This window comes from Aquarana catesbeiana, linkage group LG04, assembly GCF_042186555.1.
Source record: "Aquarana catesbeiana isolate 2022-GZ linkage group LG04, ASM4218655v1, whole genome shotgun sequence".
In the NCBI taxonomy this organism is placed as follows: domain Eukaryota; kingdom Metazoa; phylum Chordata; class Amphibia; order Anura; family Ranidae; genus Aquarana; species Aquarana catesbeiana.
Window position 1 is genome coordinate 25,889,238 of NC_133327.1, and position 144,179 is coordinate 26,033,416.

Genomic DNA, 144,179 nt, shown 5'->3' on the forward strand with positions numbered 1-144,179 from the left:
GGCTGCCTAAAGACCAGAGGACTTTTTACAATTTGGCACTGTGCTGCTTTAACTGGTAATTGCGTGGTTATGCAATGTTGTACCCAAACTAAATTTGTGTCCTTTTTTTCCCACAAATAGAGTTTTCTTTTGATGGTATTTGATTTCCTCTGCTATTTTCATTTTTTGCGATGACCCCATTTTGGAAAGTAAACACCCCAAGGAAATTGCTGAGAGGCATGTTGAGCCCATTACATATTTAATTTTTTTGTCCCAAGTGATTGAATAATGACAAAAAAGTCACAAAGTTGTCACTAAATGATATATTGCTCACACATGCCATGGGCATATGTGGAATTACACCCCAAAATACATTCTGCTGCTTTTCCTGAGTACGGGGATACCACATGTGTGGGACTTTTTGGGAGCCAACCGTGTACAGGGCCTCGAAAACCAAGCACTGTCTTCAGGATTTCTAAGGGCGTAAATTTTTGACTTCATTCCTCACTACCTATCACAGTTTTGAGGGCCAAAAAATGCCAATATGGCACCCCCCCCCCCCAATGACCCCATTTTGGAAAGTAAACAACCCAAGCTATTTGCTGAGAGGCATGTAGAGTCCATGGAATATTTCATATTTTGCCACAAGTTGCGGGAAAATGACAAACTTTTCTTTTTTTTGCACAAAGTTGTCACTAAATGATATATTGCTCACACATACCATGGGCATATGTGGAATTACACCCCAAAATACATTCTGCTGCTTCTTCTGAGTATGGGGATACCACACGTGTTGGACTTTTTGGGAGCCTAGCCGTGTACAGGGCCCCGAAAACCAAGCACCGTCTTCAGGATTTCTAAGGGCGTAAATTTTTGATTTCACTCCTCACTACCTATCACAGTTTTGAAGGCCATAAAATGCCAAGATGATACAACCCCCCCAAATGACCCCATTTTGGAAAGTGGACAACCCAAGCTATTTGCTGTGAGGCATGTTGAGTCCATGGAATATTTTATATTTTGCCACAAGTTGCGGGAAAATTACAAACTTTTTTTTTGCACAAAGTTGTCACTAAATGATATATTGCTCACACATACCATGGGCATATGTGGAATTACACCCCAAAATACATTCTGCTGCTTCTCTTGAGTACGGGGATACCACATGGCACAAACCCCCCCAAATGACCCCATTTTGGAAAGTAGACACCCCAAGCTATTTGCTGAGAGGCATGGTGAGTATTTTGCAGCTCTCATTTGTTTTTTAAAATGAAGAAAGAAAATAATTTTTTTTTCTTTTTTCAATTTTCAAAACTTTGTGACAAAAAGCGAGATCTGCAAAATACTCACCATACCTTTCAGCAAATAGCTTGGAGTGTCTACTTTCCAAAATGGGGTCATTTGGGGGGGGGGTTGTGCCACCTGGGCATTCCATGGCCTCCAAAACTGATAGGCAGTGAGGAGTGAAATCAAAAATTTACACTCTTATGCCCTGTACACATGGTCAGACATTGATCGGACATTCCGACAACAAAATCCATGGATTTTTTCCGATGGATGTTGGCTCAAACTTGTCTTGCATACACATGGTCACACAAAGTTGTTGGAAAATCAGATCGTTCTGAACGCGGTGATGTAAAACACGTACGTCAGGACTATAAATGGGGCAGTAGCCAATAGCTTTCGTTTCTTAATTTATTCTGAGCATGCCTGACACTTTGTGCATCGGATTTGTGTACACACGATTGGAATTTCCGACAACGGATTTTGTTGTCGGAAAATTTTATAGCAAGCTCTCAAACTTTGTGTGTCGGAAATTCCTATGGAAAATGTGTGATGGAGCCTACACACGGTCAGAATTGTCTCCGACAACAAGGTCCTATCACACATTTTCCATCGGAAAATCCTATCGTGTGTACAGGGCATTAGAGAGCCTGAAAGCAGTGCTTGGTTTTCGGGGTCCCGTACGCGGCTAGGCTCCCAAAAAGTCTCACACATGTGGTTCCCCTGTATTCAAGAGAAGCAGCAGAATGTATTTTGGAGTGTAATTCCACATATGCCCATGGTATGTGTGAGCAATATATCATTTAGTGACAACTTTGTGCAAAAAAAAAAAGTTTGTAATTTTCCCGCAACTTGTGTCAAAATATAAAATATTCCATGGACTCGACATGCCTCTCAGCAAATAGCTTGGGGTGTCTACTTTCCAAAATGGGGTCATTTGGGGGGGGGGTTTGCACTGTCCTGGTATTTTATGCACAACATTTAGAAGCTTATGTCACACATCACCCATTCTTCTAATCACTCAAAGACAAAGCCCTTTCTGACACTTTTTGTTTACAAGAAAAAAACATTTTTTTTGCAAGAAAATTATTTTGAACCCCCAAACATTATATATTTTTTTAAAGCAAAGGCCCTACATATTAAAATGATGGGTGTTTCATTTTTTCTTTTCACACAGTATTTGTGCAGCGATTTTTCAAACACATCTTTTTTTGGAAAAAACACACTTTTTTAATTTTAAATGCACTAAAACCCACTATATTGCCCAAATGTTTGATGAAATAAAAAAGATGATCTTAGGCTGAGTACATGGATACCAAACACGACATGCTTTAAAATTGCGCACAAACGTATATTCGCCTTTGCGCGAGAGCAGGGGGGGGACAGGGGTGCTTTTTTTTTTAATAATTTATTTTACTTTTTTATTTTATTTTTAAACTGTTCCTTTCATTTTTTTTAATCATTTTTATTGTTATCCCAGGGAATGTAAATATCCCCTATGATAGCAATAGATAGTGACAGGTACTCTTTTTTGAAAAAATTGGGGTCTATTAGACCTTAGATCTCTCCTCTGCCCTCAAAGCATCTGACCACACCAAGATCCGTGTGATAAAATGCTTTCCCAATTTTCCAATGGCGCTGTTTATATCCGGCAAAATCTGATGCCCCGTACACAAAACCGATAATTCCGCCAGCAAAAGTCCAATGAGAGCTTTTGGTCGGAAAATGCGACCGAGTGTATGCTCCATCGGACTTTTGCTGGCACAATTCCTGCCAGCAAAAGATTGAGAGCAGGTTCTCTATTTTTCGGTTGGAAAAAGTTATCCGAAAATGCGTTCGTCTTCGGACGCGCAAAAACTCACACATGCTCAGAATCAGGTACGAGATGGAAGCGCTCGGTCTGGTAAAACTACCGTTCGTAATGGAGATAGCACATTCGTCACGCTGCAATTTTTTAAATAGTTTAATGCAGAGCTTTCTCTTCTTCTTTATAATGCTAGAAGAATGAAGTTGTTTAGCTGCTCATATTCACACAGAGTTCTCACAAACGTATTTCTTTATTATTTCTCGTGATCTCCTGAATAATCTTTTTTGTTTTTCAAGCCAGATTTTCATAATAATGTTTATATTTTTTTTTATTGTCATTTTTTTTTTTTTAAATCAAGAACTCCTTTTTTTTGATTATTTTAAAATTATTTTCTAGTGATCTCCATAATTTTTTTGTTTTTTGTGTGTCAAGTTTCCACAACAACATTATTATCTTAGGGCAAGGCACACCATTCCCTACACTTTATTTTATTTCATGTGATCACGTTTTTAATTATTTGTATATTGGTTTGACCCAATAAACCTACTTTTTTGACCTGCATCATTGGAGAACTCCATTTTTTCTCTCCTTACACTCTTTGGATTGGACACGAGATCTGGATGCCCTCCATTTTTTGCACGGTTCCTTCCGGTTAGTGAATACCACTGCAGCAGGTCCAGCCTAAAGGAGATGTCCTTTGAGATCCGGGACTTCCATCTCCCCCCAGGACAGCTATCCATCTGGATCTCTAAGCCTGTTTGATTCGGTGTCGCTGACATCTGAATCCACCTGTTCTGGTAAGAGTGTTTCACCTATCTCTACTTCAAGATTCCCATGCTGATGAATTATACACTTGCACTGGATTTCATATCTTATTGCACTGTGGGACTTTATCATTTATGCTGTCTATATTCATATTATAGTGGATGTTACCCACTGGTCATTTGGCTTTATTCACTAATATACATTTTGGTTTTGTTCTGTTTTAGCGCTACATTTTCACACTATCCCATTTGAATACTTGTCACATTTTTGTGTAGCAGCTTTGTGTTTTTTCACTGGGTTAGCGCAGTGTTGCAGAGGTTGGTTGGTGTCCCTTGTTAATTAGACATTGTATTTTTGAAATGTACCTGCCTACTCACAAACAAACTGTCCTATTTGAAGAAAAACACATAGCCAAGTATTTTCATATAAAAAAAATCTCTATTTATTGTGGCTCATAACAAAATAAAGAGGAAGGCAATGCTGGAGAAACTGCTTGAATTTGCAAAGTCTTTGTACCCCAGGGCACACATCAACTTTTGTAACTAAAAATTGGTAGCCTGAGAAGTCCATAGAATAGGGAACACAATCTGGTCCAGGACTCCCAGAGATCAGGAACAGCAGCAGATGACATATATATCCCCAGGCTGTGGTACTACCACAGCCTGTGTCTTCTGTCAGACCAGACTGAACCACAGCCATCACTTTCTTGTCTTCCCTGCAGCCATCCCTCCACGCTTCCCTGCAGCCTTCCCTGCAGCCTTCCTTGGAGGCTGTGGCTCTGGAGTTGGACTTGTGGCAGGAGGAGGAGGATGGGCGAGCGCACATAAGTGCATGTTATCACTCATTTGGCCCCTCTACCCCTTCTGAAGGGCCTAAAAAATAATATTCTCACACATGAGGCATTGACCCTCCTCCTTCTGCTGCAATTTGTAGTTACATAGCAGCCATAGGCCTCTTCAGCGTCAGGGGGTGTTTTCAGGGCCGCATTAGCGTCCTTAATGAGGCCCAGTGCTGCCTCCTCCACGTTACTCCCCTTCCTGGCCCTTTTTGTTGTAAGGCGGAGGTGAGGCACCTAGGATTGGGTGAGGCTACTGGGCCTGGCCGCCTCCTGGCTGACACTTACCCCCACCTCCTTGCTGACATTTACCCCCACCTCCTGGCTGACACTTACCCCCACCTCCTCCTGTCTGCCACATTCCAGAGCCTCGTCCTGGCTGAAGTCTTCCTGTGTATGAAAAAGGGACATAGTTTTAGTTTTTGGTTCATCAATCAAACACAATTTTCAGCTCATGACTGTTGCAAATTGAATGTTAATAAATAGAAAAGACTATCATTCTGAGCCCAGCATTTTTCATTCTTGTCACAATCTTTTTTGGCCCCTACTGTCTATTGATATGTAAAACACTTTGTTAAATCATTCATTTGTTATCAATAATAACATCTAGTTAATAATTTTCGGACAATAAATATGTTAAAAAATACTATACCAAGCGCATGCGCGGCGGCTCCATGGACGGTCGCATGTTCTGAGAGCTCCGCACCGCTCCAGCCTGCACTCTCTGCCACAGCTACCAGAAGTGGAGGATTTTGCCGATCGGGCCCCCACACCTCTCACCAAAGACCCGAGGGACCCCCCCGCATGATCGGGGGCACAGCTAGATGGGATTTATCCTGGCATCTCAACCCTGGACCTCCGATCGCGGCCCCCGTCAAAATGGCGGCCGCTACTGCTACACGAGGATCAGCCCAGAATCCGGAGGAATCCATTGCAGATCCATCAGCCCAAGACTCACACACAGAGGGGCTGCTTCTCCCAACCGTGATTAATCTGCAGGATATGTTATTATCCCCCTTACACCAATGGATGATTTCATTAACCCTCCAGACCATCCAGGACTCATTCTGGATCCCCCATCTCTACCCCCACTGACTTTTCATCTTTAATAGAGACATTCTCAAAAATTCTCTCCAGAGGTCTGGCCCACACTGCCTCACAAATCACATCTACAATACAGGCAGACCTGCATCACCTGGGAGCCAGAAATGAGGCGATCAAAGTTAAGACCGTTCAAACCATTGCCATTGCCAATCAGAATACCGACAGGATCCAAGAACTACATGAACAGCTAGACATAGCGTTCTCAAAACTTGACGATCTCAAAAACAGATCGCGCAGACATAATTTCAGGCTGAGAGACCTCCCTGAGTCGTTTAAGGAAACCAACAAAATCATTCGCTCATTCATCAAAAATCTGATCCCTGACATACCAGAATACCGGCTGGAATTGGACCGTGCTCACAGGGCCCTCCAACCACCTCGTCAGGACGGTCTGCCCAGAGACATAGTGGTAAAACCCCATTTTTTCAGAGTCAAAGAGGAGATCATGCATAAAGCCAGGGAAACAGAGAACCTGTCCATACAAGGACATCCTATTCAAATATTTGCTGACCTCTCGCCAATACAAAAAAGGAGATCCTTAAAACCACTCTTGCAAATTCTGTCTCAAAAATCGATCACTTATAGATGGTCGTTTCCCTTTCGCCTAAACTTTGCCTACTTAGACAAGTCTTACAGCTTCACGAACTTTGTAGATGGAGAACGTCTGCTGCTTCAACTGGGCCTCATATCCCATTCTCCTGCTCCAGCTCTGGACCCCAGGACCCCAATCTCCGCGAAAAGGCCTCCCCCCACAAGCCCCATTAAACCCTTGTGGTACAAGCACCAAGCTAAGAGATCTAAAGATGGTCGCCCACCTTAACAAGAATTCTGCAATCAACCCTTTATCTTTCTTCTGAGTCCTCACCGACATAGTTACATAGTTACATAGTAGGTGAGGTTGAAAAAAGACGCAAGTCCATCAAGTCCAACCTATGTGTGTGATTATGTGTCAGTATTACATTACATATCCCTGTATGTTGCGGTCATTCAGGTGATTATCTAATAGTTTCTTGAAGCTATCAATGCTCCCCGCTGAGACCACCGCCTGTGGAAGGGAATTCCACATCCTTGCCGCTCTTACAGTAAAGAACCCTCTACGTAGTTTAAGGTTAAACCTCTTTTCTTCTAATTGTAATGAGTGACCACGAGTCTTATTAAACTCTCTTCTGCGAAAAAGTTTTATCCCTATTGTGGGGTCACCAGTACAGTATTTGTAAATTGAAATCATATCCCCTCTCAAGCGTCTCTTCTCCAGAGAGAATAAGTTCAGAGCTCGCAACCTTTCATCATAACTAAGATCTTCCAGACCCTTTATTAGCTTTGTTGCCCTTCTTTGTACTCGCTCCATTTCCAGTACATCCCTCCTGAGGACTGGTGCCCAGAACTGGACAGCATACTCCAGGTGCGGCCGGACCAGAGTCTTGTAGAGCGGGAGAATTATCGTTTTATCTCTGGAGTTGATCCCCTTTTAATGCATGCCAATATTCTGTTTATTTTATTAGCAGCAGCTTGGCATTGCTGAGCCTATCATCTACTAGGACCCCCAGGTCCTTTTCCATCTTAGATTCCCCCAGAGGTTCTCCCCCCAGTGTATAGATTGCATTCATATTTTTGCCACCCAAATACATTTTGCATTTTTCTACATTGAACCTCATTTGCCATGTAGTCGCCCACCCCATTAATTTGTTCAGGCCTTTTTGCAAGATTTCCACATCCTGCGGAGAAGTTATTGTCCTGCTTCGCTTAGTATCGTCTGCAAATACAGAGATTGAACTGTTTATCCCATCCTCCAGGTCGTTTATGAACCAATTAAATAGGATTGGTCCCAGCACAGAACCCTGGGGAACCCCACTACCCACCCCTGACCATTCTGAGTACTCCCCATTTATCACCACCCCCTGAACACGCCCTTGTAGCCAGTTTTCAATCCATGTACTCACCCTATGGTCCATGCCAACGCACCTTATTTTGTACAGTAAACGTTTATGGGGAACTGTGTCAAATGCTTTTGCAAAATCCAGATACACCACGTCTACGGGCCTTCCTTTATCTACATGGCAACTCACCTCCTCATAGGTTAATAGATTGGTTTGGCAAGAACGATTCTTCATGAATCCATGCTGATTACTGCTAATGATATCATTCTTATTACTAAAATCTTGTATATAGTCCCTTATCATCCCCTCCAAGAGTTTACATACTATTGATGTTAGGCTAACTGGTCTGTAATTCCCAGGGATGTTTTTTGGGCCCTTTTTAAATATTGGTGCTACATTGGCTTTTCTCCAATCAGCTGGTACCATTCCAGTCAATAGACTGTCTGTAAAAATTAGGAACAACGGTCTGGCAATCACCTGACTGAGTTCCCTAAGTACCCTCGGATGCAAGCCATTTGGTCCCGGTGATTTATTAATGTTAAGTTTCTCAAGTCTAATTTTAATTCCGTCCTCTGTTAACCATGTAGGTGCTTCCTGTGTTGTGTCATGAGGATAAACACTGCAGTTTTGGTTACTGAAGCCCCCCGATTCACTCGTGAAGACTGAGGAGAAGAATAAATTCAATACCTTTGCCATCTCCCCATCCTTTGTAACCAGATGTCCTTCCTCATTCTTTATGGGGCCAATATGGTCTGTCCTCCCTTTTTTACTGTTTACATACTTAAAGAATTTCTTGGGATTTTTTTTGCTCTCCTCCGCTATGTGTCTTTCATGTTCTATCTTAGCCGTCCTAATTGCACCCTTACATTTCTTATTGCATTCTTTATAAAGTCTGAATGCTGAGGATGATCCCTCAACCTTGTATTTTTTGAAGGCCTTCTCCTTTGCTTTTATATGCATTTTTACATTGGAGTTAAGCCATCCAGGATTTTTGTTTGCTCTTTTAAATTTATTACCCAATGGGATACATTGGCTAATGCCCTTATTTAATATGCTCTTAAAGAAAACCCATCTCTCCTCCGTATTCTTTGTTCCTAATATTTTATCCCAATTTATGCCTTTTAGCAAGGTTTGTAGTTTAGGGAAGTTGGCTCTTTTGAAATTCAGTGTCTTTGCGTTCCCTTCATGTTTCCTATTTGTGTGATTTATACTGAAACTAATTGACCTGTGATCGCTGTTACCTAAATTGCCCCGTATTTCCACATCTGTGATCAGGTCTGTATTGTTGGTAATCAGTAGATCCAGTAATGTTTTATTTCTAGTTGGTGCGTCTACCATCTGACCCATAAAATTGTCCTGCAAGACATTAAGGAACTGGCGAGCCTTAAATGAATGCGTGGTTCCCTCCGCCCAGTCTATGTCTGGATAATTAAAATCCCCCATTATGATAACACTTCCCATCCTTGCTGCTAATCCAATTTGTGATAGGAGATCCGTCTCCACTTCCTCCCTCAGGTTAGGGGGCCTATAGCATACTCCCAGTATTATTTTCCCCTTAGCTTCATCCCTTTGGAGCTCTACCCATAAAGATTCCACCTCCTCCCTAGCTCCCTCAGTGATGTCATCTCTCACAATCACTTGTACATTATTCTTGATATAAAGGCATACCCCTCCCCCTTTTTTACCCTCTCTATCCTTGCGGTATAGGGTATACCCTTGAATGTTTGCCAGCCAATCATGAGAGCTGTTGAACCAGGTCTCTGAAATTCCCACAAAATCCAAATCCATCCAAATGACATGTCTTGGGTCATTGACTCTCCACGTCATCCTTACCCACCTTGCAGGGTTTGAATCTGACCCTCGTCTTATGACGCAAGAATGACATTCTTCCCCACGTCCATATTATTCTGCTCTGGATTTCCTGCCAATCCTTTTCTAACTGGACTATCAGGTCCTGAGTGGCTATACTTATACCCAACATATATGGAAACAAACTAGCAATTTCATCCTTCTCTGGGAGGACAACAAGACTCTCTAAAGTCTGACTGGAGTCTGTTTAAAAGCCTGATAGATCACTTTTGAATTAACTTCCCTCTCCCTCCCCCCACATATAGATTAGGGGATTGAAGCGGTATCCTCAGTTTATAGAAGTTCAGACATCCACCTCTCACAGGATAAACCCCCCTACCCCCCTTTTTTTTGTATTTTTTGTATTTTTCTTGACAGAATAGCTGGAGCTTCCGCACTTCGACTCCACCTGCCTTGGAGTGGCGTTTTTCCCCCACTCGGATACTGTACAACAACCCCCCTGTTTGGGGTTCCTTTTTTGGGAAAAACTTGAGGGGTGTAGAATGAAGCCCCCCCCTCCCGCAAGGGAACTTTGGCGTTACATAAGTTGCATTATTACTGCTTGTTATATAGTTATGTCCAGTGTTCTTGACATGTCATGTCCCTCTTCCTCAGTTTCGGCTACCTCTACCTCCCCTCTTCTTCCCTCTCACTTTTCCCTAGGGTCATCCAGATGCTCGTCACAATGCCTGCAGATACATCAAGATTCTCAGATACCAGAGGTTGTGACATACAACCCACTTCTGAAGGTCAGGGTAAGAACCTATAGGAAGATGCGTATACCCCCCCCCCCCTCTGATCCGTGTATTCTGACACCAGCACATCTCCCCCTTTTTGTATTGCCACTCACAATGTTCAAGGGATAAACTCCCCAGTCAAGAGACAAAAACTATTTAACCACTATCAATCACAAAAGGTTGCAGTCCTTTTATTACAGTAAACACATTTCCCGTCATCATACAACCCCTCCTTTTTGCACGGGAACTATCCCCAGTTTTTTCTTTCCAAAGCAGAAAATAAAACTAAAGGAGTGGCCATATGCTTCTCAAAGTACCTGAAATTTTCCCCTACAGATGTAATAAGAGACCAAGCAGGCAGATATCTATTAGTAAAAGGCACTATGGAGGGTATCCAGTACTCATTTGTCTCCTACTATGCCCCAAACAAAGGCCAGGCTTCCTTTTTTTCCTCCATGATGTCCACACTAGGCCCGCAGCTGGAAGGGAAAATAATCATAGGTAGAGACACAAATCTCCCTTTCGATCTCTTCCTTGACAAATCGGGGTCAGGCCCCTCTAGGTCAAGGAAACCTCCGAAACAGAGCACTAAGATAGCCTCCACATTGTGTTCCCTGGGCCTTGTGGACATCTGGAGAGAATTAAACCCTAGATCCAAAGATTACACACACTACTCTGCCCCTCATCAACTTTATACCAGAATCGATCACATTTTTATCCAATCCCACAACATCCCTTCGGCTAATAAAGCAGTCATTAGAGATACCACTATCTTAGACCACTCCATGGTTCTCTTATACATGCAACATACCCACAACCCCTGCACGAAATTTATATGGCGCCTTAATGAAGGACTCTTAAGCGACCCAGTCCAATGCACAATCATTACACAGGAAATTCAAGAATACTTCCGCTTAAACAATAATGAGGACGTCTCCCCAGAAACATTGTGGGCTGAACACAAAGCAGTTATTACAGGAAAGATTATCCAAATTACCTCACGGCTTAAAAAAAAACCGTAAACTAGATATCAGCAACCTCACTAGGGAATTCCAATCTTTAAGCAAGGCCCATAAACGGAACCCCACTAGGGAGTCCCTGGAGTTCCTGGAACTCGGACGTCCATCGAAGCTGAGAAACACCTAAGATGGTCATGAGCTCGATTCTATTACCAGGCAGACAAAATAGGAGCCAAATTAGCGGCAAAATTATCCCCACAGACTCGTTCTCATACCTTTCCCAAAATACGAACTCGGACGGGGGAGCTCACACAAAACCCACGCCACATCACGGAATCATTCCATGAATTCTACATCTCTCTATATAAAAGCCTCCCATAGCAGAATTCCTGAACAATGTTTCTCTCCCAAAACTATCCTTGTAACATTCTGACTTCCTAGACGACCCGATTTCCGAATCTGAAGTCCTCGAGGTTATAAAGCAGCTTAAACAAAATTCAGCCCCGGGACCGGATGGCTTTTCTGTCGGTTATTATAAAAAATTCGCCACCACCTTAGTCCCTTATATGGTCACATTCTTCAACTCTCTAAGGTCTGGTTCTCCCCTCGATAAAGCCCTAAACCTGGCTTTTATATCGGTTATACCTAAACCTGGTAAAGATACCTCCTTAGTTTCTAATTATCGTCCTATCTCCTTAATCAACAACCTAAAAATCTTAACAAAAATTTTGTCCAACAAACTCTCATCCTGCATAGCTCTCTATATTCATAGAGACCAAGTGGGCTTTATCCCAGGGAGACAAGGACCTGACCAGATAAGAAGAGCAGTTGACATAATATCCCTCTTCAACTCCCATTGGGACAGAGGACCCCACCAGGAATGATTCTTGTTATCGATTGACCTCCAAAAGGCTTTCGACACAGTAACCTGGCCATACCTATTTAGTGTACTGGAGAGATGGGGCCCTGGCCCACACTTTCTGGGGACACTACAAGCCCTGTATTCTAGAACTAGTGCACAGGTTAGACTCCAGGGCTGCTATTCTGAACGCTCATTATAGAAAAGGGTACCAGGCAAGGCTGCCCACTTTGCCCTCTCCTTTTCGCCATAGCAATAGAGACCCTGGCCATTGCAATCAGATCCCATCCTGACATTAAGGGGGTTTTTGTGGTAAACAAGAACATAGATGCGCTTTGTTTGCTGATGACTTGCTATTATTTGTAACATCTCCACTGATCTCAACCCCCAACATTTTCTCCCTGCTTGATAAATTTGGCGATATCGCCGGCCTCCGCGTTAATGTCTCCAAATCACTAGCACTAAACATTACTGTTACCCCTAACCTACTAGGTAACTTACAAAGCCATTTCCCATTCTCATGTAGCTCGACATCCATCCCTTATTTAGGGGTCAATCTCTCCTCTAATATAGACTCCTTATACTCTTCTAATTACCCGGCCATCTTCCTTAAATTATCTACAGACCTTACTAACTGGGCTAAGCATAACCTTTCCTGGCTAGGCCGTATTAATGCAATCAAAATGACCCTCCTCCCTCGCCTACTTTACTTATTTAGGTCATTACCTATCCCAATCCGGAAATCACAATTACATACATTGCAATCCAAAATTCTTCAATTTATATGGGGACCGAAGGGAAGAAGATGCTCTAAAACCATTCTATTTAGGCTTAAATCTCAAGGGGGAATAGCCTTACCCAACATTTGGTGGTATTACCAAGCTGCTCAGCTGGCCCAGATCTCCACTGTCTATTCACGGGGCCCAAAACCTGATTGTGTCTCTATGGAACGACAAGCAGTCCCTCTCCACACTATTGACTTCTTAATATGGTCTCCTGCTAAGCTTAGACCCCCCATTTTGGCTCCCACTCTTTCCCACTCATTGGCTCTGTGCGATCAATTACACAAAAACCCTTCCCTGCTCTCAGCACTTCGACCCCTAACACATATATTTCATAATCCCGACTTCCCACATTTTAGCATTTAGTTGGTGGCTTAATAAAGGTCTAATTAGAATTGGAAACTATTTCACATCCACAGGCCCCTTATCTATTGCATTCTGCACCAGTAAACTTGAGATGCCACCCACTGAACGATTCAGATACACACAACTACTACACTTCCTCCATTCAATCTAGCCTAATTAACCAGAACCTCCCAAGGTCACAACCTACGAATCATAGTGTTCGGACATCAAGGATCAGAGGGGCGGGATCTCCATCATTTACTCCTCCCTAGACTCAGTCACGTCTAAGCCTTCCTACGCCCCATCTTGGGAAAATGACCTTGATATATCCTGGGGTCAGGATAAATGGTTTTCCTGCTTTCAACGCTCCTTCGAGGGTATATTAAATATTTCTCTAATTGAAGCTAGCCTTAAGGTAATAACCCGTTAGTACAAGGTTCCCTCCCTCCTTGCTAAGATTTACCCAGATGCTTCCCCGCTGTGCTTCAGAAATTGCAATCACATAAGAACAATGTATCACATATGGTGGTCATGCCCACGCATAAAGGGCTTATGGAACAAAGTATTCTCTCTGATACCCAGAGTGACGACCGTTCAGGTCCCCCAAACACCAGACATAGTGCTCCTTAACCCTAAAGTGAGTAAGGTTGATAAAACAAACACTGATTTTCTTTATCCTACTGGGCACCAAAATTACAATAGCTGCCCATTGGAAAAAAACTGCGGTTCCTTTCACAGCGGTCAAACATAAAATATCCTGGATCAAGGCACAGGAGAAGATAGTCAGCATTATTCAAGATAAATCCCGGATATTTGAACTTACCTGGGAGCCCTGGGCCAAATACTGCCATATCCCCTTAAATCCAGGCGTATACTCCTCCGCTTGAATAGAGCTCTGGTGACCCTATTGAACCTCCCCCTCACCCCATTATTACTTCCTCTCTTCTTCACTCTCACTTCTATCCTTCGTCTCCCAACCTTTCTTCTCTCTGATTCATGGCAAGATATCTAAGAATTAGCCAATCCTGATTTATCTATTATGTATTAGCAGTGCATGGAACAGCAACACTGGAGCTAGGCCTCTTCCTATTCGAGTTCCTATTCTCCAAGCTACCCGAGCTTTCCCCCACTCTGTTCTTTACATTCCAGTGTTGGTTCCAGACACATTCATGATTACTTTACCAGTTTTAAGATAATATTTTATCCAATTAATAATTGCTCACACTTCGATCTCCTTAGTGGAGACTTAAGTCTGGTGGCCGGGGAGCTGGGGAAGAGCGAGGTCCCTCACCCACAGCATGATCCCTTCAGGGGTGGTTGGGTGTCCTCCCTCTCGTCCGCCCCCCCACATTTAGCCAATAGCTTATTGACAACATTCCCTGACTCAACTTGACTTTCCAACAAACTTATCATTCTGATCTGGAAACACATTAGAATATACTTGGTTTGCTGATCAAACTCTCCTTTACTAATACGATTGTATAACTCTTAAGGTATCCTATGACATATCACATATTTTCTTAATGATTACCGGACCATGTTGACCATTTTGTTATGTTTCTTTGAATTTTGTGTACCAAACGTTCCCTCTTTCTTATTGGAATGTTCACAGCTTTTGTATTTACAAAACCAATAAAAATTATTGAAAATTAAAAAAATACTATACCTGGCTCCAGCTGGGCTCCTCAACTTCTTCAAGGATGGAAGGCCCAAGTTGGTCCTCGGAAGCCTCAGCTGGGGTTGAGGGAAGGGTGGATGGAAGTGTAGAAAGTGATTTACTGGCATCAATCTGGTCTTCTAGAAACCGCATCCTGTTGTAGTATCACAGACTGGGTACATACACATCCTTTGCTGCTGCTCCTGATCTCATGGAAGCCTGGACCTTATTAAGCTCCTTCCTATATGTGCTTCTCAAGCTACCAATTTTCTTATCCACAAACTTGATGTCTGCATCTTCACAAATTGCAGCAGTTTCTCCAGCGATGCCTTCCTAGTTGGTTTATTTCGATATAAGGGGTTTTTAACCTCCCACAAATTTCTCATATCCCTGTATCTGTCTATGAACTGGCCCATGAATTCAGGGTCTTTGAATTGTTTCACATTTGCTGCAAGACAAAAAACAAGACAAAAACACTAATATCAGGCTAAACTCTCCTAATTTTATACCAATATAGGCCTCAATCTTGAATCAGTATAGGCCACTGATGTCCCAAGTTAAAATGTTACCTTCGTTAGAACGTTCCTCCTCCTTTCTCCACACACAGAACATACGTACGATACACGCGTGTTAACCTTATATACACTGCACTCGCATCGCCCACCCCTAACGTTCTTTCTAGATTATTCCCTGCCCCGTCTCTTTCGTCGCAGTGGGAGAGGAACATGGTGGAGACACAGCAGGTGCGTAATAGCAGTAATGAGGAGGAGGAAAGCCCGGAGCAAGAAACGTCCCGATCCAGAAGGAGATTTAAGGCGTCAAATATGTCCTTTGGTGAGATGGTGGAGATGGAGTTAGGAGCAAATCGCTCCTCCACCCCTGCTGCCCCCATGCTTTGGCATATATGCTCTTTTTTTTAACTGTGGTGGTGAAATCACCTCCTATAGCGCTGGAGTCACGGCTTTATGTATCGTGGGAGAAAACGCTGTTGCTGTCAAGATAAATAAATCCACGCTGCAACTGAATGGCGTACCTGAAAACAAAAAAATGGTTAACAGTAAAACACAATAAAACATTGCAGAATAGAATACAGTAAAAAAGAGCAGAACAATAGAGAGAGAATAGAGAGAGAGAGAAAAAGTTTTGAGTCTCTCAAAATGCAATGGCATCTTGGGAGACCCTGTGAAAATGTGTCCTAGTCTGTGCAGTGCTGTACCCTACGCTAAAATTCCACTAGTGTATGGTAGCGTTCAAAACATTCAACAATGCAAAGACAAGGATTGTCAGGACAGGGGGGACAAAAATAGCGGGTGTCACGCCTATATCCGAGCTTTCTACAGACGCGACATTTTCTTTGGGGCGCTCGTTGGGTAGGGGTACTAGGGAGGACATATGGAAAATGCCTCTCATGCAGCCGGCTTACTGCATTTGGATTGGGAAGGTGAGGTGAAGCACCATCTGGAAACAGAAGGGCTTTGACGATCTCTTCCTGGAATTTAAGGAAGGATCCTGTCCATCCTGAAGCTCTGTATAGCACATGAGTGTTCAGCAAAGCCAATTGAAATAAGTATACAGACACTTTTTTGTACTAGCGTCTTTACGGGCAATTAGGTACGGTGCCAACAACTGGTCGTTGAGGTCCACCCCTCCCATATTTTGGTTATATTCGTGGACATAGAGGGGTTTCTCCACAACACCAGTCGCCGTAGGAATTTCAACCGTTGTGTCTGCGTGAAGGGAGGACAGAACAAAAACATTCTTATTATCCCTCCACTTCACAGTGAGCAAATTATTACACTTAAATCTACAAGCCTCTGGGGTAAGCCCCAGCAATTAGATCGCACGGTGCCACATACGCCAATCTGATGATCAAACAAGTAACTAAAAAGTGGCACGCTCGTGTAATAATTGTCCACATACAAATGGTACCCCTTTCCAAATAAGGGTGACACCAAGTCCCACACAATCTTGCCAGCACTCCCTATGTAATCTGGGCAGTTCTCCGGCTCTCTGTGACTATCTCTTCCCTTGTAAACCATAAAACTTCAGTGGGGACGGAAAGTATTCAGACCCCCTTAAATTTTTCACTCTTTGTTATATTGCAGCCATTTGCCAAAATTCATTTAGGTTCATTTTATTCCTCATTAATGTACACACAGCACCCCATATTGACAGGAAAACACAGAATTGTTGACATTTTTTTAGATTTATTAAAAAAGAAAAACTGAAATATCACATGGTCCTAAGTATTCAGACCCTTTGCTCGGTATTTAGTAGAAGCACCCTTTTAAACTAATACAGCCATGAGTATTTTTGGGAAAGATGCAACAAGTTTTTTACACCTGGATTTGGGGATCCTCTGCCATTCCTCCTTGCAGATCCTCTCCAGTTCTGTCAGGTTGGATGGTAAACGTTGGTGGACAGCCATTTTTAGGTCTCTCCGGAGATACTCAATTGGGTTTAAGTCAGGGCTCTGGCTGGGCCATTCAATAACAGTCACGGAGTTGTTGTGAAGCCACTCCTTTGTTATTTTAGCTGTGTGCTTAGGGTCATTGTCTTGTTGGAAGGTAAACCAACAAGTGGTCTGAGGTCCTGAGCACTCTGGAGAAGGTTTTCATCCAGGATATCCCTGTACTTGGCCACATTTATCTTTCCCTCGATTGCAACCAGTCGTCCTGTCCCTGCAGCTGACAAACACACCCACAGCATGATGCTGCCACCACCATGTTTCACTGTTGGGACTATATTGGACAGGTGATGAGCAGTGTCTGGTTTTCTCCACACATACCACTTAGAATTAAGGCCAAAAAGTTCTATCTTGGTCTCATCAGACCAAAGAATCTTATGTCTCACCATCTTGGAGTCTTTCAGGTGTTTTTTAGCCAACTCCATGCGGGCTTTCATGTGTTTTGCACTAAGGAGAGGCTTCTGTCAGGCCACTCTGCCATAAAGCCCCGACCGGTCGGAGGGCTGCAGTAATGGTTGACTTTCTACAACTTTCTCCCATCTCCCGACTGCATCTCAGGAGCTCAGCCACAGTGATCTTTGTGTTCTTATTTACCTCTCTCACCAAGGCTCTTCTCCCCCGATAGCTCAGTTTGGCCGGATGGCCAGTTCTAGGAAGGGTTCTGGTTGTCCCAAACATCTTCCATTTAAGGATTATGGAGGCCACTGTGCTCTTAGGAACCTTAAGTGCAGCAGAAATGTTTTTGTAACCTTGGCCAGATCTGTGCCTTGCCACAATTCTGTCTCTGAGCTCTTCAGGTAGTTCCTTTGACCTCACGAGTCTCATTTGCTCTGACATGCACTGTAAGCTGTAAGGTCTTATATAGATAGGTGTGATGCTTTCCTAAGTCCAATCAGTATAATCAAACACAGCTGGACTCAAATTAAGGTGTAGAACCATCTCAAGGATGATCAGAAGAAATGGACAGCACCTGAGTTAAATATATAAGTGTCACAGCAAAGGGTCTGAATACTTAGGACCATGTGATATTTCAGTTTTTCTTTTCTAATAAATCTGCAAAAATGTCAACAATTCTGTGTTTTTCTGTCAATATGGGGTGCTGTGTGTACATTAATGAGGAAAAAAAAATAACTTAAATGATTTTAGCAAATGGCTGCAATATAACAAAGAGTAAAACATTTAAGGGGGTCTGAATACTTTCCGTCCCCACTGTATATGTATAGCCTGTGGCCCCGTCACAGAGCTTATACTTCTTGACCCTGTATCTGGCACGCTTGCTGGGAAGATCCTGTTTAAAAGACAAGCAGCCAGAAAATTTAATCAGGGACTCATCAATGCAGACAACTTGATGGGGAGTAAACAAGGCTGCAAAATGTTTGTTGAAGTGGTTTACGAGGGGCCGAATTTTGTAGAGCCAATCATATCCAGGGTCTTCACGAGGACGACAAAGATCATTGTCGTTGAAGTTCATGAACTGCAAGATCTGCTCATACCGTGCCCTGGCCATGGAGGCAGAGAACAGGGGCATATGGTAAATTGGGTCAATGGACCAATATGACTGCAACGTACTGATTTTAACTATGCCCATGTCGAGGGATAGGCACAGAATGGTCTTAAATTCGGAAACCGTAATTGGTTTCCAATCTCTGGCAAAGGACAACTGGGGATTAGTGGCGATGAATTGACCAGCATACAAATTACTTTGGTCCACAATAGACCTATAGAGATCTTCCATGAAAAACAGTGAATAAAAATCAAGTAACGTACAATAAACTGTTTCCACCTGAATTCCGGGTTGGCCAGTCAATCGGGGAAGTACGGGTGCTGCAGAAGTGGTGGGTTCCCAATTAGGATTGGCAAATTCTGCAGGAAGGAAATAATGGGCACAACGAGCCTGTCTTTGTCTTCTTGGTGGAAGCGGGACACTACTTGTGCTTGCCACCTCGCCAGCTTGAACTGCACTTATGGGACTCGCCACGTCACCAAGTGTTACTGCAGTGCTGGATGTACAACCAGGGTGTGCTAGGCCGCTGGTGCTTGTCAGTTCACCAGAAGAATGAGCGGCACTAGTACTTCTCTGCTCCATACGAGAGCCCTGCGGTTCTTGCACCTCAACAACAGCATAAGATGATCGGGGGCTGGTACGCCTGATCTTGGCAGAGACCACTACTCCGTTGTCAGAGCTATCTGTCATGGAGCCGCTGTTGTCTACAGCAGTGGTCATCAACCCTGTCCTCAGGGCCCACTAACAGGCCAGGTTTGCAAGATAACTGAAAAACATCACAGGTGATATTTGCTGCTCAGTGATTGCAGTATTCTAGTCTGCATCTCCCCAAGGTAATACAGAAAACCTGGCCTGTTAGTGGGCCCTGAGGACAGGGTTGATGACCACTGGTCTACAGGATCGTACTCTGAGCCTGAATCTGACAGATGAGTCTTCACTATCTGTCATGCTCAGAAACGTGTAGGCCTCTTCACTAGTGTACCTTCGATTTGCCATTTTGGGCTCTAAATTTACTGGTACAGTAGTAAGGTTCACAGGAAAAAAATCTCCTAGGCTGTCAGCAACTGTATCAAACGCTACCAAAAAAACTGTTAGCGATCGTAAGGATCAGGCCTGACTCTGCGAACGCTGTAGTGAGGTGTTTAGTGTTTTGTAAGTGACAGTGACCAATTGATACTACACTTGGGTGGGCTGGGCTGGGGGGGAGGGGCAAAACATAGGTGCTAGCAGGTATCTGGGCTGATCCTGCTAACACTGCATTTTTGGGAACCATAAACTGCTGGGGATGCTAGTATAGATCTGATCAGATCAGATATTGATCCGTTCAGACACTATACTACTAAGGGAGGTGTATGCTGCGTGCTTGAGTGTTAGCGCTACTGGCACTAATCTGACGCTGCCTGGGGCGACACAGACCCTGACTGACCCTAAAACCTAACTGATATCACCCGCCGGATGAACATGGGGTTAAACCTTTGTTGGGTTATAAACAGCGGGTGCCCTGACGCTATAAAAAACAAACCAACTAACCAGCGTTACCCGTAACACTTATACGGTGATCACTGATGACAGGGGGTGAAAGGGTTAACTAGGGGGCAATCAGGGCGTTAAAACCTTTATTAGGTAGTATATGGGATACCTAACACTATAAAAAGCTGATGGTGAACCTAAATAACTAACTGGCTACCTAGCGTCACCCGTGACACTAATACGGCGATCAGAAAAATTATCGATTAGTGTCACTGGCGACAGGTGGTGAAAGGGTTAACTGGGGGGTGATCAAGGGGTTAAACCTTGATTGGGGGGGTTAGGGGGTACCCTAGACCTAAAGACTTTTTACAGTCACAAACGACACCAAATGCAGTGATCAGTAAAAAAATTAACACTGCAATCGGTGACACTGTGACTGGGAGGGCAGGGGGTGATCGGGGGCTGATTGGGGGGGTGATTGTGTGTCTATGTGTACTGGTGTTAGTGTGCTGTTGGTGCAACTCACTTTTCACATCCTCTCTCCATGTTTCCCGAACGAAAAAGGAAGTGCGAGGAGAGATGACATCACTTCCTCTGACCTGTGTTTACTGTTCACAGGCAGAGAAAGAATCCCATTCCCATTCGTCAAGAGTGATCACGAGGGGGTGGCCATGAATCAGTGGCCTCCCCCTCAGCACGAATCGCTCCTGGAATGAAGCTGACCGCCGCAGGCATTGGGGGGGGGCTGACACCCCCCCCCCCCAGAAAAGTCACACACCTAGTTTATAAGGAAATTCACTGTAAAAAAAAGTGCCACAATAAATAAAATCCCATTGTTACAGTACATTCCTAGAATTATTCATTGGTGTTGACAGATCTGGAAAAACAGGAAGTAACTATGCCATTCATCTGCCCTTATAACCTCAGCAAATCATATAAATAGCAGTTAACTGAGAAACATACAGCCAAAAGAAAAAAAGAAATCTCCAAGATTCAGAGGAGAAACATTGTCCAGGTTTTTTTTGCTACTGCCGTTTCATTAGTCTTCAGGTATGTAGCTTTATTTAGAATGCATAGAGTGGTGATGGTTCACAGTTTAGTAGTGTCTGGATCAGGTATAGTTTCTGCAACTACTGTATCTATAAAGAGTACTGGTGGTTTTTAGGGGGAGGGGGGAATAAATGTCACTCTATAACAGGTGCTAAAGAATGACCTTTTTCAGGAAGATCAGCAGGGATTATTTTAATTCAATCTGCAGATTTAGAAATCCCAAGGACTTTGTTGAACTTTTTTGCCATTATTGATCTAGCAAAATTGGAGGGATTGATGTTAACCAATACACAGGAGTTTCTGAAAATTCCAAATCTAGTTGTCCCAGTATTCTATGCATTACTTAAAATATATTACTTAAAATATCTTAAAGACTAATTGATCCCCTTGGAAGACCTATCATATCTGGAAGAGGGTCACTTATAGAAAAAAAAAAAAAGTAATTGCATTGATATAATATTACAAACTCATGTATGCTCTTTCCCGCTATATGTAGGGGCACTTCCCACCTCATTTGCCTGATAAAAAAGATGGTGGCACCCAAATAAATAATTTTTGTAGGTCTTCATGTTCAGGTTTTTTTATTTCTTGATCCCCCATGACCAAGGCTATCAGTCAGACAGAGACTAAAACATATACAAATTCTGAATTTGTGTTGTGACTTCATGACTCTTTGCTACACCCAATGCCAAGACAAAGTCATCCAGTGCCCAGGGCAAAGATGGCAAACTGCGCACCCCTCATCTCGATGTGTATTTACAGTTACTATGTCAATCTCAGCGTGGCACCTGCCAGGCATGGAAACAGCTTCTCCATCCTCTCCTCTCTGTTTATGTAATATGTCACATCACGAGGGGAGACAGGAAGAAGAGCAGACTGACCCCCACTCTGAGACCGAGGTGTGATTGAGGTGTGCAGCTCATAGTTCAAGTTGTACAGGCAGGTAAGGAAATTTTTTGTAGAAGAGACAGTGTGTAAATCTCGCCTGTTTTTCCCCTACAGTTCCACTTTAATTTCACAAAAGGCAAAAAAAAAAAAAACACAACAATATAAAAATCTGTGCTCCTTTCTTTTAACATTTATTTATTCCTAGCTGCTATATAAAAAGCACAAATGATATAGACTACCTAAAAGAAAAAAGTCCTTAAAGTGTTTGATAAGGTAAACAATTTTTTTCTATAGTTCCATGTGATATATAACAGTAAGCTCCCCAGTGGATATCATTTATAAAAAATATGCTGTATAATAGCTTACTTCAGAGCGCCGTTCGGTGCTCAGCTGACTGTCTGCTGGTCTCCTCTCCCGATGTGATAGCTGTAGGGGGGGGGGTTGCTGGGAAACCCTCGCTGATGTCAGCCGAGACGAAGAAAGGAGAGGAGGTGACCAGCGGTCAGTCATGTGAGCGACGGAAAATGTGCGATCAGAGCTTGTTGTCGGAAATTCCGACCGTGTGTAGGCTCCATCGGACAGTTTCCATCGGAATTTCCGACACACAAAGTTTGAGAGCAGGACCTAAAATTTTCCGACAACAAAGTCCGATGTCGGAAATTCCGATCGTGTGTACACAATTCTGACACACAAAGTGCCACGCATGCTCAGAATCAAGCAGAAGAGCCGCACTGGCTATTGAACTTCATTTTTCTCGGCTCTTTGTGTGACCGTGTGTATGCAAGACAAGTTTGAGCCAACATCCATCGGAAAAAATCTGATGGATTTTGTTGTCGGAATGTCCGATCAATGTGCGATCGGGTGTACAGGGCATAATAGCGATAACAGTGTGCTTTAGCATGCATATAATATCACTGTGCAATAAAATGATATAGTTTCTTGCCCAGCACTAAGGATAATGTGCCTCTTGGATGCAACGCCCCACAGTGCAGCTTTCATTACACAGATCTGTATGTCACTAATTGATATCATTTTGTTGCATAGTGATTTTACTGTGTATATATATACTGCATTTGAAGGACATCATTATTAATAAAAGGTAATACAATATGTTTTAAATATTGTCAAATGCAACTGAATCAGCAGTAAGAGCTTGTTTACATTTGTGGCAAGGACCGCTGCTCCTCTGAAAAGCAATCTGACTTTCAATTGCTTTTCAGAGGTGTTTGCCAGGCAATACAGAGGTGAAATGTCACCTACTCTCTACCTGTTTTAATCCCCTAAATGCAGCACTACTGTACTGCAAATGCAAGCATTGCACACAGATGCGCAGGGATTGCAGCATGGCCCCATTCACCTGAATGGGTTGCAGTCAGCAGGAAGAAGTGTACACTGAAAGTGCCAGGGGGTAGAATTCTTGTTGCAGCCTCAAATCAAAGCATATTGGCTGTGGCATCTGAACACCCCCAGCTGCTGCAGCTTAAGGGGGGGGGGCAGAATGGGGTGGTAAAATTGAGGCTCACCCCTCTAGACCTAGGAATGGCGAGCCCTGTCTGTCTACTTCTTCTACTTCGCCCCCTTTTTTTTGTCTTCTCTAAGACCCCTTTCACACTGGAGGCGTTTTTCAGGTGCTTTTGGACTAAAAATAGCGCCTGTAAAGCACCTGAAAAAACACCTCCCCTGCAGTCCCAGTGTAAAGGCCCGAGTGCTTTCACACTGGGGCGCTGCACTGGCAGGACGTTAGAAAAAGTCCTGCAAGCAGCATCTTTGGGGTGGTGTATACACCGCTCCTGCCCATTGAAATGAATGGGCACAGCTACCGAAGCGCCTGTAAAGCGATTCGATAGCGGCGCTACATGGGCACAATTCAACCCTTTATTCACCCGCTAGCGTGGGGTTAAAAGCACCCTGCTAGCAGCCGAATAGCGTCGCTAAAACGACAGTAAAGCACCGCTAAAACTAGCAGCGTTTTACTGTCAACGCCCGCCCGCTCCAGTGTGAAAGCAGCCTATTCTTTTCTATTTCGGATGAACCCAATAGGCACTTGCCATGTTTCCTTGGGTTTGGAATCACTGGCTAAGCTACTTCGAGAATCTATTGCAAGGATATAATGTTATTGGTTCACTTGACTTCTCAGTATTATAAGCAATATCCAGTTACAGAATTATGTGACATGTTTATTGGTTTCATTCAAGATTTACGTGTATATGTGTGCATTCGATGTTAGTTCACTATTGGAATTTTTGCATGATCCCCAGTGATCATTACTCTTTTCTATCTTTGTATTGCAAAATTTAAACACTCAATAAAATTTGTCAATTATATATAAAATTTAAAAAAAAAAAAAAAAAGGAGGAGGCTCGGACACTTGCAAATTCCTACTAGTAAGCTATAAAAAGGAAATTGTTATACTTACCTGATGGTAATTTTCCTCTCTTCATGCAAAGCATGACAGCATATACATATGGGTAGGCTCTGCCCCCTGCCCTATTCCAGGATCAGTTATACTATATAAGCGAGTCTCCTCCCTGCAGGCAGCATTCTCGTAACTTAGTATCACTGTGAAGCCCTTTCGAAATGTTGTCATCAGGAAAGGAAAATTACTGTCAGGTAAGTATAACATTTTCCCCTTTCCTGACACAGCATGACAGCACATACGTATGGGATGTACCAAATCACCAGACAAGGGTGGGTAATGCTGAAGTGTTTTGGTCGAGGTTTAGATCTATCCCCACTAACGACTGAAATGTATTGTAGCTAAGGCCGCTGGGTCCACTTTAAAATGGGCCCCCAACGTGTTGAATGTAGACCAGGTCATAGTTTACATATTAGTTCTGGAGGAACTCCTTTGGAGTTCCGTCCATGGATGCGCAATCCGTCTGGAAAAGCAGTCTCTGCCCTTAATTTATGGATTTGTCCTAGCCATCTAAGCCCCTTGACTGACTTGATCCGCATCACTGCAATTGTCTTTAATGGACAGCAATTGTCTTCTTCTGATGCAGTTAGGCCTGAAGAGCCTATTGTTTGCTCCTTGAAGAAGGGCCAATTCGATGTCTCTCTTCAACCTTGAATCTATTTCAATGCTTGTGGTACTCCAAACACTTTAGTTTGGATATGCCATAAGGATGATATTCTAACCCAGATGCAAAGATGCAGGCCTCTGTATAATGCTGAGGAAGAGACTAGAGCCACTTTGCCTGATAATTTCAGCAACAAGGTAGTTTATGGCTTGACACTTGGATATCTAAGATCCTTCTAGACCTTTTAGTCATACAAAATACTTCTTCGGTGTTACTGGCCATATTGAGGATATCTTATACCTCTGAATGGAGAGTGAGACAATGTGTCCCACACTATTTGGAAGACCCTAGGGGGAATGAACAACCTGCCCAGGTCATTCAGGATTGGTTTGCCAAGATATGCAACAGTTACTGGCTCCCAGAGAGTGATGAAATGACCGATCCTCATCTATCCTTTAATGCTGTCTCTAGGCTTACTTGTATACAATTCAATCCTTACAGTAGGGAGCAGAGGATTCCATCCTTTAAATTCTGTAGGATTTCCTATGATCTAATGTACTAGAAGTTTGGAGTAGGCGCCCTGACCTCCATAGGATTTCAAACACTAAAGGTGAGACCTCCAGGTAAGCCTTCACTTCTTGGTCTCCAGCATCTAGATATAACTTGTCTGAATTTGGAAGATACCGTTGGACACGCTGTATGAGGTGTTGTATCTCAGGAAGGAGAACAGGAGGTTCTCGGATCTGAGACTGTACCTGCGGATATCATGGCCTGCAGGCCACAGGGCAATTATTGTCCTCATCACTACTAAACGACTGCGGATCCTGGAGACTATTAGGTTTGTTCAATATACATATTGGCTAATCTGCAGACCCAGCTGGATGTCAGAAGTTTCACTGCTTCCCCCCTGGGAAGCCACTAAAGGTTACTGTCAGATCAATATCCTGATAGCTTTGTTGCCAAACCCTTGAACAGCTTGTTGGTTTGGAGACCATACCTTGACATCCAGCGGCTTTGTACCTTACTCCATCTGGCAGGAAGTTCTAGGAAACCCGAACCAAAAAGGGCTGGCAGACCTGACTGGGAGATACCTCTGACAGAAGTTGACTAGTCTTGCATTTCTTCTCGACAGCGAAGATAGGACTTCTCCATTTTGCTGAGTCTTTGCAACATAGCTGAGGCTCTTTGTTACGTTTTCAGAAGGACTTCAGTCTGTGACCACTGCAACTCTGACGTTGGGCACCTTTTCCTCCATTGGCATGAATACCCAACAAGTAATAGATTGCGATGATTGGTATGCCTTGTAGCTAATAAGCTGAAGATTAGCTAGCTTAGCTACCTCCCAAAAGGGACTTGTCTCCTTTGTGGAGTCACTGTTCCTAGTGCAGGAAGCAAGTTCCCTACAAAACCAGCTAATACACTTGTCAACCTTCCATTGGGCCCTTCGAACCACATGGGTTACTACAGGCTACTTCTTTACTCTTTTGCGACCGTGAGTTGCAACCAATGGGAAAGAGCTATCATTTGTTCAAGTGAGATACTTATACTGTTGCTGTATCTGAGGGTAACTACTCTATTCTTCAGAGATTCAGAACTGCTTCCAGGCAGGTCATTGCTGGAGTTTGTGGAAAGGCCACAGTCTGCCAGATGAACTCGTAGTGAACTCTAATGGCCAAGCGAAGGTACTTGCAGAAACATAAGTGTCCAAGTGTGTATACAGTATACACACACACACACTTGCTACGTCTAAAGACCATCTACGATCTTAGCCTAGCTTTCCACTATTGCGACCTAAAAAGTTGTGCAATTTTGATGTGACCTTTATGAGACTTGAAGCAATGCTTGTGTATTCATGAGGTCCATGGCCCCAAGTTGCATCAAAGTGGGATCAAAGTAGTGCAGGGACTACTTTGAAGTCGCTGTGATTTGAAGTCGCACCACTATGAGCGGTACTCCTTGGAAATAATGGGGTACGATTTGTGGAAGCCAAGCCTTACTGAAGGCTGGAGAGATTGATTGCAATGATGCCATATGCGGTTTTGGAACCTAATCCTTCTACTTGTTGACCAAGTCCTACTTTTGACTAAAGAACATGCAGTCATAACCCTTGTGCTCTAATGCGCCATGGGGGGAATGCAATGATTTGGAGGAGAGGAATGAAAAATTCCAATGGCTTATTTAATGCACAGGACCCACAGATTCTAAAGCTTAAATTTTACATATGATTCTGTCAGCCGACCCTACTGGGCGACTTGGGTTTAGGCAGACAAATAAGGATGATTAATACTTTATTCCCCTCTATAGTTTTCCCAGATTTAACCTGTCATTCAATCTTCACTACTTTGCCTTTTGGCTATCCTCTGGTCATTGGAGATTAACATAAGGGATTAATCCCCCTTATAGATATCACCGGATCCGACTTGAACAGTCACCACTCTGACTTAAAAGCGGTATGTGCTACTTGTGAGATGAGCCATAAGGGTTGACTGACCACAACGGACTACCAGAGAAACAGTATAGAGAGACTGTATAGTCTTGTATCTACAGTGGCTGAACTGCATTACTGGCTACTTCATTTTCACTCTAGGATCAGCCATCATAGAGAGTTTATCACTGGTCAGAGATCTGCTTTCATCTTGTCTGGAATCCTGACAGTCTTGTTACCGAAGTGAGCTCAACCACAGGTCACAAAACACTACCTAACCACTTCAATACCAGGCACTTAGACACCTTCCCGCCCAGGCCAATTTTCAGCTTTCAGGGCTGTCGCAATTTGAATGACAATTGCGCGGTCATGCAACACTGCACCCAAACAAATTTTTTATCATTTTGTTCCCACAAATAGAGCTTTCTTTTGGTGGTATTTGATCACCTTTGCGGTTATTTTTTGCGCAACAAATAAAAAAAGACTGAAAATTATGAAAAAAAAAAGTTTTTCTTTGTTTCTGTTAAAAATTTTTGTAAATAAGTACGTTTTCTTCTTCAATGATGGGCACTGATATGGCTGCACTGACGGGCACTGATACGGCGGCACTGATGGGCACTGATGAGGTGGCACCAATGAGGTGGCACTGATGAGGTAGCACTGACGGGCACTGATGATGGGCACTGATAGGCGGCACTGATGGGCACTGATAGGTGGCACTGATGGGCACTGATAGATGGCACTGGTATGCGGCACTGATGGGCACTCATAGGTGGCACTGATGGGCACTCATAGGCGGCACTGATGGGCACTCGTAGGTGGCATTGATGGGCACTCTTAGGTGCCATTGATGGGCACTCGTAGGTGCCATTGATGGGTACTTATGGGTGGCACTGATAGTTGGCACAGATGGGCACGGATGGGCACTGACAGGTGGCACCGATGGATACTGATGGGTGGCACTGATGACACTGATTGTTTGCACTGATTCCCCTAAGGGTGGCATTGCTGGGCATCACTGCAACATAATGGTGCCAATCAGTGCCCATTTGTGGGCACTGATTGGCACAGATTGGGCACTGACTGGGCACACTGGGCACATGTGGATGGCCATGGGGTACATACCTGACCATCCACATGTTGCCCCTTCCCTGGTGGTCCTAGTGGCAATCCCTGGTGGTCCAGGGTGGTGATCTGAGGGGGGCTGCACTGAGAAACAATCAGCACAGACCCCCCCTGCCAGGAGAGCTGCCGATCGGCTCTCCTCTACTCGCGTCTGTCAGACGCGAGTGAGGAAGAGCCAATCAACGGCTCTTCCTATTGACATCGTGATCAGCCGTGATTGGACACGGCTGATCACGTTGTAAAGAGCCTCCGCCGGAGGCTCTTTACCGAGATCGGTGTAGCGGTGTGTCAGACTGACACACCGATCTACCGATCGCCACGATGCGCGCCCCCGCGGGCGCGTGGCGGCATGTTATCCTGCTGGACATCATATGATGCCCAGTCAGGATAACTGAACCACCGCCCGGCCGTCATCTGCTATGGGCCTGGCGGGAAGTGTATAAAGGGGTTGTAAAGGTTCATGTTTTTTTCACCTTAATGCATCCTATGCATTAAGGTGAAAAAACACCTGGCTGTCACGGGCCCCCCAGCCCCCCCATTCTACTTACCTGAGCCCATTCACCTGCTCTGCGTGTCCCCCGGCAACCTCTTCTCCACAGAGTCTCGGCGTTGATTGGATAGATTGATAGCAGCGCAGCCATTGGCTCCCATTGCTGTCAATAAAATCCAATGATGCATCTATGGATGCCGACTGTATGACACGGAAGCACGTCCACAAGGTAACCCCCTCAGGATAGAGCTTCCCAGAGGGGGTTAGGGGGGGGAGAGCCACCGAGGCACCCCAGAACAGCAGGATCGGGGCCACTCTGTGCAAAATGAACTGCACAGTGGAGGTAAGTATAACATGTTTGTTTTAAAAAAAAAATAAAAATAAACCTTTACAACCTCTTTATGAACCTTCTTCGTCTCCAGGTCCGTTCATTGTCCCAGGGCCTCTGAAAAGGATGTTGCTTTTCCGCTGGCAGAATGGCCCTCCTGGCTAATCTGATGAAGCCTGTTTGGCCGGCTGCTTCTGAGGCAGAGGTACCCCTTAAACGACTTAGTTATTTGATTAGTGGTTCCTTCAGGGCTAAAGAGGACCTATCCCTGTTGCAGAAGCAGGTTGACTCTCCTCTTCCTGAGAAGTGGTGTTGGTGTTGAGGGCTGGAGAGATTTACAATTCATTATGCCCATAATGTGCACTCTTTTAGGATATAGAATATACCTACCTGCCCTCATCTTAACCGCTTGCCGACCGGCTCACGCCGATATATGTCAGCAGAAGGGCACGTACAGGCATATTAACGTACCTGTACATTGCCTTTTAAGAGGCTCAATGTCCACGGGGATACCTGCGAATGTCTCACGGAGAGGAAGAACGGGGAAATGCTGATGTAAACAAGCATTTCCCCATTCTGCCTAGTGACACTGACACTGATCACAGCTCCCTGTAATCGAGAACCGTGATCAGTGTCCTGTCACACATAGCCCCTCCCCCCACAGTTAGAATCACTCCCTAGGACACACTTACCCCCTACAGTGCCACCTAGTGGTTAACCCCTTCACTGCCAGACACATTTACACAGTAATCAATGCATTTTTAATCGCACTGATCGCTGTATAAATGTGAATGGTCCCAAAATAGCGCCAAAAGCGTCCGATCTGTCCGCCATAATGTCTCAGTCACGATAAAAGTCACTGATCGCCGCCATTACTAGTAAAAAAAACATTTTTAATAAAAATGACATAAAACTATAACCTATTTTGTAGACGCTATAACTTTTGCGCAAACCAATCAATAAATGCTTATTGTGGTTTTTTTTTTACCAAAAATATGTAGAAGAATATGTATTGGCCTAAACTGAGAAAAAAAAAATATTTTTTGGGGGTATATTTATTTTAGCAAAAAGTAAAAAATAATGTGTTTTTTTCAAAATTGTCGCTATTTTTTTGTTTATAGCGCAAAAAATAAAAACCACAGAGGTGATCAAATACCACCATTTGTGGGAAAAAAAGGACTTCAATTTTGTTTGGGAGCAACGTCGCAGGACCGCACAATTGTCAGTTAAAGTGACGCAGTGCCGAATAGCAAAAAGTGCTCTGGTCTTTTGCCAGCCAAATGGTCCAGGGCTTACGTGGTTAATGAATGTTGCTGGTCTCTAGGAAGGCTGATTGCTACTGGTCCATGGATGAGCTGAAAGCCTGGAGTCATGCCTGGGAGTATTTGTTTAGAAATCCATCAGTAGTAACCACTACAAGCAGCAAACCACATATCACTCTGTGGTGCACCACAAATAACAGAAGCAATTACATATTGCTAACAGGTAAAGGACTAAGGAAATGTAACTAAGAACATCCTGACTTTCATTTTAGCATCAAGGTCAGCATGTATATGCATAGTGATAAACACATAGCAGTCATAGTACCGTCGAGTCAATGTAATCACAGGCAAGCAGCGCAGATAAATAGTCATCAGTAGAGATGTGCAGGATGAAAAAATGTGTTTAGTTTCGTTTCGTTTCGATTCTCTATTTAACTAAATTCGTTTAGTTAAATTCGTTGCATTCGTTACATTCGTTTTCAGAATTCGTTTCGTTTCGTATTCGAATTCGAAAAAAATTCAACCGCATTCGAAAAAATTCGACCGTATTCGAAAAAAACTATCAAATTCGAAACAATTCTACCACATTAGAAAAAAACTGTCAAATTCGAAAAAATTTGACCGTATTCGAAAAAAACTATCAAATTCGAAAAAATTCTACCACATTCGAAAAAAACTGTCAAATTCGAAAAAATTCTACCACATTCGAAAAAAACTATCAAATTCGAAAAAATCGTATAGAATGAATTTGAATTTGAATAGAAAAGATTAGGATAGAATAGAAAGTATAAAATAGCATAGAAAAACAATAGAACAGAATAGAAAAAAATATAATATATTGTATTCTAATCTTTTCTATTCAAATTCAAATTCATTCTGTACCAAATTTCAATTTTGGAAGATGGTTTTATATATATATATATATATATATATATATATATATATATATATATATATATATATATATATATATATATATATATTTTTTTTTTTTTTTCTATTCTGTTCCATTGTTTTTCTATGCTATTCTTTTCTATTCTATTCTAAACTTTTCTATTCGAATTTGAATTAATTCTATGCGAAATTATATAAAACATCTTCCAAAATTTGAATTTCATATAGACCGAAATCAAATTTGAATATAAAAGATTAGAATAGAATAGAAAGTAATAGAAAAGAATAGACTAGAAAAACAATAGAACAGAATAGAAGAAAATATAATATATATATTATATTTTCTTCTATTCTGTTCTATTGTTTTTCTAGTCTATTCTTTTCTATTTTTTTTCTGTTCTAATCTTTTCTATTCCAATTCGAATTCATTCTATAGGAAATTCAAACTTCAGAAGCCATGTTCCGAATTTGAATTTGAATTGAAAAGACTATTATAGAATGTCAAATAATAGAAAAGAAAAGCATAAAAAAAATAGAAGAGAATAATAAAAAAAAATTATATATATATATATATATATATATATATATATATATATATATATATATATATATATATATATATATATATATATATATATATATATATATATATATATATATACATATTTTTTTTTTTTTTAATTTATATATATATATATATTCTTTATTATTTTATATTCTATCTTATTGTTTTTTTTAGAAAAACGTTTTCAATTGTTTTCGAATTCGATTCGAATATGTTTTCGAATTCGATTCGAATATGTTTTCGAATTCGTTCGTTTTTTTTCGGATTCCTTTAAATTCTTTACTTTTGTAATTCGGAAATTCATGCATCCGAATGCATCCGAATTTCCGAATAATGAAAAATTTGTCCGAATTTCAATTCGGAACGAACCTGAATGCACATGCCTAGTCATCAGACAATTAGCACTAGCAGGTTAAACCTACCTTAGACACATGTACGGCAAAAGGTCCAAACCATAACCAAGCATTAATACACAGTAAATAGTAAAATGAGAAGGGATGGGGAAATTGGGGACACTTGGGCAAGCCGTATATAGATAAATGGTCAATTAATTAACTGACCAATCACTGATCATACACCTGGTGTGGCGTTGTTGCTGTATAGGGATGAGCCGAACACCCCCCGGTTCGGTTCGCACCAGAACCCGCGAACGGACCGAAAGTTCGCACGAACGTTAGAACCCCATTGACGTCTATGGGACTCGAACGTTCGAAATCAAAAGTGCTCATTTTAAAGGCTAATTTGCATGGTATTGTCCTAAAAAGGGTTTGGGGACCCGGGTCCTACCCCAGGGGACATGTTTCAATGCAAAAAAAAACTTTTAAAAACGGCCGTTTTTTCGGGAGCAGTGATTTTAATGATGCTTAAAGTAAAAAAAAAAAGTGAAATATTCCTTTAAATATCGTACCTGAGGGGTGTCTATAGTATGCCTGTAAAGTGACGCGTTTCCCGTGTTTAGAACAGTCCCTGCACCAAATGTCATTTTTAAAGGAAAAAATCTCATTTAAAACTGCTTGCGGGTTTAATGTAATGTCGGGTCCTGGCAATATGGATGAAAATCAGTGAGACAAACGGCATGGGTACCCCCCAGTCCATTACCAGGCCCTTTGGGTCTTGTATGGATATTAAGGGAAACCCCGCACCCAAATTAAAATAAGGAAAGGTGTGGGGCCACCAGGCCCTATATACTCTGAACAGCAGTATACAGGCTGTAGGTTTGTTGTTAAGTAGAATCTCTTTGTAATTTTGAACGGGTACATTTTTAACGTGTTTAGCTCCAGCCAAAAAATCTTTTTTAAGCTTTTTGGAAAACATAGGGAAGGGTTATCACCCCTGTGACATTTGTTTTGCTGTCTTTCCTCCTCTTCAGAAGATTTCACCTCACTTTTTGTCCCAATGGATTGGAAAGCATCACTGGAAAGGAGAAATGTTTTTCCCATATTAACTCTTACAGGAGAGAATTTCCCTTCCTAGGGGTAGATTTATTCTCACTTCCTGTTGTCTCCTTCCGTTTGCAAGTAGGAGTCGTTTGTAAGTTAGTTGTTTGAAAGTAGGGTCCTGCCCTATATACTCAGCAGAAATTTGGGCCTTAGGTGTTGCTGTGGCCACAACACTGTAAGCCCTCACAGGGCTCTGCTGTGAAATATTAGATCAAGAATTGTAATTACATGCCCCTGTTGAACAGGAGCTGAAAAATTAGGCCTTAGGCACTGGTGCTGGTGCCACAACACTGCAACCCCTCACAGACACTCTAGTTGGAATGCAGGAACGAGCCCTGCTGCAAAGTATTGCATCAAAAATTGTAATTACACGCCCCTGTTAAACAAGGGCTGAAAAATTGGGCCTTAGGCACTGGTGCTGGTGCCACAACACTGCAACCCCTCACAGACACTCTAGTTGGAATGCAGGAACGAGCCCTGCTGCAAAGTATTACATCAAAAATTGTAATTACACGCCCCTGTTAAACAGGAGCTGAAAAATTGTGCCTTAGGCATTGGTGGTGGATCCCAGAACCAAAAATGTTCTTACAAGCTATCAGCGTGATGATTGAGGAGGAAGAGGATAATTACTCAGGGATAGTCACTCAGCATCAGCATAGGCAGTCTTTGAAGGGATCTGAGATTTCAAAAAAAATTATTCGGTTTCATCAGCATCAGGTGCTTGGTAGCTGGTGGTGATCCAAGACTCATTCATTTTTATGAAGGTCAGTCGATCGACCGAGTCAGTGGACAGACGCACCCTGTGATCGGTTACCACGCCTCCAGCAGCACTGAATGTGCGTTCCGAAAGAACGCTGGATGCAGGACAGGCCAGTAGCTCAATTGCATACTGTGCAAGCTCTGGCCAGTGATCCATCCTCAAGACCCAGTAACCCAGTGGATTTTCGGTGGGAAAGGTGTCCAAGTCTGATCTTGCCCCTAGGTATTCCTGCACCATGTAAAACAGACGCTGGCGATGGTTGCTGGAACCGATCATACCTTGGGGCTGCGGACCAAAAAATTGTCTGAACGCATCGGTCAGATGGCCACCTTCTCCACCGCTCCTTCTTTGACTGACCGAAGCCTCAGCAACACGTTGTCCAGAAACAGGAGTTTGTAACCTCCCAGTCTCTGGGAACGCGTTGCACAGACCTTTCTGCAAGGCCTCCCGAAGATGTTTCATCCTCTGCTCCCTCTGCGATGGCAAGATAAGGTCCGCAACCTTACCCTTGTAACGTGGATCAAGGAGGGTTGCCAGCCAGTATTGATCCTTCTCCTTGATACCACGAATACGAGGATGCTTACGCAGGCTTTGCAGGATCAGGGAGGCCATGCAGCGTAGGTTTGCTGAGGCATTCGGTCCGGAGTCCTCTGGGTCACTAAGGACGACATGGTCTGCAGCCACCTCCTCCCAGCCACGTACAAGTCCATGTGTTTCTTGGGACTGATCCCTTAAAGACTGCTGCTGATGCTGAGTGCCAGGCTCCACCTCTATACTGACACAATCTTCCTCCTCCTCCTCCTCCTCTTCCTCCTCGTCCTCTTCCTGTGTGATCGGCGGGCACGCAGGAACACTGTCTGGATAAAGGGGGCCTTGAGAGCTAAGGAAGTCCTCCTCTTCCTGCCTCTGTTCTGCCTCAAGTGCCCTGTCCATTATTCCACGCAGCGTGTGCTCCAACAGGTGGACAAGGGGGACAGTGTCACTGATGCATGCACTGTCACTGCTCACCATCCTCGTGGCCTCCTCAAATGGCGACAGGACAGTGCATGCATCCCTGATCATGGCCCACTGGCGTGGGGAAAAAAAACCAAGCTCCCCTGACCCTGTCCTGGTGCCATAGTCGCACAGGTACTCATTGATGGCCCTCTGCTGCGTGTGCAGCCGCTGCAGCATGGCCAACGTTGAGTTCCACCTGGTGGGCATGTCACAGATTAGGCGGTTCTTGGGCAGGTTAAACTCCTTTTGGAGGTCCGTCAGCCGAGCACTGGCATTATATGACCAGCGGAAATGCACACAGACTTTCCTGGCCTGCCTCAGGACATCCTGTAAGCCCGGGTACCTGCCCAAGAACCGCTGCACCACCAAGTTAAGGACGTGAGCCAAACAGGGCACATGGGTCATTTGTCCCTGTCGGAGGGCAGAGAGGAGGTTGGTGCCATTGTCGCAAACCACCATTCCTGCCTTAAGTTGGCGTGGCGTCAACCACCTCTGAACCTGCCCCTGCAGAGCTGACAGAACCTCTGCCCCAGTGTGGCTCCTGTCCCCCAAGCACACCAGCTCAAGCACCGCATGGCATCTTTTGGCCTGCGTACTTGCGTAGCCCCTTGAACGACTACGGAGCACCGCTGGTTCCGAGGAAGAGGCCATGGAGGAAGAAGAAGAGGAGGGGGTGGAGGAGAGAGGTGTGTCACAATCATTAGCATTTTGGAGGCGTGGTGGTGGAACAACCTCCAACACTACTGCACCTTGTCCTGCATCCTTCCCAGCTGCCAGCAGAGTCACCCAATGCGCCGTGAAACTTAGGTAACGTCCCTGTCCATGCCTGCTGGACCATGAGTCAGCGGTAATATGCACCTTACCGCTGACCGCCCTGTCCAGCGAGGCATGGACATTGCCTTCCACATGCTGGTAGAGAGCCGGAATTGCCTTCCGTGAGAAAAAGTGGCGTTTGGGTACCTGCCACTGAGGAACCGCACATTCCACAAACTCACGGAAGGGGGCAGAGTCTACCAACTGAAAAGGCAGCAGTTGAAGTGCTAGCAATTTTGCCAAGCTAGCATTCAACCGTTGGGCATGTGGATGGCTGGGAGCAAACTTCTTTCGGCGGTGCAGCAGCTGGGGCAGGGAAATTTGCCTGGTACAATCTGACGTCGGTGTACCAAAATCAGATTGCCCACAAGTACGTGGCTGTGACACACCTAATTCTACACCTTCATTCCTCTCAGTGCAGGTCTCAGAGAGGACTGAAGGTCTAGTGGGGTTGGAAATCTCAGCTGATGAGGAGCAAGCAGAGGTCCTCTTTGTTCTTTGGTGTGGGTCTTTTAGATACGCTTGCCAACGAACTGCATGGCAGGTCAACATATGTCTGGTCAAGCATGTGGTACCCAAGATGTTTTGGCCACGCGAGATACGCTTGAGACATATGTTGCAAATAGCAGCGGTGCGATCTGATGCACTCGTCTCAAAAAAGGCCCACACCAAAGAACTTTTTGAATAACGCGCAGAGACTGCAGCGCCCTGCACATGTGGAGCTTTGGGGTGTGATGCAGTCAATGTACTGCCCTTAGGCTGGCCCCTGGAGGGCATCCTGCCTCGTTGGTGATGTGCCGCCTCCTCCTCCTCCTCCTCCTCCTCTCTCCTATCAGGCACCCACGTTGAGTCAGTGACCTCATCATCCCCTCCCTCCTCATCACTGGAGCAAACCTGGCAGTATGCTGCAGCAGGGGGAGCATGACTGCCAGATTGCTGTCCTTCTTGGGCACCCCCTCTGTCCGTGCTCGTGTTACTGCCTTCATCGAGCTCAGTATCATCATCTGAGCCTTCCAAACGCTGGGCATCCTCCTGGAGCATGTACCCAACACTGTGGTCAAACAGTTCGAGGGACTCCTCAGGAGGACATGGTGCGGCTAGGGAAGGAGTCACTGATGACATTGAGCCAAGGGAAGAGGCCGCTGCTTTGCCAGACAAAGTACCCTGGGCATGGGTGAGAGAGGATGAGGAGGATGAGGACGGCTTGGTCATCCACTCGACCAAGTCTTCCGCATGTTGCGGCTCAACATGGCCAGCTGCCGAAAAAAAGGCCAAGCGTGTCCCATGGCCACGTGCTGATGAGGATGCACCATCTCCACGACCAGCACTAGACACAGAGCCTGCTTGCCCTCTCTTATTGGCTTGTGACTGTCTGCCTCTCCTTCTTGGCCTTCCAGACATACTAATGGCCTGTAGCTGCACTAAGCTGGGATATATATATATATATATATATATATATATATATGTACTGATACTGCAGCTAGCAAAATCAACTGCCTGCCTGTTGTATGAGAACACCACCAACCTTCTACAGGTAGCTTTAGCTGAACACTGTGAGCAGGACGCACCCCACTAACTTGTAGGTTTAGCAGAACACTGTGAGCAGGACGCACTGCACTAACTGTAAATAGTCTAGCTGCCTGACTGTGGTACTAATAGGATCAAAAGAACACCAGCAATTTTCTTCAGGTAGCTGTATTTACTGTAACAAGACAAGCCTGCCTGTTAGTAAGAAGATAACAGAAACGGATCTAGCTGAACACTGTGAGCAGGACGCACCCCACTAGCTTGTAGGTTTAGCTGAACACTGTGAGGTGGACGCACCCCACTAACTTGTAGGTTTAGCTGAACACTGTGAGCAGGACGCACCCCACTTACTTGTAGGTTTAGCAGAACACTGTGGGCAGGACGCACTGCACTAACTGTAAATAGTCTAGCTGCCTGACTGTGGTACTAATAGGATCAAAAGAACACCAGTAATTTTCTTTAAAATACTGTAACAAGACAAGCCTGCCTGTCAGTAAGAAGATAACAGGAACGGATCTAGCTGAACACTGTGAGTAGGACGCACTGCACTAAATGTAAATAGTCTAGCTGCCTGACTGTGGTACTAATAGGATCAAAAGAACACCAGTAATTTTCTTCAAAATACTGTAACAAGACAAGCCTGCCTGTCAGTAGGAATATAACAGGAACGGATCTAGCTGAACACTGTGAGCAGGACGCACTGCACTAAATGTAAATAGTCTAGAAGATAACAGGAACGGATCTAGCTAAACTGAATACAGTGTATATATATATATATATATATATATATATATGCAACACCTGGGATGCATATATATACACAATACACTTTAAGTGCAGCTAACTGACTGACTGTCCTGCCTAATCTAGCTAACTCAAATGAAATGACACTGTCTCTCTCTCTCTCTAAGCACACCGGAACACACTGCACAGGGCCGCCGTGCAGGCGGCCTTATATAGTGTGGGGCGTGTACTAAATCCCCTGAGCCATAATTGGCCAAAGCCTCCTTGGCTTTGGCCAATTATGGCTCTCTGTTAAGGCGGCGCTGTGATTGGCCAAGCATGCGGGTCATAGTGCATGCTTGGCCAATCATCAGCAAGCAATGCACTGCAATGCCGCAGTGAATTATGGGCCGTGACGCGCCACACGAATTTGGCGCGAACGGCCCATATCGTTCGCAATTCGGCGAACGATCGAACAGCCGATGTTCGAGTCGAACATGGGTTCGACTCGAACACGAAGCTCATCCCTATTGCTGTAACCAAAAGCAAATTGTGGGAACAAAGGCGGAGAGGGTACTCGGTATAAAAAATACTTTGTGAAAAGAGGTTACTTTAGCAACAAAATTGATCAGAGTATTTAATTTTATCAAAAAATGTCAATTTATTATAATGTCAAATAAATAGTTCAAACATATTGGTGTAATTCATAAAAGCAAACACATTATGGCTATTAAGGAGTAACCATATCCAATTAAAATTCTACAGACAGGACAACATTCAAGGACATAATACAAAATGACACTGAACACGGTCCGGACGTTTTATGGTGGTCAGCAGCAGTGTCAATTCAATTGGTGGGAGTATTCCCTGTGAAGGATCTCAATGGATCACCTAAATGAATAATTAATTTTGGTGATAATTGGCTGCTGATCAACATAAATATGGGGGAACAGAGTAGGTGAGGAAACAGGTTAGAAAAGACTGGTAATTAATGGATAACAGAACCAGCATTTGGGGGGTGACCATACACGTGAACTATGGCTGTAAGGTATCATCAAAAATGGGGACTATGGGGACAACCTCAGATTCTCAGGCAGTCAATAAGGTGCAATTGTCACATATTTGATCAGGTCCACACATTAAATAGATTGACAATGGTAATGGTAATTAGATGTTCCTTATTGCCAAGTTATTGAGCAGATCACAACTCCTGGTTCATTATGGCAACCACATAATGCTGTCACTGGAAATGGCTAAGTGTTGAGAACATTGTTCAAGTGATACTTGCGGTGCTGAGTGACAAGACTTAATGCATCATACTTCAGGGTGCAAGCATAAAATTAGGTTCATCAAATATAGACAGCATGGGGTTTATCCATATATTACCACCCGTATGTATGGGGGGCTGGTCCAGTTTCTTTCTTATATAGCTGCCGGCATAGCCAAGATGACCCTGGTAGCAGTGGAATCTCACAACAGATGATGGCAACCACGTTGCATCACCATGGCCAAGTGTATCCGTCTCGTTGCTGTATTAATCCATCGCCGCCCTTGCTGGTCTCGTGGGTAGTTATGGCCGTTTACCGCACACTATGCCGGGCGTCTTGTTTCTTACAGCTGTTCAGCTCCCATAGCACCGTCGAGCGTGACAGCACTGTTAATGACATAAATGCATTTCGCTGGGGCTTAGTAGCGTAGCTTCATCTCGGACGTTGATTGGTGGAACGGCCACACTCCCTTTTATTGTGATATTCTCGTATGGTCGCGCCCAATCAGAAGTGTAGTTTAGCAGGGAACAATATCTCTGTCAGTGAAAGGGTTACTTTGAGAAATCCATACATTTAAATCAATGCGCCTCATGAATAGCCAAGGAAAAGTTAATTGGATGACAATGAAGCAATTCCTCGTGTATCAACAGAAAAGGTTTTCCGGTCGTGTTGCATAATGTGTATGGGGTATAACATGTAATGGAAAACAGTAATATGTGCTCGGAGGGAAGAGGAAAGAAAAGGGAGAGAAAGAGTAGGAGACCAGGGCAGTATGACACACACCGAGAGGAGAGACAATCAAAAGACAATGAGCCAACAGATGAGGGAATGGTGTAATTTTTGTTTAGTCTAGCATCCTAAATTGAGCATTAATTGATACTAAGTTACATAGAGTAAATTAATTAAGTTTATTAAATGGGGTTAACTGGTGACTTCTTTAATATATTCAGGATGCACTGACATTTCCGAGGTCTCCAAGAAGACCTGTAAATTTAGTTCAGTGTTCAAGCCTAGCGGCACTAGGGACTTTAAACGGTGCACCCACCACTTCTCTTTTTGTAGGAGCACCCGATCAAAGTCACCTCGTCTATTAGATAACTATAATACATAAATGCCTTTCATCTGCATTCCTGTATGGCTTCTGCCATGATGTGATGCAAAATGTTTAGCTAGCGGTTTCTCAGGGGTCTTCTCTTTGTCACTGATTTCTCGTAAATGTTCCCCAATTCGTACCTTGAGGGTTCTCTTTGCTTTGCCCACATAGATTTTGGGGCAGGGACAGGTTATCATATATATGACTCGGGAAGTAGAACAGTTAATTAGGTCTCGTATTTCATAGTTCTCATTGCCTAAAGCATTTGTGAAAGTGGAGGTTCTGTGTACAAATGGACAAATCTGGCATTTATTACATGGAAACATACCTGTACTCCGTGGGAAATCAGCTAGCCAGGTAGGGTCAGGTTGTCTTGTGAATTCCGACTTAACAAGCATGTTGCCCAGGTTTCTGGCACGTCGAGCCACCAACCTTGGTGAGGTGCCGACTATGTTTGACAGTCCAGGGGAATTAATTAGGACACCCCAATGTTTCTCCAAAATAGAGCGGACCTTATTCCACTGGGAACCAAATGACATTATTATCCTAGTCTGGTCACTCTTTTTCTGGGAATTATGAACATTTGGGCCAGATGAGTCTAGAGCCAGTAGGCTACCTCGATCCCTGATTGTGGCTCTTTGTTTGGCCCTCCTAATCTGTCTATGCGAGTAACCGCGTTCGCGGAACCTCGCATAGAGTTCAAGGGATTCTCGTCTGTAGTCGCTTGTTTAGTGCAGTTCCTTTTAATACGTAAGAATTGCCCCACTGGAATACCATTTTCCTGGTGCATCATGGCAGCATACATATGGGTTGTGACTCCGCCCCCACAACCTGATAGGACTGGTTAACTATAAATCAAAGACAGACCCGGCTCACAGCATTCTCCTTTTTTTCCTCACCTGATCAAGACTGGAGTCGCGAGGTATCCCTTACCGCTTGTCGCCCCAGCCAGGTTCAGCCTCTCCTGGGTGGAAGTCCTTCCTGTACAGCCTCTAAACGAAGCTATATGGTTGGAGCCCCATTCTGGTAGTCTGGGGGGCATATTTCAGCCTCTCCTGGGCAGAATCCTTCCTGTACAGCCTCTAAATGAGCTAGATGGTTGGAGCCCCATTCTGGTGGTGCAGGCTTCTCATAGAAAGCTTTAAACAAGCTTTGACATAAGTGACAGCGTTTCCTTTTGCTTTCCATATGCTTTTTACTTCTTTTCTCTGTGTTATGGGCGTTTGCCATTTCCAAGATGGCTGCAGCAGTGCAAGTACACTCTAAGCATGAGAGGCAGGAAGTGATGCAGCCTCTGTTCCCTGGTTAGAGCTTTTCCAGGATGGTGATCTTATCATGCTCAGGCACTGATATCATCGCTAATGGCAAATGTGAGTTCTAAATGGTTTTATGGCATTTTTGGGCAACAAATGGTGGAGCTCTCTACTCATGCATGCTGGATGCTTATGTGGTCATGGTTTGCAGGAATGTTTTCCCTTTTCATGGCATTCACCTGTGTTTTTCCTATCTCCTTCTCAGTGTTGCTCTAGGATCATTATGCTATTTATGGCATTCACCTGGGCTCTTCCTATCCCCTTTTCTATGCTTTCTCTGGGATCACTGTGTTGGGCTCAGTTTCCACTAGTGCGACTTGTCACTGCAAAGTCGCATGACAAGCCGTACCCCATGATTTCAAATGAGTACCGTTCATATCTGTATTCATAGACCTTAGGAATACACAGGCATTGCTTCAAGTCGCATCAAATTGCAGCAAAATCTTGCGACTTTCAGGTCGCAATAGTGGAGACTTAGCTTATGCTGTTTTTCATTTCAGTCTGCTGCTTTGCTCTGTTTCTATGGGAAACGCTGTCCAGCCAGACCACCCATTGCTTTTAAGGTATAGGGATTATGTAAGTAGTGAAGATTGAGAAAAAGAGAGCCAACATCTATAGTCCTGTAAGGACTACAAGATGGAGGGAGCCTTCTGACGGTCAAGACAAAGTCACCATCTAAGAACAGACATCGAGGCAATGTTGATTAAACTCATAAACTCACCCCTCATTATCATTGCTCCCCGTTTACAAACATCATAAGTTACCAGCCCTAATAGTCGCTGCGATTGTGGTGGAAGGTCATTTGCCTGCCAAGCTAGTATGTCAAATCTGCCTGGAGCAAGCACTATACAGCCCTGCAAGGACCTCAAGGTGAAGAGACCCTGCTAAAAGCCAGAACAGCCACTGTTCAAAGCACAGACATACAGGCAACATTGATCAATGTCATCTTCTCACCTCTCATTTTGTTTGCTCCCCGTTTACGAACACCACAGATTACCAGCCCTAATGGTTGCTGCATTCGTGGTGGAAAGTCATTGCTTGACAAGCTACAGTGCATAAATTGCCTAGCACTTACAACCAGAACCAGTAGGTGGTGTCCAAATAGGAAAGCTTGCACAAGCTTTGAAGATTTCCCAATAGAGACTTTTTTTGCAAGGACCGCTAAGGACCCAATTGCCTGGGTTGAAGTAGAGGAAACTCTCCACAAGGTTAGAAAGTACTAATTTTCTTCACTGAACAACTGGAAGAGTTAATCCAGGAAGAATTGAAGGGGTCAGAGAAAAATGCCCTTATAAACAGGCTGTCAAAACTGTATACCCTGAAAAAGCTAAAGGTCAACCTGCTGCAGTCTTCTTCAATGATGAATGCATCATGAATGTAGCTGGCAAGACATGGCACATTTAAGGAGGCTCTAGCCCAAAAATTAGATCTAGATCTGAAGTGCTACTTCATACTGTAGCATCTGCAGGTGCTGGCACACCAGCAATAACCAGCTCATGCACTGAATGAGTCTTAATGGGAGTGGTTTCATAATTGTCAACCAGCTGCTGTACCTGCAGGACTCTGTGGAAAGTGGCAGGGTCTGCATTCCTTTAGACGTGATTCCCTTTTGGGAGTATCTTATCAAAAATGACATTTTTATTGTGGTGGATGCCAAGGAATCTGACTTTTATCTTGGTGCAGACTTCTGGGAAATTATGTTTAGGGGGTAGTTATGTACACATTCTGTGTGCAGAGCACCTCCAAATGGTCATGTTCAATTGCAATTTACAGAAAACTGCAGCCAAAAAAAAAAAAAAAAGTGGTGTAACCCTTTAAATAAGCCCGTCTTGAAGAAGTGAAGAGACAAGGTGGTAACAGCTTTGTAAGAGCTGAAATTGGTGGCATACTCCTGTGGTGGATGTGTCAGACATTAATTGATGTTTTTCAAGAGCTGTGTTTCATGGCAAGGAGTGCATTATGGCTAAACCCATGGTTGGTGGATCCCGCCAAAAAAATTAAAAATAAAAAAAACACAGATCCAATCTATTTGGGAGTAGACAGGATACAGCCACCTCAAGGGTGACCATTAGCAGGTCAGGGCGAATACCATCTGACAAAAAACAGAAAATTCAAAGGTCCAGCATACAGGTGGCGACTCCCAAGTAGACCTACAGACCGGGAAAAAGATTAGTAAATGAACCGGAGAAGTACCCAATCTTCATTATTGAAGCCTTAAAGCTCTAAGGCTCCTGTCTTAGGAGAACAGTGGAAGTCCCTTTTAAGGGTGCACTAATCCAGGGGGTGCCTGTGCAAAGCTTTATGCACACACCTGGAGGGAAAACCTTCAGGATCAGTGGGCCATATCAGCTATATTGGCGTGACATTGGCGGAAGTTTAAGGGAGGTCCGCTTTTCTGGTACAATCATTTTTTATTGAAAAAGTATAACATGACAAACTCACCCATGCAGGGGCATAATTCAGTGAGCACACCGATCATGTAACATTGACAGGTGGGAAGTCCACCTTTCAATCTCTTCCAGTCAGCCAGGCTACCAGAGTTGATGGGAAAGTAAAAAATTCTGTTCCCGTTTGTAGCTAGATAGAAAAAAAAAAAAAAAAAAGCAATCGTGAAGGTTCCAGTTACCCATGGGAGATGAGGATTCGGTTCACCTCTGTTCCTAGCAAAAATAAAAAATGAAAACCAGGTAATCTGTGCCCAGTGCTAAAGTTTAAAAAAAAAATTGACAAGCAGCACAGGAAGTTGGAGTCGTACAAGATGGAAAACCTCCAATCAATTACTATAATCATAAATCTAGGAGACTGGATTCTCCTGTAGGTTTATCAGACACCTACTTGTCCCAATTCATCCTCAAGGAAATTTCCATCCTCTGATAGAGAAAGCCAAAGGTACTTTGGGAGTGAAGTCTCTTCCAGCAGAACAGTGCCGGAATATCCTTGGCTCTTCGTAACTGACCAATTACTTTCAGATGGAACATTATCACATCAGACCCTAGCTAGAAAGGTTGGGGGACTCATTTCAAAGACCAGGCTGCTTAAGGTCATGGGATGTTAAGCTTATGAGGAATAGTATTGAATTTCTTGAACCGAGTAGTGTTCAAAGCACTTCTGTCATTCACTCCTTTTAACAAGAGGAACAATATTTGTACTGTGCCTAGGCAGCAGTGGAAGGGTAGAATTCTTAGGATGTCAATGGAGCTTCCTGTATCAATAATTGCAAATGTACAATTTTGGCTTAGGAGGTTCTAGTGTCTCTCTCTCCTACTCTTAGGCATTGAATCACCACTGCCCCTTCCAGTGATGACAGATTCGCTCTCTCATGGACAGTTTTGCCATCCAGCTCCAAGAGAATACTTTTGACGGCATGGAAGTTGAGAGGCATTGGCTACCAAGTCAAGTATGCTCAGTGCAGGTAGTGCCTACCTTGTGTCAAACCAGAGAGGTCTTCATGAAGATTTACCTAAGAATATGGGAAAATTATGCAGATCTCACACAGCAAAAGCATGGAGTCCTTTATCACCTAAACCAGCCAAGGTTCCACAGTTTTTACAACTGGGGCTGAACAGGGGCCTAGGTTTAAATATGTTTAAAGTTTGAAGTTCACCTTTGTCTGCACTTGCAGGGGTTTAAGGAGTCCTTAACCCTTAGTGATGCAATTCTTAAAAGGCTTGCATGAAGTTATAGGCGTACCAGGAAACCATTGTTCCCTATGTGGAACTTGCTTATGGTCCCCATTTCTATCAAAGACTCATTTCTATCCTACAGAATTGACTACACTCTGCAAACCCTAAAGGCCGTATTTCTGGTTGCTACAACCTCTGTGAAGAAGGATGTCAGAACTACAGGCTTTGCACTCAAGGAGCCTCACTTAACATTATACCCGGACAGAACAGAATAGTCCTAAAACTCCAGACTGCTTTTATCCATGGGGTGTCTTTCTCCTTCCAATTTAACCAGGAAGTCAATTTCCCGTCTTTCTGGGTTGAGTGGGAACCACATCCCCTGTAGGTTGAGCTAACGCTGATGACCTGCTTGGCAGCTACCCTTTCATTCAGGAAAGCTGAAATATGTACTTGGTTCCAGCAAGGCTTAAGAAAGGGTCAGTCAGTATCAACACATTCAGTCACCTCCTAGATTGTTCAAACAATTAAAAGAGCCTACTCTTCAAGGCCTTCCTGTTTTGGAGGTCTTAAGAGCACATTTAACTAGGGCAGTGCCAGCTCTGTGGACAGCTCAGCGCTGAGTGTCTCCTGAGGTTATTTGCAAGTCAGCAATATGGTCCTCCCAGGACACCTTCATTACACTTTTATAGGTGAACCCGGCTCGCGACAGTAAAATTTGGAAAAATTCATGATGCACCAGGAAAGGAAAATTACGAAAAGGTGAGTATACAATTTTCAGTTTTTTAGCCAGTGGGGATGGTGACTGGTGGCACATAGGAGGATATTTGCGGACGTTTCTTTACGGAACGTACATGTGAAGAGACGGCCATTTTGTAAAGTGATCTGTAGATCGAGGAAGGGCAAGCATATCACCAATACATCATCGATGTACCGTAACCAGGTGTTTACGTAGTCACGGTACATCGACGAGGGATAGATGTCTTCCTCTTCCCAGAGCCCCAAATGGAGGCAAGCATAGGCCGGAGCCCACGCCACCCCCATTGAGGTACCACGAATCTGCTGGTAGTAGGTTGTTAGGAACTGGAAATAGTTGTTCAATAATGCAAATTCCAGTACGTCGATTATAAATTCATTTTGTGGTCCTGATTACGGATACATATGTTCCAGAAAGGTCTCAACTGCTTTAATTTCACAACTAAGGGGAATCGAAGTGTACAGGGACTCGACGTCAATCCCAACTAATAGTACATCACCTAAATGTTCCAATTCATAAAGTTCATAAATTTTAGCCAGGACATACCTAGTGTCCTGTACATAGGATTTTAAGTTCATAACCATGTCTTTTAGGAGGGAGTCCAAGTACCTACCCACTCTCTCCAAAGGGCCCTGGCAGGCCGATACTATCGCCCTGTCTGGAGGGTTCTGCAAGGTCTTATGTATTTTGGGGATAATGTAGAAGGTAGGTACATTGAAGTCATGGACATAAAGATGTTGAAACTCGCGTATTGGCAGAAGTCCATAATCCTTGGCTTCTACCAGTTTTTTATTTAATTCCCTGACTACGTGGGGGAAAGGGTTACTATCTAATCTCCTGTAGGTAGATTTATCACGCAGTTAGCATTTTACCGCCTTCTCGTAGTGTTGTTGATTCAGCAACACTACGTTTCCTCCCTTGTCACTCTTTTAGTGAAGATGTCCTTTCTTTTCTGGAGATCATTGAATGCTCGCCATTTATCTGTTGTTAAGTTGTCGTTGGTCTTTTGAGTCCAATTGACCTTTTCAAGATCAGTCTGAACTAAATCTAGAAATATTTTTAACCATTTATTCTTTGATAGGGGAGGCATTTTCTGAGATCTAATTCTTAAATTAGCCTTCCTTTTTATCAAAGTATTTATTTTGGTCGGTCCTTTGTTCTCCTGTAACAGGGAATTCAGGGTATCGAATGCCAGTTGGTCTTCCACATTCCAGGGGTAATGTGGCTTCTGCCGAGTTGTCTTTACCCTCATATAAGGACTTTAGGAAGACTTTCCTCAGGAACAATGCAACATCCTTAGAAAGGTGTATGGGTAAATCCGCGTACAGGATGCAAGTACAGAAAATAAATTAAAGAATGAACTGTTGCCCCTACAGATACACCACCACCTAGGTGGGGTGTACTAAAGTGAATATGAAAGGGGATATAGGTGTGGCGCTGTTCTAATTAAGAAAAAACACCTTTATTGTGATAGAACTGCTGTGTTACACCCTCTGCAGTCTCCCGGGCCCAGGTGTAGATGTGTAAGGGAGTTAATAAACAAAGTGCCAAAATAATAATGTATAAATAGTAAATTTACAACAGAGGATATCTAAGTCACTATATATACACCCTCTGCAGGGTACAGTGCCTTATGAGACAATATGCAGATATGTTACCCTCTAATGGCTATGTCCAAATTAGAAGGAGGAGTACAAAAAAAAACATAAATAAACAAACAAACATAAATAAACATCAACGTCAGTGTGCATACACCCTTCACAGGGTGCAATACCCTGTAGAATAATATTCAGATGTATTAAAACCAGTGCTAGTACTTTAGGTAAAGGCTGATGTACAAATGTGACACTGTTTAAAATAAGACAAAATGTGTATATCTGAAGTCTATGTGCTAATATAGGAGAGTGTGTCAGGGTTATGTTACACCCTCTGGCAACTGCTGCACAGATGTGATAACGGCAGACAAATGTGGTTAAACAGGAAGGATAAAATGGAAAACTACTGGTAAATATATGAAAAAATCGCAAATATTTAAAAACTGTGTTCCTCCAGTTATGCAAATCCACTGGAAGTGGTGCGATATCTCCAAAGTAAAACTAAGCAACAATTGTGTATAGATATACTAAAAATGCGTTTGCAAATAGCAATCAATCCAAATTAGTGCCAATAAATAAATAAAGTAGACATATTCCCTGTGATAAGTGTTGAATCCTCCGTAATAAAAAATAAATAAATTATATGCTTATAAAGGTGCAATATATATACAATTGATGAGTATAAATAGATAAATAGTGCCAATAGAATCTGATTAAATATAGATGATTAAATTCATGAGATAGGATAAGTAACAGGTGACAGTTCAATCCTCAGTAATCTGGGATATCTGGATTCCTGCAGTACTTATTTGTTCACCCTCTGAGCTATTTCTTCCACAGCCACAATGAATGGTAATTTTCTCAGTATCAAGTGGTTTTATGTAAAATAAACAAAGAGAGAAAACATTGCGCAATATTGTTACAATAAAAGTTCACAGGCAAAACAGCACAGTGATACACTCAGGTGTGCCTGACTTGTTTTAGGCATGCAGATAAGCAGATAGGCAGATCTCAGCTGGCTTGTAAGGACAAGGCTTGCTACGCAAGCTGCTGCTGCTTGATACAATGTATTCAGCAGACTGTGTCCTAAGCTCCTCCCACACGTTGCATCACTGACACGTGACTTTCTCAAGGCTAAGCATGAGATGCCAGCATCTCCGTATTTCGGCATTTCGGTTCCTATGGTGACGGTGCTGTGATCATCGGATCATCACGCTGCTTACTGCTGTATTTGTATATATGTATTATACTTTAAAAACAATATTTATTGGTTGCATCAAAACAAATCATAATAACTACATAAAACTAAATATAAATTTTGTACAACTAAAAAAGATCACAGAATAAAATCCTTAATATAGTAAATCATTGTATCTATATAATAATGGGCTCCCTCCAGTGGCGCATATCGGTACAGCACACCATTGACAATACAGTCATATCATTAACTAATGTTATCAGCTATGTGTTAATCTCTATGTTTTGATCCCGCTGCATGACTAATTAGGCAAGTGTGACTTTATGCTGGATCTTGATAGTTCATAGTGTGCTGATAAACACTCCCATGACTTTAAAGATAAATAAAACAATTTTAAAAATATATAAAAAATATAAAAAATAAAAATATATAAGAATAAATTGTGATTTAAACTAAATATCCCAGGACTGTATAAATGATAATAGTATTACACAGAGAAATTTTCAGTATTATTAATTAATATAAAATTGTTTAAGAGCCCGATACGGTACAGTAGTATTTAATACCAATAAAAATAAAATATATAAAAAAAATATAAAAATATTAAAATTAAGTATAAAATATATATCCAAAGTGCTATATTTAGTAGTCTGATATAAAACAATTAATATCAAATTCAATATTGAGGCCTTTTGGCGCAAGAGTACCCATCTCATATATCCATTTTGATTCGGCTTGACTCAGTTCTCTGATCTTATTTGAACCTCTCCAGTGGGGTTTGTATCTCTGTATTGCCCAAAATTTTAATTCTGTGGGGTCTCTATTGTGGTGCGTGGCAAAATGTTTAGAGATACTATGCTTCGGGAAAGCTTTTTTTATGTTTTGTATATGTTCCCTTATTCTTTTCCACAAAGGGCCTTTTTGTTCTGCCAATATATTGCAATGAACAAGAACACTGCAAGACATAGACTACACCTTCAGTCCTACATGATATAAAGTCCTTGATATCAAATTCTTTTTTGGTGCTGGTTGATGTGAATTTCTGGCATTTTTGGCCATTTTGTTGGGTATTTTTACACGCATAGCACCTCTTACAAGGGAAAAACCTTTCCCTTGAAAGAAGGATAATTCTGTAACACGTTTAGGTGGTTCCGGTACATTCTTTGCTATCAGATCTCTTAATGTTGGTACTCGCCTATATGTGAAGCGCGGTTTATCAGGTAGAACCTTACCCAGGGTGTTGTCTGTTTTCAAAACAGACCAGTATTTCTTGATGATTTTTTCAATTTTTTTATGTTGTGCACTGAAATTCATTATCAAGGGTATGTCATTATTATCTAAGTTTGCTTTTATTTTATCTTGAATAAGTATTTCTCTTGGCATTTGGTTGACTTCTTTGATTTTTTCCAAAATAAATTCTTTGCTGTAGCCTTTATCCTCAAATTTCTTCCCCATTCAATGGGCTTGTGTTAGATAATCTATATTGTTCGAGCAATTTCGTCTCAGTCGTATAAACTGTCCTTTTGGAATATTAATTAACCATGGATGGTAATGACAGCTGTCTGTAGGTATGTAACTATTCCTTTCAACTGGTTTGAAGAATGTTTTGGTACTAATGATGTTGTTCTCAAGCTGTATTTCTAAATCTAGAAAATGGATTGATTTGTCACTTATCTCATACTCAAGTCTGATATTTTTCTGATTAGTATTTAATTGATTGAAAAACTGGATTAAACTTGGTTCATCCCCTTTCCATATTACTATGCAATCATCAATAAATCTTTTATATAGGACCATATTTTCCTGTTCATCTGCAAAAATTGCTTCTTCCTCCCATTTAGTCATAAACACATTGGCCACACTTGGGGCATACTTGGCTCCCATTCCGATTCCGGTTAGTTGTCTATAATATAAATCATTGTACCAAAAATAATTATGTTGAATTCCAAAGGCTAGGCTTCTTAAAATAAACCTTTTTTGTTTTGAGATGAGGTTGCTAAACCTATCCATAGCCCATTTTGATGCCTCTATTGCATCGCTATGTTCAATTACTGTATATAAGGAAGCTACATCAGCTGTTGCAATGATATATTTCTCATTGGGTTTTAGAGTCAAATTTTCCAATATTTGTATCAGGTGTTTGGTGTCTCTGAGGTATGCTCTGGTATGGGGTACCAAGGGTTGCAGGAATCTATCGACATATTCTCCCAACCTGGCATTGATTGATTGAATGCCATTGATAATGGGTCTCCCTGGTGGTTGCTCTACATTTTTGTGTATCTTAGGCACCGTATAAATGATGGGGACTCTACACGTGTCCGGTACCAAATATTTTGATTCTTTTTTGGTCAGGATATTTTTTCCCAATCCTTTTAGGATTAGATCTGATAGCTCCCATTTATATTCCCTCGTGGGGTTCCCTTTTAGTTTGATATATGTGTTTGTGTTACTCAGTTGTTCTAACAATTCCTTGTTATAGTATTCTTTTGATAATATGATAATTGCTCCTCCTTTATCAGCTGGTCTCACAACAATTTGCTTATTTTGTTCTAACTGTTTTATTCCCATTTGGATGGTTTGGGATTCATGTTTTTTTTTGTATTTTAGTTGCTCCAACTCTTTGGTCACCATTCTATTGAATACTTCGATGTGTTCATTGTTTAAGACAGGTGGGTTAAACAGTGATTTGTTTCTCAAATTGCTGTGAGCAATTCCCCCTGGGTTTTCCGTCTCAGTAACATGAATGACAGGAGGTTTAGATAGCATGTATTTTTTTATATTGAGTTTTCTAGTATATTTTTGAATGTCGACATACATTTGGAATTTGTTTAGATTTCTCGTGGGAGCATATTTAAGGTCTTTATCTAGTGTAATGAGTTCTTCTCGTGTTAATTCTCTTCCGCTGAGGTTGTATATACCTTCTCCTAGTGTTCTCTTTTTCTTTTTGATTTTACATCCTGCTCGGCATCCCCTTTTGTGTTTGGGCTTCTTTCTTTGGTATATTGGTCCTGTCTTGGGGGTGGGTCCTCGTTCTTGCGATATTCTAAAAAAGACTGTGTCTGTTCTTCATCAATATATTTCCTTAACGGATCATATCTATTAGTGGTGTGTAACAGGCTTTTTCTTGAATCATACCTATACTGTTCATTCTCTGTGTTTTCGTTCCTCTTAGGATTGGATTGATAATTCCGGGATTCACTTGCATTTGGATTCTGCTGCTACTCCCTTGATTCATATCTATTGGGGTTTTGGTTCTGCTGGTACTCCCTTGATTCATACCTGTTTGGATTTTGATAATAATCTCTTGATTCATTTCCATATGTATTTGGATGATAATCCCTTGATTCATTCCTATACATAGTATGTTGGTATTCTCTTGGTTCATTTCTGTTATATTGTTGATTTTGATAGTATCCATTATCCTCATGTCTGGGGTACCTTCCATTGTCACCTTGGTGGTATTGTGTTGCCTCCATGCGATAATTAGGTGATTGATACGGTCTCTGGTTGTATGATGATTGGTAAGGTCTATTATTTCTTCTATTTCCATTGTTCTTCCAATAGGGTTTTCTAGGTGATTTGTTTTTAGTTTTATTCCTCCACCAGGGTTTTGGGGTTCTTGGCCCATTATCCTCCCTATGTGTTCTTTCTTGTTCCACTTCTGGTTGTCTTTCATATCTTACCGCTTCAGGTGTTCTGGATCTTCTTTCTGGTGTTCTGTATCTTGAGTTGTTAGTTGGAGTTACTATCCTCACCTCTCTCTCTGGTGACGAAGCAATTGATCCTGTTTTACCTTGTTTGCAGTTTATTTGCCAATTAAATACCTGTTCCAACTGATAGTCATTGGAGTCTCTTAGGTACTTACTTTTTCTTTCTTTGTTTGAGTTCTATATCTTTTTGTTCTAATACTTTTTTCAATTGTTTTGTTAACGTTATAAAAGGGGCTGTGTCCTTGAATGGTTCCAATATATTCTTACATTCAGTGATTTGTTGGTTAATCATACTAAGTTTCCTTTGTTTCCTTTTTGAGTGCAAAATGTACTAGTTCAATGCCTTTGTCATTAAAAAATGTATACCATTCATTAATTCCATCCTGGTCAACTAGACCATCACATATAGGGACTTCCCATCTCAACCTCCTAGGCACCATGTTATCTTTTAGATATTGTTCATGGGTGGCAATATCCCACCATAAGCTCACCTTTTTCTCCATCAAGTGGCCAAATTTTCTAAAATTTGTGTCTAAATCACCCTTTTCTGTGCTGGGTGCATTTGAGAAAACATTTTCTAAATCAACCGTGCGTTTTTCCATAAAATCAAAAATATCCATTGCTGCTGCTATAGATATACACTGAGATAATAAATAAACAAAAACACCAAGCGCAATAATGTTCTAGCGTGACATATACAATCAAATAGGTGTAAATCAAATGTATGTGAATGCACGTGCAATTAATTAAATAAAAATTGTTAGATTGACAATGATATCAACTGCTATCAATTATATAGTGGTCAGAATCCCCTAAAAATTAAAACATATAACATAGATTGATGCGCTCTGATACAAAGTGCAATCAATGTGAGAAAATAATTTTTTGTGCTAAAAAACCAATGTGAAAAAAATTGCTACCAAATCGCGGCTATAATTGTTAATAATATTATATATATTCTTGTGAAGTTGTGAATTCATCAGGTATTGTAGCAATTCCCCACAAGATTATTTAGATATTTATTTTTCCCTAGTAGCGCAGAGGACCACTTAATTCTTGCATACTATGCAAGTTCTGGCCAGTGGTCTATTCTCATGACCCAGTAACCCAGTGGCTGATCAACTGGAAAGCTCTCCATGTCTGTTTTTGCCCCTGGATAATCTCCCACCATATGATACAGATGCGTGCCGATGGGATGTGGAAGCTGACAGGCCTGGGCACCGAGCACTAAAAAAATGTTTGAAATGCATCACTGAGGCGGCCCCCTTCTCAACCGCTCCTCTCTTGACCAACAGAAGCCTCAAAACTAGCTTTTACATGAGACTGGAACCTAGCAGAGTCTGGAAAGGCATTTCATAAACTCCTCATTAAGGTGTCCTCCAGATATTTCATCCTCTGCTCCCTCGGTGGAGATGGGATGAGTTCTGAGACTTTTCCCTTGTAACGGTGGTCAAGGAGGTTTGCCAACCAATAGTGATCCTTCTCCTTGATGCGACAAATTCTCGGTTCTTTCGCAAGCTTTGAAAAATGAGGAAGCCCATGCACCACAAGTTTGCGGAGACTTGAGAAGCTGACTCCTCAAGGTCACTGAGGATTATAGTATCTGGCACTGCCTCCTTCCAGCCAAGTACTAGTCCCAAGGGTTCTGGGAATAGAAAACCATCTCTTAAGGTTTGACATACATCTTCGTTCAATGCCTTCAATGCCTCCAACACTGCTAGAATCCTCCTCCTGCTGGCAGACGTGCTGCAAGGACCTGTGACACCCTTCACTATACCATCATCCCTGTAAGTGGAGGCTGCTGAGAGGTCATCATGAGATATAGCGAGGATAGACATGAAAGGTGAGGAGTGAGGAGGTGCAGAATTGCATTCCTTTTGTGTGGCCTTCAGGTGGTCTTGCCAATGGGCTGAGTGGTGGGAGGTTAAATGCCTTGTCAAGCATGTGGTACCTAAATGTCTGGTGTGTTTGCCATGCTTGATCTGCTTGAGACGAAGTTTGCAAATGGCAACAGTGCGATCGGATGCACATGTGCGAAAAAAGGTCCAGGTAGCTGAGCTGTGGGAAGTGGACTGGGAGATAACAGCTCCACAATCTGATGGAATAGGGTGGCTGCTCTCTACCCTTCCATGATGTCTGCCTCGTTGGGGTTGTGTCTCATCCTCACTTTCCTCCTCTGCTCTATCCGGCACCCAAGTCACATCAGTGACCTCATCAGCATCAACACCTCCATCCTCATCATTACTGGAGCCAACTTGGCAATACACTGTGGCTGGGGAAACATGGCAGCCAAATTGTTGTTTACCAGCGTTCTCCCCTCTCTGTAGGCTCATGTTCCTACCGTCTTCAACCTCAGAACCAACATCAGAATTATGTAATGCCTGTGCATCGTCAATGAGCAGGTGGCTGATGCTGTGTTCAAATCAGCTGACTCCTCCATGCATGATGCTGGGGCTATGGCAGGAGTAGCTGTGGACAAGGAGGCAGAATAAGCCGCTCTAGCATCTGTGGTGGACTGCACACTAGTCTCTGCTTGGTTGATAGAGGATGAGGAGGATGAGAGTGGTTTAGTAAGCCAGTCCACCACCTCCTCTGCATGTTGTGGCTGGATAGCACAGGCAACATCACCAAACAGAGACATTTTTGCCCTGACTGAGGACTGATCACGACCACCTTTGCCTGTTGACACATACGCTGCTGACCCCCTCACAGTGCCATGGGAATGTCTGCCTCTCCTTGTTGGCCTCCCAGGCATGATGGGGGGGCTTATTATTGAAAATTAAATAGAGACTGGGAAATGTGTACTTGGATGCACTTTAATCAATGGAAAGTGGTGGTTGGTGTGCTTTAACTTGAGTACTCACTACTACACAGACCCACTCCACTGACATACTTCAATATACTGCAGTACAACTGCACTGATACACTTCAATATACTGCTGTAAAACTGCGCTGATGAACTTCAATATACTGCAGTAAAACTGTACTAACGCAATTCTATGCACAAAAGAGGCTTCCATAATGACAAGTGTAGAATTTGGTGGTCCCATCCCTTATGTATTAGAACACAGAAGAGAGTATCCCCCTTAGACTGGGACTTTACTAGACCACCAACTCTTAAGGTAAAAAATATATTTTAATAGTGTACTTAAAAAAGACGTAGAGACGTCTATGACATACAAAGAAAAAAATACATTCCATACAAAATCAATACAAAATCAAAACAAGAAGTATACAAATGACAATATTAGATGTACTCTCCTGGGGGTGATGTACCCCAATACCCGACGCGTTTCCGGTATTCTGATACCTTCATCAGGGCTTTGAGAGTTGCAAGTATTTTACAAGTGTATGGGTTCTACAAATATACAAAGAGGCACGTCAGAAAGAAAACATCACATTATAGAAATGAACAGTAAAAATATCCTAGGACTGAATGAGCACAAGCATTGAATAATTGGACATATATGGAAAAAGTAATAATAAGCAAGTTGCTAAAAATCTAAATGAGCATGTAAGACATGAAAAAGTAAAAAAGTACAAATTACGAGTGGCACATACCCAGTGGAATGACTTTGTGTTCAGGCAGCACTTATGACCCCCAAGGTCAAATGATGTGTTTTCATGGACGCCAGACCCAGATCATACAGAGGTTGTTTATATATTGTGTTACCAATATCTATGAAGGAAGTATATACACTACATGATTGTACAACTCCCACACAGGGCGAACCAAATACAGAGAGGAGTGGAACAAGAGATAAATAAGAAGTGCAAAAGAGTGAGAAAAATAAGAGTGAGGTGGCACATACCCAGTGGAATGACTTTGTGTTCAGGCAGCACTTATGACCCCCAAGGTCAAATGATGTGTTTTCATGGACGCCAGACCCAGATCATACAGAGGTTGTTTATATATTGTGTTACCAATATCTATGAAGGAAGTATATACACTACATGATTGTACAACTCCCACACAGGGCGAACCAAATACAGAGAGGAGTGGAACAAGAGATAAATAAGAAGTGCAAAAGAGTGAGAAAAATAAGAGTGAGGTGGCGCAGAAAGGGCACTAGAATAGGGCCCTCACACCACTGTGAGAGAGATACCCTTCATCTGATGTGGAATCCTCAGATAGAATGTGGGAAGAATTATTGAAAGAGATTGCAAAGCCTAATGATGTTGCCCAAAGGGCGCGTAGGTGAACAGAGTAGTAAAAAGAGTAGAAAAAACAGCTGTATAAGAGCACCATTAGGGTGTGTATGATGACAAGTATCACACGGGGAAATTCTTAAAGTCGGAAGTAGTGAGGTGCTAAGAAGAGATCCCAAAGATGTGAAGAGTCTGAAAGGATGATATATTTACCCAGGTACATTAAATAGGCCAAGCTGGGATAAGCATTCGTTAGAACCTGTATAATACCGGCTGCATGCCGGGTGGATCAATATCCAAAACAGTCCCACCGTGGCTGGCTCCCAGGTATGACCATACAAAAACATATATTAAAAAGTAAGTAAGGATATAGCTTGCCCGGGAGAGGAAGAGGCCTGGGGCTCAGAAAGTGTCTCCGCTTGGTAGAGACTTACCTTGTAATGTCCGGGTCCAATAAGGGGTGCTTTCCACTATTAGTGCTCACAGGGACCTGATATTTCCCTTGTTTTTATATGTAGGCGCCGAACGCCGGTGCCTGCGCACAAGGGGTAGACCGCATTGCGCCCGTGCAAGGATCTGACAATTTGCCAGTCATTGCATAGCCACGCCCCCCGCCACTGACGTTGGTGGAGCGCAGCGTACCTATGGTGTAAGAAACCAGCGAGGATAGGATAGAGTTGGAACGGGCTGCAATGCCTCGTCCCCTAGCCCACACGCATCGCCGCCAATAATCAGTGTGATGCTAAAGAAGCTGCTGGTGAGGTTAAATGCTTGGACAAGAAGGACTGAGTAAAGCAAAAACCCACATGTAGAAACATATGTGTGGGACCGAGTTACTACATTGTATATATGCAGAGCTCAGTCAATGGTCTGGCGCCATCTAGTGGGGAATAAACATATTATGCTGATAGAACACATAGTCATTTTACATAGTGACAATACACATAGACAGTGTGGATATGATGGATTACAGAGATCTTATTGGGCTAAGTAACTGCCAAATTCTTTGATTGTACCCACATAAATTCGCAAGTATCCTATGAGAAATCAATCAAGACACTCCGAATCAATGGGTATATAACAGGTCATCCACATGTCTGCTGGATGATGTGTCCAAATTAGAGTTACAAAAGAAAAAGGAAAGCTCATAGGAATGGGTGAAAATGGTCCAGATCTAAAATAGGTTTGTTAAAGCATAGGTGTTTGCATTTATTGGATCAAAAAGAGGGGGTGGTTATAACAGATAGGCAGGACAAAATATGTACTTTGTGCCAACCCACCCCGAGAAAGAGAACCATGGTATGGGCTGAGAGGGGGGGGGGGGACAAAGGGAAAAAGAGGCAAACCCCCTTGTATGCATGTAGGACATGTTATTCATCCCAAACCTTCCCACGTGCCAGATGAAAATCCCTCCAGGAAGGGACGATAACTGATGCAGTCATTCAAACCAGGTGGCGAGGTGGCTTCCCACATTCTATCTGAGGATTCAACATCAGATTAAGGGTATCTCTCTCACAGCGGTGTGAGGGCCCTATTCTAGTGCCCTTTCTGCGCCACCTCGCTCTTATTTTTCTCACCCTTTTTCACTTCTTGTTTATCTCTTGTTCCACTCCTCTCTGTATTTGGTTCGCCCTGTGTGGGAGTTTGACAATCATTTAATGTATATACTTCCTTCATAGATATTGGTAACACAATATATACACAAGCTCTGTATGATCTGGGTCTGGCGTCCATGAAAACATGTCATTTGACCTTGGGGGTCATAAGTGCTTCCTGAACACAAAGTCATTCCACTGAATATGTGCCACTCGTAATTTGTACTTTTTTAATTGTTCATGTCTTACATGCTCATTTTGATTTTTAGCAACTTGCTTATTATTACTTTTTCCATATATGTCCAATTATTCAATGCTTGTGCTCATGCAGTCCTAGGATCTTTTTACTGTTCATTTCTATAATGTGATGTTTTCTTTCTGACGTGCCTCTTTGTATATTTGTAAAACCCATACACTTGTAAAATACTTGCAACTCTCAAACCTCTGATGAAAGTATCAGAATACCGGAAACGCATCGGGTATTGGGGTACATCACCCCCAGGAGAGTAGATCTAATATTATCATTTGTATACTTCTTGTTTTGATAGTTTATTGATTTTGTTTGGAATGTATTTTTTTCTTTGTATGTCACAGACGTCTCTACGTCTTTTTTAAGTACACTATTAAAATATATTTTTTACCTTAAGAGTTGGTGGTCTATTAAAGTCCCAGTCTAAGGGGGATACTCTCTTTTGTGGTCTAATACGTAAGGGATGGGACCACCATACTCTACACTTGACACGATGGAAGCCTCTTTTTTGCTTACTTACTCTGGGTAGCAAATACCCGACCCCGTAGCTTTGGGACTTCCACCATTTCAATACTAGTATGTGAATGTATGCACCCTGAGAGGGAAATTAATTCACAAATTCAACAATTTTTATATGGATTTGTGCATTCAAATGTCACTGAGTGTCTATACATATGTTGATTTGGGATATTGGAAGGCATAGCTTTTGGATCCCCTCTGTTTTTCTTTTTTTATCATTTTTCATTTTTTCTCTCTGTTCTACCCTGAGACTGTCAGCACATCACATTTTGACGTGAATAAGTGTTTCTTCTGGGTTTTGGCTAATTCCTATCCCTCAATATGTTCAGAGAGAAAGAATTCGATACCCTGATGGGTCACTATAGAAAACATGGGCTGAAGGAGGCAAGAGGATCAGAAATGAATTCCCCCTTCCTCCAACTAAAAATCTTAGTGGAGAATAAAGTCTCCCTTTTTTGGCAAATTGAGAATTTTGAACATTATATCCAGGAGGATATCAACCCTCTGGGTCTAAGAGTTCAAATCTTTCCTACACTAGATAACTTAGACACTACTTTTAAAAAAGTTGGGAAAACAACCTCCAACAGTGTACCAAACCAATGATGCGCTTACTCATCGAGGAGTACTGCTGCTCTTGAAAAAGAAATCGAAGAGGTTTACACCAAATTAGAACCCTTCAAAGATGTCTCCACCTATAGGGAGCAGGAAGAACACATCAAGGGTCATATAGACCTAGTTGTTAAGGAACTAATCACGAATAAAGAACAAAAGTTTTGGAGGGATAAGATAGCATTCAACGAAGGGACGGCATACCGTTGGCAATAACGTAACCCACAAGGGTGCCAACAAAGGAAGAAAAATTACCCCAAACCTCCAAAAAATCCCCATAATGATAGGGGCTCCAACTCATCTCTTAATTCTCTTTCTTCTGCGTGTTCACAGACCTCAGGAAAGACCTCCAGGAAACAAAAGTGGCGTTCACCACAAACAGGATCAAACAACAAGAGACATATGACTGAGGCCATGTCATCTACACAACCCTCATCTTCGGTGGTGGGTAACGAGCATTTAAGTAGAGCAGGTAACTCACGTGGTGGTACCTTGGGGCAGGCAAGTTCAACCATGGATCCCTCGCTGGTCTCCACCAGGGATGAACCCATGAAGAAACATTGACATAAGGCACTGTGCTGAACAGAAGGCGAAGGTTTAAATATTATCAATCTCTCGGATTATGGGTTGTCTGATGACGAGATCGCTGTCTTGAGCAAGGGGCTCACTTTTTGTCCATCTTCAAACATGGACGCCTTTGAAACCGTCAAAGATCTGCACTTGTTTGCACGCAAACTAATACTAAAGAGTCTGTACACTAAACCACAACAGAGCAATGAACGGACAATTAAAGAAAATCAAGCACTTGATGACCTGGTCTCCCTTTTGGAAGATCAGGAACAAAAAGATCTCATCAATAACATTGATATAGAATCACTATTAGCGATGCACACTACTCCTATCACGGGGGGTATTTAAGGGAGATCCTTGCTCAAGAAAAAATCCAATAAATTTCCCTCCTTAAATGTGAATTCCAACTTAAAAGCATTCATAGCAATGACAACTAGGGAGATCACAAATTTAAAAAAGGATCAATCATCAGATAACCTATCCGTCACTGAGAGAAAAGCACTTGAATCACTAAGCAGTCAACACCAATTAACAATAAAACCCTCGGACAAAGGGGGGAATATTGTAATCATGAACAACTCCCAATATTTATCCATGTGCAATAAAATCCTTTCGAACAAAGAATGGTATCGACCGATATCAAGAATAACCATAGAGAAATTCGATAATGAATTCTTTACCTTAGTGGATCAGGCCTATTTGGATAACATCATTACCCAACAAACTTGGGAATTCGTACGCACCAGCCACTCCAAAATCTCTACCTTCTATAGCCTCCCCAAGGTCCACAAGAATCTCAATAACCCCCCGGCTAGACCTATTGTGACCGGCAGGGGGAACATTACTGAGAACCTGAGTAAATACATTGACGAACAACTACGTCCTCTTGTTACAAACTTACCCTCATACATTAGGGACACATCCGAGCTACTACAAAATCTGGAAGACTTATGTATTCCATCCGACTCAATCTTAGTTACAGTAGATGTGGAGGCATTGTACTGCTCTATCCCACACGAAAAGGGAATTGAAGTTGTTGGACGTTTTATTTCCCAGTCAGATAAAGATGAGAAACCTCTGCACCAATCCATTTTATGTGCATTGAGGTTTATCCTACTACATAACGCCTTTGCATTCAATGGCTCCCATTACCTCCAGATACAGGGGGTAGCGATGGGAACATGCTGTGCCCCATCATATGCCAACCTGTATCTTGGGGAATGGGAGAACACTTTTTTGTCTGCGGACAACCCCTTTGTAGACTGTATACTAACCTGGTACAGGTTCATAGATGATATTTTCTTTATATGGAACGGTTCATTGAATGACCTGAATAACTGCGTGACAGCCATGGGCACTAATGACCTTAACCTAAAATTTACTATGACATGTGACGTCCAGAGAATCACATTTCTTGACGTCACTATTTTCAAAAACCCGGACGGTCGTTTATCCAGTACGCTATACCGCAAGGAAACAGCCGGCAACACCATCCTACACGCAACCAGTTTTCACCCAGCACCCCTCATCAAATTCATTCCCTACACACAGTATCTTCAGATCCGCAGGAATTGCTCCGAGGAGAACATTTTTCTCATCGAAGCCAAAAAATTACAATCCAGATTGCTCCAACGTGGATACTCCCCCACAAGCTTAAAAAAAGCCTTTAGAAGAGCCAAGGAAAAAAACAGATATAATCTACTTTTACAGTCTATGTCTGGATAATTAAAATCCCCAATTATGATAACACTCCCCATCCTTGCTGCTAATCCAATTTGTGATAGGAGATCCGTCTCCACTTCCTCCCTCAGGTTAGGGGGCCTATAGCATACTCCCAGTATTATTTTCCCCTTAGCTTCATCCCTTTGGAGCTCTCTCAGTGATGTCATCTCTCACATTCGAAAATGGTAAAAAAGCAGTAGTATGGCGCTGCCCTTATGGAGACAAAATTTTTTTTATTTTTTTATTTATTTTTATTTTTTTCCTTCTTTGTAGTGAATGTATTGCCTAGTATCCTTATAGAATTGCTTCTAAAACCTGTATATGTTCAAAAGTTGAATAAAACTGACTGGTTGTGAATATTTCTATTAAAAATGAAAATACAACAACTGGTGCTCCAATTGTTCAACAAAAGTAGTTGTGGATATGGATACAATATCATCTAGGTGGAAAGTGTTAAAAACAATACAATACCACCTAAGTGGAAAGTATTAGAAAATGGTAAAAAAGCAGGAGTAGTATGGCGCTGCCCTTATGGAGACAAAAAGATATTTTCTTCTTTGTAGTGAATGTATTGCCTAGTGTCCTTATAGAATATTTCTATTAGAAGGGAAAATACAACAACTGGTGCTCCAATTGTTCAACAAAGGTGCATTGTGCCCTTTAAATTAAGTAATAAAGTAGTTATGGATATAGATACAATATCATCTAGGTGGAAAGTGTTAAAAAAGAAGAAAAAAAAAAAAGGAAAACAGGAATAGTATGGCGCTGCCCTTATGGAGACAAAAAAAAAAAAAACACCTTTCTTTAAAATGACTTTATAATTCCTAAAGTGTGTGTGCCAAAAATGAATATTTGTGACTGGTGCCAAGTCCTTACTGTTAAAGGTACAATTGCAACATAAGGTGCTTTAATTATTCAACAAAAGTGCATAGTGCAGCATCACTAAAGTGACCAGTGTTAAATCATACAAATCCATACAACATTGTGCAAAATATCCATCATAAATAGTGACTCTTGTGCTGTGACCAGTATTAGTTGGATAGGAAAAGTTCAGTTTATGAAAAAAACAAGTTCTTTTTGGAGTATTTTGTAGTGTTCAATCTTTGAGGGTCAAATATCTGTAGGAAAGCTTCTTATCCAGGTGCTGGTTTCTTTAATTAGTGCCTTGTCTGCATGCTCTGACAATGCTTGCACTCACCGGATTCTCCTTTCCCCTGCAGGGGTATGCGCGGTCACAGTGTCTGCCACTGTGCAGCAATCAAGGATATCCCCCAAACTTTACTTGCGTATTGTGGTGTAGTAATTACATGTAAAGGAAAGAAGGTATGCCCATCGCGTAAAACCATAGGAGAACTTTTATTAAAACTTAATAGACAAATGTACTCACATTTCAAATGAACAAATTAAGCATGCCAAAGTTAGCGAATTCCCTTTGTTAGAGGTGCTGCAAGACGTTCGTAACCCGCCCAAAAAATTTTTGTCTCCATAAGGGCAGCGCCATACTACTCCTGCTTTTTTACCATTTTTCAATACTTTCCACTTAGGTGGTATTGTATGTGTAGAGGCAGCAGCCATATCGATAACTTAAACATTCAATTCATTGCGCGGATTTACCCCATACACCTACATCTCTCACATTCGCTTGCACATTATTCTTGATAGATAGGCATACCCCTCCCCCTCTTTTACCCTCTCTATCCTTGCGGTATAGGGTATACCCTTGAATGTTTGCCAGCCAATCATGAGAGCTGTTGAACCAGGTCTCTGAAATTCCCACAAAATCCAAATCCTCCTTGTACAACAGTATCTCTAGTTCACCCATCTTGTCCGCCATGCTCCTGGCATTGGTGAACATGCCACATAGTTTAGACCGGTCGCATGTTGTCCTCGTATTGGGTGTTTCGAGATTGCAACTAGGACTTGCTACTATACTCACCTTGTGTTTTTGTGCTTTGGTTAACCTACCACTAATGCCCCCAATACTACCCTCTGGAATATCTTCCGCGCTGGCTATCTCTGTCTCTGGACCCCCCCCCCACCGCCTAGTTTAAAAACCCCTCTAACTTTTTGCCCATCTTCATTCCCAGCAGATCTGCACCCTCCTCATTTAGGTGCAGTCCGTCCCTTCTATAGTACCGGTTACCAACTGAGAAGTCGGCCCAGTCCTCCAGGAACCCAAACCCCTCCTTACTACACAAGCTCTTCAGCCACTTGTTTACTTCCCTATTCTCCCTCTGCCTTTCTGGTGTGGCTCGATGTACTGGTAGTATTCCTGAGAATACTACCTTGGAGGTCCTTTTCCTCAATTTAGCTCCTAAGTCCCTAAAATCGTTCTTTAGGACACTCCATCTGCCTCTGACTTTGTCATTGGTGCCAACATGCACCATGACAGCCGGGTCTTCCCCAGCCCCTCCCAGTAATCTGTCCACAAGATCCATGATGTGCCTAACCTGAGCGCCCGGTAGACAACATACTGTTTGGCGCTTCAGGTCTTGGTTACAGATTGCCCTCTCTGTCCTTCTAAGAATTGAGTCCCCTACCACCAGAATCTGTCTTTCCTTTCCCTTTGCTGCCCCCCCCACTCTCACTGGAGGAGTTCTTCCCCTGGCAGCTAGGAGAGTCCCTCAGCTCCAGCAGTGCTGGTCCCTGACTGGTTTCACCAATGTCACTCAATGGAGCGTACTTATTGGGATGCTCCAGTCCTGGATCGGCTTCCCTGGCACTTCCCCCTCTACTCCTCCTGACTGTCACCCATCTACTCTTTGCTAGTGCCTGCACCTCTTTGTCTCCACCCGCCTCTGTGCTGGCCCCTGCCGGCACCTGCCGTGTACGTTCCTGGCTCTCCTTTAGTATGGAGGGACTTCTCAGTGCTGACAGTTGCTTCCCCAGATTCAGAACCTGGGCTTCCAGGGAAACAATGTGCTTACATTTTGCACAGCAGTATTTGCCCTCGATCGGATGATCAAGGAACGCATACATGCAGCAAGATGTACACCGAGTCGCCTCTCCACACCCGCCGGGCATCGTACCTATTAAATTTAGTGAGGATTTGGGGATTTTACCCTGTCCAAATTACCTAACAGCTAGCTTGCTGGCACTAATACTCAGGACAATACACCGGTACACAACAAGACAATACCCAGGTACTCACAGACCTACGTGCAATCGCAGAACAGTCGCAGACCTACGTGCACTCGCAATACTCAAGTATACAGTACACAATACACAAGTACTAACGATCCACACACACTACTCAGACAACACTCATGTACTCACACCACACAGGTATTATGACCCCTGCTATAACCTCTTGTTTTGAACTCTGGTTTTTAACTCACCACTTATACCAGTTCCACTTACACAGAGTTCCACAGCCTCAGACTGAGCACGCTCAGAATGAGTCCTACACAGAGTTATATAGGCACCTGTGAGCAATTAACCACCCCCCTTAATTGATAGCCTGAAGGAACCAGAGAAGGAAAAAAAAAAAAAAAAGCTATTTAAAAAGTGGCAGAAAAAGGTGATTGAAGGTAGGTCAGTGTATGTCATGTAGGTCAGTCTATGTCAGCTAGGTAGGTCAGTGCATGTCAGGTAGGTCACTGTGTGTCAGGTAGGTCAGTGCATGTCAGGTAGGTCAGTGAATGTCATGTAGGTCAGTGTATGTCAGCTTAGGTCAGTGTGTGTCAGATAGGTAAGTGCGTGTCAGATAGGTCAGTGTGGGTCAGTGTATATCAGATAGGTAGGTCAGTGTGTGTCAGGTAGGTCAGTGAATGTCAGCTTAGGTAGGTCAGTGTGTGTCAGGTAGGTAAGTGCTTGTCAGGTAGGTCAGTGTATATCAGATAGGTAGGTCACTGTGTGTCAGGTAGGTCAGTGCATGTCAGGTAGGTCAGTGTATGTCATGTAGGTCAGTGTATGTTAGCTTAGGTAGGTCAGTGTGTGTCAGGTAGGTCAGTGTATGTCAGCCAGATAGGTCAGTGTATGTCAGAGTATGTCAGATACCCTGTTTCCCCGAAAATAAGACCTATCGTGATTGTTGGTGATGGCTGCAATATAAGCCCTACCCCCCAAATAAGCCCTAGTTAAAGTCCTTGTAGGTCTTATTTTCAGGGTAGGGCTTATTTTCGGGGAAACAGGGTAGGGCTTATTTGGGGGGTAGGGCTTATATTGCAGCCATCACTGACAATCACGCTAGGTCTTGTTTTCGGGGAAACAGGGTAGGTCAGTGTGTGTCAGGTAGGTCGGTGCTTGTCAGGTAGGTCAGTGTATGTCAGGTAGGTCAGTGTTAGAGATGAGCCGAACACCCCCCTGTTCGGTTCGCACCAGAACATGCGAACAGGCAAAAAATTTGTTCGAACATGCGAACACCGTTAAAGTCTATGGGACACGAACATGAATAATCAAAAGTGCTAATTTTAAAGGCTTATATGCAAGTTATTGTCATAAAAAGTGTTTGGGGACCCGGGTCCTGCCCCAGGGGACATGTATCAATGCAAAAAAAAGTTTTAAAAACTGATGTTTTTCCGGGAGCAGTGATTTTAATAATGCTTAAAGTGAAACAATAAAAGTCTAATATTCCTTTAAATTTCGTACCTGGGAGGTGTCTATAGTATGCCTGTAAAGGGGCGCATGTTTCCTGTGTTTAGAACAGTCTGACAGCAAAATGACAATTCAAAGTCATTTAAAACTACTCGCGGCTATTAATGAATTGCCGGTCTGACAATACACATAAAAGTTCATTGATAAAAACGGCATGGGAATTCCCCACAGGGGAACCCCAAACCAATTTTTTTTTTTAAAAATTACGTGGGGGGTCCCCCTAAATTCCATAACAGGCCCTTTAGGGCTGGTATGGATATTAAGGTGAACCCCGGCCAAAATTAAAAAAAAATATGGCGTGGGGTCCCCCTCAAAATCTATACCAGACCCTTCAGGTCTGGTATGGATTTTAAGGGGAACCCCGTGCCAAAATAAAAAAAATGGCGTGGGGTCCCCCTAAAAATCCAGACCCTTATCCGAGCATGCAACCTAGCAGGCCGCAGGAAGAGAGGGGGGACGAGAGAACGCCCCCCCCTCCTGAACCGTACCAGGCCACATGCCCTCAACATTGGGAGGGTGCTTTGGGGTTGCCCCCAAAACACCTTGTCCCCATGTTGATGGGGACAAGGGCCTCATCCCCACAACCCTTGCCTGGTGGTTGTGGGGGTCTGCGGGCTTATCGGAAGTTGGAAGCCCCCTTTAACAAGGGGACCCCCAGATCCCAGCCCTCCCCCCTGTGTGAAATGGTAAGGGGATACAATAGTACCCCTACCATTTCACAAAAAAAGTGTCAAAAATGTTAAAAATTACAAGAGACAGTTTTTGACAATTCCTTGATTTAAATGCTTCTTCTTTCTTCTATCTCCTATCTTCTTTCTTCTATCTTCTATCTTCTTTCTACTTTCTTCTATCTTCTATCTTCCTTCGGTTTCTTCCTCCATCTTCTTATTCTTCTGGTTCTTCTCATTCTTCTGGTTCTTCCTCCGGTGTTCTCGTCTGGCATCTTCCTCTGCGGCGCCGGCGTCTTCTTTCCTTCTTCTTCTTGGGCTGCTCCGCATCCACCATGATGGGAGGCTCCCGCTGTGTGACGCTTCTCCTCTTCTGACGGTTCTTAAATAACGGAGGGCGGGGCCACCGGGTGACCCCGCCCCCTCTGACGCACGGTGACTTTCCTGTCTGCCCCCCTCTGACATCACGGGGAATGCCACAGGGAAGTCCCTGTCAAGTCCCTGTGCATCAGAGGGGGGTGGGGTCACCGGGTGGCCCCACCCTCCGTTATTTAAGAACCATCAGAAGAGGAGAAGCGTCACATAGCGAGAGCCTCCCATCATGGTGGATGCAGAGCGGCCCGAGAAGAAGAAGGGAACACTGATCTATCTGGCTGAAATGGCTTCTCCTCTTCTGACGGTTCTTAAATAATGGAGGGCGTGACCCCGTGTGACCCCGCCCCCTCTGACGCACGGGGACGCACGGGGACTTGACGGGGACTTCCCTGTGGCATTCCCCGTGATGTCAGAGGGGGGCGGACAGGGAAGTCACCGTGCGTCAGAGGGGGCGGGGTCACCGGGGTATTTTGTACCCCCTTACCATTTCACACAGGGGGGAGGGCAGGATCTGGGGGTCCCTTGTTAAAGGGGGCTTCCAGATTCCGATAAGCCCTCCACCCGCAGACCCCCACAACCACCGGGCAAGGGTTGTGGGGATGAGGCCCTTGTCCCCATCAACTTTTTTTTGCATTGATCCATGTCCCCTGGGGCAGGACCCAGGTCCCCAAACACTTTTTATCACAATAACTTGCATATAAGCCTTTAAAATTAGCACTTTTGATTTCTCCCATAGACTTTTAAAGGGTGTTCCGCGGCTTTCAAATTTGCAGCGAACACCCCAAATTGTTCGCTGTTCAGCGAACTGGCGAACAGCCGATGCTCGAGTCGAACATGAGTTTGACTCGAACTCAAAGCTCATCCCTAGTCAGTGTATATGTAGGTCAGTGTATGTCAGGTAGGTCAGAGTATGTCATCCAGATAGATCATTGTATGTCAGGTAGGTAAGTGTGTGTCAGGTAGCTCAGTGTATATGTAGGTCAGATAGGTAGGTCAGTGTATGTCAGGTAGGTCAGTGTATCTCATGTAGGTCAGTGTATGTCAGATAGGTAGGTCAGTTTAGGTCAGTGTATGTCAGGTAGGTTAGTGTGTGTCATGTAGGTCATTGTATGTCATGTAGGTCAGTGTATGTCAGCCAGATAGTTTAGTGTATGTCAGATAGGTAGGTCAGTGTATGTCAGGTAGGTCAGTGTATATCAGTAAGGGCAGTGCGTGTCAGGTAGGTCAGTGTGTATCGGGTAGGTCAGTGTACATGTAGGTCAGATATGTAGGTCAGTGTATGTCAGGTAGGTCAGTGTATGTCAGGTAGGTAGGTCAGTGTATGTCAGGTAGGTCAGTGTATGTCAGGTAGGTCAGTGTGTGTCAAGTAGGTCAGTGTATGTCAGGTAGGTCAGTGCATATCAGGAAGGTCAGTGTGGGTCAGTGTATGTCAGATAGGTAGGTTAGTGTAGGTCAGTGTATGTCAGCCAGATAGGTCAGTGTATGTCAGGTAGGTCAGTGTATGTCAGATAGGTAGGTCAGTGTATGTCAGATAGGTCAGTGTGTGTCAAGTAGGTCAGTGTATGTCAGGTAGGTCAGTGCATGTCAAGAAGGTTAATGTGGGTCAGTGTATGTCAGATAGGTAGGTTAGTGTATGTCAGGTAGGTCAGTGTATGTCAGGTAGGTCAGTGTATGTCAGCCAGGTAGGTCAGTGCCTGTCAGGTAGGTCAGTGTATGTCAGCCAGGTAGGTCAGTACGCGTCAGGTAGGTCAGTGTATGTCAGCCAGGTAGGTCAGTGTATATCAGATAGGTAGGTCAGTTTATGTCAGTGCATGTCAGGTAGGTAGCACCCCCTCCATACAACCCCACCGCCCGCCGCCCCATCCCCCCCCCGGTGTCGGGCTCTGACTTCGGGCTGAAGCCCCTGGTCTTTTTGCCACCTAGCAACGCCCCTGGAAGACACCACACATTTGCTTTGGAATATGAGCTTTATTTGACCCTTACTCATGTTGGATAATATATATATCCTTTTGGCACTGATCATTACTTTCCTGGTCTATAAACTATACTGCTTTCCTTAGAATAGTAACACACCTCGTTTTAATGGAAATTTATTTGAAAAATATTATCTCATCTATAAATCACTTTCTTGAGAAAAGTTACCCACCTAGTTTTGATACAAATTTGTTGTAAAAAATATTTCCTCTTTTACTACTATTTACATGAGGAGAACATCCAAACACAAAATGTAATAAATGTTATTGCTCAAGTACCATGGTAAATATTAATGAATAAAGTTTATTGTTACACACCCAGTAAAGTTATTGATTTGAGTTATTAATTTATATGAACTGTTCTGGAAAAACAGGATGTACCTTCACCATCCATCTGCTCTCGAAGATAAACATCAGAAATTCATATAAATAGCAGATAAATCCAAGCAACATTCAGCCAGAAGGAAAAAAAAATCTCCAGGATTCAGAAGATAAACATCTGGGAGCATTGTGGTACTGAAGTTCCATCACTCTTCAGGTATATGGCTTTATTATTGAAGGCATAGATTAGTGATGGTTCACTATTTAATGGTGGCTGTATCAGGTGTAGCTTCTGCAACTTGCTGTAAAGAGTACCTGTATTTAGACATTAAGGTTAGGTACTAAACCTAAATTAGGCAGGGGAGGGGGTTTGAAGTAGGGTTTGGTAAAATAAATATTACACATATATTATTTGCATACTCCATTCCATCTTGTTGCATATTAGTTGTTAGTAATTATTTGTAAAAATCTGAATTAAAGAACACGTAAACCATAACTGCAAATTGCTAAACTACTGTATCATAAACAATTAAAATAACACTAAATAATATCCTTATTTGCCAAAACAGTCCATGCACATCCACTACCTATTGGCCCTGTAATCTATTTTTCTGGAAATCATTTCTTATTGGGTTTTTCTGCCTCCTTGTAACATCTTTTGTGAGCTCCTGAACCTCTCCTTTCCTCCCTAACTTTCCTTTGTGTGGAACAAGCAGTGCACGTTGGTGGCGGTCATGTGTACTGCTTGATGCACGCTACAAATCCAATAGTTCATAGTTCATAGTCCATCTTGGAAGCAAGCAAGAGAGGGTGGCTTTATTATTACATACTGTGAATGAACGTAGTCACATCTAACAGGAAGCTGAATATCAGAGCAAATTTCCTTTTTATCAAAGAAAAAAAAAAGGAATTTTGGAGATTTGCAGGAGGCCCAGAGAAAAAAAGGGACTTTTTGAGTTAAGAATACATACTTGAACTTAAACTTAAACTTTTAAAATAAAATACTGTTTTTACCTTTTATTTGTTCTTTGTTCCATCCAGTGGCGGGCACTTCATTAGGGGCGCCGCCCCCTCTCCATGCATCCGGCCCCCTAATCTACATGCGGGTGCCGTACACATGGATTCCAATGGGTTTTTTTTGTTTTTTGTTTTTTTTTTAAGCACGAGATTAGAGCTAGAGGCTTCAAAAAAAGGGTGGGCTCGGGGCGCAAGCACTGTACCCCGAGCCCACCCAGTTGTGTGACAATTGCGAATTAATATTCGCTATTGTCACACTGATTCTCCTCCCGGCCAATCAGAAAGAAGGTCTTGAGACTGATTGGGCGAAAGGAGAAGCGATCCTATTGGCTTAGGAGGAGGGAGGAGACGCCTTAGATGTGGTAAGTGCAGGGCCGACCAACCGGGGGGGGGTTGCGATTGACCCGACTGACACATTAGGGTGGGGGGGGGGGCTGTGGGTGCATTGCTTGTCACCCCCTCTACCAATAAAAAACCACCAGCCGCCACTGGTTCCATCTCAGTGTTTCCAGCAGCCATACTGACAATGTGCTTTACTGTGATAGGGAAAGCACTGGATTTGCTGCTGATAAAGTTCAGAGGGAGAAATTAGTATAAGGGCCCTTTCACATGTGCTGTCCAATCAGGTCCGCGGGACAGTTTTTAAGTTGACATCCGTCACTATCCAATCCGATCCTGCCCGCAACAACCAGATGGATGGCGGTCCTATTTTCCATCCGTCTGGTGGATCGGATCGGATGGGATCAGATGAAAATGGACAGGCGGTCCGTTATCACCCAAACTCCCCATAGCTTAGTGAGCGGAGATCGACCTGTCATCCGCCTGCTCAGCGGGGATCAGCAGATCGATCCCTCACTGAACTAGAATATTCTGTCCCACTAAGGCTTTAAGCCCCTTTCACACATACAAACCATTCATTTCACCAGTTCAGTCACATTTTTTAAAAGAAAAAATCGATGAAGTTTACATCAGTTTTTCATAAGTTTATATCAGTTTTTCATCAGTTTCTCATCAGTTTTTACATCAGTTTTTTTATATCCACTACCAATACAAAAACGGATTGTTTGTCCATTTACATCCGTTTTTCATCCATTAATTTTTTTTTAACTAAACAAAAATGTGGATTTAAACTGATGTAAATGGATGATCATCATTTTTCCATAGAGATGCATTGATATCTGTTTTTCATCTGTCAGCGGATTGATGAAAAACGGACAAAAGGTCCGCATGTGTGAAAGGGGCCTAAGACTTGGCACTGGCATGTTTGTGAAAGTAGGTATAAATCCTTAACCACTTGCCGACCAGCCGCCGCAGTTATACTGTGGCAGAATGGCACGGCTGGGCGAAACAACGTTATGTAACGTCACTTCGCCCTGTGGCCACTAGGCCCCCTGTCCGCCCATGGAGCCGATGCGAGTGCCCGGCAGTCGCGATCACCGCCGGGCTCTCGCGATCGCTCGGGGCACACGGAGAACCGGGATCTGGTTTCCGGTTCTCTGGGGGGAGAACTGACAGATCGTCTGTTCATACAGAGTATGAACAGCAATCTATCTCTTCCTCTACACAGTCCCCTCCCCCCTTCAGTTAGAACACACACTAGGGAACACATTAACCCCTTGATCGCCCCCTAGTGTTAACCCCTTCCCTGCCAGTGATATTTTTACAGTAATCAATGCATTTTTATAGCACTGATCGCTGTAAAAATGCCAATGGTCCCAAAAATGTGTCAAAATTGTCCGATGTGTCCGCCATAATGTCGCAGTCCTGCAGTCCAGATCGCCGCCATTACTAGTAAAAAAAATAATAATAAAAAAAATGCCATAAAATCCCCTATTTTGTAGACGCTATAACTTTTGCGCAAACCAATAAATATACGCTTATTGATTTAAAAAAATTATAAAATAAAAAACTACTGACACCACCCCCCTGCCTTACAAACACTGTCCACTGTCCCAACCCCCTCCTAAAAATAAATTTCAAGTCACTCCAAATGAACTGGACTCCACAGACTTTACCAACGTGGACACTTAGGCCCCTTTCACACTGGGGCGGTAGGGGGCGTCGGCGGTAAAACAGCGCTTTTTTTAGCGTTGTTTTACCGCGGTATTCGTCCGCTAGCAGTGCGGTTTTAACCCCCCGCTGGCGGCCGAAAAAGGGTTAAAACCCCTCGTATAGTGCAGCTATAGCCGCGGTATTACCACGGTATAGCCGCGCTGTCCCATTGAATACACCGCTCCTTCACCGCTCCAAAGATGCGGCTTGCAGGAGATTTTTTCTTCTCCTGCCAGCGCACCGCTTCAGTGTGAAAGCCCTCGGCCTTTCACACTGAACGAACAGCGGAGGCTGTTTAGGGGCGGTTTGCAGGCGCTATTTTTAGCGCAATAACGCCTGCAAACCGCCCCAGTGTGAAAGGGGCCTTAGGGGTTATTTTTAGACAGTACATTCTCATTGACTTTAAATAGATCCCAGAAAAAAAAATCCCCCAGAACAAAAGATACAATACAAGGGGGTCAAACACACTCTAACTCATAGGCACATGGACAAACTATGAATACTAGTTTTTGCCCCCTAAAATATCACAAATTTTTTTTTTCTATTTTATCCATTTTTTGGCACGTTTTTGCTGTTTCCAGCAATATGGAATAGTGAATCTGCTCAAGGGTAAAGAATGCCCATTATGGACCAGAATGGGTAATCACAAAGGGGGAGGGATAAAGGGGTTGGGTTAGGGTATATAGTGAGGAATGGTTAGGGTAGAACTCGGAAGACATAATTCTCCCTAGATCGTGCCCCTTAAATTATCACATCACATCAGAGGTCTCAATGGGGCGGTGGGGGGTGATGAAAGGGGGAGGACGAGGGGATGGGGGGGGGTGAGAGGAGCTTAGACCAGGTGGAGAAGTCGGGTAACCCCCTAGATCTGTCCCTGGGGGGAAGATCTGCAGAAATTTTTGCATTCAGAAGCAGGGTGTCTCTTGCTATCTCTTGCCTCCTTCTGGCCGAAAAATCTCATTATACTTGGTAGTTATAATAAGGTTCAAGGAGATATACCTTTTATAAATGCTGCATGTAGGCATTGTATTTATGTTATGTCCTGTCTGAGATCTCAATGTCTTTTGTAATTTAGGATGTATTTTATGATGATGTACTGTGTTTTGTAATCCTTTCTTAAATGAATAAAAAGAACTTAAACACAAACTATGAATACTATCACCAGTGGCTAAGAGTCACAATGTGGTGGTATTTTTTCACAATTTTGGTTCTGGTTGGCCTTCTTCTTCATCACTGAGAACACACAACACAGCACCTGCACCAATAACCTTACTGGATTCACCTTTTTTTTAGGCCTTACCCCACACATCCCCAATCATCCTCCCTTGACCCCAATTAGAGAACAACATTTAACTCAAAAGAAAATAGATCAATACATAAAACCTAAAGCCTAATGCCACTTTTGTGGGAAAAAAATTAAAAAAGAAAATAAAGAATATACAATTGCTACAGGAGCCATATTTGTGATGGAATGTTATTAAAAGTCACCTTTTCTTTTCAATCTACAGCAGCTGTGAGTGTTCCTGTTGGGTAGCTTCACCCTTTCTTTTTGTTACGGTCACCATTAGCACTGACAGTGAGCTGAAGTCTAACTTTTTACATTTCCCATAACTTTTTGTCTCAGTGACAATTAAGGATGAACTAAGGTGCACCTGAACCCAGCTGTCACATGATAGTAGGCCACTGGCCCAATTTCTGTGCCTGAGGAATTCCCCACCCAGCAGCCACACATAGCAAAGGGGTGAGGATGCTGGTGATGCCAGCTCACTCATTCTACTTCTACAAAGGGACAGGGATGTGGCCATATCAGTTGACCAAATATGGCTGGGTGGCCATTTTAGGTCAATGATGTCAATTTATTACTTGCACCTGTGGAAAAGGAAATTTCCTGAACGCAGCTGATAGTTTCAATGGCTAGCTATCATTTGACAACTTCTAGAGGGTTCAAGCCAAACTGGGTTTTGGCTGAAACTTGGCTCTTCCTTAAATTGGTTTTAAAGCCCCAAGATGTTTCAGCTTATGGCATTCAATGCATAGAGGTGAAATCCCTTCTGTGCTGCAATCCCCCCAGACCCCCCCTTTTTTCTTACCTGAGCCCGATCCAATCCAGTGATGTGCACGAGCGCAGAGGCTACAGCTGCTGTCTCACCCCTCATTGGACAGATTAATAGCAGCAGGAACCATTGTCAATCAAATCCAGTGACACGGGAGCTGCTGCTTCTCCTGAGTATGGGGATACCACATGTGTGGGACTTTTTGGGAGCCTAGCGTGTACGGGGCCCGAAAACCAAGCACCGTCTTCAAGATTTCTAAGGGCGTAAATTTGATTTCACTCCTCACCACCTATCACAGTTTTGAAGGCCATAAACTGCCAAGATGGCACAACCCCCCCCCCCCAAATGACCCCATTTTGGAAAGTAGACATCCCAAGCTATTTGCTGTGAGCCATGTTGAGTCCATGGAATATTTTATATTTTGCCACAAGTTGCGGGAAAATGACAAACATTTGTTTTTGCACAAAGTTGTCACTAAATGATATATTAAATGATATATTGCTCAAACATGCCATGGGCATATGTACATTCTGCTGATTCTTCTGAGTATGGGTATACCACATGTGTTGGACATTTTGGGAGCCTAGCCGCGCACGGGGCCCCGAAATCCAATCACCGCCTTCAGGATTTCTAAGGGCGTAAATTTTTGATTTCACTCCTCACTACCTATCATAGTTTTGAAGGCCATAAAATGCCAAGATAGCACAACCCCCCCCCCCCCAAATGACTCCATTTTGGAAAGTAGACACCCCAAGCTATTTGCTGAGAGGCATGGTGAGTATTTTGTAGCTCTCGTTTGTTTTTGAAAATGAAGAAAAAAAACAACAATGTATTTTTTTTCAATTTTCAAAACTTTGTGACAAAAAGCGAGATCTGCAAAATACTCACCATACCTCTCAGCAAATAGCTTGGGGTGTCTACTTTCCAAAATGGGGTCATTTGGGGGGGGGGGGGTTGTGCCACCTGGGCATTCCATGGCCTCTGAAACTGTGATAGGCAGTGAGGAGTGAAATCAAAAATGTACACCCTTAGAAAGCCTGAAGGTGGTGCTTGGTTTTCAGGGTCCCGTACGCGTCTAGGCTCCCAAGAAGTCTCACACATGTGGTATCCCCATACTCAGGAGAAGCAACAGAATGTATTTTGGGGTGTAATTTCACATATGCCGATGGCATGTTTGAGCAATATATCATTTAGTGACAACTTTGTGAAAAAAAAAAATTGTCCTTTTCCCACAACTTTTGTCAAAATATAAAATATTCCATGGACTCGATATGCCTCTCAGCAAATAGCTTGGGGTGTCTACTTTCCAAAATGGGGTAATTGGGGGGTTTTGAACTGTTCTGGCATTTTAAGCACAACATTTAGAAGCTTATGTCACACATCACCCACTCTTCTAACCACTTGAAGACAAAGCCCTTTCTGACACTTTTTGTTTACATGAAAAAAAAAAAACATTTTTGCAAGAAAATTATTTTGAACCCCCAAACATTATATTTTTTTTAAAGCAAAGGCCCTACAGATTAAAATGGTGGGTGTTTCATTTTTTTTTTTTCACACAGTATTTGCGCAGCGATTTTTCAAACGCATTTTTTTTTGGAAAAAACACACTTTTTTTAATTTTAAATGCACTAAAACACACTATATTGCCCAAATGTTTGATGAAATAAAAAAGTTGATTTTAGGCCAAGTACATGGATACCAAACACGACATGCTTTAAAATTGCGCACAAATGTGAGTTCGCCTTTGCGCAAGAGCAGGGGGGACAGGGGTGCTTTTTTTTTTTTTTTTTTTTTTTTTAATTATTTATTTTGCTTTTTTATTTTATTTTTAAACTGTTCCTTTCTTTTTTTTAAATCATTTTTATTGTTATCTCAGGGAATGTAAATATCCCCTATGATAGCAATAGGTAGTGACAAGTACTCTTTTTAAAAAAAAAATGGGGTCTATTAGACCCTAGATCTCTCCTCTGCCCTCAAAGCATCTGATCACACCAAGATATGTGTGATAAAATGCTTTTCCAATATCCCAATGGCGCTGTTTATATCCGGCAAAATCTGATGCCCCGTACACACGATCGGAAATTCCGCCAGCAAAAGTCCGATGAGAGCTTTTGGTCAGAAAATGCGACCATGTGTATGCTCCATCGGACTTTTGCTGGCGGAATTTCTGCCAGCAAAAGATTGAGAGCAGGTTCCTATCCGAAAATGCGTTCGTCTGTATGCAATTCGGACGCGCAAAAACTCACGCATGCTCTGAATCAAGTACGAGACGGAAGTGCTCGGTCTGGTAAAACTACTGTTCGTAATGGAGATAGCACATTCGTCACGCTGCAATTTTTTTAATAGTTTAATGCAGCGTATTCTCTTCTTCTTTATAATGCTAGAAGAATGAAGTTGTTTACATAGTTACATACTAGGTGAGGTTGAAAAAAGACACAAGTCCCTCAAGTCCAACCTATGTGTGTAATTATATGTCAGTATTACATTGTATATCCTTGTATGTTGCAGTCATTCAGGTGATTATCTAATAATTTCTTGTAACTATCAATGCCCCCCGCTAAGACCATCGCCTGTGGAAGGGAATTCCACATCCTTGCCGCTCTTACAGTAAAGAACCCTCTACGTAGTTTAAGGTTAAACCTCTTTTCTTCTAATTTTAATGAGTGGCCATCAGTCTTGTTAAACTCTCTTCTGCGAAAAAGTTTTATTCCTATTGTGGAGTCACCAGTCCGGTATTTGTATATTGAAATCATATCCCCTCTCAAGCGTCACTTCTCCAGAGAGAATAAGTTCAGTGCTTGCAACTTTTCCTCATAACTAATATCCTCCAGACCCTTTATTAGCTTTGTTGCCCTTCTTTGTACTCGCTCCATTTCCAGTACATCCTTCCTGAGGACTGGTGCCCAGAACTGGACAGCATACTCTAGGTGCGGCCGGACCAGAGTCTTGTAGAGCGGGAGAATTATTGTTTTATCTCTGGAGTTGATCCCCTTTTTAATGCATGCCAATATTCTGTTTGCTTTGTTTAGCTGCTCATATTCACACAGAGTTCTCACAAACCTTTTTCTTTATTATTTCTCGTGATCTCCTGAATAATCTTTTTTGTTTTTCAAGCCAGATCTCCATAATAATGTTTATAATTTTTTTTATTCTCATCTTTTTTTTTTTTAATCAAGAACTCTTTTTTTTTTATTATTTTTAAATTATTTTCTAGTGATCTCCATAATTTTTTTGTTTTTGTGTGTCAGGTTTCCACAACAACATTATTATCTTGTATTTGTTAACCTCAAGGAGGTTGGTTGGTGTCCCTTGTTAATTAGACATTGTATTTTTGAAATGTACCTGCCTATTCACAGACAAACTGTCCTATTCGCAGAAAAACACAGCCAAGTATTTTCATATCAAAAAATCTCCATTTATTGTGGCTTATAACAAAATAAAGAGGAAGGTAATGCTGGAGAAACTGCTTTAATTTGCGAAGCCTTTGTACCCCACGGCACACATCAACTCTTTGTAACTAAAAATTGGTAGCCTGAGAAGTCCATAGAATAGGGAGCACAATCTGGTCCAGGACTCCCAGAGATCAGGAACAGCAGCAGATGACATATGTCCCCAGGCTGTAGTACTACAACAGCCTGTGTCATCTGTCAGACCAGACTGAACCCAGGCCATCACTTTCTTGTCTTCCCTGCAGCCTTCCCTCCACGCTTCCCTGCAGCCTTTCTTGAAGGCTGTGGCTCTGGAGGTGGACTTGTGGCAGGAGGAGGAGGATGGGCGAGCGCACATAAGTGCATGTTATCACTCATTTGGCCCCTCAACCCCTTCTGAATGGCCTGGAAAATAATATTCTTACACGTGAGGCGTTGGCCCTCCTCCATTTGCTGCAATTTTGCAGCTACATATTAGCCATAGGCCTCTTCAGCATCGGGGGTGTTTTCAGGGCCGCATTAGCGTCCTTAATGAGGCTCAGTGCTGCCTCCTCCACGTTACTCCCCTTCCTGGCTCTTTTTGTTGTAAGGCAGAGGGGAGGCACCTGGGATTGGGTAAGGCTACTGGGCCTGGCCACCTTCTGGCTGACACTTACCCCCACCTCCTGGCTGACACTTACCCCCGCCTCCTGGCTGACACTTACCCCCACCTCCTCCTGTCTGCCACATTCCAGAGCCTCGTCCTGGCTGAGGTCTTCCTGTGTATGAAAAAGGGACATATTTTTAGTTTTTGGTTCATCAATGACACACTATTTTTAGCTCATGACTGTTGCAAATTGAATGTTAAAGCAGAGTTCCACACAAAAATGGAACTTCCGCTTTTCGGAACCCTCCCCCCCTCCGGTGTCACATTTGGCACCTTTCAGGGGGGGGGGGGTGCAGATACCTGTCTAAGACAGGTATTTGCACCCACTTTTGGGCATAGACTCCCACGGGAGTCTATGCCTCTTCCCATCCCTCCATGCTGTCTGCTGGGACACACACGGTTCCAAGAGACAGCAGGGACCATTCGGATTGTGCAGCGCGACTCGCGCATGCGCAGTAGGGAACCGGGAAGTAAAGCCGCAAGGCTTCATTTCCTGATTCCCTTACCGAAGCTGGTGGCGGCAACATCCGAGGACCAAGGGACGGTACGGCCTCGGGTGTCGACATCCCTGGACCCTGGGACAGATAAGTGTCCTTATTTTAAAAGTCAGCAGCTGCAGTATTTGTAGCTGCTGACTTTTAAAAAAAAAATTTGCGGGACTTCCGCTTTAATAAATAGAAAAGACTATAATTCTGACCCCAGCATTTTTCATTCTTGTCACAATCTTTTTTGGCCCCTACTGTCTATTGATATGTAAAACACTTTGTTAACCACTTCAGCCCCGGAAGGATTTACCCCCTTCCTGACCACAGCGTTTTTTTGCGATTCGGCACTGCATCGCTTTAACTGACAATTGCGCGGTCGTGCGACGTGGCTCCCAAACAAAATTGACGTCCTTTTTTTCCCACAAATAGAGCTTTCTTTTGGTGGTATTTGATCGCCTCTGCCATTTTGATTTTTTGCGCTATAAACAAAATAAGAGCGACAATTTTGAAAAAAAACGCATTATTTTTTACATTTTGCTATAATAAATATCCCCCAAAAATATATAAAAAAAACATTTTTTTTCTTCAGTTTAGGCCGATCGTATTCTTCTACATATTTTTGGTAAAAAAAAAAATCGCAATAAGCGTTTATTAATTGGTTTGCGCAAACGTTATAGTGTTTACTAAATAGGGGATAGTTTTATGGCATTTTTATTAATAATTTTTTTTTACTAGTAATGGCGGCGATCAGTGATTTTTATTGTGACTGCGACGTTATGGTGGACATGTCGGACATTTTTGACACATTTTTGGGACCATTGTCATTTATACAGCGATCAGTGCGATTAAAAATGCACGGATTACTGTGTAAATGACACTGGCAGTGAAGGGGTTAACCACTAGGGGGCGGGGAGGGGTTAAGTGTGTCCTAGGGAGTGATTACTAACTGTAGGGGGATGGGCTGTGTGGGTGACGTCACTGATCTCTGCTCCGATGACAGGGAGCAGAGATCGAGTGACACTTGTCACTAGGCAGAACGGGGAGATGCTGTTTACAACGGCATCTCCCCGTTCATCCGCTCCGTGAGGCGATCACGGGTATCCCCGCGGCGATCGAGTCCACGGGACCCGCGACCCGACACACGGAGCTCCCGGCCAGCGCCCAAGCTACCAATTTTCCACAAACTCGATGTCTGCGTCGGGGACCTGCGTCTTCACAAATTGCAGCAGTTTCTCCGGCGATGCCTTCCTAGCTGGTTTATTTCGATATTAGGGGTTTTTAACCTCCCACAAATTTCTCATATCCCTGTATAGGGATGGGTTTTATGTTCGGGTCGAACATGAGTTAGACTCAAACATTGGCTGTTCGCCCGTTTGCCGAATAGCGAACAATTTGGGGTGTTCTCGGCAAATTCGAAAGCCGCAGAACACCCTTTAAAAGTCTATGGGAGAAATCTAAAGTGCTAATTTTAAAGGCTTATATGCATGGTATTGTCATAAAAAGTGTTTGGGGACCTGGGTCCTTCCCCAGGGGACATGTATCAATGCAAAAAAAAGTTTTAAAAACTGACGTTTTTTTTCGGGAGCAGTGATTCTAATAATGCTTAAAGTGAAGCAATAAAAGTGTAATATTCCTTTAAACTTCGTACCTTTTTTTTTTTACCACAACGGACTACCAGAGAAACAGCATACAGTCTTATATCCACAGTGGCTGAACTGCATCACTGGCTACTTCATTTTCACTCTATGATCAGCCATCATAGAGAGTTTATCACTGGTCAGAGATCTGCTTTCATCTTGTCTAGAATCCTGACAGTCTGGCTACCAAAGTGAGCTCAACCGCAGGTCACAAAACACTTTTTAAAGGGGTTGTAAAGGTTCGTGTTTTTTTTCACCTTAATGCATCCTATGCATTAAGGTGAAAAAACACCTGGCTGTCACAGGCCCCCCAGCTCCCCCATTTTACTTACCTGAGCTGTTCACCTGCTCTGCGTGTCCCCCGTCGTCCTCTTCTCCATGGAGTCTCTGCGTTGATTGGATAGATTAATAGCAGCGCAGCCATTGGCTCCCCTTGCTGTCAATCAAATCCAATGATGCGCCCACCGGGGGGCGGGGCTGAGTCATAAACTTGGCATCTATGGACGCCGAGTGTATGACACGGAAGCGAGTCCGCAAGGTAACCCCCTTGGGATAGAGCTTCCCAGAGGGGGTTAGCTATTGCGGGGGGAGGAGCCGCGAGAGCCACCGAGGGACCCCAGAACAGCAGGATCGGGGCCACTCTGTGCAAAACAAACTGCACAGTGGAGGTAAGTATAACATGTTTGTTATTTAAAAAAAAAATAAAAATAAACCTTTATAACCCCTTTAATAGTAGTATGAACCTTCTTCGTCTCCAGATCCATTCGCTGTCCCAGGGCCTCTGCAAAGGATATTGCTTTTCCGCTGGCAGAATGGCACCCCTGGCTAATCTAATGAAGCCTGTTTGGCCGGCTGCTACTGAGGCAGAGGTACCCCTTAAATGACTTAGTTATTTGATTAGTGGTTCCTTCAGGGCTAAGGATCACCTGTCTCTGTTGCAGAACCAGGTTGACTCTCCTCTTCCTGAGAAGTGGTGTTGAGGGCTGGAGAGATTTGCAATTCATTATGCCCATAAGGTGCACTCTTTTAGGATATAGAATATACCTACCTGCCCTCACCTTAATGAACGTTGCTGGTCTCTAGGAAGGCTGATTGCTACTGGTCCACAGATGAGCTGAAAGACTGGAGTCATGCCTGGGAGTATTTGTTTAGAAATCCATCAGTAGTAACCACTACAAGCAGCAAACCACATATCCCTCTGTGGTGCACCACAAATAACAGAAGCAATTACACATTGCTAACAGGTAAAGGACAAAGGAAATGTAACTAAGCAGATCCTGATTTTCATTTTAGCATCAAGGTCAGCACGAATATGCATAGGAAAGAATGCATAGCAGTCATAGTACTGCCGAGTCAATGTAATCACAGGCAAGCAGCACAGGTTAATAGTCAGACAATTAGCACTAGCAGGTTAAACCTACCTTAGACACATGTACCGCAAAAGCTCCAAACCATAACCAAGCATTAATACACAGTAAGCCCAGCCTGCAGGGCCAAGCCCTGCATTAAATAGGAAAGGCTCAGCACCACCTGTTATCAGCCTAAGCATTAGCAATACTGCAGACTAAGGATGAGCTCCGGCGTGTTCACACAGCCCACGTGCAGAGCCCGCCAGGAAGTCAGCACTGCGCTGTGCTAATCACAGGCAGTGAGACATTTCCCGATCTCTGCAGCATCAGGACAATGTCTCACTGCCTGTGATTAGCGCAGCACAGTGCCAACTTCCTGGCGGGCTCTGCACGTGGGCTGTGCAAACATGCCAGAGCTCATCCTTACTGCAGACACAGACACAACTTGTGGAGCATTAGTAAGAGTGGCAATATGGACAACCAGTAAGATTCACATGTGTGATATATGCCTTCAGTGGTGCAAGCTAACAGCATACCTGCAGACAATAAGTCAAGCCTGTAGGGCCAGGCCTTGCTGAGTTAATAGAAAGGCTTCAGCACAGCCCAGCACAGCACACCTGTTATCAGCATTAGCAGTATTGCAGACACAAACCACAACCTGTGAGGTAATAGTAAACAGACTGAACTATGGACAAGCCAGAAAATTTGCATGTGTGACATATACTTGCAACAGTAACTGAATATTATGGATTTGTGCACCATGTGCTGCCTTACCACCAGTGAGCTTCATGGCCAAACTGGAAGTTCAATGAATGTCCATCCCTGGAGTCATGATGAAGAAGCAATCCCTAGAGACCAGATACCATCACCCCCCCCCCCTCATCCTGGATCATGAGGGGGGTCTCCCCCATATAGGAGTTCATTTCAGCCCGTACAGTGGGGAGCTTCATCACAGGAGAGGCATGAACCTGTGCGGCTTGGCCAGATGAATCTGGCAACGTGAGGGAAAAAGAAAAATCCTGCTTTCAGCAGCAGCATAACTGGCTATAGCAGTGAGGGAAAAAAAGAATGCTGCCTGCAGGGAGGAGACTTACTCATATAGTATAACCGGTCCTGGAATAGGGCAGGGGGCAGGGCCTACCCATACGTATATGTTGTCATGCTGTGTCAGGAAAGCAATAGGACACATGAAAGAAATGCTCACATCAGGAGCTGGATTTTTAAGGTGCCAATAACTCAATTTCATGAACAAATGTTAAAATCCATAAATTTTATTATATTTGTTAAAAATATATATATATATATATACACATATATGGACAAAACACATTTAAAAGGACCTGGATCAATTCATTTTGGATGTACCAGACATGATTGATATTTGATGGTCATTCCAAAACAATAAATATTCAATGTAACTCATACAATGCAGCAATATACATAAAGACTGGTGAGGGGTATCTTACCACTATACAATATTGCTGCGTGTTGACATCCAAAAGGGGTTTGAATTCGAGATCAAGTCCAGAAATCCACGTAAAAACTTTTAGCAAGCAGAAAGGAAGACACATTGATTGGTTGGGAAATGAGGAACCCATGTGCTGGCCGCAGGAGGGGCAGATCAGATCTTTGCCAACTATAAATTATAATAATAAATATGTATGTATATAGTATATAACTTATAGTGACCTCACAAGGTGACAAAAACAAACCCCAAACTAAAACCAAAACATCTATTGTAAATAGGGTGCCTACAATTGGCCCAAAACAAGAGGGACCAATTGTAGGCACACTGACATAAACTTTAGTTTAAAGGGGTTATAAACCCTCCTGTTTTTTCACCTTAATGCATCCTATGCATTAAGGTGAAAAAACTTCTGCCAGTCACCTGAGTCCTGGAAAGTCCTGCGTCGAGGATACGCTCTTCCTCTGCCCGGGGTTCTCGGCTCTTGATTGGATAGATTGATAGCAGCGCACCCCTGCTGTCAATCAAATCCAATGACGCAGGGGTGGGGCTGAGTCCTGCATTGGCGGCCGCAAGGTAACCCCTTCGGGAGAGCGCTTCCCAGAGGGGGTTATCTGATGTGGGGAGGAGCCGAGAGAGCCACTGGGGGACCCCAGAAGTCACTGTTTGGGGCCACTCTGTGCAAAACTAACTGCACAGTGGAGGTAAGTATGACATGTTTGTTATTTAAAAAAAAAATCGAACCTTTACAATCACTTTAAGCTATAAGCAAATGCATAAAGCACAGTGCCTCCAACATAATAATCCAATAGCACAAAGTCACTTTAGGAACTAATAAAATGTCCACTGAGTACTCCTTGATTCAGCATCAAATCCACAGTACTCATTCCTCAATTGAAAACAGCAGAACAAAATTGCACTTTACCTGCAATACTTCTGTGTCCTTAGATCCACCTGGGTTTTAGTCCCAGCATGACGACTTCTGTCTCCACCCACCACCTGTAGTGCTTCAGTATTCTTTCAGCATTCCGGGTCTAGTCTTGGCACCTGTCAGACCTGTAGCACAAAGTCTAGGGAAATGCGGGCCCATGGACGGGGACACAACGCAGTGGCAGCCTGTCTATACAGGGCGCAGGGGCACCAACCCCCTAATCCATGCGTCAGGCCCCTAATCTACATGCAGGGCACCGAACGCATGGATTACAATTTTTGTTTTTTTAAGTACATGATTGGAGCCAGAGACTCTGGCTTCAAAAAAGGGAGGGCTCGGAGGATGGTTGCCCTGAGCCCACCCAGTTGTGTGACAATAGCAAATTAAATTCGCTATTATCTTCCTGATTCTCCTCCTGGCTAATCAGAAAGCAGGTCCTGAGGCCTAACTGGCCGAGAGGAGAAGCAATCATATTGGCCACCGAGGTGATGCAGGGGAAGCTGCCGTGAAGCTGAGGAGGAGGAGATGCAGGGTGAAGCCGACAAGGAGGAAACGCTGCCCGTGACCTAGATGGGGTAGGTGCGGGACTGGTGGGCTGACGATCGAGTGACGGGGGGGTGCGACCGACCTGACAGAAAGGAGGGGGGTGGGGGGGTGTTGGGTGGTTTTGCCGCCCCCCTCAGAATATGAAGCACCAGCCACCACTGGAACTCGGCATAGAGTTACCCTAGGTTCACACCTTTGCATTTTTTAAGTGTGTTTTGCAGTTTCCAGAAACGTCATACAGTCCATTTAACATGGTTTCCTATGGTTCACTATCTATTTTGTGGCCAGTGCATCTTTGGGGACTTTTTTCCCCACATTTGACTTTTTTTTCCGGGGACTTTTTTACCTGTGATTTGCAGGTACCAGACTTCAATGGAACCGCACCAGAAATGGAAGTGTTGTGTTTGTAATGGGATTTTTGATGTGTTTTGCGGTTTTATTTTAACACTGTATATCGCTGATTGCTAAGCAGGGGGCCAGGAAGCCGGCCACCGCATCCTTAACAACCAATGGCTCATCAGCTGTCAGCACGGTTTCCCACTGAATGTAAAGAAAAAAAATGCCGGCAAAAAAAAAAAAAATGCTGTGGAGTCCCCCCAAAATCCATACCAAACCCTTGGCAGGTCAGGAAAGGCAGGGGACGAGTGAGCGCCCCCCCTCCTGAACCATACCAGTCTGCATGCCCTCAACATGGGGGGGTGGGTGCTTGGAGGGCTCTCCCCCCAAACACATTGCCCCCATGTTGATGGGGACAAGGGCCTCTTCCTGACAAGAATTACAGAGCAAAAAGTTGCGCTAAATAATGGGAATAGTAAAACAAAATGACATATGCTTCCAATGATAGATGCCAAAAGGTCACACTGAGTATAAATAAAATTGAATTGACCAGACCCAAAGCAAAAGTGCAAAAATGAGTGCATCAAACTATATGATGAACAAAATATATTGTGCATCAAACATATGAATGTAGGTACATGTGTAACAAAAAATACAAACAAAATATTATAAAGGGGAACGGTCAGCAGATAAATCAGTAAAGTGGGCAGTTTGTTCACCAAAAAAACAGAAAGCCTCACATAGCGTAAATCCTTAAAATTTATTGAGATTATAAAAGAGACAAATGGACACTTACAAATCGATGGATAATACTAAGCAAGATAAGCGTAAAAAGATGAGCCGGCCGGCTTCCAAACAGCCTGTAACTTCCGGGACTGGACGTACAGCGGTGACGTCAGAACGTAGCTCCTCCTCCCTCACAGCACATCACTTTTGGATTATCATCCTAATTGGACTTTTTTTTATGTCTTATTTTGTCCACTTATTTTTGCAATATGGATTGACTTTTGGTTTATCTATTTTTATCTAGTCACAGGACAATTTCCAATCACTTTCTTTTATTTTATCACCTTTATTATATTTTATTTGTATTTTTTGTTACACATGTACCTACATTCATATGTTTGATGCACAATATATTTTGTTCATCATATAGTTTGATGCACTCATTTTTGCACTTTTGCTTTGGGTCTGGTCAATTCAATTTTATTTATACTCAGTGTGACCTTTTGGCATCTATCATTAGGAGCATATGCCATTTTGTTTTACTATTGGCATTATTTAGCGCGACTTTTTGCTCTGTAATTCTGTTTAGTGTCATATAACACTTTTTAGTTGCAGCTTATCACATTGTACATTCTATAGCGCAGTATTCTTTTATACATATTTATCCTCTTCCTGACAACCCTGGCCAGTGGTTGTCGGGGTCTCCAGGTGGGGGCTTATCGGAATGTGGAAGCCCCCCTTTAAGAAGGGGGCCCCCAGATCCCTTCCCCCCATGTGAATGGGTAGCGGGTACATCGTACCCATTCACCTCAAAAAGCAGAAATGTAAAAAAAAAATTAAAAAACAAAAGCAAGTTTTTGACAAGTCCTTTTATTAATAAAATAGCTCTATACCATCTTTTCCTGCCGCCGTCTTCTCCCACTGCCGTCTCTCCTTGTGTCGTCTTCTCCTGCCGCCACCATCTCTCCCGATGCTGTCCTTCTCCCCGAGCTGTCTTCGTGTGCTATCTTCTCTGTTCTTTCTTGCCGCCAGTTACCCGCTATAAAAAAAGCTGCTCTTCTTCTGTTGCTGTCTTCCTCCATTGTGTTGTCGCTCGCTGTGTGGTATCTTTCATCATGGATTCCAATGGGTTTTTTTTTTTAAGCACATGATTAAAGCCAGAGGCTCTAATTGGCTTCAAAAAAGGGTGGGCTCGGGGTGTAGAGCCGGCGGCGGGAGACGACGGCACTGGGAGAAACGGCGGCAGGGGAGATGGTGGCGGGAGAAGACGGCTCAGAGCTATTTTATTAATAAAGGACTTGTCAAAAACCGGCTTTTGTTTTTTTTTACATTATACTGCTTTTTGAGGTGAATGGGTAGGGGTACGAGGTACCCGATATCCATTCACATAGGGGGGCTGGGATCCTGGTGCCCCCTTCTTAAAGGGGGGCTTCCACATTTCGATAAGCCCCCCGCCCGCAGACCCCCACAACCACCGGACAAGGTTTGTGGGGATGAGGCCCTAGTCCCCATCAACATGGGGACAAGGTGCTTTGGGGGAGACCCCAAAGCACCCTCCCCATGTTGAGGGAATGTGGCCTGGTACGGTTCAGGAGGGGGGGCGTTCTCTTGTCCCCCACTCTTTTCCTGCGGCCTGCCAGGTTGCATGCTCGGATAAGGGTCTGATAAGGATTTTGGGGTAGGACCCCTATACCATTTTTTTAATTTTGGCGTGGAGTTCCCCTTAATATCCATACCAGACTCGAAGGACCTGGTATGGACTGGTGGATTGAACCTACGCCATTTTTTTATTTGATTTTCACTCTATATTGCCGGGAACCGGCAATTCATTACAGCCGTGAGCAATTTATATGAAATTTTTCCTTTAGAAATGTCATTTTGCTGCGGTACAGTAATAAACATGGGTAAGGTGCGCTACTATACATGCATACTATAGACACCCCCCAGGTACGATATTCAAAGGAATTTTTAATTTTTATTGTTTCCCTTTAAGCATTATTAAAATCACTGCTCCTAAAAAAACGGCTGGTTTAAAAATAATTTCTAATTAATACATGTCCCCTGGTGCAGGACCCAGGTCCCCAGGTCCCCATACACTTTTTATGGCAAAGAACTTGCATATAAGCCTTCAGTAAGAACTTTTGATTTTGCAGGTTCGAGCCCCATTGACTTCCACTATTCCCACATATGTGATCTGACACTGCTTTCCATTTGCATTAGCGCTCAGTTTCTGAGAGTTGAAGTCTTAATTGGCCCTAACTGGGTGCTATTTTTTGGGACTGCAGGAAAATTTTTCATGCGAAAGTAAATGACCCCCTAGGTGACCAAAAAGCTACCAAATTGAAAACTCAGCAACTTATTGAAAATATTGAAAACATTTTATAGAAAGATCATTGCAAACAAAGAAAATACAATTTGAAAGAGACTCAATAACAGGACATACAAATGGGGGAAAAAAAAACTAATTTTAAGTCACTTCAAATGAAGAAGACTCCTTTGACTTTACTGAACACAGACTCTAAAGGATTGTTTTTCTATCTCAGATAGATCACAAAAGAAAAAAAAATCACCTAGAACAATAAATGCAACACAAGCTAGTCAAACATTCTCTAATGCCGTGTACACACGTTCGGACTCCATCGGACCTTTCCTGTCGAATAATCACAGACTTTAGATTTAAAACATGTTTCAAGTCTTTCCGACGGACTCAAGTCCGGTCGAAAAATGTGTTTGTCTGTATGCTAGTCCGGCGGATGAAAACTGACGCTAGGGCAGCTATTGGCTACTGGCTATGAACTTCCTTATTCTAGTCCGGTCGTACATCATCACATTCGAATCCGTCAGACTTTGGTGTGATCATGTGTAGACAAGTCAGATTCGACGGAAGTCCATCGGAAGTCCGTCGAAAGTTCGTCGTAAAGTCCATCGAAAAGTCCGACGGGATTCAGTCCGTCAAAACGTTCGACAGGATTCAGTCCGTCGAAAGTCCGGTCGTGTGTACACGACATAACTCACAGGCACATACTAAAACTACAAATACCACCACATTGTGTCTCTGAGCCACTGGTGATAGTAGTTCCTCAATTTTGGTTGAACTTCGGGTTGGCTCTCTTTTTCATTACAGAAAACACACAATACAGTGTTTGCATCACTGACCTTAGCAAATGCACATTTTTATATAAATTCCTGGACCCCTTATTTGATCCCAATGAAAGAACGAAATTTAACTCAAAAGAAAAAAATCTATTCAGAAAAAAAATTCTGAAAAACTTAACAAAAGGTCTTAACATTTTGCTCCAGCAATAAATGTGACAACTTTTCAATAATGCGCCTCTAATTAATAACAAAGACTGTTTATTAGAGTTGAGCTCAGGGTTCTGTAGTTTCTCCTTATGTCTTTATGGAATGTGCATTGTATACAGGGGTACAGTCATACTCTAAATGAAAAGGGCCTTCCCCAAACTGTTACCACAAGGTAGGAAGTGCACAATTGTGTCTTTGTATGCTCTTGAAACCAACCGAATTTTGGCCATATAGTTTAGCTCAGTCTGAAGTTTCAGTCAGAGAAAGCAAGCAGCATCTGCTGTGCTGTCTTGTTAGCTAACCCATAGTGCTCTGGGAATCCTTGGCCATATAAATATCATATACAAAACAGCAGTTTAAAAATATATATGTTTAAGAATAACTAAAATACAGTTGGCCCTAAACCAGAGGTCTGAAACTGGTGACAATCCAGTTGTTGCGGAACTACAAGTCCCATCATGCCTCTGCCTGAGGGAGTCATGCTTGTAACTGTCAGCCTTGCAATGTCCCATGGGACTTGTAGTTTCACAACAGCTGGAGGGTCACCAGTTTGAGACCCCTGCGCCTAAACCATTATAGCTTTCCTTTCAATAGAGGATTTGATAAAAATGTGCACCTACTCAGTTTTTGTTATTAACTGTAATTACAGGAGAAGATGGGACGGAATCTATTGATTGCTCTGTGCTTGTGGAGTTGCATCCTAATTGTGAACTGCGAATTCAGTGATAAAGCAGTCAAAAAGGTTACAGACGAGATTAGAAACAAAATCCTCAAAAACATTTGGAAAATGTAAGCATTGTTTCCTTATTGTATCAAGTGAAAAATCAGTCTATCTCTCCAGAATGTGTTTCCTCTGGTTTGCTTCTTCTTCATCATAAATTGGGTATTAAGACCTGGGTGAGTTGACTAGGTAGACATTGGCACTTAAGGTGTATACAACATTAACACCCTCTGCTAGGCCTGTGATGGTTTAATCTCTGCTCAGACCTCAGATATTGACTGTAAGCTGTAAATGTAAGGTTTGCAGCGCCTCCATCCAATTCTCAGTAAATGTTCCTTTGTGAATGGTTGTGGCGCTTCTAGTCACTAACAGGTCATTGCAGCAGACACCATCTGAGGGGATGGAGGAGGAGGCTCTCAACCTGTGATCAGAAACTATATTTTGCATAAGATGGGCAGTAGAGCAAGGGTTCATGTCAACTGACGTTCTTATCATTTGCTGCATTTTCCATTCAAATGCATGCTGCTGAGTTTTACAAGCAAAGATTGCTCTTGACTTGCTTTGCATGCAGTTCCTCCATAGGGCATGCAACATCCAAAGAAAACCAATGCATAGCATGTCAAATGCAGCCTCATTGATGCTATATGTACTGCTCCCTTGTAGTCAATAGGATCCAGCTGTGTTTCACGTCAAATACATGACAATCTTTGTCAACAAGAGCCTATAAAGAGATTGTTGGCATGTTGGTTGACCCAAAACAGGACAGTGTGGAAAGCCAAAACTTGATTTTTAATTTTAGAGTAGGAAAGGCTTTTTTTTGTTTTGTTTTGCACTCTGTGACTTGTAGGCACAACTGATGAAATATCTTTAAAGAGAACAGAATTCTCATCTTAGAGACTTGTCACAGAAGCAGGTATTCTCATTGAAAGACTTCCTCTCCCTTCTTGCTCTGCTGACAATTTTTTTTATTAAAACTGTGACCCATAAACTGGTTCTACATGGGTCACCAGAACAAATAGAGGGTAAATCTCCCTAGCAGTACAAAAAAATCTACATTAGAACACTGAACAAATACAATAATATGGCTCTAAAGGCACAGATAGTACAAGATCAATATCTATAAAATAGTGTATTTATTGTACATCCTTGAAACTGTATTATACCCAAAACAAAAAAAAAATATATATTGCAGCTTACCAATCCTTAAATTTGTTTTCTTATTTTAGGCTTTTTCCATCTGTTTTCACCTGGATATCTGGCCAGTAACACCCCTTCTGTATTAGGCTCCATGCACACTGGGCTTAAAAAAACTGAAAATGTATTATCAAATACCGTAATTTTCCTTTCCTGATGAACTCCATGGCAGCCTACGTGTGGGGTTAACCCCGCTTCCTCTCCAATGCTATAGGACCCCACTCCCATAAATTTGAGCTCACCGGTAGAGACTGCGTTCCGTAACTAGCCAACTCTTAACCGATGGGTGGGACTCCGTCTGCCATGGAGTCCATCAGGAAAGGAAAATTATGGTAAGTATTTGATAATAAATTTTCTGTTTTCCTGACAGACTCCATGACAGCCTACGTGTGGGACCACATGGGTGGGTATGCTGATCAAAAGAAATTAAATTTGGCTTGTCTCCCGACAGGATTATTAAAGCAAAGTTCACAGAAGATAGAGAAGCAGGCTCTATGCATTAATGTGACATACAAGTATTAATGGAGGCCCATTAGGCCACTTTGCAGATGACGTCTGGAGCCAAATGTCAGGTTGCTGCCCACGAAGCCGCTATGCCCCTGGTGGAATGTGCCATCACCACCTCTGGAGGAGCCAAGCCCTTAGCCCTATAAGCCTGCTGGATGGACTGGACGATCCAGGCCGCAATAGTTCTGGCCGAAGCTCGCTTCCCTTTGTTACTGCTGGAGTGCAGGATAAACAAGTAGTCGGAGCATCTAAAGGAGGAAGTAACTTGCAGGTATTCCCTCAGTATTTCGCCTACATCCAGAGGGTGAACTTCGGTGGACCCCGGGGCCCTGAATGTAGGTAGGACAATTTTTTGGTTCTCATGGAACACTGAAGTGACTTTCGGGTTTGAGCCGAGCATAGGGATGAGGACCACCCAGTCCGGGAAGAAGGTCAGGAATGGTTCTTTGTGACCCAAGGACCCAATCTCAGAAACACTTTTGGTTGAAGTGATGGCTACTAGGAAAGCGACTCTTGCAGAAAGGTCTTTGATAGAAAGCGGGGTAGATCCCGCGGAACTTAGTACAGACAATGAGTCGAAAACAAAGGTAGATCCCATTTGGGGAATCTTGGTCTTCTTTGGGACCCGAGTCTTGTTGTCCCATGGAAGAACTGACGGATTAGAGGGTGAACAGCCCATGATGTTCCAAAGAAGGTCGATAAGGCAGAGACCTGGACTCTGAGAGAGCTGATGGATAGAGACAGATCTAGGCCGGATTGAAAGAAGCTGAGGATATGCTGGATTTCAGGGTCTCTGAATGATCTGCCCATAGAGGATGATAATTCGACGAACTTGGCCCAAACTCTCCCATAGACTTTATTCGTACTCGACTTCCTTGAGCTCATGAGGGTGGAAATCACTCTTGAGGCACACCCGTGAGATTCCAGCCTCTCCTTCTCAAGAACCAGACCATCAGTCTCAGTATTGCTGGACAAGGGTGCAGGACTGCCCCCTGAGAAAGAAGGTATGACCTGAGAGGAAAAGGCACTGGGTCCCAGGAAGCTGAGTTGGGTCAGGAGGGGAAACCATGGCCTGTTCGGCCAGTAAGGTGCTACTACCACCACCTTGAACGCGTCCGCTTGAAGTCTCCGTAAGAACCTTAGAATGATCGGGAGCGGGGGGAAAGGCGTATGCCCTGTTGAAGTTCCACTGATCTGTCAGGGCATCTATTCTGAAGGCCCGGCTGCAACGGCCCTGAGTGTAATACTTATTGATCTTGAAATTGTAGGAGGATACAAATAGATCTACTTCGAGATTGGCTTCCAAGGACAGGATCCATTCAAACGTCTGCACATGAAGAGACCATTCATTGTTGTCCAACTGTGTGCAAGACAGGAAGTCCACTTGGACGTTCTGGACTCCTGGCATGAAGACTGCTGAAATATTGGCCAGGTTTCTCTGAGCCCAGGACATAATGGGCTCGACTTCCTGGAGCAAGGTGGAGCTCAGAGAGCCCCTTGCCTCTTCACATAGGAGACCGCTGTGGTGCTGTTCATCCTTAATAACACTGATTCCCCTTTCAGCAGATGAGAGAAGGATTGAAGGGCACACCAGGCTGCCCGAAGTTCCAGGACGTTTGAGCCCGGGTTGTGAAGACGGGCATTCCACTTGCCTTGTGCAATCTCTGACCTGCAGAGGGCTCCCCATCCAGCACCACTGGCATCGGTCGTGACTGTGACCCATGAGACGGGGACAATTGAGTGTCAGGTGAGCAGATTTCTGCGCTGAAGACACCAGAAGAGGCTGCACCTCATCACTGATGTTATGTAAATTGATTGATTGTTATCCCCTGATTTCCATTGCTGAAGGAACCCTGTCTGAAAAGGGCATAACCTCCAGAGAGACCACTTGACCATGGGGGTCATAGAGATCATTGTGCCGATAATTTGTAGGCACTCTGAGGGCTTCAGGCATGAGGAGCTCAGAGCCCGTGAAATTCTCTCCCAAATGACTGGGATCTTCTCCACTGGGAGAGAGATGGTACTTTCCACTGTGTCGAACTGGGCCCCTGAGTATATCAGGCGCTGGACTGGATCTAAATGGCTTTTTTCCAAGTTTAGGAGCCAACCGAATTTGGTTAGTGTGGAGACCTGCTCCCTGTGGACCAACAGCTGCTCCTTGTCTTGGGACAGCAACAGGAGGTCGTCGAGGTAGTGGTACAAGCATATCCCTTGTGTTCTGATGAGGGCCACCACAGCCAGAAGAACTTTCGAAAGTCTCAGGGTGAGGTTGTCAGCCCGAAAGGGAGGCAGGTGAACTGTAGATGTTCTTGCCCAGCTTGAAACCGGAGGTATTTGCAGAATTCCTCTGCCACGGGCACGTGGAAGTAAGCATCTTTAAAGTTGATTGAGATTAGCCAATCGCCTGGCTGCACGGCTTGTTGGATGGTAGACAAAGTCTCCATTTTGAATCTTTTTTATTTTTTTAAACTTGTTTAGGTAAGTTAGATCTATCACTGGGCGGCACAAACCATTTTTCTTCTGTACTAAGAAGACTGGGGAGTATACCCCCTGGAACTCTCCGCCCTTCGGGACAGGCATCACGGCCTCCTGTACTATCAGCAAATCCACGTAGGAAAGTAACGCCTGCTTCTTTTCTTTTGACCGTGGTAGCAGGGAGGAAATAAATCTGGGGGTAGGAGTACTGGTGAAGGACCATGTGTGGCCTATGGAGACAGTCTTGATGGTCCAGTAGTCCGAGATTGAGGCCACCCAGATGTGCCAGAAGAGAAGCATACGCGCCCCCACCGGGCCCACCTGGCTTAGCCGCCTCTCGTCAATGGACGCCTGTCTCTTAGCGGACTTCTGGAAGGATGCCTGCCATCTGCTCCAATTCCTTCTGAAGTCTCGGCCCGGTCTATAAGAGCGTACTTCCCTTGAACGCTCGGTACTACGTCTTCTGCGCTGGGGCATCTTCTGAGCGAACAGACGCCTATCCTGAGGCAGGAAGCCCGACTTCTCACCCGTGGCCCGGGCTATAGCGCTGTCCAGCCTGTTGCCAAACAACAAGGACCCCTCAAAGGGAATCCTACACCAGGCTTGTTTGGATGCTGGATCGGCGAGCCAGGGGCGCAACCACAAGGCCTGCTTAGCCGTGACCGAGGACAGCATAGTCGGGGCCGACAGGCGAATAAGGTCGATTGAAGCCTCCCCCAGGAAGGCCACTGACAGCTTCAGCTCCTGGATTGTCAACCCTCTGGTCAGTTCTTCTGAGACTCCTCTGAGCACGGAGTCTACGTTCTCAGTCCAGGCCTCCATGGCTTTGGACATGGCCTTAAGGGCCAAAGTGGATTTGCAAGCCATACCGGCTAACCTGTAAATCCTCTTCAGGTCTTGGTCTATTCTTCTCTCAAGCCTATCTTTGAAGGATACCGCGTCTTCCAAGGGAAGAGTGACATGCTTGGCCAGTCGCATCAGAGCTGCGTCTACGAGGGGAGCGTTTTCCAGATGTTTCACTTCCTCAGCCTTAAAGGGGTATAACCTGGAGGTTTTACTTTACATATAGGTCTTCCTATCTACCTTGCTCCATTCCTCGTCAATAATATCCTTTAATTCAGAAAGGAGTGGAAAATTGGAATGTTCCTTCCCCAGATGCTTAAAGAACTTCTTCTGCTTAGCCAGGGCAGTGGAAGTGTCTTCCCACTCAAGGGCCTCTTTGACCACTTTAATTAGTGGGGAAACCAGGGTGAAGTCAAATCCTCCGACAAACTCATCACCCACCATCTCACTGTCCAAGGAATCAGGGGAGGCATCATAAGGTTGGGATGGGCCTGCATCCTCCTGGGCCTCATCAGCCAGGGAGCCAGATAGAGCGGTGGACTGGCTCCGCGTGCGGGTTGTATCCCAATCCTTTAGGGATTGCTGCACCATATGCTTAACAAGGGACTCCATCTGACAGGCTATTTAAATCCCCTGCCTGGATGACGTCACTGCCGAGTCCCCCGTTCGCGCATGTGCCACGTTGAATTCTCGGCAGGTGCCTCGGCCTTCCGCCGAGCCATGCATGCGCTAACCAAGCCTAGGAATCACCCAAGTCCTCGCGCATGCGCAGAAGCCTGCCGCGGCTGTGACCCAGAAAAATGACGGCGCCTTGGAACTCTGAAAGGTTCCAGGCACCAAGAGAGAGCCAGGGGAAGGGAGGACAAGGGGAAAGGGGAAATCTGGACACATAAATAACATAAGCACTGCCATGGAGAAAAAACTGAAGACTCCCGACCTTGCCAGTCGTGATGAACGTCTCCTTCTGGGCATACGCAGGCTGCCCCCTACCACTGGGGCATACATGCCTCAGGCCACTCACCCGCCCATGGCTGGCCCCTGGGCTCTCTACACCGCTCCATTGGTATGCCTGACATCGGCCCGCTTGGGGCTCATTCATCCGGTTTGGACGCGAGGAAACGTAAGTGCACATCTTATAGGTCCAAAAAGGAGGACAAAAAAGGAACGCAGTTTCTACTGGTGAACTCAAATTTATGGGAGTGGGGTCCTATAGCATTGGAGAGGAGGCGGGGTTAACCCCACACGTAGGATGCCATGGAGTCTGTCAGGGAAACGTCAGTTCTCTCGGGAGTAGAAAACGCTCATATAGAGCATTTTTTGTACAAAGTTTAGACGAGTTTAGGAGAGTTTTAAGTTTTTTCTGCCTCTAAACATTAAACTCAAAATATGCCTGTAATCGTCCTAATGTGCATGGACACATAGGATAACATTGAGCTGCTTCTACAGGCAGAACACAAAACTCTTGTAGAAGCAACGTTTTTCATGCCATTGTGCATGGAGCCTAATGCCGCGTACACACGAGCGGAATGTCTGTCAGAAAAAGTTCGATGGGAGCTTTTCATCGTATTTTCCGACCGTGTCTATGCCCCATCAGACTTTTTCCGTCAAAAATTCTGACGGACTTAGATAGTGAACATGTTCTAAATTTTTCTGACGGAACTAATTACTAATCGGGAAACCCGCTCGTCTGTATGCTGTTCCGACGTACCAAAAACGACGCATGCTCAGAAGCAAGTACGAGACGGAAGCTATTGGCTACTGGCTATTGCACTTACTTTTTCTAGTCCCGTAGTATGTGCTGTACGTCACCGCATTCTGGACGGTTGGACTTTGGTTTGACCGTGTGTAGGCAAGACCGCTTGAGCAGAATTCCGTCGGAGTTCCATCAGAGAAACCTTCAGAGTTTATTCCGACGGCAAAACCGGTCGTGTGTACGCGGCAAAAGAGTACCTCTCTCTGGATGAAGGAGCAACAGACACCTTTGGACAGCAGCATTGTTAGTTTGGGGGAAGGAGAGAGTTACTAGCAGAATTACATATACTAAACAAATTAATCAAAATGTCAGCTAATACATTGTAAGTAGTTACAGCAACAGTTTTTTAAATTGTTTGTCTCAGCCCTGTAACTGCTACATCAGCTTATTCTGTTGAAAAATATCAGCCTTACTGGCCTGGATCACCAGGTAAAAATAATGGAAAGAAAGCCTAAAAAAGAAAACAAATGCAGCCACCACATCTAGAAATTGGTAAGCTTCAATATAATACATGTTTGTTTTTGAGTTTATTACCTCTTTAAAGGACAGCTATTTTGGTTATACTTCTCCTATAGATCACAAGAGTGCAGATCAGCCCGTTGTTGGCTAATGTCACGGAGCTGGTGCAGAATCTAAATATATCCGGAATGCCTGGTCTGACAGCTGGCTCAGCCTCTCAGCATTCAGCAGAGAGGATGAGCCAGCCCCTCCCAGCCCTTCCAAAGCTCAGCGCTCCAGTGAGTGCTAGAGGGGAAAAGCAGAGAGCCGCTGACTGCTCACAAAATGATGAGAACTGAGCAATCAGCAGTCTTTGATCACTCTGTTCTTGGAGCAGAGCCAACGGGTTATCGGATCGATGCTGCATCCATCCAGGTGAGTATATATATATATATATATATTCACATACATATATATATATATATATATATATATATATATATATATATATATATATATTCTAATTCTCAAACTTCTCTTTTAAAAATTATTTATACAGAGCCTTAAAAAAGTATTCATACCCCTTGACATTTTCCACATTTTGTCATGTCACAACCAAAAACGTAAAAGGTTTTTATTGGGATTTTATGTGATAGACCAACACAAAGTGACACATAATTGTGAAGGAGAAGAAAAATGAAAAATAGTTTTCCATATTTTTTACAAATAAATATCTGAAACCAAATGCCTTCAGAAGTCACCTAATTACTGTAGCGGTACAGGATGGCTGCTAAATTTTGTTCATTTGCCTTTTGCCAACCCGCTTTCTTCCAGTTCCCCATGCAAATTCCATTTCACAACAGACAATATTTAGAGTTGTTATATTGCTTTATTTTAGAATATATCTGTAGGGCTATTCACTGAAGCATATGGGATGCCCTGATAAATCCCATTCTTGTTGTGGTAGGGAATATTAATTTGTAACTGTGGCTTGGCCGATTAAATTCCTTCTAACAATCATCTCCTGGTTCCATTTCTTCCTCTCTGTAATGCAGCACTCACAATGTGGGCCGGTCACATTACTCTGAATAATGCGGTGGATGTTGAACCCCATGTCGCAGGCCATACCTACCTACCTCCATGACTTGTGCAGTTAAACTTCCTTTACCAGTCCCTGAGATGCTTGGTACTGTGGTCCTTGAACACACAGCATGAAATCTCTTAATAGATCTACTGGGTTGCACTCCCTTTGCGCTCTCCCAAACAACAGTCCATGCTTTACTCACAGAAGGTTGTTTTCCAGTCTTCTTCCTCCTCTTTGCTCCTACTTCCTCCTGGTTGCTGTCCGGCACGTCCCAGCATGGGATGTCCGGACTTCCTCTGGCACTACATGCTGACTTCTGTTCCAGGGGCCAAACAGCGGCCTTCCTGTAATCGCCTACGGCTATCTGGCTCCAGGATCTCTGAACTCCCGGGCTACAGCCCCCGCATTCCTCTTGAAGTTCCTCCAGATGGTTCCTCCATCCCTCCTCTCCGCATAGCACGTTCCCCTCCCCGGCAGGGGAACGCCCAACACACACCAGCTACTCCATGCTGTCCTTCTGTACTTCCGACTCCCAGAACCCCAGGACATGTGACCCCTCCTCTATTTATGAGAGACCTCCCTGGTGACCTCTCAAATCAACCATTGGTCAGTTCTCTCACATGGGGTTTCCTGCCACTCAGATCTCAGCCCATCCTCTACTTCCAGCAGAATCCACTGTCCATCAGAGGAGGCATCCCTGAGTCCAAGTGTAGGTGGTCACACCCCCCTCTATCCTGACACTCCCAACCCTGAATCCACAACCAGACCCAGAAAAAAAGACATAGCCCTGGTTAAATTTACCTATCACTACTGCCTACTCTATCAAAAAACACCACTAAGCACTTACCTAAAAGTATAGGGCGCTACACAGGGGCGTAACTACCACCATAGCGACCCATGCGGGCGCTATGGGGCCCGCAGCCGAGTGGGACCCAGTGAGGATAAGAGCACCGCCGACACAGTCTTCCAGCCAGGGGAAGAGAGAGGAAAGCAAGAGGCGAGCTGTCCGTATCAGCAGAGAGCTGAATTGCCCGATGTAAGAGCTTTCATTAGAACTTCCAGTGTTCCTGGGGCTCACATCACATAGCTCCACCTTTTGGCCCGATGCCTTTGATAGACAGAACGCTGATCCAATGCGGGACATGTGACGTCATCAAAGGCGTCGGGCCAAGAGGTGGGGCTATGTGACAATGAGCCCCGGGAAGACAGGAAATTCAAATGAAAGCTATTACAGTGGGCAATCCCGCTCTCTGCTGATCCGGGTGGCTTGCCTCTTCCTCTGCATAGGTGGGGCTGTATGGGGCACAGGCAGACCAGGCTGTATTGGGCACAGGTCATGCTGTATGGGGCACAGGTCACGCTGTATTGGGCACAGGTCACGCTGTATTGGTCTCAGGTCACGCTGCATTGGGCACAGGTCACGCTGCATTGACACTAGGGCAGCTGTGGGGGGGGGGGGCTGTTTGCAGGGGGGCCCCATACAACATTTTGCTATGGGGCCCTGCTATTTCTAGTTACGCCCCTGGCGCTACATTAGTAAATAGAGTTCACCTGAGTGTAATTTAACCCTTTCATGCCTAAGCCTATTTCTGACATTTGTTGCTTACAAGTTAAAACTGTATTTTTTGCTAGAAAATTACTTAGAACCCCCAAGCATTATATATATATTTTTAGCAGAGACCCTAGAGAATAAAATGGCAATCATTGCAATTTTTTTTATGTCACAGCAGCAGTCTTTCTAACGCAATTTTTTGGAAAAAAAGACACTTTCATGAATTAAAAAAAAAACAAAGCAGTAAAGTTAGCCCAATTTTTTTGTATAATGTGAAAGATGATGTTACGCCAAGTAAATAGATACCTAACATGTCATGCTTTGAAATTGCGCACACTCGTGGAACGGCGACAAACTACGGTAACTAAAAAACTCCATAGGCGACATTTTTTTAAAAATGTAACGGTTACCAGGTTAAAGTTACAGAGGAGGTCTTTTGCTAGAATTATTGCTCTCACTCTGATGATCATGGCAATACCTCACATGTGTGATTTAAACACCGTTTACAATTGCGGGCGCGACTTACATATGCGTTTTATTTGCTGCGCGAGTGTGCAGTGATATTTATTTATTTTAACATTTTCCCTTTAAAAAAAAAAATAAATCTGATCACTTTTATTGCTGTCACAAGGAATGTAAACATTCCTTGTGACAGTAATAGATGGTGACAGGTACTCTTTATGGAGGGATCAGGGACCCCAAATTCCTCCTTTGCCCTTAAAAGTATTCAGATCGGCAAAATTGGCGATTCTAACTACTGTCATTTTTTTTAAATCGGCGCCATTGGAAGGGATTTTACATCGGAGACCCTATCAAAGCCGAACCTGGCTTTGTTCGGGTCTCAGCCTAGCCAGCAGGCATCACGCCGGTATAGCCCCTTCAAGACATGAATGCATATTTGCGTACAGTCGACATGAAGGGGTTAATCTCAGTATAAATACAGCTGTTCTGTGAATCCATCAGAGGTTTGTTAGAGAACCTTAGAGAACAAACAGCATCATGAAGGCCAAGGAACACACCAGACAGGTCAGGGATAAAGTTTTGGAGAAATTTAAAGCAGGTTTAGGTTATAGAAAAATATCACAAGCTTTGAACATCTCATGCAGCACTGTTCAATCCATCATCCAAAAATGGAAAGAGTATGGCACAACTGCAAACCTACCAAGACATGGCCGTCCACCTAAACTGACAGGCTGGGCAAGGAGAGAATTAATCAGAGAAGCAGCCAAGTGGCCCATGGTAACTCTGGAGGAGCTACAGAGATACACAGCTCAGGTGGGAGAATCTGTCCACAGGACAACTATTAGTCGTGCACTCCACAAATCTGGTCTTTATGGAAGAGAGGCAAGAAGAAAGCCATTGTTGAAAGAAAGCCATAAGAAGTCCCGTTTGCAGTTTGTGAGAAGCCATGTGGGGGACACAGCAAACATGTGGAAGAAGGTGCTCTGGTCAGATGAGACCAAAATTTTACTTTTTGGCCTAAAAGCAAAACGCTATGTGTAGAGGAAAACTAACACTGTACATCACCCTGAACACACCATCCCCACGGTGAAACATGGTGGTGGAAGCATCATGTTGTGGGGATGCGTTTTTATTCAGCAGGGACAGGAAATTTAGTCAGAGTTTATAGGAAGATGGATGGAGCCAAATACAGGCCAATCTTATGCCGCGTACACACGACCGGTTTTCCCGTCAGAATAAACTCCGAAGATTTTTCCGACGGAACTCCGACAGAATTCCATTCAAGCGGTCTTGCCTACACACGGTCAATCCAAAGTCCGGCCAAAGTCCGACCGTCCAGAACGCGGTGACGTACAGCATGTACGACAGGACTAGAAAAAGGACGTTCAATAGCCAGTAGCCAATAGCTTACGTATCTTACTTTCTTCAGAGCTTGCATTGTTTTTGGTCCGTCGGAACAGCATACAGACGAGCGGTTTTCCCGATAGGAACTGGTTCCCTCCACGTCACAATTATGTGCCACTTTGTGTTGGTCTATCACATAAAATCCCAATAAAATACATTTTTGTTTTTGACTGTAACATGACAAAATGTGGAAAATTTCAAGGGGTACGAATACTTTTTCAAAGCACTGTATATCACAGAAATGTAGTGATATACAGTGTAGTGTATAGTGTAGTGATGCACAAGGTCACTGGTTACACTAATAATCTCTCCATTCCAAGATTATGATATATAATATAACAAAGCATATTAACAAATGCAAATAGTTGCAGATGTGGATTGATCTTGACACGTTTCACAAATTGCCTCAGGATCTGGAGCAGCTATACAATATGCATCAGATGGACCAACAGTCTTATCAGCCTAGTAATAAAAGTAAACCACCCATTGTCTTAACATCAACAAAAGATGCACATGGCCCAGGGAGGGAAGCTATAAATCACTAGGACCCTTATACTAAGGCTGGGTACACATGGGCCGAAATTCAGATGAAAACAGTCAGTTAGACAGGAACCGGCCAACTTTTAGCCCGTGTATACAGCTCTTCATCCGACAGACCCACGACTGCCTTCTGTCAAACAGGCATGCTGGACAAACCAGCATCCGGCCATCATTCAATCAACACTGGCAGCCAATAAGTGTGTTCTGGCAGGGGGGCTTTCCCCCTGTAAGAATACAATACAGGGGAGATTGCCACACTAACATTGCTTGCGTTAGTACAGTGATCTCACAATTCATTTTTATTCTGTCCGCTGGGTTGTACCCTGCTTAAGTGTCCTCAATCTCAAAGGGACCACTATGGGTACTCCGTACAATGTATGCAAGAGGAGAAATGGGTCAAATTCAACCCACATCTGCAACTATTTTATGAATTGTTATATATCATGATGTAAGAATGGAGAGATTATTTGTGTAATCAGTGTCATTGTGCAGTACTTTATCAGCCTCACTACATTTCTATGACAAAGAAATCATTTTAATGGATGTATAATAAATACGCAATTTTATAAATATTGATCTTGTACACCTATATGTGCCTTAACCTCTTACTTACTGGGCACTTAAACCTCGCTCCTGCCCAGATCAATTTTTAGCTTTCAGCGCTGTCGCACTTTCAATGACAATGCGCGGTCATGCTGCACTGTACTCAAATGAAATTTTTATCATTTTTTTCACACAAATGGAGCTTTCTTTTGGTGGTATTTAATCACCACTGGGGTTTTTATTTTTTGCTAAACAAACAAAAAAAGACAAATATTTTTGAAAAAAAAAAAAAAACATGTTTAACCACCTCAGTACAGGGCACTTAAACCCCCTTCCTGCCCAGACCAATTTTCAGCTTTCGGTGCCCTCACACTTTGAATGACAACTACTCAGTCATGCAACACTGTACCCAAGTGAAATTTGTGTCCTTTTTTTTCACACAAATAGAGCTTTCTTTTGGTGGTATTTATTCACTAATGTTTTTTTTATTTTTTGTGCTATAAATAAAAAAAGACTGTAAAATAATAAAATATCTTGAAAAAAAAAAAAGAAAAAAAAATTGCCTTTTTCTTTGTTTTTGTCATAAAATTTAGCAAATTAGTAATTTTTCTTCATAAATTTTGGCCAAAATTTATACTGCTATATATCTTTGGTAAAAATAACCCAAATTAGTGTATATTATTTGGTCTTTGTGAAAGTTATAGAGTCTACAAACTATGGTGCCAATCACTGAAAACTGAAAACATCTGATCAGGCCTTCAGTACATCGGGTGAATCTGAAATGTCTTGAGGTACTAACAAGTCAGAAAAGTACAAATACCCCCCAAGCTGTAATTTTTTCCCACAATTCTTTGCAAAAGGAAGATTTTCTTTTTTTTTACAAAATTGTCATATTAACTGGTTATTTCTCTCACAGAGCATATGCATACAACAAATTACAACCCAAAATACATTCTGCTACTCCTCCTGGGTATGGGGATACCACATGTGTGGGGCTTTTACACAGCCTGGCCACATACAAAGGCCCAACATTGAAGTAACACCTTCAGGCGTTCTACAAGCATAAATTGCACATCTCATTTCTTAACCGCCTATTACACTTTTGAAGGCCCTGGAGCACCAGGACAATGGAATTGCCCACAAAATTACCCCATTTTGGAAAGTAAACACCTCAACGTATAATCTATGAGGCATAATGAGTCTTTTAAACGGTTATTTTTTTTCCAGAAGTTTTTGGAAAATGTGGAAAAAAAATGAAAACACATTTTTTTTTTACACAAAGTTGTCCATTTATAAGATATTTCCAACACATAGCAAATACATAGCAAAAATGATACCCCAAAATACATTCTGCTACTCGTCCTGAGTATGGCGATACCACATGTGTGGGACTTTTACACAGCCTGGCCACATACAAAGGCCCAACATTGAAGTAGCACCATCAGGTGATCTACGAGCATAAATTGCACATCTCATTTCTCAACCTCCTACTACACTTTTGAAGGCCCTGGAGCACCAGGACAATGGAATTGCCCACAAAATAACCCAATTTTGGAAAGCAAACACCCCAACGTATAATCTATGAGGCATAATGAGTCTTTTGAATGGTATTTTTTTTCCAGAAGTTTTTGGAAAATGTGGGGAAAAAAATAAAAACACATTTTTTTTTTACACAAAGTTGTCCATTTATAAGATATTTCCAACACATAGCAAAAATGACACCCCCAAAATACATTCTGCTACTTCTCCTGAGTATGGGGATACCACATGTGTGAGACTTTTACACAGCTTAGCCACATACAGAGGTCCAACATCCAAATAGCACCATCAGGCGTTCTAGGAGCATACATTACATAGATAATTTCCTGGCAACCTATCATTTTTGAAGGCCCTTCATATTTCTAACACATAGCATGTACATACCAAGAATTACAATCCAAAATAAATTCTATTGCTGAAAGGGTAAAATAAAGTATTACCTGTGCTTTTAGTAGTGTCCACAGAAGAGAGCACTGGTCCAGGCAGCAGTCAGGTATGTGCTTAGTGACAGCAATAGTAATTATCCAGGCAGCAGGCAGGAATATTGTCTATAGTCAGCACAAGGATATTGTCAGCACAGTCAAAGCATTTGTCCATAGAAATTGTCCAGGCAGAGACAGCCAGCACAGCCATAATATTGGTCCTGGTACACTGTTACCTGCAGACACTCAGTATTGTACCGCTCTCCAGCCCTTCATAAGCATACTGCCTCTTGCTACATCTAATTATTTGCATAGTCCAGGTAGCAGGCAGAGGTGTCGTCCGTTCATGCGGCAGGCAAAGGCATGATGGCAGTAAGTCAGCAGCAGGCTGAGGGTCGCAATTGGGTAAGACCTGTGCACAGGGGCAGGCTTCGACCCACCCAAATCTCTATGAAGCCTCCGGACTCCAGACCCTAGTCCGGAAATTACAAAACCCGGAGAAAACAAAAAAAATTGTTTTCTCAATCCAGAAAAACTATTCTGGAGCCCCTCACATATGTGAGACCCCTGTGTACTACAGTAGCAGGGCAACAGATCAATCCAAGCGGTAGGCAAAAGCTTAGTCCATAAAACAGGCTAGGGTCAGTTCACGTGCAAGCATTCCAAACGGTGAGCAGAGGCATAGTCACAAAACAGGCCAGGGTCAGTTCACATGGAAGCAGTCCAAACGGTAGGCAGAGGCATAGTCAAAAAGCAGGCCAGGGTCAGTTCACGTAGAAGGCAGTTGCATGGTTATTTGGGGAAGCATGGAAAATGGTCAGCACAGATGATGAAAATGGGGAAAATATGGGCTAATATTTTAGGGATGTATGATAAAGTTTGAAGCATTCGCCAATGCAAAGGCCAGGTTGGGAGGGACACTGGGGACAATGGAAGCTGGTATCTTTTCGAAATCCTCTTCTGCTGCACACGCAACATCTTTTGTGCCATCTTCGGCCTGCTTCCGATGCTGGAATGTTTACTGGGAAGTGGCGTTCATGAAGTCTGCTAACAGCATCAGAGCGAAGGTCTTCTGGGGGGGGTCTTTGTTGATAGATGAGGGACGTGAGTACTACTTCTATGAATTTTAGGAAGGGGCGGGGCTTTCTGTGGATTTTGTGTAGACTATGTAGGAATTATAAACGGCCAAATGGATGAGATAAATTGCTACCTTCTTGTATCAGAATCGGGACCTCCTTATTGACAAATAGGGCTGAATCATTTAATCATTGAAATCCACCCCCCATGCAGAGATTATAATCTTGGACACATGTCAGTTTTTCAATGGGACCTCGTCTTCGCTGAACTACAACTGTAGTGTCATCGTGAATGGTGGACATCATGTGCACGTTCCTGTTATCCTTCCACCTCAAGGCCAGCACTTCATTGCATCTCAGTGTTGCTATTTCCCCCCTTTGCAGCTTTTTGTTTACTATGGATTGTGGGAAGCCCTTCCTATTTTTTCTTGAGGTTCCGCGGGCCAGGGTTTTTTTGATAAATAGGTGTCTGAAAAGGGGCAGGCTGGTATAAAAGTTGTCGGGCACTCAGGGGGCTGGAGCTGAGAATCTCTTCCTTCATATATGCGGAACGCATACAGATATCCCATGGCTCTCTCACAGAACTTGTAAAATTTTACTCAGTATTTGGCCTTTTTGCTAGGAATATATTGTTTTATTCCTAGCCGGCCTGAAAATGGTACCAGGGACTCATCCACACATATATGCTTCTCGGGGACATAGAGTTCTGCAAATCGTTGGGAAAATCAATTTATCAGTGGGCGAATCTTATATAACTTATTGGAATTTGGATGATTGCGGGGAGGGCACTGGGTGTTGTTAAAATGAAAGAATCTCATAATCATCTCCTATCGGGACCTGGGCATTGTGGCAGAATACATGGGCATATGGTGGATGGGGTTGGTGGACCAATAGGCATGTCCTTCATTTTTTTTCGTAAGCCCCATGTTTAGGGTGAGCCCCAAAAACAATTTGAACTCCTCCAAATTCAGATCTCTCCACTCAAACGGACGGGCATAAGATGATTGGGGGTTGTTGGCAATATACTGCTGGGCATACAAATTTGTCTGGTCCACAATGAATTGCAGCAAACTGTCGGGCAAAAACAGATGAAAGCAATTGATCTCTGTGAAATTTTGGGTGTTGGCCTGCACACCTGGCTGTGCTGTGAAAGGGGGAATAATTGGTGATCCCGAGTTGGAAGGCAGCCATGTTGGGTTGGCAAGACCATCTGGCATGTATGTAGCGGCCCTGGCTCTTGGGGGACGTGACACTCCAGTAGTTGGGGAAGTTGAATTTCCTGTGCTGGTACTCAGGTGTGATGTGGCAGCGCTGGTACTGGGCCTTTGTTCCTGGGGCCTATTGCTGGCAGCAGCGCTGGTACTGGGCCTGGGAATATAATCCTGGTTGCTGGCGGCTGCCTGGTTTCCAGAGTGTCGTGCCCTTTTAGGAGGGACCCATTCTTCACCTGAATCATTACTACTCTCGATCGGTTCAAATGCCGAATTTGATTCGGAATCAGAATTGGAATCTGATGAGAACTCCCCAGTGCTCTCATCAGTCATGGAGAGGATCTGGAACGCCTCCTCACTAGTATATACTCTTTTGGACATGGCTGTGTGGTGGGTAGCTGTGCGACGGGTGACAGATGGGTGGCAGGTGACGGTCACTTATGGGCTGTGCGATGGGTGGCAGGTGACGGTCACAGAGAGGTGATGATGGTGTGATGGGCGATGGTCACTGATGGGTGACAGACGATGGTCACTGATGGGTGACAGGCCACGGACGGTGACGGGTGATGCTCACAGATGGTTGACAGGCGACAGTCACTGATGGGTGACGGGTGATGGGTGACAGGCCACGGTCACTGATGGGTGATGGGTGCACCACTGACGGTCACTGATGGGTGATGGGTGACAAGGCAGGTCACTGATGGGTGATGGGTGCACTGCTGATGGTCACTGATGGGTGACGGGTGACAGGGCACGGTCACTGATGGATGACAGGGCACGGTTACTGATGGGTGACAGGGCACGGTCACTGATGGGTGACAGGGCACGGTCACTGATGAGTGACGGGTGACAGGGCACAGTCACTGATGGGTGACAGGGCACAGTCACTGATGGGTGACGGTTGCACTGCTGATGGTCACTGATGTCAGTCTCTTATGTGACAGGTGCACTTTTATGGGGTGACTCTTGGGTGACAGATGACAATTGGGAGGGGTGATGGGACAGGTGTGGTGTTGGTGCAGACACTACTAAACACAGATCTGTAACTCACTGCTCCTAGCTCTTCTCTCCTCACACTGGAAATGGTGTGTGAGGAGAGAAGAGCTGGTAACAGCTAGTTACCGCTCTGTGTTTACATTTAGTGATCGGCTGTGAATGGATCAGAGCCAATCACGTGGTACACAGCCCTGGCCAATGGCTGTTTACTATTGTCGGTGATGAGCAGTGTTCCCGGGAACACGCCACCACTGACATGCACGCGCAGTGTGCTTACGATCGCGCGCATGCGCAGTGCAATGTGGGGAGTTATCATTCGTGATCGACCGTGACTTCATCACAGCTGATCACGTGGTAAACAGCCATTCCCAGTGGCTGTTCACCCCTGTCGGTGACGAGCGGTGTCTTGGTGACATGCCGCCACCAACAGTACAGGGTTGCACGCACACTATTGCGCGCATGCCCTGTTTAAATGCGCACATGTCATATGACGTCCACCCAGAACTAGAGCCTTACCGTCCCGCCGTCATATGACAGTGGGCTGTAGGCTAGTGGTAATAGTTTGTTGTAAAATTTTGCAAACGGGTAATTTTTCTCCTTCATTGATATTCACTGATGAGGCTGCACTGATGGACACTGATGGGCTGCACTGATGGGGACAGATAAGGCGACATTGATAGGCACAGATAAGACGAAACTGATGGGCACAGATAAGACAGCACTGATAGGCACAGATAAGACGACACTGATGGGCACTGATAAGAAGGCACTGGATGGCACTGGTGGGTGGAACTGATGGGTGGCACTAATGGGTGGCACTGATGGGTGGCACTTGTAGGTGGCACTGATGGGCACTGGTAGGTGGCACTGGTAGGTGATATTGATAGGCAGCACTGGTGATGACACACTGTGGGCACTGATAGGTGGCACTGTGGGCACTGATGGGTGGCACTGTGGGCACTTGAAGGTGGCGCTGGTGGGCACTGGTAGGTGGCGCTGGTGGGCACAGAAGCCTCTCCATGATCGGGACCGATGTCCCTCTCGCAGCTGCCGGTGATCGGCTTTTTTTTCTTCTCAAGCTATCAGCGCGAGAAGAAAAAATAGCCGATTACCAGCTCTGCTTAAGTCACATGATCAGCTGTCATTGGCTGACAGCTGATCACGTGGTAAGGGGTCGGGATCGACCCCTTACTCAGATCTGTGATCAGGTGGGTCTCATAGACTCGCTGATCACAGAGCGCGACGCTCAAGCACGGGAGGACGTCCAAGGATGCCCTCCCGGCAAATGAAGTCCACTCTGTTGCCGTCTTTCGGCTATAACACGGACGGCAAGTGGTTAAAAGTTCCATTATTGTTCTTTGTACCAATGTATCATATTGGGATGTTGGCACTCTCCCTTTTAAAGGATAAGTTCACCTTTGAAAAAAAAAAAATAATTTGCAGGTTCAAAAATTAGCATTTATTATTTTTTGCTTGGGAGCCTGTAAAGCATTGCACCTGGGATCAACAGATCCCAGGTGCAATGCCAGGCTCTTGCAGACTGCCAGTGTAGCTGTCTGCCCATACCTCCTATATGGGCATGCAGTTATTGAAGTCCAGGAGGCTTAATGGACTAGGAAAGTGCTCACCAGTGTCCTTGCAGTTCATTGAGAACCACAAGCCATCTACAACAAAGGCTGACTGTATTTGTAGTTCATTCATTCAGTGGAAGCTGTGAATGGATGACATGGCTGTGTGGGTGGAGCCCCGCACAGTCGTGCTGTTTTAAAATTGTGACAAATGCGGGGAGAAGGTCTCCCACCTGCTGTCACAAGGACTTTTATAATACCACTCTTCTGTTCTCCCCAGCAGGCAAACTAAAACTTCCATGCTGTTCCCGGTAAGAGAGAGAGGGCGCAGTATGGAAGTTTTAGTTTGCCTGCTGTTATTAGGCTGCTGTCAGTGCATGGCGAGTGCAGTAGGCAGATGGAGCAGTCTGCATGTTCCTCTGTCAGAGCAGATCTGCCAGGATGCAGAGGCAGTTGGAATGGTGGAGTGGTGGGCGAATCCCAGGTGTGTGCAGGGGGTGGAATGGTGGTGTGCATCCGGCTGTGTGGGGTGGGTCAGGCCAGGGGGTGTCGGTGGAGGGCCCTGTGGAGAAGAAGGAAGAAGAGGAGGAGGTCGGGGACCCGCTTTTTGCTGCAGCTACTGCTGGAGATCCTCTTCTGCCTGCCCAGGACACAGCTACCCCTCCTGGCACCAAATCCTATACACTGACACCATCTTGAGGAGTCGCTGCAGAATAGGTGAGATCTGGGAGGATTGGTCATGCCCAAGGACTGAAACTGTCCCCTCCTGTCCCACTGTCCCCACCTGTCCCACTTTTTGGCTGCATTGCCACCTGTGCATTTTCAGCTCGTAAAACGCTCGTAAGACACCAGAAAAAACGCCCAACAAGCAAAATCCCATTCACTTCAATGGCACCTGTTCCCATCTGAGCATTTTGTCACCTGAAGCAAAATGCCTGAAGCTCAAAAAAGTACATGAGCTTCTTTTTAAGCAGATTACAGGTGTTTTTCTGCTTTTTACATTGGTGACTTTTTGACCTGTACAAAATTGCAGCAAAAATTGTAGTAAAATTGCGCAACTTTCTCCCTGAAAAAAATATGCTCAGGTGTGAATGCAACTTTTTTTATTCACAGGGATTGATAAGCACCTCACTGCAGAGCTCAGAAAAAAAAAGCTCAAAAAAATGTTGCTACTATTAAAATTTAGATTTTATGATATTGGAAATTGTCCTGTTTGGGTATCTAAAAATACCACTTTTCTCTTATAGGGCGTACACACGGTCGGACTTTGTTCGGACATTCCGACAACAAAATCCTAGAATTTTTTCCGACGGATGTTGGCTCAAACTTGTCTTGCATACACACAGTCACACAAAGTTGTCGGAAAATCCAATCATTCTGAACGCGGTGACATAAAACACGTACGTCGGGACTATAAACGGGGCAGTGGCCAATAGCTTTCATCTCTTTATTTATTCTGAGCATGCGTGGCACTTTGTCTGTCGGATTTGTGTACACACGATTGGAATTTCCGACAACGGATTTTGTTGTCGGAAAATTTTATCTCCTGCTCTCCAACTTTGTGTGTCGGAAAATCCGATGGAAAATGTCCGATGGAGCCGACACACGGTCGGAATTTCCGACAACACGCTCCGATTGGACATTTTCCATCGGAAAATCCGACTGTGTGTACGGGGCATTAGAATCACCTTGTTTTTTCTAATAGTTTGTGTAAAAATGGTTTAAATTTCAGTTATTCATGCTTGTATTACCAGTTAATGAAAAAGCTATGTACCAAAAACATGATTCTAGTATCTTTATTAAAGGGGAAATAGCAAATCAAATTTGTATTTAGTGCTAATTAGTTTTTTTAAACTAAAATTTAAGCAACTCCAATTGTAGCTAACCCTTATAAATTAACTTTTTTATTCCCTTCCTTTGGCTTTTTTTTTTTTTTTTTTTACTGTGTTATGCTGGTTTTAATTTTTGCAGCAACAAATGGGGGATTTTGGCAGCATTGCCTTGGGTGCTCCACTGCCACCCTGGCCTCTCCCATTCCACTGGGAAACCTGGGATTGAAACCGGCACTTTTGCCAGCTGACCATAGAGATGAAGGAGGAACAGAAGTCCCTGATGATCTCTATGGTCTATGAAACCAGAAGCGAAGAGCATCTGATCAAGACGGTCCTTGTTTGATCCGATGCTTTTGAGGCCGAGAAAAGATCTAGGGTTTAATAGATCACAGGTCCCTCCATAAAAAGAGGACATGTCAAGGCCTATGCTATCATAAGGGATTTTATTCATATAAAGTTGATAAAAACTAAAAAACTAAAGAGAAAGTGTAAAAAAAATATTTTGAATAAAATAAATGTAAAAAAAAGGTGTGAAACGCCCCTGTTTCCCCATGCTTACGTGTAAAGGCAAACGCATACATTGGTCCAATACGCTTATGGAAACGGTGATTACACCACACATATGAGTTATCACCACAAACGTAACATCATCTTTTATATTTTACAAAATTTGGGTATTATATTGTGTTGGTGTGCACTGAAATTCATTAAAATGTATTTTTTCCAAAGAAAATTGTTTGAAAACCCGTAAATATTGTGTAACATAAAAAATTGCAACTACAAACATTTTTTTTCTCCAGAGTCTTTGCTTTCAGAAAATACACAATGTTTGGGGGTTCTAATTAATTATCTAGTAAAAAAATAATGCTGATTTTCATATGTATAACCACTTCCAGCCCAAGCCCATTCTGACACTTCTCTCCTATATGTAAAAACATTTTTTTTTCTAGAAAATTACTCAGAACCCCCAAACATTATATATGTTTTTTTAGCAGAGACCCTGGAGAAGAAAAAACAAGTTACATGAAAAAAAAACCCACTAAAGTTAGCCCAATTTTTTTTTGGATAATGTGAAAGATGATGTTATGCCAAGTAAACAGATACCTAACATGTCACACTTTAAAATTGTACACACTCGTGGTTTGGTGCCATACTGCGCTACTTAAAAATCTCCATAGGCTACACATTTTAAATTAGCAGTTTGGAGTTATAGAGGAGGTCTTGCACTAGAGCTATTGTTCTCACTCTAACATTTGCAGTGATACCTCACATGTGTGTTTTGAACGCCATTTACATATGTGGGCGTGACCATGTTTGCATTCACTTCTGCGTATAAGCATGCGGGGGCGGGGGCATTTTAAACACAATATATTGATTTTTAACATTTTTTTCATTTTTATTTTAAACGCTTTCCCTTTTAAATATTTTTTTTTATCACTTTTATTCCTATTACAAGGGATGTAAACATCCCTTGTAATAGGAATAGGGCTTGACAGGTCCTCTTTACAGAGAGATCTATAAGTCCCCACATCTTTGCTCTATGCTGGAAACCCTGAGATCAACAAAAAAAAAGCCATTTCAGGCTTTCCAGTTAAAAGAAAAGCAGTATTTACATCTGCAGGCAGGGGAAGTGACATCATGACATCGCTCCCCGCCTCCAAAGGTCATAGAGATGACCGGGGACTATCTGGTCCTCAGTCAGCCCTATGGTAAATGGTTGCTCCTGGCCGATTCATTCTCCGACTCGGCGATCGCACAGGTGAGCCGGTAGAAGTACCAAAGGGCGGCGGGAGGGGTGGACTTCCCCACCCGCCGCCTGTAAAAACAATCAAGTGGCTAAACAGCTGCTATGATTGTTTTTACTGTATATGACAGGGAATCGCCGGCAGAAAAGATTGATATCTGAATGATGCTTGCAGCTGCAGGCACCATTCAGATTTAAACATTTAAACTCCAGGACATCATATGACGTCCACCTAAGGAGAAGTGTATAAGAGAAGTGTCAGAATTGGCTTGGGCAATGAGCGGTTAAAGCAGTTTCTGGTGTACAGTAACTCTAAAGGGAAAATGCTTTATTCGTTTATTATTGACAAAGTTTATTTCATTTTTTCTAACCTTTCAGCAGCACTCCTCAAGTCGCCTTTATAGTGAAGCTGACAGACAAGGAGTGCAGTAATCGAACAAACATCAACAATACTGACTTAATCACTGATATACCAGAAGATTTTTCTAATGCTATTAAAAAGGAGACAAAACAAAGTTTGGATGAAATGGAAGACGCAATGAACAAGAATGTCATCTACTCTGGGAATCAAATCTTAATTGCTCAACGTAAAGAAGTTACTGAAACGAAGAGGAACGGAGAAGTTATAACCTATTCAGAACATGCAGAGTATCGTCTCCTAACACCTGAAGGAAAGCAAACCCCCCCCGCCCAGAATTTTATGAACAAAGAACCTAAGGCCCACGGTGTCATATTTTACTCTCTAATCTCCCCATGTGTAGATAAATGCATCAAGGAAAATAATCGTTACAGTATATTGAACAGCCTTCAAAATAACTTCCAACGATTTACGGACCGGGCTTTTGTGTACAAGTATGTGTACACATCTGAACTGGAGAGACTTAATGACATAAATAAACGTCAGGAAATAATAAAAGCTTGGCGTGGTCTGGATCAGATAATGCCTCTGTTCCGCTGTACTTGTGGCACTTGTGAACGGTGCTTTCAGAATGGTGAGATCAATGAATTTTGTACTTTTAATAAAAAAACAGAAGCATGCTGATAGGATCAATATAAGTCCTCCCTCCCCATTTTGTGCATTTTAAAAAAATATTTCTTACCTTTTAGACGTTTCTCATGGAAGATGTCATGGCTGACTGTAATCTGCTTATTTGCAAGGCAATAAAAATGCTGATCAGCAAAACACCTTGTATGAATTTCCTTATTTAGGGTTTCTATTTGCAATAATGTTGTGATGGCATATAAGGTATAAAGAAATAACCAGGATGCACACAAGAAAAAAAAGCCTGTGCCGAAGGAGATATGGAGGCTGTAACAGGCAACCTACTGTATGTTTTTGACAATGCCGGTCATCCTTCTCTCATGCCTTTTCAATGGCTTCCACACATTCTCAGGTCACTGACCCAGAACAAGGATGCAGATCATGAATTGTGGCTTCACAGCATGGACCAAGGCGGTGGCGGACATTTTTCAAAGTACAGACCTTAGTGAAGGGCACCAAGGTACATTTCAAATTAAAACCATCAAAAAACATGTGCCCATCAGTGCCCATAGGTGCAGTTTCATCTGTGCCCATAAGTGCAGCTTATCAGTGCCCCCCCAGTGCAGCCTTTCTGTGCCCATCAGTGCCCCAAAGTGCAGACTCATCTGTGCCCACCAGTGTAGCCTATCTGTGCCCATCAGTGCAGTCTGATCTGTGAGTATCAGTGCAGCATGTGCCCATAGGTGCAGTTTAATCTGTGCCCACCAGTGCAGCACATCTGTGCCCATCAGTGCAGCATGTGCCCATCAGTGCCCATAGATGCAGTCTCATCTATGCCAACCAGTGCAGCTTATCAGTGCCCACCAGTGCAGCCTATCTGTGCCTATCAGTGCCCATAATTGCAGTCTCATATGTGCCCACCAGTTAAGCCCATCTGTGCTCATCGGTGCAGCCTATCTGTGCCCATCAGTGCAGATAATCTGTGCCCATCAGTGCAGATAATCTGTGCCCATCAGTGCAGCATGTGCCCATCTGTGCCCATAGGTGCAGTTTAATCAGTGCACCACCCACCAGTGCAGCCCATCTGTGCCCATCAGTGCAGCCTATCTGTGCTTATCAGTGCAGTCTCATCTGTGCCCATCAGTGCAGCATGTGCCCATAGGTGCAGTCTCATCTGTGCCCACCAGTGCAGCTTATCAGTGCCCACCAGTACATCCTATCTGTACCCATCAGTGCCCGTAAGTGCAGTCTTATATCTGTGCCCACCAGTGCAGCCCATCTGTACTCATCAGTCCAGCCTATCTGTGTCCATCAGTGCTGCATGTGCCCATAGGTGCAGTCTCATCTGTGCCCACCAGTGCAGCTTATCAGTGCCCACCAGTGCAGCCTATTTGTGTCTATACGTGCAGTCTCATCTGTGACCATCAGTGCAGTCTCACCTGTGCCCACCAGTGAAACCCATCAGTGCAGCCTACCAAAGTCCCAATCCTTCCCTTCTGTGACTGTCCCTGCTCGCTCAGAAGAACTTCAGAAGTCAGAACAACACACTCCGGAGTCCACACTGCACATAAACATACTCTGTTCCACTCAGAGTTAGTCTCAGTCAGTCGACTTCTTGGGCCTGAGCTGCCTTCCTCCCAGTCCCTCCCTCACAGAGAGATCACTCCGCAGCAGGAGTTTCAGGACTCCACTAGATTGGGCGGTGCTGGTGCTGGTGCCACGCCCCGGATCTATGACACAGTACACATACATGTACAGGAGGAGAGAGCAGAGCAGTAAATCAATCAAAGTCAGTTATTATAAAAAAAAATAAAAGTCAGCGGTGGCCACGGACACTGGTGACCTTGAGCGGACACCTTGCCATCCCCTGCTTCACAGTTGCATGGCTTGTTCCGGGTCCTGAATTAAAAGACAGACAACTAGAAATCTCAGCTAGCAGAAGGTAAAATGTTTGTGCTCATCATGTCTATAGGCATTGTTTTCCTGCATCTGATTTGTGTTTGAAACGCATGTCAATCGCAGGTTGCCATTGACTTAAATGGAGTCAGGTAGATGACGGTTTAGAAACTGCCCCGACTTACTTCAAGTTGCACCATATTTCTCCAGATGCAGCGGATCCTAAAGAATTGCATTGGAATTGCACAACACAGATTACTGCTTTTCTTGTGAAGTTTCTTGGAGCAGCCCTATGTTAAGATGGAAAGTCTGTTTGTTGGGTTTGCCTGTCTACATGAGGCTATAGTTGTATGTAAAATTAATATAATCATTTTTAAAGAAATACACATCTTCACTGAAAAACACCACCCAGCAATAGTTCAAATAAAAAAAGATTTTGCTACAATATTTGTCCCATTCTAAATATTATCAAATTAAAGCAGTAAACCCAAAAAGTGAACTTAACCAACAATCCTAAATGTTAAGTTCGCTTTAAAAAAAAATAAAAATAAATGCACAATTTTTTTGCAGGTAAAAAAATGTGCATTTATTTATTTTGAGCCTGTAAAGTATTGAACCATACATCCCATATGGACAAGCAGATACACTTACAGGAAGAATCAATGAACTATCACAACGCTGTGGTAGTTCATTGAGAACTACAAGCTGACATCTGCACAGCCGGGCTGATTTAAAAAACTGACAGCTAATATAGGGAACTTCTCAGTACCGTCACAGGGAGGGATCGGGAGTGGCAGCGACTGCAGCATTGGCAACATGTTACCCTAAAAATGAGTGGAACATGTGACATGTTCCCAAAGGTGAACTTATCCTTTAGGCTGGGTTCACATACACTATATTGTCAAAAGTATTGGGACACCTGCCTTTACTCGCACATGAACATTAATGACATTCCCAGTCTTAGTCCGTAGGGTTCAATATTGAGTTGGCTCACCCTTTACAGCTACAACAGCTTCAACTCTTCTGGGAAGGCTGTCCACAGGTTTAGGAGTGTGTCTATGGGAATGTTTGACCATTCTTCCAGAAGTGCATTTGTGAGGTCAGACACTGATGTGGACGAAAAGGCCTGACTCGCAGTCTCCACTCTAATTCATCCCAAAGGTGTTCTATTGGGTTGCGGTCAGGACTCTGTGCAGGCCAGTCAAGTTCCTCCACCCCAAACTCACTCATCTATGTCTTTATGGACCTTGCTTTATGTACTGGTGTGCAGTAATGTTGGAACAGGAAGGGGCCATCCCCGAACTGTTCCAACAAAGTTGGGAGCATGAAATTGTCCAAAATGTCTTGGTATGCTGACGCCTTAAGAGTTCCCTTCACTGGAACTAAGGGGCCAAGCCCAACCCCTGAAAAACAACTCCACACCATAATCCTCCCTCCACCAAATGTTTTGGGCCAGTGCACAAAGCAATGTCCTTAAAGACATAGATGAGTGAGTTTGGGGTGGAGGAACTTGACTGGCCTGCACAGAGTCCTGACCTCAACCCAATAGAACACCTTTGAGATGAATTAGAGCAGAAACTGTGAGCCAGGCCTTCTTGTCCAACATCAGTGCCTGACTTCACAAATGTGTTTCTGGAAGAATGGTCAAACATTCCCATAGACACACTCCTAAACCTTGTGGACAGCCTTCCCAGAAAAGTTGAAGCTGTTATAGCTGCAAAGGGTGGGCCAACGCAATATTGAACCCTACGGACCAAGACTGGGATGCTATTAAAATTAATGTGTGTGTGTGTGTGAAGGCAGGTGTCCCAATACTTTTGACAATATAGTATATGTGCGAATTGGATGTCGTTTTCACTGCATCTAATTCGCATAACATGCGAGTGTGACCGGCGCTCAATGGAGACGGTTCATACATGCCCAGGGCAGCCATAATGTGGATTGCAAAAGGATCCTGTGCGTTTTTGGGTCCGGTTCAGGTGCAAATTCAGGCAAATATTTGGACCTGAATTGTACCTGAACCAGTGAACAGAAACGCACCTTGACCCCGGGCACAAAACCGCGGCCGCACATATGTGAAGCCGGCCCTAAAATTCAGCAGCACTCAAAATGCTTAATGAAATAAATAATAAATGTGTTGTGCTGTAAATTATGTGACCGAATCTGATACTGCCACATAAATGAAATATAAATTATGTGGCGCTAACAAACCTAATGAATAAAAATCAGTAAATCTTCAATAATTCAAAATAATGCTAAATGTGCAAATCCAATCACCTGGCGGTGATAAAATAAAATCAAAGGCAATAGTGAAGCCTAAATGTGCAAAATAATCAAATACAATAATATCTTCAAAGTGCAAACAATAAGTGACCAGATAAAATGGCCAATAAGTGTCCTAAAAAAAGATCCACTAACAGATTGCTGTAGGTAAATAAATAATCCCAAACAGTGATACTGTGCAACATCTAACGAAATAAATATGTACAAGTGCAAAAAAGTGCAAAAAACAATCGATGTACAAAAAGAGCGATTAATGTCCATTTCATCCAATTCCCATCCGCAGTGATGCAATAAACAACTAAATAAATATGTACAATATCTTCAAAACAGTTCATATGTGAAAAAGTGCAAAGTGCAAAAAACAATCGATGTGCAAAAAGAGCGATTAATGTCCACTTCATCCAATCCCCTTCTGCAGTGCTCCACCTGTTCCCCTAGCCTCTCACCTCTAGCAGTGGCCCCTATGGGCCAAGTTGGACTCAGATCAATCAGAGACAATGACTTTCCACAAAACGATCGACCTTCTAATATTCAGCAGGCACCTTCGATCTCCGGGCTCAGCAGTGAGGGCATATAGTAAAATAGAAGAAGGGTGGCTCCAATGTGTAGTATTTTAAAAGAATTTATTGACATCCAACACACGCAGTAACTTACATAAAGAAAAACGAAGATCAGCATTAAAACCGAGTAGTTATTAATAAAAATGGATAGGTGACAGTGTCAAAGAGAGGGCACCACCATGCCTGAGTAGTAGTTATAGTCAGGAGAATAATTTAGTGGGACTTTTTGGGTGCCGGGAAAGGAGATTTCAACAGACATCAAAGTAAAAAATAAAATTCATATTTTATTCAACATATACAAAATTAAAAAATTATGCTGGCTAGACATAATGACATGAAATGACATACAGCAGTACATATCAAAATAGATTTGGATATGAACAGTCAATCGGTACTGTAGTCCCTAATCCCTACATGTTTCGCCCAGTGGGGCTTCCTCAGGGGATTTGTTGAGGGACCCAAGTGGATATGTGGCTGCATGAAATAGGATACAGTTAGAAGTCATAAAAATATTCACAAAGAAATATATATAAAGGAAAGCATTAACGGTTGTCCAAAGCTGATTGATTAGGCTGCCATCAAATAAATAGTTACCTGCTAGTAGACTCAAGCCAGGTGTAGGAAAACGGACTTTGCTCTGTACTGGAGAGGTTTTTGGTCTGGGAGGACCCAGGTAACGGACGTGGGATCTGTGACTGCCATATAAGGAGGGGGTTAGAAAAGGAAAGGCAGAAGTGAGGGAGGAAAAGAGAAGGAGAGGAGGAGGGGGGAGGGAAGGAAAGGATATGGGGTGGGGGGGAGGAGGGGGAGAGGAAAAGAAGGGGGGGGGGAATAAGAAAAAAAGAAAAGGAGAAAGGAAAAATAGGTACAGAAAAGGTAGTGGGGGAAAAAAAAGAGAGGGGTGTTGAAAGTGTGAAAACACACTGGTGTTAGAGGAATGAGGAGTGTGTGTTAGAGATGTGAAGTCCCAATGAAGTCCCTATAACGGAAAATTTATATCAAATACTTACCGTAATTTTCCTTTCCTGATGGACTCCATGGCAGCCTACGTATGGGTTAATCCCGCCTCTCATACCTCATAGGACCCCACTCCCATAAATCTTTGCTTCTAGACAGAGACTGTGTTCCGTAACTTAGCCTACTCCAGCAACTGGGAGGGAACTCCTGCTGCCATGGAGTCCATCAGGAAAGGAAAATTACGGTAAGTATTTGATATAAATTTTCCGTTTTCCTGACAGACTCCATGGCAGCCTACGTATGGGAAATAACTAGCCATACACACCCGGGTGGGCAATTGCTGGTTAAAGAAAAAAAGGTTTAATTGGCACCATCAACAGATAATACGTGCAAACCAAAGTTAACCGTAGACAAAGAAGCCGGTTCTACACAATAGTGTGTCATAAAAGTGTTAATTGATGACCATGAGGCCGCTTTACAGATTACATCTGGAGACACATGTCGGGATGCTGCCCATGATGTAGAGACGCTCCTGGTAGAATGAGCGGTTACCGCCTCCGGAGGAGCCAAACCCTTAGACCTGTATGCCCATTGGATAGCTTGAACGATCCATGATGCGATGGTTCTAGAGGAAGCCCGTAAACCCTTGTTCTTGCCGTGAAAAAGCACAAACAGATAATCAGACTGGCGGAAAGAAGCTGTGGCTTCTAGGTATTGTTTCAGAACCTGCCCAACATCTAGAGGGTGAACATTAGAGTCCTCAGTGGATCTGAAAGTAGGGAGGACAATCTCCTGATTTTCATGGAAGATGGTTGTTACTTTAGGATTCGATCCTAGCATGGGGATCAAGACTACTCGGTCTGGGAAGAAGGTAAGAAAAGGTTCTTTGTATCCTAGGGATCCAACTTCAGAAACTCTCTTGGCCGATGTTATGGCCACTAGAAAGACCACTTTGAGAGAAAGCTCTCTAATTGATGACTGATCCATATGCCGTATTTCCTTTTCTGAGAAGAAATCCAAGACGAGAGGGAGATCCCATTTAGAGAATCTTGGTCTTTTCTGAGGCCTAAGCCTTATTGCTCCCTTGAAGAACTGCCTAGTAAGGGGGTGTCTGGCCCATGATACGCCTGTGAAGGCTGAGATTGCCGAAACCTGGACCCGTAAGGAACTCACCGATAGGGACAGATCCAGGCCAGTTTGTAGAAAACCTAAAATGTCCTGAATCCTTGGATTACTACAGGATCCATTGGTGGAAATCACATAGTCCGCAAACTTCGCCCAAATCCTCTGATATACTCTGTTGGTGCCCGCTCTTCTGGCATTCAACAATGTAGCAATAGCTGTACTAGGACAACCTAGAGCTTCCAACCTTCTCCTCTCAACCACCAAGCCATCAGATGGAGCTGGGATGGGCAAGGGTGAAGAGACGCTCCCTGCAGCAGGAGATCTGGTCTGGACGGGAGAGGGACCGGTTCTCGGTAACTGAGCTGCATCAGGAGAGGAAACCATGGCCTGTTGGGCCAAAACGGAACCACTGCCAGTACCTCGACATTCTCCCACCTGAGCCTCGAGAGGAAACGAAGAATGACTGGAACTGGGGGAAAGGCATAGGCCCTGTGGAATTTCCACTGGTCCGTCAGGGCATCCACTCCGAAGGCCTGGGGACAACGACACCTCGTGTAATATTTCCCCAGCTTGAAATTGCATGGGGATGCGAACAGATCCACTTCCGGCATCATCCCTAGAGACAAGAGCCAATCGAAAACTTCGGTGTGGAGGGACCACTCGTTGTTGTCCAGGGTGACTCTTGAAAGGAAGTCCGCTTGGACATTTTGAATTCCTGGAAGATAAACAGCGGATAGATTTGTTAAGTACATCTGGGCCCAGGACATGATCGGGCTTACTTCCCTCAGTAAGGCGAGACTGCGGGTGCCCCCCTGTCTCTTGATGTATGACACTGCGGTCGTGTTGTCCAGTCTCAGGAGAACTGAGGCTCCTGATATCAGATGGAGAAAAGCTTGAAGGGCACGGAAGGCAGCTCGGAGCTCCAGGACATTTGAGACTATCCCTTGGGATGGGAAGTCCCACCTGCCCTGGGCTATCTCCGTCAGACAGAGAGCGCCCCAACCTCTGTTGCTCGCATCCGTTGTCACTGTAATCCAGGAGACAGGAGCTATGGAGTGACAATTGAGGAGGTTTTTCCGTAGCAGCCACCAAGGGAGGCTCTCCCGCATGGAGGTGGTTACCCGCACCAGATGGTCTCGAGACCCTGGATCCCATTGCTGGAGAAAACCCTTCTGAAAGGGCCGCATTTTCCATTGCGCCCACTTCACCATGGGGGCTGTGGCTACCATAGTGCCGATTATTTTGAGACACTGAGAGGCTCTGAGGAGAGTTGCTGACAATGCTAGGCGAATTCTCTCTCGGATTACCGGAATCTTCTCCAAAGGAAGAGAGATGGTGCTCTCCACTGTGTTGAATAGGGCCCCGAGGAATACTAGAGTTTGTGTCGGAACTAGGTGACTTTTCTCCCTGTTCAATAGCCAACCGAACTCTGTCAGAGTAGATATGACTTGGTCCCGATGTGACAAAATCTGTTCCCTGTCCTGAGACAGTAGGAGTAGGTCGTCCAAGTAATGGTGTAACCGGATGCCTCTTACTCGGATTAGAGCAACTACCGCCAATAAGAGCTTCGAAAACACTCGAGGCGATGTTGTGAGCCCGAATGGGAGACAAGTGAATTGGAGATGCCTCTGGCCTACTGCGAATCGGAGATACCTCTGGAAATCTTTTGCGATCGGCACATGAAAGTAGGCGTCTTTCAGGTCTATGGAGACCAGCCAATCTCCTGGTTGAACTGTTTGTCGGATTGTCAGCAGGGTTTCCATCTTGAATTTTTCCTTCTTGATGAAGGAATTTAGATGTGTCAGGTCGATTACTGGCCTCCAAGAGCCACTCTTTTTGAGGACCATGAAAAGGGGGGAATAAATTCCAAGAAATTTTTCTTCTGATGGAACTTGAATGGCGGCCCCTTGGGCAATCAGGGATTCTGTATAAGATAGAAGAATTTGTCTTTTTTCTTCTGAGAGCGGAAGGACCGTAGGCACAAACCGGTGACTGGGTGGATTGGTGAAAACCCAAGTGTGACCTGAGGAGACCGTTTTGACGGTCCAGTAATCTTGAATCGAGGCTGCCCAGACGTGCTGATACCGGAGTAAACGAGCCCCTACTTGCACTACCTGGACAGGCATCGTATCAAAAGGACTTGGAAGTGTCCCGACCACTTGACGGGGCTGACTTTGAGGATTTTTGGCCTGAAGGCTGGCCTCTCCTCCAGTTTTTCCTAAACTCCCGACCAGGTCTGTAGCGACGAGCATCTCTAGCGCGTTCTGGTTCTTGTCTAGGTTGAGTCCTTCTTTGGTTAAGGATACGACGGTCCTGGGGTAAGAATCCTGACTTGCCCCCAGTAGCACGGGAGATAGCAGAATCCAATTTATTTCCGAAGAGAGAGGAGCCTTCGAAAGGAATCCTGCACCAGGCCTGTTTAGAGGCAGGGTCTGCAACCCATGGGCGTAACCAGAGGGCACGTTTTGCTGTAACTGATGAAAGCATGACACGTGCCACGAGGCGAATAATGTCGATGGATGCCTCTCCCAGGAAGACCGAAGCCAATTTCAGCTCATGTATTGGAGAGCTCTTGAATAAGTCCTCAGACACACTTCCTAGAGCTGCACCCACATCATCCGTCCAGGACTCCATGGCTTTTGACAAAGCTGCGAGGGCCAGAGCCGGTTTACAAGCCATCCCTGCCGTGATATAGATACGTTTTAAGTCCGTATCAATCTTCCTCTCCAAACCATCCTTGAAAGAGACGGTATCCTCTAGAGGGAGCGTAACATGTCTCACCAGCCTCATGAGAGCTGCATCAACAAGGGGGGCTGATTCAAGATGTTTTACCTCATCATTCTTGAAAGGATACATCTTCGCAATCTTGGAAATTAAAGAGTTTTTCCTATCAACTTTACCCCATTCATCCAGGATAATTTCACCCAGTTCACCCAGGAAGGGGAAGTTCGGGCGATCCTTCTTAAGGTGTTTAAAGTATTTCCTCTGTTTAGAGGGTGCTTCTACTGGTTCCTCCCATCTCAATGCGTCTTTAACCGCTCTGACTAGTTGGGGAACCAGGGAAAAGTCAAAACCTGCACCAGGTTCAATTATCTCTGCTTCGCTGTCCGAGGAGCCGCTAAAAGAGAGACTATGATGAGATGGGCCTGGAACTTCGGACTCCATATCTTCAGCAACTGGAGTTATAACAGAAGGAGGAATTACTGCTCGGTCAAGATCTGCTTTATTAAGAGATTCCTGGACCACCTTCCTGACCAGAGCCTCCACTTGCTGGTCATCAGCACCTCTTTCCTTTGTGGCTCTTGAAAAGCACAACTCACAGAGAGATTTACCCTCTGGGACCTGAGTTTTACATCCCCAGCAAGCTTTCCTCTCAGGGCGGCTGGAATGGCGGGGGGAATGATGGCTAGATTTAGACCTTGACCCCTCTTTGCGGTGTCTGGAAGATGACCTAGTACGTCTAGAACCTGACGTAGACTGGTGATGATGAGACCTAGACTGGTCTTTTTCTTTATGTGCCGATAGCTGTGGTTCAGACCTAGAAGGGCTGAAGGGAAAGAAAATAATACCTAGTTCCTAAATAGTACTCCAAACAATACAGGCAGAATGAAAAATTTAAAAATACTTCATCCTACCTGCGGTGTAAGGGTTGGCCACTAGGGGGCGGTGAGACATCCATGGCGACAGAAACAAAGGACTGCAAACACAATCAATAAGAAACCAATAACTACCTATGTATACTTTCACTTTCTCTTTCCCCTATTTGGAGAAAGAGACCTAGACACAGGAAGGTACAAAGCTCCTTACCTCAGAAGCCAGAGAGATGGACACAGGGAAGCCGCTGCCTGAGCGAAAGAGCATCCCAAAGCATAGCTGTATGTGACAGCTATTTGAATCTGCCGCCTGTGATGACGTCATCGCGGCCACAGCGTCCCTACGCTGTGACCGACGCCGCTCCACGGCGCTCGCGCGCATGCGCAGTTGCCGTCATCGCGCGCAGACTGCGCAGGTGCGAACCAAGCCTCGATCTCAATCGAGACTTCGCAGCTGCGCAGTCGGAGCGGGGAAGCGGCGGACTGGAACGCAGATGCGTCCCAGCCGCCATGGCCATAGGAAAAAGGCATTTTGGACAAAACAAACACACACAACAGGCTGCCAAAAAAAAAATTCATAGACAGAAGTATACATTACCACGGCACCTGAGGGGATCCATCCTGGAATGGGAGCAAGAGGAGCGCTCACCGCACGACCGGGGTAATAATGAGGGAGGCCTCCCGCTAATAGCTGGGACGATTGGCCGAGATGCCGCTCCCCAGCCAATGGCCGGTATAATCAGCTCTTCAGGCATCAGAGTGAACCCCGTATGTCCGCCCTGCTAATAGCTGGGGACGCTGGACTCCAACAAGACACCGCCATCATCAAACACGTGCGAACCACCAGGACTGGATCCACAAAACTTCATAAGGTAAGAGATACACTTGGTCCTAGGAGGAGGACAAAAAAGGAACACAGTCTCTGTCTAGAAGCAAAGATTTATGGGAGTGGGGTCCTATGAGGTATGAGAGGCGGGATTAACCCATACGTAGGCTGCCATGGAGTCTGTCAGGAAATTATATTTTCTCTATCAGATAAACATTATCTGGCAGCCCTGGCTCCCCTTTAGACATAGCCGGGCTCTTTGTAAGTATTTATTCTGCTCTCCTAGCCTATTTTGATCACTTTATCTCCCCAACACAGCATGTTCCCACCCTGTTCACTACGCCATTGGGACTTCACATCTCTAACACACACTCCTCATTCCTCTCACACCAGTGTGTTTTCACACTTTCAACACCCCCTCTCTTCCCCCCCCCCACTACCTTTTCTGTACCCAGAGGCGTAACTAGAAATCACAGGGCCCCATAGCAAAATGTTGTAGGGCCCCCCCCTCAAAAAAAAAAAAGAACTAATGCCATTGAAAAACAGATTACCACACTCACATATAATAAGAGCTTTAAAGTGCTGGTGTTAGTGCTCTCTATCTCGGTGCTGGTGTCAGTGAGGGAGGTAGCAGTGGAGAAGCCAATCAGCAGGCAGTGCCAGCTCAGGATGCGGAGCACCCGGCCCACCATGGCAGAGGATCAGCCCTGGACTGGGACCTCCCAACTCCCCCCTCAGTGGAGCCCTGCATAGGCAGGGTGGAGGGAGGGGTCAGGGGCTGTCAATCACAGGTGGACACACTGGGACACTGGCACAGGACAGAGCTGTCCTTACGGTTAGTGACACATGATCAGGAAGAATGGAGTGGGGGGATGGGGCAGGGGTGGATATAAAGACCAGTCTCTGGCTGTGGCTGAGGGATGCTGCAGGAACATGGATGGGGGGGTGGCTCTCTCTCATAAAAAAAAAAAAAAATGTTGTTGGTCGCTGGCTGCAGAAAAGGTTGTGGCATGGTGGTAACTTTGCCTCTCCCTGCAGCTGGAGCCCCTGATCCCCCCCCCCACACACACACACACACACACACACACACACACACACACACTGATTGACAGCCCCAGAGAGGGGCAGCCCAGACACTTCTCTCCTACCTTCCTTTCTGTCGGATCGGCTCCATACAGCGCTCGTGAGGCCTCCTCCATGGTGCCTTCCTCTCCTGGTCAGACAGATGCCTCCTCCGGGGTGTCTTCCTCTTCCTCTCCTCGTCAGCCGGATTCCTCCTCCGGGGTGTGTGGAAACCGCCGCACCGCTGAGCACTCCAGTGGTGGTGGTGGTGGGGGGGGGGAGGGTGACGGCTGGGGTGCGATCTGTGTCTCCCGAGCAGAGGGAATTGTGCTCACTGCTCAGGCTGCTGGAATCTTCTCCCCCCTCTCCTCCTGAAGACAACACATCGCTGGCCCCGCCTCCTCCCCAAGACGGCTATGCTCCGACCCCTCTCTCCACTGCTTGGTCGTGCTTGGAGCTCACAGGCAACCCGCTGCTGGTCGCGCCGTGCCCGTGGTGATGTTTTTTAGTAGAGGCGGCTCTTCAACTAGCCTAATTGCCAAATTAGAGAGCCGCCTCTGCTGCGCCCTACACGGCTGCGGGCCCCATAGCGCATGCGTGGGTCGCTATGGCGGTAGTTCCGCCACTGTCTGTACCTATTTTTCCTTTCTCCTTATTTTTTTTTTCCCCCTCCCCCCCTTCTCCCCCCCCCCTTCCTGCCTTTCCCCCTCTCCTTCTCTTTTCCTCCCTCACTTCTGCCTTTCCTTTTCTAACCCCCTCCTTATATGGCAGTCACAGATCCCACGGCCTTTACCTGGGTCCTCCCAGACCAAAAACCTCTCCAGTACAGAGCAAAGTCCGTTTTCCTACACCTGGCTTGAGTCTACTAGCAGGTAACTGTTTATTAGATGGCAGCCTAATCAATCAGCTTTGGACAACCATTAATGCTTTCCTTTGTATATATTTCTTTGTGAATATTTTTATGGTTTCTAACTGTATTCTATTTCATGCAGCCACATATCCACTTGGGTCCCTCAACATATCCCCTGAGGAAGCCCCACTGGGCAAAACATGTAGGGATTAGGGACTACAGTACCGATTGACTGTTCATATCCAAATCTATTTTGATATGTACTGCTGTATGTCATTTCATGTCATTATGTCTAGCCAGCATCATTTTTAAATTTTGTATATGTTGAATAAAATATGAATTTTATTTTTTACTTTGATGTCTGTTGAAATTTCCTTTCCCGGCACCCAAAAAGTCCCACTAAATTATTCTCCTGACTATATTAAAACCGAGTACTTCCGGTCTCGGTCGTGACCGGAAGTGACGACACCTGGCTCCTCCCTGACGCATTGCGTCACTGCTTACGTGACTTTATCAAAGGGCGATGGAGTCAGGTGTCAATGTAGCCAGTTTATATAGTTTCTACCGCTGCCATAGCAGCAGCTACACAACAATTAGCAGATCTTCAATTGTAATTAGGGATGGGATGTCTGTTTGGGTCAAACATGAGTTTGACTCGAACATTGGCTGTTCGTCCGTTCGCCGAATTGCGAACAATTTGGGATGTTCGCGGCAAATTCGAAAGCCACGGAACACCCTTTAAAAGTCTATGGGAGAAATCAAAAGTGCTAATTTTAAAGGTTAATATGCAAGCTATTGTCATAAAAAGTGTTTGGGGACCCGGGTCCTGCCCCAGGGGACATGTATCAATGCAAAAAAAAAAGTTTTAAAAATGGCCGTTTTTTCGGGAGCAGTGATTTTAATAATGCTTAAAGTGAAACAATAAAAGTGAAATATTCCTTTAAATTTCGTACCTGGGGGGTGTTTATAGTATGCCTGTAAAGTGGTGCATGTTTCCTGTGTTTGCAACAGTTAGAGAGTAAAATTACATTTCTAAAGGAAAAAAAAAGTAATTTAAAAGTACTAGCAGTAGCACCGGCTGCTATAATGAATTGTCGGGTCTCTGCAATACTCATAAAAGTTATTGAAAAAAACGGCCTGGGATTCCCCCACAGTGCATTACCAGGCCCTTTGGGTCTTGTATGAATATTAAGGGGAACCCTGAACCAAAATTTAAAAACAAAAAATGGGTGGTGGTCCCCCAAATTCCATATCAGGCCCTTCAGGTCTGGTATGGATTTTAAGGGGAACCCCGCGCCAAAATTAAAAAAAAAAAAAAAAAAAAAAAGCGTGGGGGACCCCTAAAGTCCCCCTAAAATCCATACCAGACCCTTATCCGAGCACGCAACCTGGCAGGCTGCAGGAAAAGAGGGGGGGACAAGAGAGTGCCCCCCCTCCTGAACCGTACCAGGCCACATGCCTGCATGCCAGGGAGGATGTCCCCATGTTGATCAGGACAAGGGCCTCATCCCCACAACCCTTGCCCGGTGGTTGTGGGGGTATGCGGGTGGGGGGCTTATCAGAATCTGGAAGCCCCCTTTAACAAGGGGCCCCCCAGATCCCCCCCCCCGTGAAATGGTAATGGGGTACAAATGTACCCCTACCATTTCACAAAAAAGTGTCAAAAATGTTAAAAGAGACAAGAGACGGTTTTTGACAATTAATGTCTTCTTCTTTTCCCTGCTTCTTCCTCCATCTTCTTCTGGTCTTCATTTGGTTTTCTTCCTCCATCTTGTTCTTCCCCCGCTTCTTGCTCTGCTTCTTCCTCTGATCCGCTGCTTCTTCCTTTGGTCTTCTCGTCCACATGTTCCTCCTCCTTCTCCCCCCCCTACATTCTTCGGACGATCCGCATCCATGGGAGGTTCCCGCTGTGTGATGCTTCTGTTCTTCTGACAGTTCTTATAAAACTGAGGGCGGGGCCACTCGGTGACCCTGCCCCCCTCTGACGCACGGGGACTTCACAGGGACTTCCCTAAGGCTTTCCCCGTGGTGTCAGAGGGGGGCGGGGTCATCCGTTACGTAACCGGGTGCCCCCGCCCCCTCTGACATCACGGAAAGCCATAGGGAAGTCCCCGTGAAATCCCAGTGCGTCAGAGGGGGGCGGGGTCATCCCAGGCCGTTTTTTCAATGACTTTTGTTCGTCCCATCCCTAATTGTAATCAAATGGGCAGTACAAACATCTTGAAAGTAATATACTGCTACATAGAAACAGAATTTGTAAAAAACCTTTTAAAACTTGCTGTATTATCAATGTTTAAAAACGACTAACATAATTAAAATATTCATCCATTAGCAAGCGCCATCAAGTGGTAAGAAGAATAATAATAAGGATGATCTACAGCTCACTGGTGACATCTTGTGTAAAAAAAGTATAACATCTCTTGAAATATAATATAAACGCCAAATAATGGTCAATAATGGCAATGACACCCCAAATGGTATGAAATAATCTCACTAGCAACATCTAATGGAGAGCTAATAATCTACAACTCAATGGCTAAAAACAAACTCTTCAACGCAATCTACAGGAAAAAACTAAAGGCACCTAATAAATCTAATATTAAAAGAATATAAAATATATATATGTATATAGATCAATAATTCGATAAAAAACAATTAAGATCAAATTCAATGGTATGCCCTAATGGTGTTAAAGTACGTAATTCATGTCTCCATCGAGACTCAGCTTGACTAATCTTAATGACTGTTGTCACCCCTCCAGTGGGATTTATATTTTTCAATCCCTCATACTTGCAGTGATGAGGGGTCTTTATTATGAAATTCTGCATAATTTATTGATAGACTATGCTTGACAAAGCCTTTTTTAATATTCTGAACATGCTCCCGCAGTCTCTTCCATAACTCTCTCTTTGTTCTGCCAATATATTGGATATGGCAGGGACATTCCAAAAGATACACAACACCTTCACTACGGCATGATATAAAGTCTTCTATCATGTAATTCTTAGAGGTCACAGTTGATGTAAAACAAGATTTCTTTTTCTTACTTTCTCTGGTATGTCGACAGGTATAACAATTTTTACATGGGTAAAATCCTTTACCTTCAAAGAAGGAGAACATTTTTTTAATCGGGGGGTCGGGGACATTTTTTGCCAGACGGTCCCTGAGGGTTGGGGCCCACCTATAGGTAAATCTCGTTTTTCCCGGAAGTATAGTACCTAAATATCGATCTGCTCTTACGATGTTCCAATATTTTTTAAAAATTATTTTAACTTGCTTGTGTTGGATATTGGAATCCATGACTAAAGGTACCCTCTCTTGATCAACTGTATTTTTAGTTGTGTCCTGTATCAATTTCTCTCTATCTAATAATGAAACATCTCTTATTTTTTCTTCAATAAAATCAGCCCGGTATCCTTTTTGAACAAATCTTTCTCCAATCATTTATGCTTGTTTCAAAAATACATCTTTTGTGGTACAGTTACGTCTTATGCCGCGTACACACGAGCGGACTTTACGGCAGACTTTGCCCGGCGGACTTTGATGGACTTTCCGAATGAACGGACTTGCCTACACACAATCCACCAAAGTCCGTCGAATTCGTATGTGATGACGTACGACCGGACTAAAACAAGGAAGTTCATAGCCAGTAGCCAATAGCTGCCCTAGCGTTGCTTTTTGTCTGCCGAACTAGCATACAGACAAGCGGACTTTGACAGGACTCGAGTTGGACGGATAGATTTAAAACATGTTTCAAATCTAAGTCCGTCCAACTTTTGAGAAAAAGTCCGCTGGAGCCCACACACGATGGAAATGTCCGACGAAATCCTGTCCGCCGGGCAAAGTCTGCCGTAAAGTCCGACCGTGCGTACGCGGCATGTCTAATTAACCACTTGACAACTGGGCACTTAAACCCCCTTCCTAACCAGACCAATTTTCAGCTTTTGGTGCTCTCACATTTTGAATGACAATTACTCAGTCATGCAACACTGTATCTATATGAAATTTTTGTCCTTTTTTTCCCCCACACAAATGGAGCTTTCTTTTGGTGGTATTTAATCACCGCTGGGTTCTTTATTTCTTGCGCCGTAAAAGAAAAAAAGACCGAAAAATCTGTAAAAAAAATACATTTTTCTTCATTTCTGTTATAATATTTTGCAAATTAGTAATTTTTCTTCATATATTTTGGCCAAAATTTATACCACTACATATCTTTGGTAAAAATAACCCAAATCGGTGGATATTATTTGGTCATTTTGAAAGTTATAGAATCCAAAAGCTATGGTGCGAATATCTGAAAATTGATCACACCTGAAGTACTGACGGCCTATCTAATTTCTTGAGACCCTAACATGCCAGAAAAGTACAAATACCCCCCAAATGACCCCTTTTTGGAAAGAAGACATTCCAAGGTATTTAGAAAGATGCATGGTGAGTTTTTTGAAGTTGTAATTTTTTCCCACAATTCTTTGCAAAATCAAGATTTTTTTTTTACTTTTTTTTTTCCACAAAATTGTCATATTATCAGGTTATTTCTCACACACCGCATATGCATACCACAAATTACACCCCAAAACACATTCCGCTATTACTCCCGAATACGGCGATACCACATGTGTGAGACTTTTACACAGCATGGCCACATACAGAGGCCCAACATGCAGGGAGCACCATCAGGCATTCTAGGAGCACCTAGGCCAATTCTGACATTTCTCTCCTACATGTAAAAATCATCATTTATTAGCTAGAAAATTACATAGAACCCCAAAACATTATATATGTTTTTTTAGCAAAGACCCTAGAGAATACAATGGCGGTCATTGCAACTTTTTATCTCGCACGGTATTTGCGCAGCAATTTTTTTAACGCTTTTTTTGGAAAAAAAACTGGTTTTGTGCTTTACAAAAACCAAAACAGTAAAGTTAGCCCAATGTTTTTGAATAATGTGAAAGATGAAGTTACTCCGAGTAAATAGATACCCAACATGTCACCTTTCAAAATTGCACACGCTTGTGGAATGGCGCCAAACTTTGCTACTCAAAAATCCCCATAGGCGACGCTTTAAAATTTTTTACTGGTTACATGTTTTGAGTTACAGAGGAGGTCTAGGGCCAAAATTATTGCTCTCACTCTACCGATTGCAGCGATACCTCACATGTGTGGTTTGCATACCGGTTTTATATGTGGGCGGGACTTACGTATGCGTTCGCTTCTGCATGCGAGCACACAGGGACAGGGGCGCTTTAAAAAAATTTTTTTTTCTTTTATTGTTCATTTTACTTTATTTATTTTAGTTTGATGCTTTTTTCCCCAAAAAAAAAAAAAAAATTTTGACCACTTTTATTCCTATTACAAGGAATGTAAACATCCTTGTAATAGGAATATGGCATGACAGGTCCTCTTTACAGTGAGATATGGGGTCGATAAGACCCCACATCTCACCTCTAGGCTGGGAAGCCTGAAATAAAAAAAAAAAACGATCCTGGCTTCGATCGTAGCAGTGAGTCGGTAGAAGCGCGGGAGGGGGGGGGACATCCCCTCTCGCCTCCCGTAAGAACGATCAAGCAGTGGAACAGCCGCTATGATCATTCTCATGGGGTAGGGAATCGCCGGCTGAAAAAGCTGATATCTGAATGATGCCTGTAGCTGCAGGCATCATTCAGATATCCCCGCACAAAGTCAAGGACGTTGTATGACGGCCGGCAGGCGGGAAGTGGTTAAAACGCATTTTTTTTTTTTAACACAAAGTTGTCCATTTATACAATATTTCTACCACATAACATGTACATTCCAAAAATGACACCCCAAAATAGATTCTGCTGCTCCTCCCGAGTACGGCGATACCACATGTGTGAGACTTCCACAGCCTGGCCACATACAAGGCCGAGTACAGCCGAGCATGGCTCAGCATGGCGGGGTATTGCAGAGTATGGAGGGGTATGGCGGGGTATGGCAGAGTATGGCGGGGTATGGCGGGGCTTTGCAGAGTAATGTGGGGGCTTTGCAGAGTAATGTGGGGGCTTTGCAGAGTAATGGGGATGGCTGAGCATGGATGGATGGCTGGCTGGATGTCTCTGTGCAGCGCTGTGGGCACTACACATCCAGCCCACAACGCTGCAGCCAGCCATCCATCCCCCTCTCCGCTCACAGTGTACCGATCGGTACACAGGAGGGGAGGAGAGGAACCGGCGTCATCAGATGACGCCGGTCTGTTTACATGTGATTGCGCCGTCATTTGACGGCGCGATTACATGGTAAACGGCCGCGATTAGCGGCCATTTACCGGGATCCATGATGCGCCGGGTCCTCTGGACCCGGCGGTCACGGATGTGTTCGGGTGCGTGCCCCAGGGGGCGCGCAAGAGGGGAATTCTGGGAGGACGTCATAGTACACCCTCCCAGAGTTATCCAACCGCCCTGCAGGTGTCATTCGGCTATGGGCCGGTTGGTAAGTGGTTAACTGACCCATTGGTATTAACTAACCATGGGGTAAAATGACAGCTATCAAGAGGCAAATAGCTGTTCCTGTCAACTGTTTTAAAATACGTTTGTGCAATCAGTTTATTTCCTTCTTTCTCATCATTAAATCCAAGAAGTTGATTTTTTCATCACTTATCTCCCAAGTGAGCTTTATGTTTTTATCATTAGTATTTAATTTAAAACAAAAATCAATAAGGCTCTACCTGTTGCCACTCCAAATTATAATAATGTCATCTATATATTGATTAAATAATGTGAGTTGGTCTGGTAAATTGTATAGAGACTCTTCTTCCCATTCTGACATGTATAAATTAGCGACGCTAGGTGCATACCTTGCGCCCATTGCAATTCCACAGATTTGCTTGAAATAAGTGTTATCAAACCAAAAATAATTAGAATCTAGGCTGTATCTCAAACAATCTAATAAAAACCTCCTTTGTACGCATTTTAAGTCACTTAGATTTCTAAGGGCCCATTTAATTGCTTGGATAGCCTCCTCGAGATTAATAATTGTATAAAGACTTGCAACATCAGCAGTTGCCAAATATACAGGTCCATCTACTAAAGTGATATCATTAAGCAATTGGATGAGATGTTTCGTATCTCTCAAGTAAGACCTGGTTTTCTTCACCACAGGTTGCAAGATCCAGTCGATGTACTCACCGATTCTTGCACCCACTGAGTTGATCCCATTGATTATGGGTCTACTGGGGGGTTTAAGAGAAAAAAGAAAGAAAGGACCTAGTGCATTACCACTGGTAAAGCTTTATTGAAGTGTAAAACAGTAAAATATATACTCAGAAACGAGCAAAGGTAACAGGCATTGGCGATAATACAGGTGCGCAGTTCTGAACATCAACAAACCAGGACCTGACGTGAAGTGGGTATAGCGATGGCTGGCACGTTTCAGGGGAGAACCCCTTTCCTCAGAGCCTAAGTGGGCGATGGCTGCTCACATGTAATGTCTCCTCTATATATGTGTGTGTCTGTGCATCCCAGTCACCACCAGCACCCGCCCACATAAAACCATGCCCACCTGCATTGTGGGGCCCTCCCCAACTATACCCAGTTGTTAGAATGTGGTGCCATGGGTTTTAGGGCCAGTAACCCCAGTGTATGGATTGGAATACATGGGGAATACATAGCCTACCCTTCGGAGGTGGTCAGGCATGTGATCTACCCGTACCACCCCCACATCTACCGCATACTTGGGGATAGTGGGGTGAGCCATATCAGATAGAGTGGCGCCTTCAGAAGCCGTCCTTCGCCGGTAGAACGCACGCCACTCCGATAACCAGGAAGTGCGGGTGTGTTTGCGCTCCGACGAGTTCCGGCCAGCCCAGGCGTCACTTCCGCTTACGCGCACGTCAAAGGATAGATGGCGTGCGCAGAGGACGTGCGGGTGTATATGTGTTCCACCCGCTACTTTCTACCGCTATGATGTAAACACTCACTGAAAGTGAGTGTGTGGATGCGTGCGCATCTTGAATGAATGGGCACACCCACTCTGGATGTCTCTCAGGAGTCACCCCCCCTGGAGGCCTAGTTAGAAAATGAATAGATTAAAATATAAAAAAAACTTAAATAAAATGACTGGAATGGGGGAAAGGCAGATCAAAACAGCAGCTGCTGATAATGTGGAGTAACCGAGACGCACAGAACACACAGGAAACAGAACAACTGAGCCCAACATCAGTCTATATTGGCCATTTTAGTGTCCCCTAATGCAAAATGTATATATAGAACAAAATAATAGAAGATGTAAATATACATATAAAAGATTAGATGGAATGAAAGGGACTATCAGCCCTATATCAATCCCCATAGGGAAATTATGTATATATATATATATATATATATATATATATATATATATATATATATATATATATATATATATATCATAAAACTTTATAGAAATTAACATTAAACCACCTCAATACAGGGCACTTTCAACCCCTTCCTGCCCAAGCCATTTTTCAGTTTTCAGCGCTGTTGCACTTTGAATGACAATTGGGCGGTCATGTTACACTGCACCCTAATGAAATTTTTATCATTTTTCCCCACAAATAGAGCTTTTTGGTGGTATTTGATCACCTCTGTGGTTTTTATTTATTGCGCTATAAACAAAAGAAGAGCGACAATTTTGAAAAAACACAATATTTTTTACTTTTTGCTATAATAAATATCCAATTTTCTTTTTTTAAAAAAATTTTTTCCTCGGTTTAGGCTGATATGTATTCTTCTACATATTTTTGGTAAAAAAAATTGCAATAAGCGTATATTGATTGGTTTGCGCAAAAGTTATAGCGTCTACAAAATAGGGGATAGATTTATAGCATTTTTATTTATTTATTAATTTTTTACTAGTAATGGCGGCGATCTGCAATCTTTATTATGACTGCAATATTGCAGCGGACATATCGGACGCTTTTGACACATTTTTGGGACCATTCACATTTAAATAAGCGATCCGTGCTATAAAAATGCATTGATTACTGTGTAAATGTGACTAGCAGGGAAGAGGTTAACACTAGGGGGCGATTGAGGGGTTAATGTGTGTCCTAGGGAGGTGATTCTAACTGTGGGGGGAGGGGACTGACTGGGGGAGGTGACCGATCAGTGTCCCTATGTACAAGGGACACACCATCTGTTTCCTCTCCTCTGACAGGATGTGAATCTGTGTGTTTACATTAACAGATCCATGGTCCTGCTCTGTTACCCGGCAATCGCGGGTGCCCGGTGGACATCACGGCCGCCGGGCACATGCACCAGGTCCCGAGCGACACAGCGGGCATGCGCGCGCCCCCTAGTGGCTCGGGAGGGCGATCACGTCATATGACGTCCGCCCAGAACAAGAGCTGCCTCGTCCCGCCGTCATATGATGGTGGGCGGTAGCCTAGTGGTTAAAAACCATATAAAAAACAAAAGTGGACAAACCACATGTGCACATGCAAACACACATATCAAACCATTTGCCCTTGTTCATATGCAAAACATCTTAAAAGCAATAGCGGAAACGCTATAGATCGACTACTAGAAAGTGGGGAGTCAAATGGGGCACCCAACCCAGTACCAATCTCCAGAGAGTCCTCTAATCTAAACTAAAAACAAATTGCATGAATTAAATATCAATTGAATTCATAAGGCAACGGAGAACCATAGAACCAAGCACCTAAATAAGTGCTACATCAACTTCTGGGGACTCTCAGACACCATGTACCCACTAATATCTGATGAATAGCATGAAGTGAAATAAAGCTAAATGGAATTAAATATATACTGTTACAAAATAACAATGAAAGAATCTGACATTCTAAAAATTAAATTGAACAAGGGCTATCTATTGGAAACATATACTAACTATATACTAAAAATGAATTGAAACGCGACAGGCCAAGCGGGTACCCTCCCAATCAAACACACAAGTGCTCTATTCTTCCCATGGCCATGGAACAATATATGTGGTGCAAACACTACTATATGATGGGACCAAGTCATCATGGGCGGCTAGTCAAATGGAGGCTCCATTGAAAAAAATGGAGACTCCCAAAAAGCAACAATAGTATTATTTAATCATGATGGACCTAGACATACTCCAGGGAAGGAACGATAAGCCCTACAAAAGCCGCAAATGTCAGACGATACTATGCAGTTCAATTTCTTTGTTCAAGCCTTTCGGGGCCAAAGTCCCTAAGGTAAAGATCCAGTAGGCCTCTCTAGTGCACAGTAGCTGGTGCTTTTTCCCACTATCTAAATCATTAGGCATGGCTTCTATACCGAACACCCTAAGGCCATCTATACTACTATCGTGAACTTCCAGGAAATGTCTTAGTACTGAATATTTATCCTTCTCTGTCAGGATGCTACTTCTGTGTTCATTCATCCTGGTTCTCATTGGCCTGGAGGTCCGGCCAATATACAGGAGGCCATATGGGCAAAGGAGACCATAAATAACATATGGGGTGCCGCAGTTAATAAATTGTTTGATCTTATGTGTCTTGCCATCAACTCCTACTACATCTTTCTTCCTATGGCACATGTGGGTGCAATTCCCACAGTTAGTGCTCCCACATCTATAACTGCCTTTTTGGTCGAAGATTGTTGTCCAAGGGCTATTAAGTCCTCTACTTTTGACCTTTTTCACCCTGCTTGGGGCAAAGATGCTCCTCAAATCCTTGGGTCTCCTGAAAACCAGATTGGGGTGTGAAGGAAGACTAGTCTTCAGGATTGGGTCTGATTCAAGAATCCTCCAATTCTTTTTAAAAATGTTTTGTATTAGGGGAGCCTTATTATTGAACCTGGTGCAGAACTGTACTTGTAGTTGTTGTTTCTCTTCATGGGGTTCTATCTTTCTGTTTGTCTGTTTGTATTTGGGGACTCCAGCAGCTGGGTGAATAGCCATTGTGGTGATAAAGACTAAGTATCAATCAGCAAGCACGGTATTATCCATTGAAGAAAGCCAGCTGAGGCGAGCTTCCCTGGCAAAAGGATTCTTGAGCAGTATTAACAGCTATGAACAGCGACCAGAAGGACCTGATAATGTCGAGACTATCAAAGTTGCACCGAATAGAGAGGAAGCGATGATATCAGTTTTTTATAAACTTAAATACCTGCTAGAGAGTGAAATGACCCAATGGTGGGACATCATACTGTTGCAAAAATATTTGGAAGTCAATAGGATTCCCAGAGGACTGAGACTTAACAAGTTGTGTAGTTTTCTGGATGATGATATTGGCGAAGAATGGATTAGGGATATGCAGTTATTTAATAAATCTTGGTTGAATCTGATTATTAAACAAAGGGAGAGAAATCTAGATAGCATCAAGCTAGAAGTCATCAGTATTCAGGAACAGCTAGTGGCATTCACAGACTTAGAATCATTTATTGAATGGGATAAGAAAATTAATGAACAAATAATAGAGTTCGAGGCTGACTTGATAGTTAGAAAATCAGGGAAGTTTGAGAGGGACAGGCAGGACTATATGACAGGGCGCAAGTTTAATTGGAAGAAAGATAAGATGTCTACACTTCCTACATATGAACAGGAGGGGAACATGGAGCAAAGAAAACATCCTGTGACCGTTGTTCCAACAATTAGTACTAATAAGGGGAAGCATAATAGGAACACTAGTAGCAATAGAAATCGAACAGAAACAAGATTCATAATGATCAGTTTGGGAATTGTTCCTATAGTGGTCGTGTGCATGATGATTTCCCCCCCTCCTTACATCCAAAGCCCCACCTAGAGATCCTGGTTACAATGTTATCAATAACTAAGGATGAGCTTCGTGTTCGAGTCGAACCCATGTTCGACTCGAACATCATCTGTTCGCCCGTTCGCCGAATTGCGAACGATATGGGCCGTTCGCGCCAAATTCGTGTGGCGCGTCACGGCCCATAATTCACTGCGGCATCGCAGTGCATTGCTGGCTGATGATTGGCCAAGCATGCACTATGACCCGCATGCTTGGCCAATCACAGCGCCATCTGAACAGAGAGCCGTAATTGGCCAAAGCCAAGGAGGTTTTGGCCAATTATGGCTCAAGGGATTTAGTACACGCCCCACACTATATAAGGCCGCCTGCACGGCGGCCCTGTGTAGTTTGTGTTCCAGCGTTGAAAGAGATAGGCTTGAATGGAGGAGAAGATTCGGATGCCGCACACCGGATGTAGTCAAAAAATGTTCACTTTATTGAAAAAATGGGATCATCAAAATAACAAGACTGTCATGCAGAAAGTACAGATAAGCTGACGCGTTTCGCACTCAGTCCGTTTCGTACTCAGTCCTGAGTGCGAAACGCGTCAGCTTATCTGTACTTTCTGCATGACAGTCTTGTTATTTTGATGATCCCATTTTTTCAATAAAGTGAAAATTTTTTGACTACATCCGGTGTGCGGCATCCGAATCTTCTCCTCCATTCAAGCCTGCTTTGCCTAGCATTCAGCCAGCACCTGGAGCTCTTCTGCGGTGAAAACACTTTCGTTGAAAGAGATAGACAGAGAGACAGTGTCATTTGATTTGAGTTAGATAGATTAGGCAGAACAGTCAGTTAGCTGCACTTACAGTGTATTGTGTATATATATGCATCCCAGGTGTTGCATATATATATATATATATATATATATATATATATATATATATATATATATATTTTTATATTATATATACGCTGTATCCAGTTTAGCTAGATCCGTTCCTGTTATCTTCCTACTGACAGGCAGGCTTGTCTTGTTACAGTATTTACAGCTACCTGAAGAAAATTGCTGGTGTTCTTTTGATCCTATTAGTACCACAGTCAGGTAGCTAGACTATTTACAGTTAGTGCGGCGCGTCCTGCTCACAGTGTTCAGCTAAAACTACAAGTTAGTGCTGTGCGTCCTGCTCACAGTGTTCAGCTAAAACTACAAGTTAGTGTGGTGCGTCCACCTCCCAGTGTTCAGCTAAAACTACAAGTTAGTGTGGTGCATCCACCTCACAGTGTTCAGCTAAACCTACAAGTTATTTTTTTGCGAGCTCTGCACAGTGTTCAGCTAAAGCTACCTGTAGAAGGTTGGTGGTGTTCTCATACTACAGGCAGGCAGTTGATTTTGCTAGCTGCAGTATCAGTACATATACATATACATATATATCCCAGCTTAGTGCAGCTACAGGCCATTAGTATGTCTGGAAGGCCAAGAAGGAGAGGCAGACAGTCACAAGTCAATAAGAAAGGGCAAGCAGGCTCTGTGTCTAGTGCTGGTCGTGGAGATGGTGCATCCTCATCAGCACATGGCCGTGGGACACGCTTGGCCTTTTTTTCGGCAGCTGGCCGCGTTGAGCCGCAACATGCGAAAGACTTGGTTGAGTGGATGACCAAGCCGTCCTCATCCTCTCTCACCCATGCCCAGGGTACTTTGTCTGGCAAAGCAGCGGCCTCTTCCCTCGGCTCAATGTCATCAGTGACTCCTTCCCTAGCCCCACCATGTCCTCCTGAGGAGTTCCTTTGAACTGTTTGACCACAGTGTTGGGTACATGCTCCAGGAGGATGCCCAGTGTTTGGAAGGCTCTGATGATGATACTGAGCTCGATGAAGGCAGTAACATGAGCATGGACAGAGGGGGTGCCCAAGAAGGACAGCAATCTGGCAGTCATGCTCCCCCTGCTGCCAGGTTTGCTCCAGTAATGAGGAGGGAGGGGATGATGAAGTCACTGACTCAACGTGGGTGCCTGATAGGAGAGAGGAGGAGGAGGCGGCACATCACCAACGAGGCAGGATGCCCTCCAGGGGCCAGCCTAAGGGCAGCACATTGACTGCATCACACCCCAAAGCTCCACATGTGCAGGGCGCTGCAGTCTCTGCGCGTTATTCAAAAAGTTCTTTGGTGTGGGCCTTTTTTGAGACAAGTGCATCAGATCGCACTGCTGCTATTTGCAATATATGTCTCAAGCGTATCTCGCGTGGCCAAAACATCTCCCGCTTGGGTACCACATGCTTGACCAGACATATGTTGACCTGCCATGCAGTTCGTTGGCAAGCGTATCTAAAAAGACCCACACCAAAGAACAAAGAGGACCTCTCCTTGCTCCTCATCAGCTGAGATCTCCAACCCCACTATACCTTCAGTCCTCTCCGAGACCTGCACTGAGAGGAATGAAGGTGTAGAATTAGGTGTGTCACAGCCAAGTACTTGTGGACAATCTGATTTTGGTACACCAACGTCAGATTGTACCAGGCAAATTTCCCTGCCCCAGCTGCTGCACCGCCGAAAGAAGTTTGCTCCCAGCCATCCACATACCCAGCGGTTGAATGCTAGCTTGGCAAAATTGCTAGCACTTCAACTGCTGCCTTTTCAGTTGGTAGACTCTGCCCCCTTCCGTAAGTTTGTGGAATGTGCGGTTCCTCAGTGGCAGGTACCCAAACGCCACTTTTTCTCACGGAAAGCGATTCCGGCTCTCTACCGGCATGTGGAAGGCAATGTCCATGCCTCGCTGGACAGGGCAGTCAGCGGTAAGGTGCATATTACCGCTGACTCATGGTCCAGCAGGCATGGACAGGGACGTTACCTAAGTTTCACTGCGCATTGGGTGACTCTGCTGGCAGCTGGGAAGGATGCAGGACAAGGTGCAGTAGTGTTGCAGGTTGTTCCGCCACCACGCCTCCAAAATGCTAATGATTGTGACACACCTCTCTCCTCCACCCCCTCTTCTTCTTCCTCCATGGCCTCCTCCTGTGCTTTGTCCTCATAACCAGCGGTGCTCCGTAGACGTTCAAGGGGCTATGCAAGTACGCAGGCCAAAAGATGCCATGCGGTGCTTGAGCTGGTGTGCTTGGGGGACAGGAGCCACACTGGGGCAGAGGTTCTGTCAGCTCTGCAGGGGCAGGTTCAGAGGTGGTTGACGTCACGCCAACTTAAGGCAGGAATGGTGGTTTGCGACAATGGCACCAACCTCCTCTCTGCCCTCCGACAGGGACAAATGACCCATGTGCCCCGTTTGGCTCATGTCCTTAACTTGGTGGTGCAGCAGTTCTTGGGAGGTACCCGGGCTTACAGGATGTCCTGAGGCAGGCCAGGAAAGTCTGTGTGCATTTCCGCCGGTCATATAATGCCAGTGCTTGGCTGACGGACCTCCAAAAGGAGTTTAACCTGCCCAAGAACCGCCTAATCTGTGACATGCCCACCAGGTGGAACTCAACGTTGGTCATGCTGCAGCGGCTGCACACGCAGCAGAGGGCCATCAATGAGTACCTGTGCGACTATGGCACCAGGACAGGGTCAGGGGAGCTTGTTTTTTTATCCCCATGCCAGTGGGCCATGATCAGGGATGCACGCACTGTCCTGTCACCATTTGAGGAGGCCACAAGGATGGTGAGCAGTGACAGTGCATGCATCAGTGACACTGTCCCCCTTGTCCACCTGTTGGAGCACACGCTGCGTGGAATAATGGACAGGGCACTTGAGGCAGAACAGAGGCAGGAAGAGGAGGACTTCCTTAGCTCTCAAGGCCCCCTTTATCCAGACAGTGTTCCTGCGTGCCCGCCGATCACACAGGAAGAGGACGAGGACGAGGACGAAGATTGTGTCAGTATGGAGGTGGAGCCTGGCACTCAGCATCAGTCTTTAAGGGATCAGTCCCAAGAAACACATTGACTTGTACGTGGCTGGGAGGAGGTGGCTGCGGACCATGTCGTCCTTAGTGACCCAGAGGACTCCGGACCGT

The 144,179-nt window shown here is 44.0% G+C and overlaps 2 long non-coding RNA genes across 2 annotated transcripts; one reads left to right on the top strand and one right to left on the bottom strand.

Moving 5' to 3' along the window:
- Positions 1-4,253: 4,253 nt before the first annotated feature.
- On the bottom strand, positions 4,254-20,841 carry LOC141139112 (uncharacterized). The gene is made up of 4 exons (XR_012243717.1): positions 20,806-20,841; positions 15,777-15,871; positions 14,848-15,286; positions 4,254-5,060 (listed from the first exon to the last, which is right to left on the bottom strand). It is a non-coding gene; the product is annotated as an uncharacterized lncRNA (long non-coding RNA).
- A 345-nt stretch (positions 20,842-21,186) lies between these two features.
- Positions 21,187-115,547, top strand: LOC141139111 (uncharacterized). Its single transcript, XR_012243716.1, has 4 exons — positions 21,187-21,329; positions 70,539-70,702; positions 91,110-91,249; positions 114,743-115,547. It is a non-coding gene; the product is annotated as an uncharacterized lncRNA (long non-coding RNA).
- Positions 115,548-144,179: the final 28,632 nt, after the last annotated feature.